Here is a 108,018-nt window from a genome sequence, read left to right on the forward strand (position 1 = left end):
GTCCATCAACCATTCAACTATCCATGCTAATATATTACCCCCAATCCCGAGCCCTAATCATGTGTAAAAACCTCTTGTGTGGCACCTTATCAAATGCCTTTTGAAATTCCAAATATACTACATCAACTGGTTCCCCCTTTATCTACCCTACTGGTTACATCCTCAAAAAACTCTAATAAATTTGTCAAACACAATTTCCCTTTCATAAAACCGTGTTGACTCTGCCTAATTATATTATGATTTTCTAAGTGCCCTGTTACCATGTCCTTAATAATAGATTCTAGCATTTTCCCTACTACTGATGTGGGAAAGTGGGATTAGGCTGGGTGGCTCGTTTCTCAGCCGACGTGGACACGATGTGCCATAAATTTTCTATGATACTACTGATGCCCCCTTCTGTTTTTCTTCTATATGCTTTGCTCAGGCCATTATTTATGCCCAAGTGCAACAGAAGAATATCTGTCCCATAGCTTCTCATGCCTGGTATCATCCTGGTGAATCTATGTGGTACATTATGGCATTATTGTCCTTTCTATAATCGGATGCCTAAAACTGTGCAGAGTAATCTGACTCTGGCCTAACCATTGCCTTGTACAAATTTATCACTGCTTCTTTGCTCTTGTACTTTATGCTCCTGTTTATAAAACCCAAATGCTATTTGCCTTGATTATGGCTTTATCGACCTGTATTTGCATTTTTAAGGAATAATGGGGGTAAATTTCCATAGGGATTGTCTCAATCGTCCACCATAATTTTGGTGGCAGCGCAGAGAAACTCTGGAAAAATGGCATAAATGGCATTTGTGCTGTTTTCTTGGGGTTTCCGCAGCTCTTCCAATGAAGTTAAGACAGAGGAGCTGTAAGAATCCCTGGGGAGATTCACCTGCAGCTGTATTTAAACCCGTAGGTCTCCTTGTTCATCTTCGTCCTTCAGTGTCTTTCCATTGAGCTTATATTCCCATTCCTTATATTTCCTCCCAAAATGCATTAGCTCCCATTTCTGTACATTAAATTAGATCTACCACCATCCTGTCCATTCTGCTAACCTCTCTATTCCTCATTAAATCTTTTTGAGCACTTCTTGCTGTTTGCCAAACTACCTACGTTTCTGTCAGCAAGTATCAATATTGTGCTCCCAATGGCCAAATCATCTATAAATATTAAGAACAACAGAGGACTGAACACAGACCCTGAGGTATACCACTTCCAACCCTTCTCCAATCCGAGCAACACCCATCTACCCTAACTCTTTGTTTCCTATCTGTCAACCAACTTTCTATCCATGTTGCTACACTTCATCTTTTACTCTATGTCTGAATTTTTGTAACAACCTCCCTTGAAATACCTTCTGCAAAACCTTTTAAAAAGGAATGGACACCAAAGTCCTGAATTTCTCCAGATGTTCTCCCAATCTCCTACTGTAACATTGGCAGGAAATCGGCAGAACTCCCTGAGAAATGGTGTAAACAGCTGGAAACAGTCGTTTAGCCATTTCTTTGGGGGTTCTGCCGATATCTCACTGAAGTTACAGCAGGAGATCTAGTCAATCCCCATGGAAATTCAGGGCTCACATCTACTGTGTCCTCTTCACCTATCCACTCAGTCACTTTTTCAAAAGAAACTCTATTAAATTTAATAGGCCTCTCTCTCGACCCCTGGCTTCACTTATCTGAGGGCCGCTGTAATGCTAGCAGAGGCATGATCTTGGTTTCCTCTTCGCTGGCTGGCTGTTCGCGACACACCGGCTCCATTAAAATAAGGCCTGAGGCCCAATATCAGGAGGCACTTCGGGCCTGACCATTCAGACGCAGGGAATGCCCGAATTTCTACCCTGTTCTATCAGTCACCCTCCAGTTTCCCCAGCACAGTTCACATATTTTAGAAGCATTTAAAAAATTGCAGTCAGAGCCTCTAACATCTCACCACTGACTTTCTTCAATAGGTTAGGGTGCATTATGACCTGAGGTATAATGTCAAAATATTTAAATGAAGAAACCCAGCACCAAAGTGTGGTATTTTAATTATTTTTTCCTTTGTGTGCACGTTTGGATGGGAGCAAGGGACCATCCAAGGACAAGAGCTCTTGAATTTCTTTTGTTAAATTTTTATTGCAATATTTTATACAATGTTTCTATTGGACATTTTCTCAATATTTATGTTTTTTTTAGTATTTTTCTGAATCATTTTAAGAGGGTAACTGTTTTCACTCATTAGCCTATTTTTTTTCAAAGCACCTCAAATAATGTTTTCTGATTAAGGTGGTACAAGATGAAAGCAGGCATGTCAGGAAGATCAGCAGGCCCCAAACTATATTTGCAGATTTGCAGGACAGAGCTTCGTCATCTGTAGTAAGGACACTACAGTCATGTTGCAACAAAGGGACGGTAATGCCAATGGTTGGCAAGGTCACTACTGCTCGCGAGTGTTAAGCACACACTCAGTCCCTGCTGGCACTGCAATATCAGCTAATGTACCACCCATGTGTAGATTAAACAGGTGACTGATGTGTTGGGCGGCGGCAGCAGGGCGGGGGTGTTCATCACCTTTCCTACAGAATAGCTTGACACAGTTGCTCAATATCACCACACTTGTTCCCAAAGTACAGAGGATCACTGATAGCTGCCACATGCCCCAAACTGAAGCTCATTCTGGTGTTAGTAAGTGACAATGCTTGTGTTTCAGTGCTTTGATGTGTGAAAGCCATGGTATATGAGTGCAGTAAGGCTTTCAAAGTCTGTGAGAGCGCTTTGAATTAGCTGCCACATGCCCCAAAATGAAGCTCAGGTCAGACATGGGCAAGGAAACCTCCTGCTGATTACCACCTACCGTCCTCCCTCAGCTGATGAATCAGTCCTCCTCCATGTTGAGCACCACTTGGAGGAAGCACTGAGGGTAGCAAGGGCACAAAATGTACTCTGGGTGGGGGACTTCAATGTCCATCACCAAGAGTGGCTCAGTAGCACCACTACTGACCGAGCTGGCCGAGTCCTGAAGGACATAGCTGCTGGACTGGGCCTGCGGCAGGTGGTGAGCGAACCAACACGAGGGAAAAACTTACTTGACCTCGTCCTCACCAATCTACCTGTCGCAAATGCATCTGTCCATGACAGTATTGGTAGGAGTGACCACCGCACAGTCCTCGTGGAGATGAAGTCCCGTCTTCGCACTGAGGACACCATCCAACGTGTTGTGCGGCACTACCACCGTGCTAAATGGGATAGATTCAGAACAGATCTAGCAGCTCAAAACTGGGCATCCATGAGGCGCTGTGGGCCATCAGCAGCAGCAGAATTGTATTCCAGCACAATCTGTAACCTCATGGCCCAGCATATTCCTCACTCTACCATTACCAACAAGCCAAGGGATCAACCCTGGTTCAATGAGGAGTGTAGCAGAGCATGCCAGGAGCAGCACCAGGCGTACCTAAAAATGAGGTGCCAACCTGGTGAAGCTACAACTCAGGACTACATGCATGCTAAACAGCGGAAGCAACATGCTATAGACAGAGCTAAGCGATTCCACAACCAACGGATCAGATCAAAGCTCTGCAGTCCTGCCACATCCAGTCGTGAATGGTGGTGGACAATTAAACAACTAACGGGAGGAGGAGGCTCTGCAAACATCCCCATTCTCAATGATGGCGGAGTCCAGCACGTGAGTGCAAAAGACAAGGCTGAAGCGTTTGCAACCATCTTCAGCCAGAAGTGCCGAGTGGATGATCCATCTCAGCCTCCTCCCGATATCCCCACCATCACGGAAGCCAGTCTTCGGCCAATTCGATTTACTCCACGTGATATCAAGAAACGGCTGAGTGCACTGGATACAGCAAAAGCTATGGGCCCCGACAACATCCCAGCTGTAGTGCTGAAGACTTGTGCTCCAGAACTAGCTGCGCCTCTAGCCAAGCTGTTCCAGTGCAGCTACAACACTGGCATCTACCCGACAATGTGGAAAATTGCCCAGGTATGTCCTGTCCACAAAAAGCAGGACAAATCCAATCCGGCCAATTACCGCCCCATCAGTCTACTCTCAATCATCAGCAAAGTGATGGAAGGTGTCGTCGACAGTGCTATCAAGCGGCACTTACTCACCAATAACCTGCTCACCGATGCTCAGTTTGGGTTCCGCCAGGACCACTCGGCTCCAGACCTCATTACAGCCTTGGTCCAAACATGGACAAAAGAGCTGAATTCCAGAGGTGAGGTGAGAGTGACTGCCCTTGACATCAAGGCAGCATTTGACCGAGTGTGGCACCAAGGAGCCCTAGTAAAATTGAAGTCAATGGGAATCAGGGGGCAAACTCTCCAGTGGCTGGAGTCATACCTAGCACAAAGGAAGATGGTAGTAGTTGTTGGAGGCCAATCATCTCAGCCCCAGGACATTGCTGCAGGAGTTCCTCAGGGCAGTGTCCTAGGCCCAACCATCTTCAGCTGCTTCATCAATGACCTTCCCTCCATCATAAGGTCAGAAATGGGGATGTTTGCTGATGACTGCACAGTGTTCAGTTCCATTCGCAACCCCTCAGGTAATGAAGTAGTCCGAGCCCACATGCAGCAAGACCTGGACAACATCCAGGCTTGGGCTCATAAGTGGCAAGTAACATTCGCGCCAGATAAGTGCCAGGCAATGACCATCTCCCCTTGACATTCAATGGCATTACCATCGCCGAATCCCCCACCATCAACATCCTGGGGGTCACCATTGACCAGAAACTTAACTGGACCAGCCATATAAATACTGTGGCTACGAGAGCAGGTCAGAGGCTGGGTATTCTGCGGCGAGTGACTCACCTCCTGACTCCCCAAAGCCTTTCCACCATCTACAAGGCACAAGTCAGGAGTGTGATGGAATACTCTCCACTTGCCTGGATGAGTGCAGCTCCAACAACACTCAAGAAGCTCGACACCATCCAAGATAAAGCAGCCCGCTTGATTGGCACCCCATCCACCACCCTAAACATTCACTCCCTTCACCACCAGCGCACTGTGGCTGCAGTGTGCATCATCCACAGAATGCACTGCAGCAACTCGCCAAGGCTTCTTCGACAGCACCTCCCAAACCCGCGACCTCTACCACCTAGAAGGACAAGAGCAGCAGGCGCATGGGAACAACACCACCTGCACGTTCCCCTCCAAGTCACACACCATCCCGACTTGGAAATATATCGTCGTTCCTTCATTGTCGCTGGGTCAAAATCCTGGAACTCCCTTCCTAACAGCACTGGGGGAGAACCGTCACCACACGGACTGCAGCGGTTCAAGAAGGCGGCTCACCACCACCTTCTCGAGGGCAATTAGGGATGGGCAATAAATGCCGGCCTTGCCAGCGACGCCCACATCCCGTGAACGAATAAAAGAAAAAGCAGTAGATATGGAACATGGTTGCCATACAACACTGTGTGGCATGGAATCTTGTGCTGTCTACTTGGTACGTGGTACTGTTGGGTAGTCTTAGATTGCCAGATTCTTAAAGTATGCTGACGTCTGCCAAATCTGTTCCCATGTCCCGCTGGAACCGTGGCAGAGCACCATGCTCTTGCCAGGCATGGTGCTCTGCCATCCATTGCAGAAGATGCCCTGTAGGTCACAATATGACAACCTTCCGCACTTTAATCTCATGCGGTGGCAAGTCCATTTTTCCAGCTATCAAATAGGAGCTGGGAGCAGTACCATTCTGCCACTTTCTTGTGTCGTCTTAATGATTTTTTTGTCCTCTTGATTTCACTGGTCACGTCATCTCCTGTATACAGCTTTTATAAATGCTTGAAACTTGTCCAAAGCATTTTTGAGTCTTTTTGCAACCTTTTAAGTGTTGCATCCTTCAATTTTGAGCAGCAGCCTTTTAAAGATTACATTGTCACAGTATTTGGCAGGACTCCTTGCTCTATCCACAAGGATCAAGCAGTGCAGGAAGTGTGTTTAAATGATATTCATGAGCTGGTCTCACAGCATCTGGTGAAGCTAACTCCTCAAGCTGCAGGTGTGCTTCTCAGGCCTCGTGCAATGGTCCCAGCAGAATAAGTAAAATAGTTTTTAGTTTTTGCTATTGGCAAGGCAAGTTCCAATTGGTTCAGGTTTCTGTACTACAGAAGTTTTTGACATACACCATTAGGGAAGTGAGCCTACAATCTGAATCAGGCACAGGGATCTTGGAAGTAATGCAGTTCTTTTAGTATTCTAATAGTAGAACATAAACAACCACCACCTAGATTGTACCCTTATCAGTATAAATGGCCTCAGAGGTGAGAAGAGATGCTAAGTGGTAATAGATTTAATGGAGGTGACAGAAGGCATGGTTAAAGGTTTGACGCTCTTGAAAGTGGGGATATGGTAGCAAGGTAGAGAGATTAGAGAGAGTCCCGAATGTATTGCTAAGACAGCCAGTGGTGGAGCTGGGTTTGGCCAACTGGGGGGAGGGTCAAACTCAAGATTTGACTGACTTGACAGGAAAGAAACTGAGCTGGAAGTCAGCTAGTCCGAAGGCTGAGCCAGAGCTGGAGCCTAAAGATGGGTTCTTGGGAGCAAAATGGACATGGGTTCTCCAAAGTCACATTAGCCCTCAAGATAATTTGGGGGGAGGGGAAGGAAAGAAAGAGGGGATGGTGGATTCTGACTTCCCTGATGAAGCCAGCTGCAGGTTTTGTCACTGAAGCTGGGAGAGATGCAAAGGAGTTAAAAGTAGAGGTCACAGATCGATATATAGGGATTTGTTTTATTTTAAAAAAGAAGTTTGTTCTTAGGCCACATTTCTTACCCATCTCTAGTTACCTTAAGAAGGTAGGGGGCTGTAGTTCTTAATATGATGGTTCTCCCCTGATGGTGCTGGATAGGGTATTCTATCATATTTACTCAATGATGAAGGAATGGTAAAAGTTGTGGGACTTGGGAGATGACAGTGTTTCCATGACATTGCTGTTCCCACACTTCTCAGGGTAGAGGTCGCAGGGCTAGAAGATGCAGTCAAAGTAAGCTTGGTGCAGATGTAGGTTACAATGTGGGTGTGGGAAGATTTGCAGATGAGGATAAGATCAAAGTTGTACACAGTTGTGTTCAACCTAAGCGAGCAACCAGAAGGTAGATGGAAGCAGAGGTTTTAGAAGGAGCTAATGCTATTGGTGCAGATGCAAGGTCATCGACCTGAAATGTTAACAGTTTCTCTCTCCACAGATGCTGAAGGACTCACTGAGTGTTTCCAGCATTTTGTTTTTATTTCAGATTTCCAGCAGCCACAGTATTTTGTTTTAGGATGAGATTGGTGATACTAACAATGTTCTGGTATTTGGAGGATTTGCCATTGAACAAACAATCTAACAGCAGTGTAGTCATGGAGTTGAGGGTGGTAATGGAGAGACAGAACTGGGTGTCTTCAGTATACCTGCGCAAGCTGACTATGCCGACAGATGATGTTGCTGAGGGACAGCATGTAGACAAGGCATAGATGAGGGGCAAGGATTGAACCTTGGGAGACGCCGAAGATGACAATACAGGTCAGGAGGACAACCTTTAGCAGAGCTTTACTCAAAGCTACTTTCAGAGAGTTAGGATAGAACCAAGCAAGACCGTAACATGGAGTGGACTATGGGGAAGGCGGTGGATGGAGTGGTCAACCGTCTTATTCCCTGCTCCTGGCACTTGCCCAAGCTGTTCAGTTCCCCAGGCCAAATCTTCTTTCCCCAGCAAATCTTTCCTTGATACCCTACACATTCCCCCCCCTTTTTTTTAAATCAAACCCCTCCACTAAAGATCAGCTCCACACATCATTAATCGGTATCCTCCAAAACTTTTTTTTTGTCTCCAACATCATTATTATGACCTCTCCTCAAAAAATCACCCCATCCCTTTCATTCTAACGGCCCTGTCCCAATCTTTACTTTTCCTTCAAAGTCCTAGAACAATGGCAGATGACATTATACAGACAAATGTAAAGTGTATATAAGGAAGGAAAATGAACAACACATGTACACCATGAACAGTGTTGTAAATTAAGTTTAAAAAGACATGGGAGCCGTAGTCGACCAGATGCTCAACACATCCAACCACTGCAGAATAGCAACCAAAGCCAATAATATATAGCTTATAACAAGTCATGATCAAATTGTAAGATGTGGTCTGACTAGAACACTATAAAGACTGGCCTCTGAGACAAAAGGGAGACATTCAAGTATTGGAGGCAGTGTAGAGAAGCTGGTCTCCAAGTCTTACAGGTCTGAGTTATGAAGACTGAAGAAATTTCACCTCTTCAGCCTTGAAAGGAAGTGATCTTGGAGGTACAAGAAATTGTAAACATGGAAAATTACTTTAATGTATGAGATTAAGACAAGAGGCAACAGGTCCAAACTAGTTAAGGGTAAATTTAGACTGGATACAGAAATTCTTTATACTTAAGAGTGATCAACACATGGAATGGACCATGGATAGAGTATTGGAGGCAAGAACCTTGAAATCATTTAAGAATAAATTATATGCTGCAGTTGGGGGGGGGGGGGGGGAAGGTAAGACAGGACTTTGGGGTAATTTTGCATGGATGAATTAAGATGAGCCAAATATCTTGCCTTATCCATAATTATTTTGAGACATTCACACACTTGGAAGCAAAGCTCTCCAGACTAGCAAATTTTTTACACTGCTAGACAATCTAAGGTGTGCCTTGGCAAAGAGATCACTTTGGTTGATAAAGTTGTCTTTAGATGAACACCACCACAGATGAAAGACTTCAATATACCCAAGATTCACATGCCCTGAAGAGGAATGCCCTAGACAGCCAGGGATGCAGCTGTTTGTCAACATCAAACACATTAGTCAAAAGTTCAGAATACAGCCTGCAGTCCATTTGTGGCCCTGGCCTGCGAAGCTATCAATATCTCACCCTCCCTGAAATACTACATTTTGCACCATTCCTGTTTCTGGTTATATGCTACTGTTTGCCTTTTGAATTTAGCAGGTGGTTTGGAAAGGTCTGGTCTCAGCACTGCTCCCATAAATCCTATTAGTGGCAGTTGAAGCTTAAGAAAACATCTGGTGCCAGGATCAGACCTTAAAACTGCAGTATGCTCTGTAAAAAGATGTCCTTGTGGAGACACTATGCTTTGAAGCACAAAAACCCAGTCTACAGACATGTTCAAAAAAACCGTAGCCTTTGGTTCCAATCAAAATTGTCGAAGTTTACCAGAAATCTGAAGCTTTGAAACAAAAATGGTCACATCAAAAGCAAGCTTCCTTCCGGTCTATTGCTGTAGCATATCTATAGTGCAGACTGCCTGATTAATAACTATCTTGAATGTACTATTTGGAAGTTGGTTCAGTAATTCTAAATCCAGGATAGGATAGAATCTCCATATTTCTGAAATGCCATAAAATAACGGGAATCTCTTCTAAACTGCTGTAAATGGCTGTATCTCAAGCAGAACATTCATTTCAGTTACCAGGGAGTCTCAGCACAGAGCTCCTTGGGTGGTCCAAATAGATGATTCACAAAACTTGGGAACCCAGATTTGGGGGGGAAAAAGGTAACCCTGATCTAATCTCTCTTATCTGACCACGAGCACCTCCCAAAAAAACACGCCTAAGGTCCTCTAATAGGTTTGAACTCACTATTGTGCGGCTGTAGTAGAGCCACTAGCAATGTTCTTTCCCTCACCCCAATATCCTGTCAGGGCCTGCTATAATCAATCAACCAAAACTCAAAAGGTTGCTATAGTCTTGGCCTGAAAACAGAACAACTTGGGTCATGAGGACAAACCTTGGAAACACCCTGAAGCATCTTGTGGTTCTGCTGGTGGGTTATGAGCCTCCAGCAGATTCTCAACTTGCTAATCAAACAGCATTTTGGCATCTAAGTTCATCTCAAGCACTTTGGTCTTTAGGTTCTTAATATGACCAGAGATAATGCAGCCAAGCACAGTAATGAATCAGAATGAAGCGCTCCACAATCTAGAGTGTTGGTTTAAGTGTTCAAGTGGCTTACATAAAGATTTCCATCAAAAAACTAGGAACACTTATGTAACAGATATCTGAGTGCTGACAAATTTCTAATGCTTTCTATTAGGAGAATCCTGAATGTATTAGGTGGTACTCCTAATTTAAACTGTACTAGCCTTAAGTGCTGCATGTGCTCTAAGATGAAGAGATCTTAATCCAGAAGGGTGCTTGGCCTCGTTTTTGTTATTCAAGGATAACAGTGAAGTCAGCTACTAGGAAAATGCTCATGGGGAAACTGACCCAGTTCCCCAAGGGGCTAACAGCTTCCAAAACTGGAGTACTAGAAGAATCAATATTCAGTCATGCAGAAGTGCCCACGGCTAGTTAACTGATGGGCATGTGCATCCTCACAGCAATCCACATCATGCGCGTGTTGTTCCTCATCCAAGGAACAGTATCAGCGATGATTACCAGAAATAAAGCCTTGAGGCATGTTTTTTAAAATAAATAATTTCCCATCATATGTATAGTTCTGACAAGAACCAGAAACATACAACAGGAAACATTATACCGCAAAAAGAAAGTTATGCTGGTGCAGAGACTTACACTTATTGTCTTAGCCAATGTTGGCAATACAATAAATCTACCCATTACTGAATTAGATGGGTTTGTAACACTTAACAATAGAGCTTCCTATTCTATGAAGATTACGCAATCTTTTCTTTTGTATGTCTACTCAGATAATCTATAGTAATCATCAACAAATCATTTTGGTGCAGTGGTCTATATATAACATGATACTGGGTGCCACAAATCTTGCTTGAATTTCTTAAATGTCATTTAGGACATGGCATCTTGGGTCTTTGGGTAATTTTAAAAACATTAATTATACATCCATATAAACTTTAAAGTTACACTTAATCAAAATAAAGAATGAGACTTCCAGACCTTTTATTTCTGGAACGGTGTACACCACATATCAAGGTACAACAGAAGTACAAAATAATGCTGAACAAAAACCTTCAGTGTTTATATACAAATATTAAAACCAAATGCAACATTAGAGCTTTCCCCTTGTATATCTTCAAAACTAAATGCTGTCTTGATTGTCACTAAATTAGGCCATATTTTTCACTGGCAGTTCTATTACTAACTCTGCAACAATACAGTAGAAGAGGAGCTGTAGCACCATTTCTTCAGAACAGTATTGCCAGTGCTTTTTTTTTAAAAATCAAAAGCATTTTAATCAGCATGTCTATATTGATCACCAATACCAGGTTGCTTAAATTTTTCACACATTGTACAAATTCCTTCTTCTGTTCAGATATCAATCAACTTTTCAAATTTCTGTATACAATTGCAATAGTAGTTAAGAGTGTCAACTAGTCACCATTTTACTTTCAATAAGCAATTTTAATTCACACTACAGACTTTGGTTAAAAATAAATATCACTAAGCTTGACAACTGAGATTTTTGCAGTACAGATATTTATCCTCAGCCAATAAGGAAAATTGCACAATTTTAAATGACCTAATTGTATGCACTTTGATATTCTTTAGCCAACAACCATGTACAACCTTCAAGTAAATGGAGCAGTTTATATTAGAAAACTAATCATTTAGGCTAGTGAGAAAAGCATCATCTCCGTTTGGGTGAAGTATTGTTATATTCACTGCAGCACCAGTTACACTTCCAAATGAATTAGTATATAGAACTGACTTCTCAACATGGAAATGGAAAACAATCATCTTTGGCCAGCATTTTAAACAAAGCTCGACAATAAACAGCAAGATCTTCTAAATCCCAGTGGTTTAAATGATGAGATTCTCATTTAGAAAGAACAAACAAGCATCATTTCATGACACTTTAAACTGAAAACTTGGAAAAAAAAGTCTTACTATATGCAGAAATTCTACATAATTACATTCTCTCAAATTATTGCCCTGTTTAATATGAACACAAAAAGGAAATTTACAAAATTCTAAAATATCAGTTCCCAATAAGCATTTGGTTTTAGTTTTGGTAAGTTGCCAGTATCATACACATCTCAATGATCTCTGTTTAGCATTTTTGCTGATGAGCTTTTGCTCCACATGCCAAACACAATTCAGAAAAAAAAATTTAAAAATTAAGTTGATAGCAAGTAACCAATACTAGAAATAACCAAAAGGTTAAAAAAAATCTAGTTTAAAATTCAGTCTATTTGGCAAATACACTGAACAATATATGCTTTTAAACCAACTGCATTATTCAGTCAAAAAAGTTAATGCAATTGGCAACAGAATGCATACCAATAAGGATTTGTGGCTGCTTTTTATTTAAAAAAAACACAAGCAAATCAGATCTAGGAAATTTTAAATTAAACCCTGTAATAAAACCACACACTTCTGTTTGCTAAGGGAACTTACAAAGTCTGAATGCATAGTTAAATTCTGTATTTATAATGCACTAGGAATGGTTTTCAAAATTTCAAAAAGTGCAACTGATGTGAGTGATCAGTCATAAATCTGTGTGAACACTACTATAGACTAGCCTTTGCAAATCCACAGTCACACTCAAATATATAAATGAAGGGATATGTATAGCATTTCCACAAGTACATGACTAGGTTTAGTTAACATTAAAAAGAAAAAAAAAACACAAAAGACAAATGCATAGATCAGCACATAAACACAGCTACAAGAAGCTAATGACTTGGATCACAATTCCACGCAATACTGGCAAGAGCCAAGGCTACCCGTTACTTCTGTGTCTTGTACCTTTATGCCGCTCTGTACTGTCTCAGAACCTAAAGCTTTGTCTATCATACAAGATTCCTGTATAAAAACTGAAAGACCACTAGATTATGGCTGTACAGTCATACTCATCTACATAGAAAATCAACCCAGTCTCTCAAACCACAGTACCCACTCTTGCACATTTAAAATGGCAACTAGGCCAATCTTTGTGTGATAATTCTGTACAAAATAATTTTAGGCGATTGTGAAGAATATTGGGGGGGTTTGGTGGGGGGGGGGGGGGGGGGAGAAAGAGAGAAGAGGAGATATTCTCTTCAGATAGAATATAAATATTTACAATATATCAAAGCAGTTCATTATGTTGTGTATCCCAATTACTCAGCCTCCTTCACACTTTCAAGTCACTTACGCAATCAGTAAAATTCTTCTCAAATATAATACAGTAAAACCTTGGATTTTTAACATCACAAATAAATGGAAAGTTAGGTACCTGACAGGTCTTAATGTCTTGCTACATTAATAGCTGCATTTTTAACACAGTGCCATATCCACAGAGACCTAAACATCAAAATTAATTTTAGACATTAATGGCCTACACTGTCAATTAAAAACTCTAGGAAGCAACAAAGCTATGCAGATAATAGAAAAGTTACTCCATGAAACACAGGACATTGCATGTACTGTAAGTATGTAAAATGTACTTCTTTCTTTTAGGATGCAACAATTTTACACATAAAAGCACCAATTTTACTTCCTACAGTTTTGCAAAAATGGATACTAGATATACCTAATCAAAAATTACTATAATCCAAAATTCAATATTTGCTCCTTGCTTCAGTCTAACAAATGTTTTATTTCAAAATCTTTATCTTCAGAGACAGTGTCAAGTTTACAACAGACTAAAAAATTGGAATGCATTACAAAGGGGTTAGCTTCAATGTGGTTCATCAAGGTTTCGCTGTATTACATACTGCAAGATATGGACACATTGTTTAATACAAAACACAATGAACTGCTGCAAGAGACTTGACTAGACTGTCAAACAGAATTGTGTTTAAAAGTGGCAAGTCCCAAGCTGTGTCGAGATGGTTTCAGCTGCCCCAGGAAATCTCATAAGATATACAATGCACTGCACAGTTTGAGATACACTATAATACAATCTTTAAAGTCTTAAAAAAAAATAAACATCAATATACAGTATCACAAAATTCAATATTTAATCTAATCAATAAAAGCTTGAAGAGTTTTTAAGTACACAGAAATCTGGCAGTAGTTCCAACCCGTTTACAGATGGCAGCCATGCCCAACTCTTGCTAGACACGTGCATGTCTGTAGGCTTCCTCCCACTTGTACTTCATCCATCAATTTTCTTCCAAAGGATGCACTCACGGCTCTGTAAACTGAAGTGCTCTGCTTTAAGTCAATGGATGAGAGAAGGCTCTGTTCATGCAGGTCTTTGCACTGATGTGCGCAGTTCACTTCTAAAATGCTACATTAGCCAGGGACAAGGCTAGGTACCTGTAAACATTAGTATTCCTCTGTACCCACTACTGTGACAGTAGCGTGGACTAATGGAAGCCATTTCTATTGTTTCAGATTCCCAATGTTGGTGTCAGGAGGTGAAATGGTTCCTTTGTCTACTGGCTGCAAAGGAGATGCAATGGCTTGAGCGTTCAAGACTGCATCATAAAGTTCAATTTTAAGTCCCCAACTCTGCTATGTGAACATAATCTCTGAAACTTCTATGTTATTAGGGACTGAAAATAAATGGCTATTTAACTCTTGAGAAATCAAGATTAGGTTCTATAAGTAAAAAGACATCACTGATGTCATAGTAAAAAAATTAAACTTCCAGTGAATGACTGAACAAACTCGATGGCTCGCCACCAAGTTCACTGTTACTGCATACCACCATTTCATAAGAAGTTTCAATGCAGGAGTCACTCTGTTTGGAGAGCTGTGTGCTGGTGTAGTGCATGGGGATTGATGAAGCCATTTGCTTCACTACCAGACAAGCTGCTAAAATCTGCAACAGAAACAGACATTTTGGCACTAGTGATGTGATGTGTGTGGTTCTCGAAATCCACACCCAGGTTATTTACAGAAACGTCATTGATAAAAGATTCCGGAACAGAGATCCCCATTTTCAATCTCTTTGCAGGTCTTTCAGATTCATCGTTGCACATGCTTATCTGGTTTAAATCAGAATGGTAGAATCCAGTCTCGAATAAATTTAGACAGTCTGTGTCACCATTTATAGGCAAACCAAGTGACTCTTCTATTAAAACAGGCACATGGGTAGTTGGTCCTTTTGTGTGTAAACTGTCCAGTGGAGGAAAATTATAGGAATCCAAACAGTTTACATCTGCAATGCTGCATGTTGTACCAACACTGGTCAGTGCTAAAAAAAGAAAAGCAAAATATTACTCTCTTTCAAATTCACAGTTGTATCTAAAATACCTTCACAGATTAACATTAAACTTGTGAAAAATGTAGCTGAAAGATTTATACCAACACAAGGATTTTGTCAAATGAAGAATTAGGCTTTAAAATTTAATTTAACGGGGTAGATAAATTAAACGCAAACTAACAATTTCGGATCATCTTTGATTTTTATTTGCCAGTTACATTATCAATTGGACATATCGTCACATGTGGCCGACTAAACTCAATGGCCCAAAATTTGCTGTAGCAGGACAATGAATGGTGCCCTTGCCAGTTTTGTGTTGACAATATTTTGCACTGCAAGTTGCTGGAAGTGAGAGATGGAAAGAGAGCGGCGCCCTCTACAGGGCATCTGGGACCTGCACGAACAGGGCAAACAACTGTGTATCTCCTTAACCAATCAGATTGAAGGATTGTGAAATTAACAGCGCAGACTGAGAAGGAAGTGTAAGTTAGAATGGGTGAATTCAATGTCAAATCAGGTACAGAAAGAGACAGAAAGAAAGACAAAGAAAAAGTTTTTAAAAATTTATTTAAATTTGAAAAAAAATCTCCAACAATTAAAACCTGAAGTAACGAGACCCCATACTTGTAATAGTTAATTTTCAGTGCCAGGGGCGTTGACTAGCAGTAATTAACAATTATCACGCCATTAAAAAGATACTTAGACTTGAAATGACTTGACTTAACTTTCTGTGGCAAGTTTAGTTCCTATCTGCTGTGCAAATACAGGAACTTCATACCGTTCAATGCATTTCAATGGGGAGCCAGACAGTGAGATGCCGTTTTTGAGAAGCTAACGGCGCAGCAGTGCATCTCTGATAACAACTTTTATTTCTGCCCATCTGCCCTCGCCTGAAGTTGCTGTGGCATTTGCGGATAAATAACGGCAAGCATCATTAGCCTTATCATTATTTTGACAGCAAATTTTGGGCCTGTGTCAAGCACATGGATTAGCTAAGATTTTTTTCTACTTCGTGCATCAGGATGGCTCAAGTTACATTCCTTAGAAGGCATGCAGTGCAGTTTCGATGCTACTCCAGTTTGTAAATATTTATTAACAAGACATTAATAAACTTGCAAAATGGGCATGTAATTGGCAAATGAATTTCAATATAGATAAGTGTGAGATGGTGCATTTTGTTAGTAAGAATAAGGGGGCCATATACTACTTGGGTAATAAGAGTCTAAACGGGATAGAGGAGCAGAGGGATGTGGAGGTACAGATACACAAATCACTAAAAGTAGCAACGCAGGTTAATAAGGCCATAAAAAAGCAAACCAAGCACTGGAGTTCATTTCTGGAGGGATAGAATTGAAAAGCAGAGACGTTATGCTAAACTTGTATAGAACCATGGTTAAACCACACTTGGAATACTGTGAACAGTTTCTGGTCTCCGTATTATGAAAAGGATGTAGAGGCACTGGAGAAGGTGAAAAAAAGATTTATTTGGATGATACCAGAACTGAGAGATTATACCTATCAGGAAAGATTGAGCAGGCTGGGGTTCTTTTCTCTAGAAAAGAGAAGGCTGAAGGGTGACCTGATAGAGGTCTTTAAGATTGTGAAAGGGTATGATAGCGTAGAGGTAGAGGAGATGTTTCCACTTGTGGGGGAGACCAGAACTAGGAGCCATAAATATAAGATAGTCACCAATAAATCCAATAGGGAATTCAGGAGAAACTTCTTTACTCAGAGAGTGGTTAGAATGTGGAACTCGCCATCACAAGGAGTAGTTGAGGCGACTAGCATTGATGCATTTAAGGAGAAGCTAGATAAACACATGAGGGAGAAAGGAATAGAAGGATATGCTGATAAGTTTAATTGAAGTAGGGAGGGAGAAGGCTCGTATGGAGCATAAACACCAGCATGGCCCTATTGGGCTGAATGGCTTGTTTCTGTCCTGTACATTCAAGTAAATTTATTTTTATATAAACTTTATTTTAACCACCATGCCCCTTTCCAGAGTCAGCTTGGCTCAGCTGTAAACACTCTCACCTCTGAGTCGGAAGAATGCGAGTTCAAACCACACTACAGATTTCAGCACATAATCTAGTCTGGTACTTCAGTGCAACACTTAGAGAGGTGCCATTAAACCAAGACCTCATCTGCCTCTCCAAGCAGACATAAAAGATTCCAGGGCACTATTTGAAAAGAAGCAGGGAATTGAGCAGGTTAAGCTGTGAAGTGGGAGTACTTTATTAAGATAAAGTGCAAATGAAGTTATTTTTCATCTTAGATTCCTGGTGTCCCGACCAATACTCTTTCTTCAGCACCAGCACCACTGAAAACAGATGATTTGGTCATCCATTAGAGACCTTGGAGTGTGTAAATTGTTTGCTGGATTTGCCTACATAACAGTGACTGCACGTCAAGAATAAATGCAAATTTGTTCATTTTTTTCTTTCCTAGTGTGTTCATGTCCTGGTGCGAGATTCAGTCATGGGCAATAGCATTAAAAATCATGTTTGTGTAGTGTTTCCATTGTTGCTGAATCTACCCCATAGTATAAATGGGGCCATTCAGAACGAATAGAAACTTGTCCAATTACTGAACTTCCAATGGAAGAGGTTCAGTAATATAAAAAGAGCATCACTTACACAGCAGTAACTAAATAGTGTAGGTTAGCTGGACATCTATTTGAAGTTTTTTTTAAATGTGAAAATGGCTTACACTTTGTACAACAAAAGATGTCAAGGACATCTAGTGAATTCACTTTGGAAAAATATGCAAAGATGAAAAGTAACTTCTTTTATACTTTCAAGCATTAGTGTAATAAAGTACTCCAAATTCATAGCTTAATTTGCTAATTACCTAATAGCTTGTCTTAATTACATGATTGAGAAGTTACTGTATTCATAGACTTGTCACAACACACTGTAGGACACCAATGCACTTGTGCATTTTCAATGTATTTTTCTGGACATAGGAATTACCAATAAAATGATTACATAATATGCTCTTCTTCCTTCCCTGTACTTCCACCACTGGTTTAGTGACTGATTAAGGGAAATTCAAAGGATTCTTAGATTTTTTTTACCAGTGTTTTTAAGACACTGCATTTTGCATTTCTGCCATTTTTCTGTGAAAGCTGCAAACTAGTGGCCTTTTCATACTGGTACAGTTTATGTTTTTAAATACTTCTCAGAAACACTGCTTGCAGTACAGGGTTTAGTACTCAACACTGAACCACCTTTTCCAGTGTTGCTATCTAAAATTATGCTGATGTCACTTTTAAAAAAGAAACCCCATAACTCCAATTTCTTAAAATGTTCTGTAACTGTAAAAAGAATTTCTGGATATGTATGGACAGTTAGGCTTTGTTCATAGCATAGTACGCTGAAATATTGGATAAACTGCTGGGTTTAAAAAAAACTGCAGCAAATGTAAAGTCATCTGAACAAGATGAATAATTCTTCAGACAAAATTAATGATAACTGGGGTGAAGGATATTTTAGATTTAAATGTAACTTTTTATTGCAGTTTTGACAAATAAAAGAAAATGTTTGCTCTAATAATCTACCTGCAATGAATATAAAAGATGTCCATTCATTAAAACTTAGGTTTTAAATCCAACAAGGTCTTTTCAGCATGGAGCTTCACTTTAGGCTACAATGGACCTGCCCGTCCATCATCTACACATATACAATTCTAGGTAGCACCAGAATTTATGATTTAAGTTTTCTAGAAGCATACTTTGATTATAGTAATCCTAATTTATGTTGTCCAACTGTCTAGTAGAAAGCCCTGCCTCATTTTTCTCCCCTGAAAGCACCAACTCTCAGGCATTGGCAGCTCTTCAGTATCTCAAAGAAAGGGCTGTCGTTCACAAATAAAGCTAGACATGCTTACTCGACAGAGATCAGTGATAAAACCTTGGAACTTTTCAACTGGTAGCCAAGTACAGGGGTGTCCAACCAGCTGTGCCAGGGCCACATGTAGCTCCTGAGCCCTGGCAATTCAGCCATGAAAGCCCAGGCAACCTCAGTCTTATGTGCACATATATTTCTTATTTCGCAGGCTTGGGAGATTGGAATGGACTGTCAATCAGAACACCAAATTGTATCAAATTGAGGTACATGCAGATTAGTAGGAACATACAAATAAGCCTATACAAGGTCACTGAGACCACGGACTGCAGCAGTTCAAGAAGGCGGCTCACCACCACCTTCTCGAGGGCAATTAGGGATGGGCAATAAATGCCGGCCTTGCCAGCGACGCCCGCATCCCGTGAACGAATAAAAAAAATAAAAAAAAAACTATGGTGTGCACCTACGTGGCCCACAAATGCAAAAACTTAGACAACAGGTACACCAAGTCTTTACCAACTAGGCCATCATAAAAGCTCAAAGATTGTACTTTGAAGTATTTTGAATTCTCATATTATAACTGTTGCTTGAAAACTCTAAACACGTACAGTTCTTACCAGAAAACTCATGTCCAGAGCTCATTAGATTGTGCTGATCAGAAATTGTTTCTGGTCTGCTGACAGAAGGACACATAGATGGAGAATGTACTGCTCGACTTAACATTCCCATCTCAGCCTCATCTACCAGGCGATCCATGTAATCCCTTAAAAATACAAGATTTAAAATTAAACTATTGCATAATAAAATATTAAAATTTAAAGCATTTCGAAAAAAAGGCCCAATAATTCCTAAATACAGGGACTCTTTGGATCCTCTTAACTGACGTACCGTATTTAAAGCTGTATTGTAGCGGGAAGTACTTTCAAAGCAAACATTTGCCCTTTTAGTCTTTCCCTTGTGTTTTATAAAGTCTATCCATGAAAAGGTCTGCAAGATTATTTTATTATCTTTATTTCTCATGTACATAATTTAAGCATGTTGTCTACCATTTTTTTAAATTATAATTTTTATTGGCAGACCCAGGTAACCCATAGTGTAGGACACCACCAAGGCTGAAAAGTGTGACAAAACAAGGTAAATAGCGACTTCCTGAAGTGAAGCTTCAATTAACTGACATACCGCATTTAAAGCTTCAATTCAACCAAGTATCACATCTGGCTAAAAGGTATGAAACCTTCCAGGGCAGCTAGAACATCAGTTCACTGGCACAGAGATGTAGGAGAGGAGCAAAAACAGTTGGACCAGGGAACAGATGTAATGAATTCTCAAAAATTCTTCCTGTTAGTTAACTAAACAACTTACATTTATATAGCGCCTTTAACGTAGTCAAATGTCTCAAAGTGCTTCACAGGAACGATTATCAAACAAAATTTGATAATCGGACCAAAGACAGGACTGATTCACAGCGCTCAATTTGTTGCAGACTATTCAGCAAGTGGCAGATTTGAGATGATAGTCACAAGATCTTAGCAATGAAGAAACATCTAGCATAAAGAATTAGGATTGGAGGTGAGGAAAAGGCTAGATTACTTGAATCATTAGTCCAATAGCTAGGTTAATTAACGAGTTCTTAAAAAGGTCATCTATGATAGAAAAGGAGTTGGCATTTATGTCAATCTAATCAGAAGTGATGTTATTGCTATCAATACAGTGGCAAGAATAATAATTTCAGAAAAAGAGTTTAGTGTTGATAGATTTAATTTTGCCTGATAAAAAGGGAGTTAATGGCTAGAAGAATGATAAACAGAGCAGATAAACTTAATGATAACAAATGTACTGATATTAATTCAAGTTCCTCAACACAACCAGCTTTATCTTAAGTTAGCTTCCCCAGTGACTGCTGTTATCTACTTAGTGTAATCTAGTCACTTATCTACTTACGTAACTCCAGGATGAAGATTGTATCTCTTCTTCCCAAACCTGGTTTGCTGGGCAAAGTAGTCATATCTTTCAGACTTCTTCCACATATAGTAGAAAGCCACACATTCCCCTACAGAGCGATTCTTGACCTAAAGATAGAAACATGTATCTTGAATGGAAATGGAAGCCTAGGGTACACCTTCAGTACAAGGTATTTTTCCAGGTGCATCCACATACTACTTAAACAAAAAAAGCACTGAACAAGATCCTGAATTTAGAAATGTCTCAGGTTTCTGCTCCTACCCAAAGCTTCTCCAAAATGTGGGCAACAAGGGCCTGTATTGGTTCCCTTCACTTACATGTAATTCAGTGCAGTGGATTTGCCAGACCTGAATGGCACTATCCAAGTACAGGAAAAATTAATTAGTAAATCAACAATCTCCTGCCAGATAGGAATTTGCCTTGCTTTGCTTTTAAAATTATGATTTTTGGTGAGGGAGGAAGGTAGGAGAGGTAAAAGAAGGTACTTTCTTTAGATGTTTCTTCACAGTCTGAAAAGATTTTAAATCAGTGTAAGTGTGGCTAGAGGGCTTTAGTAAGACAGTACATATACACAAGCCTACAACTAAGTAGTTGCTAAATGAGCTCCTCCAAGTTTCCACAGCTATCCTTTAGGTTACATTGCTCGAGAAAAAAATGGAAGTTGCACTGGGTGGATGAAAGATATATCTGTGGTAAATTAAGAAGCACACAGCCCAATTCTGCAGGCAAAACACCTGCATTACTAGTGATGAGAACAGAACCCAACCTGTCTGCTGAACAGGTTCCATCCAACATCATTTAATTGACAAAATTACCATACAATGCTTAAATAGTTTCAAGCAATCAAATATCACTGGGATGGAAGATTCACAGGCGTCTTCATTAAACCCACTGCAGCAGGACTAGGTAAGACACCTTCCAACCATTACTCATGCTTCATACCACAACTACTCTGACCAAACCATTATAAACACAATACAGATGCTGCCTACATACATAATTACTTTTCAAATATTATGTATACTAATATAAACTTTAGCCATCTGATAATTTGAGATCAGTTTTGAGAACACATCCTAATTCTATTCCAAAATTAAATAAATAATCTTGAACTGTAATTTAAGATTTATAAACAAAAAAATGAGTACCACATAACTATCTTACCTTATTTGCCTGTATTAGGTAAAAATCTTTACCATAGAGTCGAAGTGCAAGTTCAAAGTTTCTGCATTCCTCTTCTGTCCAAGCAGATTGCTCATCTGTGGATTGTGGAAATTGAAATTAGGATCATAGAACATAAAAGTCTACAAGCGTTTCATGCTTAAGCTCCAACTGTATTTAATATTCTTACCTCGTGTAGTCTTTACATTTGAGTGGTAACTTCTGAGTGCCTCCTTAACGATGTAGTTACATTTTACAAGTTCATACAGTGCCTGGAGAGGGTAGGGGAAAAAACAGAGTACTAAATCCACATATAAAACAATTTGACTATTTTACTTCACTGCTAAATAAGGTCAATTTTTTGACAAATGATCAACAGATATTAAAAACATTTGTTTCTGGTGCATTTCCAAGAGTTGACCTTCTCTAGCAGTGTTTTCTACACACTACTGAACAGTTCTAAAGAAGTCAACTCAATATCCCTCAAAAAGTCACATTAATTGTGTCAATTATTAAACCCTGTCAGATAGTTGTCACTGAAATATATAATGTATGACTAAAGTGGAAAGAACCCCATTCATATTTTTTAACAAAACAAAATTTCCCAAAATGTAATCTAGTACATTGTTGTGTAATATTTTTATTTGTTGACTGTTCTATTTACAATAATGTTCAGAGTATCTCAAATTTTATTTTAATTTACATGTAAATATTTTAGATATTACCAACTGTCATGGTTTCATTCATTTAAACAAAAATTCTATTAACCTGCAGCTATAGTGCCTCTTTCCAACCCCCAACCTGCAGCACGTTAAAACATTCCTCACATATGTTTAATCTCCTTTATTCTTATTGCTTATATGCAAATTTAACAGTTAACATTTGTGTTTTACATTTTCCCCTCTCCTTCGTAGGTCCTAAGGGATGAATAATAAAGCTGGAGTGCAAAGTACAAGTTAAAGTAATCTCCATATAGAACTCTCCAATAATTCCAGTGAGCACTGCTCATTCATCTATTATTACTCAGTTCCTTTACACATTTTGTTCACCCCACATACTTAAAACATTGTCTGATTATGTATACACTCATTCCCAACTCAGTGCAGTTTAAAGGGCTACTGAAAAAAACGAGTGAAATACTAAATTCAAATACAACAAAGTAAATTCTGCAGATCTTATCTTATGTGAAACTTAATACCACTTGTGCCATTGCGTACAATTATGATTCAGCTTGAAAACAAAATCAGTAACATCAATGTTTGCCTGTTCCTTTTAATTTGTCAAAATAATCAAATTGTTTTGGGGAAACTCCAAATGCTTGTGAAAGACCTGACAATCTACTCCATAAATCTTTGCATTTTCTCCCTTCTGAAAACTGAGATAGAGAGGCCAAGAAGGTCCCAGGTTTGATTGCTGGTCTGTGCTGAATTAGCCAATTTCAGCTGAAGCTATGGTAGGGGTGCTGGATTAGGCAGGAGAAAATTTGGCCAGAATCCTCACTCCTGGTCTTTACCCAGTTGTACTTTACTTTACACTTGTATAAAGTAGAGCAGGAACAGGATTGGTCTTGATTGTGATACACTCTGCAGACTCTCTGCCGACACTTGCAATTGAGGCTTACACATGAATTGTTACCACTTGGATAAAGAACTGGAGGTCAACCAGCACTCATTGAACTGTATCCCTTGAAGATAGTGATGGAGGAAATTGGGAAAACAAAAAGAAACACTTTTAGGTATTTTAAATGTTGATATCACAACAACAGGCAAATGTACAAAGAATTCAAGTGGCTTTTTGTTGATTTCCACAAAATGTGTGCAAAAGTTTGAATGTAAATTAAATAGCAGTGCTGCATTTTCATGAAGGGATTTAAACACGAGGATGAGAAGTTTAGATTTGAATCATTGAGGGACTAGGAGTTATGTAGGTCAGCAAGGTGAGGAGTGATGGGTAAGCAGGATGGTGAGGGATTGGATACGGGCAAGAGTTTTGGATGGGCTGAAGTTTACGGAGGGTGGCGACTGGGAGGCCAGCCAGGAAAGCATTGGAATAGTTGAGTCGGGAGGTGACAAAGGCATGGATGATTTCAGATGGGTTGAGAAAGGGACGGAGGTGGGCAACGTTAGAGATGGAAGTAGGCATTTTTTCTAATGGAGCACATTGGGTCAGAAGCTCAGCTGGGGGTCAAATGGGACACCGAGACTGCAAACAGTCTGGTTCAGTCTGAGACAATGGCCAGGGAGGGGTATTGAATCAGTGGCAAGGATACGGAGTTTGTGGTGGGAACAGAAAACTGTGGCTTCAGTCTTCACTGAAGGAAATTGAGGCACATCCAGGACTGAACGTCAGACAAGCAGTCTGACAACACAGAGGAAGTTGAGGGGTCGAAAGAAATAGTGGAGATGTAGAGCTGGGTGTCATCAGCATACATGTGGAACCCATCTTTGGATGATGTCGTCAAGAGGCAGCATGAGGAAGAGGGGGGCAAGGACAGACCCTTGGGAGAATCTGGAGACAATGATACAAGGGCGCAAAGAGAAACCATTGCTGGAGATACTCTGGCTATAACTGAATAGCTATGAATGGAACCAACCGAGGGCAGTCCCACTAAGCTGGACAACAGAGGGGGGGGCCACGAAGGGAAATAGAAGAGAATGGAGAAAGATCCAGATTTATGCCTAGGCAGGAGGGAGCCTGGGAGAGGTTTGACTTGGTGGGCAAAGGAAATGGGGGGCGAAGCAACAGAGACAGCTGAACGGATGATCTCAATAAACTTCATCATATATCATGCGTAGATAAGGAGCAACCTGGCCCTTCGCAAGTCTCAGAATCCGGCAAGTAGGATTTTTAAGTTTAAAAATCATATGCTTCAACACAGTATATGGATGCATTTTTATGCAATTTAAAGTTTTCTGGGGGTAGAGGGATCTAAAATAACTAAGTAGCTTAAGAGCTTCTGGAATTATGATGCAGTAGGAGATGCTCTGAGGTTAGGCATGACTATTTAAATGTTCATCTTTCACAATACATCCTCAACCATGTGCCAAGTTAATTTCCTGTAAACTACTAATTAAGACCATAAGAGATAGGAGCAGGAGTAGGCCATTCGGCCCCTCGAGCCTGCTCCGCCATTTAATGAGATCATAGCTGATCTGATTTTTACCTCAACTCCACTTTCCCGCCATTTCCCCATATCCTTTGATTCTCTTGCTGATCAAAAATTTGATCATTTTCACATCGTTCACCTGACGAAGGAGGTAGCCTCCGAAAGCTTGTGAATTTAAAATAAAATTGCTGGACTATAACTTGGTGTTGTAAAATTGCTTACAATGATCAAAAATTTGTCCAACTCAGCCTTGAATGTATTCAATGACTCAGCATCCACAGTTTTTTGGGGTAAAGAATTCCAAAGATTCACGACGCCTTGGGAGAAGAAATTCCTCCTCATTTCCATCTTAAACGGGCGACCCCTTATTCAGAGACTATGCCCCCTAGTTTTAGATTCCCCCATGAGGGGTAACATCCTCTCAGCATTTACCCTATTGAGTCCCTTCAGAATCTTGTATGTTTCAATATGATCTCCTCTCATTCTTCTAAACTCCAATGAGTATAGACCCAACCTGTTTGTTCAATCTTTCCTCATAAGACAACCCTTCCATATCCAGAATCAACCCAGTTCTGAACTGCCTCCAATGCAAGTATGTCCTTTCAGAACTTTATGCAGTACTCCAGGTGTGGTCTCACCAGCACCCTGTACAGTTGTAGCATCACTTCCCTGCTTTTATGCTTCATCCCCCTAGAAATAAAGGCCAATATTCCGTTTGCCTTCCGGATTACCTGCTGCACCTGCATGTTGACTTTTTGTGTTTCATATACGAGGACACCCAGATCCCTCTGTACTGCAGCATTTTGTAGTATTTCTCCATTCAAATAATATTTTAGTTTTTTATTTTTCCTCCCGAAGTGGATGACTTCACATTTTCCCACGTTATATTCCATCTTCCAAATTTTTGCCCATTCGCTTAACCTGTCAATATCTCTTTGCAGACACTTTGGGCTCGATTTTAGGAGGGAGGTGGGTTGGCAGCGGGGGGTCGACTGGGCGCGTGGGTAAGGCACCCAGTGAATTCGGGGTGCTCCACATGCAATTGCAGCCTAATTGAAGGCAACTACCTCGGCTTCCGGGTTTTGTACTGGAAGGCTGTGCAGCGGGCGGACTGCGCAGCCGCATCATAGGCTGTCAGCTGGAGGAGCCCTATTTAAAGGGGCAGTCCTCCACTGACTGATGCCGCAGAAAATAGGCAAAATTACAGCATGGAGCAGCCCAGGGGAAAGGTTGCTCCCAGGTTTAATGATGCCTCACTCCAGGTCTTAATAGATGGGGTGAGGAAGAGGGGGAGGACAGAGATCTTCTCCCCGGCGGATGGGAGGAAGTGGCCTGCCTCTGCCACCACGGAGGCCTGGCTCGAAGTGGCAGAGGAGGTCACCAGCAGCAGCAACATATCGCGCACCTGCATACAGTGCAGGAGACGCTTCAACGACCTAAGTATGTCAGCCGAAGTGAGTACACTTACTCATTCCCCTACACTCCGTCTGCCACATCACCGCCCCCACCCCACATCTCCTTCTGCACTGCCAACACTACTCTATCACATCACTCCTCACACCCACTCAAAGCTCATCCTCATCTTACCTGCACTTACTCACCTCGCCAGTACTCATCCCGCCACTACCACTCAACCCAATCCTCATACAACCTCATGGCTCTATCTTATACTCACCCTCTCGTGCATCTCTTTCACGGTCAGCCTCACCCAACCTGCCACTACCTGTGCTGCAGCCACATGGCATGCATCACATATGTGCAGTAGGAAGCGTAAGGCAAACGTGTCGTGAGCATGAAGGGGATGTACAAGGGTGTTTGATGGTTTGTCATGGTTTTTACTTATATTTGATTTCTGATCAACTCTCATTACATATTATATTGTCACCACTATGGGCAACAATGCCCATTCCTGAGGATCACTATGAAGACCAACAACTGATGCCACCCATTGTGTCACTGCAGAGTGGGTGTAGGTGTATTTGCAGGGCTCTTTTGTGCAGACGACTGAGAGACGTTGGCAATGTCCCCGGTGGCACACTGGAAGGATGCGGAGAAGTTGGTGAGGGCAGTGGTGACTTTGACAGCGACAGGTAAGAAGATGGTGCTCGGGCCAGCTGGGAGCAGCTCGGCATGAAGGAGGCTGCAGATGTCCACAACTACATGTTGAGTGACTCTGAGTATCCGTGTGCACTGCTCCTCAGAGAGGTCCAGCAAGCTGAGTCTCAGTCTGTAGTCCCTGTGGTGAGGGTAGTACCTTCTGCGACGCATCTCTCTCTGCGGTTGCCCTCCCTCCTGCTGTGCAGGTGGATGTGTCACAGCATTGTGTTGTGGAGCTACACGTGTCAGAGGTGGACAGCATGGCCGGCGAGGGTGGTGATGCCGCTCGTCCTCCAAGGAGGTCATGACTGGAGCAATGATGGCCCCCATCCAGAAGATGTACGTTTGAGGGGGTCCGCAAGGTAGGTAAATGTGTCTGCACACCGGGGTTGAGGGTGCGAGTTGGTGAATTTTATTGTTAGGAGGAGGGTGGTGGAGGCCAAACTTTGTCCAAAGTGATAGAGTGGCCTCCTGCAATGAGTGAGGGTCTCCCCCCCCCCCCCCTCCACCCCCAAGCTGTCAAATGGACCTCTGCAGCTGCCACAGGCTGGTGGCTGCAACACGTCCATTTCAACTGGGAGTGTTTCCCCCAGTACGGGAAACAGTCTCAGTTGAGTTGAAAATCCCACCCCTCCTAAAATATCATGTCAATCAGGTCTGCAAACGACCTGAACGATGTAAATAATTGGTTTAAGTGGGATCCCGCCGGCTTTAATTGCCGGCGGGAGTCCCACATGCGGGGGCTGCGCGCGCATCTAAGCGCGTCACAGGGGAACCTGGAAGCGGGCGGGTTGGAGCCAGGCTCTGGACCCGCCCTGGGAATCCCTGATTTTCAGAGCCCCCCCCACCACGAACCCGCCGTCTCGGACGTCCAAAAATCGAGCCCTTTGTGTCCTCATCGCAACTTGCTTTTCCACCTTTCTTTGTATCATCAGCAAATTTGGCCACAAGACACTCTGTTCCTTCATCCAAATCATTGATATATATTGTAAATAGTTGCAGCCCCAGCACTGATCCCTGCGGCACCCCACTAGTTACAGATTGCCATTTTGAAAATGACCCTTTTATCCCGACTCTTTGTTTTCTGTTAGTTAGCCAATCCTCTATCCATGCCAGTATATTACCCCCAACACCATGAGCTCTTATCTTGTGCAGTAATCTTTTATGCGGTAACTTATCGAATGGCTTTTGGAAATCCAAATATACTGCATCCATTGGTTCCCCTTTATCCACCTTGCCCGTTACTTCCTCAAAGAACTCTAATAAATAAATTTGTCAGACATGATTTCCCTTTCATAAAACCATGTTGACTCTCCTTGATTGTATTATGAGTCTCCAAATGTCCTGCTACTACTTCCTTAATAATGGATTCTACCATTTTCCCAATGACAGATGTTAGGCTAACAGGTCTATAGTCACCTGCTTTCTGTCTCACTCCCTTCTTGAATCGGGGTGTTACGTTTGCGGTTTTCCAATCCGCTGGGACCTTTCCAGAATCTAGTGAATTCTGGAAGATTACAACCAATGCATCCACTATCTCTGTAGCCACTTCCTTTAAGACCCTCGGATGCAAGCCATCAGGTCCAGGGGACTTGACAGCCTTTAGACCCATTAGTTTACCTAGTACTTTTTCTCTAGTGATAGTTTTTAGTTCCTCCCTCCCCTTTGCCCCTTGATTTTCTACTATTATTGGGATGTTATGAATGTCTTCTACAGTGAAGACAGATACAAAATACCTTTTCAATTCCTTTGCCATTTGTTTGTTTTCCATTATTATTTCCCCAGTCTCATCCTCTAAGGGACCAATGTTTACTTTAGCTACCCTCTTCCGTTTTATATACTAGTAGAAGCTTTTACTGTCAGTTTTATATTTCTTGCTAGTTTACTCTCATAATTTATTTTCTCCCTCTTTTTTATTCTTTTAGTCATCCATTGCTGATTTTTTATAGTTTTCTCAATCTTCGGGCTTACCAGTAATCTTTGCCACGTTGTATGCTTTTTCTTTTAACCTGATACCATCCTTGAATTCCTTAGTTAGCCATGGTTGGTTCACCCTTTTTGTGGGGTCTTTCCTCCTCACACGGATATATTTTTGTTGCGAGTCATAAAATATCTTTTTAAATGTTTGCCACTGCTTATCCAGCATCATACCATCTAATCTGTTTACCCAGTCCACTTTAGCCAATTCCACCCTCATTCCTTTATAATTGCCCTTATTTAAGTTTAATACAGTAGTTTCAGACCCAAGATCCTTGCTCTCAAACTGGATGTGAAATTCTATCATGTTATGATCACTGCTTCCCAAGGGATCACTTTGAGATCATTAATTAATCCGGTTTCATTACCCATTACCAGATCCAAAATGGCCTGTTCCCGACGTATTGGTCTAAGAAACAGTCCCTAATACACTCTATGAACTCTTCCTCAGGGCTATTTTTGCCAATTTGATTTGTCCAATCAATGTGAAAGTTAAAATCGCCCATGATTATTGCATTAGCTTTTTTACAAGCCCCCCTTATTTCCCGATTTATATTTTGCCCTACAGTGTAGCTACTGTTAGGGGGCCTATATACTACTCCCACCAGTGATTTCTTTCCCTTGCTATTTCTTACCTCTACCCAAATTGATTCAACATCTTGATCTTCTGAGCCAAGATCATTTCTCACTATTATACCAATTTCATCCTTTATTAACAGAGCTACCACACCACCTTTACCTTTTTTCCTATCCTTCCGAAAAGTTAAATAACTCTGAATATTTAGCTCCCAACCTTGATCACCTTGCAACCACGTCTCTGAAATGGCCACGAGATCATACCCATTTGTTTCTATTTGTGCCGTCAATTCATCTTTCTTATTACGAATGCTGCGCGTATTCAGATAAAGAACCTTTAATTTTGCCTTTTTACCATTCTTTCCTACTCCGGCCCCATTTGCTAGTGCACTCTTATGTTTGTACACTCTGTCCCTTCCTGACACACTCTATTTATCATTACTCCCCATCACTTTCCTGTACTACTTCCTTGTCTTTTCTCATCAATCTAAACTTTGCCCCGCCTGAGCCCTCCCTCCCTATTTAGTTTAAAGCCTTCTCTACCGCCCTAGTTATTCGGTTTGCCAGAACACTGGTCCCAGCATGGTTCAGGAGAAGCCTGTCCCAACGGAACAGCTCCCTCTTTCCCCAGTACTGGTGCCAGTGCCTCATGAATCGAAACCTACTTCTCCCACACCAATCTTTGAGCCACGCATTCATCTCTCTGATCTGATTTACCCTGTGCCAATTTGCTCGTGGCTCAGGTAATAATACGGAGATTATCACCTTTGTGGTTCTGCTTTTTAATTTAGTCCCTTGCTGCTCAAACTCCCTCAGCAGAACCTCTTTTTTAGTCCTACCTATGTTGTTGGTACCTACGTGGACCACGACCACTGGATTCTCCCCCTCCCATTACAAGTTTCTCTCCAGCCCTAAGGAGATGTCCTTAACCCTGGCACCGGGTGGGCAACACAGCCTTCGGGACTCTCGCTCTTGGCTGCAGAGAACAGTGTCTATCCTTCTAACTATACTGTCGCCTACTACAACCACATTCCTTTTTACTCCCCCCACTTGAATGGCCCCCTGAACCACGTGCCGTGGCCAGTTTGCTCATCCTCCCAGCAGTCCCTGCACTCGTCCACAAGAGCTGCAAGAACCTCATATCTATTGGACAAGTGCAGAGGCTAAGGCTCCTGCAACGCTACCTCCTGGATCTCCGTACCTGCCTCACTTGCAGTCACACCCTCCTTTCCCTGACCACGTGCCAATTCTACAGTATTTAGTCTAAGGGGTGTGACGGCCTCCTGGATCAAAGTGTCCAGGTAACTTTCTCCCTCCCTGATGCATTGCAATGTCTGTAGCTCGGACTCCAGCTCCTCAACTCGGAGCCGAAGTTCCTCGAGCTGCAGACACTTACCGCAGATGTAGTCGCCCTGAAAAAAACTGTCCAGTAGCTCCCACAAGGAGCAGATGAAAAACTCTGTAAAATAGAGTATTAAAGAAAGAAAAATGGGGAAGAACGTGGTGACAAAGAATACTTTCATATATAAAGCCATTTAAAAATTAGCATACCTTTCCCATCCTGAAAACTAGTTATCTGGCTCAAATGTAGGACAGTAAATGATCGTGATCTGTAATTTTTATAAGGAACTGCTCACTGACTGGTCCCATAGCTATAGGCAGTTGATTGTCAGCTCCTACTAAATAAAAGACCTGAAATATTGAGTCTCCATGGAGGAGGGCAAGATGTCCTACATTTTAAATATCCACCACAATTATTTTTTTTGACAGGGTAGGGTGAGGGAAGGGAAAAGAGGGAAGTTACTTTACATTGAAAATACTCCCCCTTACATTGTGCTTGGATTCATTAGGGTTGAATTTTCGTGGAGAGGGTTTCTTCCAATTGTGCACATTGAGTTTGGCAGAAGATATGTGGAAAACCCCCCAAAAAACGCGCAAACAGAAATTCAACTCCATTGTGTTTAGTAGCAGGAACAATCTGTGCAATCTCGCACTTTTTCAAGTCTTGCAAATACATTGTTATGCAATTGTATTTTTCAGGTTCAAGTGGAGCAATAATCTGTTCAAATTCAGGATTTGGAGCATTGCAGGATATTCAGGCAAAGATACTTTCAGGCCTGTTTGAAGAAATGGCATATAACAGGAACACAATGAAGACATCCTTTATCCAAAAACTAGCTCAAAGTAAAACATGCATGGGGTGCACATGCTTCAGTTGGGGGGGGGGGGGGGGGAATTAGGAGGACGACATCTTCCAGCGCATCCTTCTCTAAGTACAGCAGTTAAGAGATTAAAGAATAGTCAAGAATTTATTTGGTCCTTCACTGGTTCAAGGTCAGTACTCTGAAATTCATGCACATTCAGTCATCAAAAGAATGAATGAAACACATTTAAGTCATTCATGAACTTCAGTTTGGAAAAAATTGCTGGGATGTTGCATCATTACAGTGATGCATTAACAGCACTCGCCATTACTAATTCATTAAAAAATCTAGAAATTTATAGAGTAAAAGAGATAGCCATGAGTTCCAATTCCCCGCAAATTGCTGGACGATTTGCGCTCCTAGCATTGCCAAAACGGACAAAAAGCTCCTTCTCGTCGTGAGGCTTCCCATTGAACTTAATGGCAATCGTGAAATTGCTGGATTTACGACGTTATTAAAAATTATACTCGCCGCAGTCTGCAGGACTGGTAATTAATGTCGTAGAGAACCCTGTTAATGATGTGATTTATGGTCCTGACATGACACTCAACCTTGGGGATCCAGAAAGGGAACAACGAAGCTGTGGAGTTTCACTCCAGCAGGTAGTGATTTGTTCCTAGAGGTTTTTAAAAACATTTTATCTGTCTTGATAGTGCTTTGTTCCAGTCTTGCCATCCACACTCCAGTGAGTGTCAGAAGCAGTAAGTTTCAGGACACAAAGTTGTTTTGACTCAGAAGCTGATCACTCATTCAAATGCAAATTAAATATATTTCTTTCAGAAAATAACATTTTGGGATATAGTATATGAGTAAATTGAGACATGACATGTGGTAAGTATATCATGCTGGAGAGGATAAAGGTGATTTTGGACCTATGGCTCCCAAAGCGCTCCATCATTGGAGTTTTCCTCGTATTGAGGTCTGTTGTAGACTAACTGATAGAGATTGATCGCTATGATTAGTCAACAACTCCATTATCATTGTATTTTGCAGCTACAGAATGGTCAAAGGCAAACTAGATGGACCTTGGTCTATTTTCGTCTAGCAATTCCTATGTTCCTACGAAAACAGTGCAATGACGTACCCACTGGGTGTTCCACTGTTCCTGATCATGGTGGACGGGATGGCTGGTTCTATACTGCATGGGTCAAGAATGTTTGCACATTTCACACACCTACCCTGCCATTCACTCATTAACTTCTCAAGGACCAATATAGCAATTCCCAAACACAACTGGGTTATATTGTCCTCCTCTTCTGCTTGTTCTTTCTAATTTTTTCCTTACTTTCCCTTTGTCACTTATTTCTCTCTCTCTTACTCTCCCTCTATTTCTCTGTCTCTAATTTGACTCTAATTAACCAATTTCCTTCTCAGTCGTCCGTTCTGTTTCTCTCGCTATCCTTTTCTTTCATTGGTTAAGGAGCTAAGCCATTGGGCACGACGTTCATGAGCACCCAGATAAGACATTGATATCACTGCACCGTTATCCTATTGATGTTCCAGCAATTTGCAACGCAAATATAGTGTGATGAGCAGAAAGTCCAATTAACGTCGTTTGCCACAAAACCCGCCATTGCTGCAATTTCTGGCCCATTAGTTCTCTCCTCTTATCTGGATTCCACCAGTTTGAGTTGATTACAAAAAATGAGATCATTTAGATAGAACAATGGACTTGTGATATCAGAGGCAAATCATCACATGTAATACCCTCAACCAAAAACACAGAAGTATTAATTTTGAAAAAAACACAGGGGTGAAGAACTAAGGGGCATAGTCTCAGGATAAGGGGTCGGCCATTTAAGACTAAGATGAGGAGGAATTTCTTCACTGAGGGTTATGAATCTTTGGAATTCTCTACCCCAGAGGGCTGTGGATGCTGAGTCGTTGAGTATATTCAAGGCTGAGATCAATAGATAGATTTTTGGACTCTAGGGGAATCAAGGGATATGGGGTTCAGGTGGGAAAGTGGAGTTGAGGTTGAAGATCAGCCATGATCTTATTGAATGGAGGAGCAGGCTCAAGGGGCTGTATGGCCTAGTCCTGCTCCTATTTCCTATGTTCTTATGTAAAGGAGCATGCATGGCTCACACAGTGATTGCTGCTCAATTACATCATACCCAGTTTAAAAAGCAAAGGAGTGTACCTTTATTTGCTTATTGCATCAAAAAGCTTCATTTGCTCTGAATTAGTATAGTTATAGCCTTTATCAAAACTTTGAATACTGCAATAACCAACCTCTTGCTATTTATTTTTGCAATGAATAACCAGGATGGATTAATGAAATTCTATTTACAAAGTAGTTATACATTTTTTATGTTAAAAATCCTTAAATTCAATCCATTTATCAGCAGTATTAGTGTAATTTTTGAAGAAACACCATTAAAACATTAAGGTTGATGCAGAACTGTGCTCCTAAAGGAATCATAGAATGTTACAGCATAGAAGGAGGCCATTCATCCCATCGTGCCTGCTCTTTCAAAGAGCTATCCAATTAGTCCCACTCCTCTGCTCTTTCCCCATAGCCCTGAAATTTTTTCCCCTACAAGTATTTATCCAAAAAAAATGCTCCTCATCGCACCTCTGGTTCTTTTGCCAATTGCCTTAAATCTGTGTCCTCTGGTTACTGACGCTTCTGCCACTGGAAACGGTTTCTCCTCATTTACTCTATCAAAACCCTTCATATGATTTTTGAACCTCTATTAAATCTCCCCATAACCTTCTCTGCTCTAAGGAGAACAACCCCAGCTTCTCCAGTCTCTCCGCATAACTGAAGTCCCGCATCCCTGGTACTATTCTAGTAAATCTCCTCTGCACCCTTTCTAAAGGCCTTGACATCCTTCCTAAAGTGTGATGCCCAGAATTGGACACAGTACTCCAGGTGGGGCCTAACCAGTGATTTATAAGATTTAGCATAACTTCCTTCCTTTTGTACTCTATGCTTCGGTTTATAAAGCCAAGATTCCGTAGGTTTTTTTTAAAGCAGCCTTCTCAACTTGTCCTGCCACCTTCAACGATTTGTGTACATAACCCCTCAGGTCTCTCTGTTCCTGCACCCCCTTTAAAATTGCACCATTTAGTTTATATTGCCTCTCCTCATTCTTCCTACCAAAATGCATCACTTCTGCATTAAATTGCATCGGTCATGTGTCTGCCCATTTCACCAGTCTGTTTATGTCCTCGTGAAGTCTGTTACTATCCTCCTCATTGTTTACTGCATTTCCAAGTTTCATGTCATCTGCAAACTTTGAATTTATGCTCCGTATACTCAAGTTCAGGTCATTAACATATATCAAGAAGAGCAGGGGTCCTAATACCAACCCCTGGGGGAACACCACAGTATACTTCTCTCCAGCCTAAAAAACAACCAGTCACCACTACTCTCTGCTTTCTGTCTCTTAGCCAATTTCGTATCCATGCTGTCACTGTCCCTTTAATTCCATGGGCTTCAATTTTACTAACAAGTCTATTATGTGGTACTTTATCACTACCCTCATCAATCCTCTCCATTATTTCAAAGAACTCACGATTTGCCTTTAACAAATCTGTGCTAGCTGCCATTTATTAACCCATATTTTTCCAAGTGCCAATTAATTTTGTCCCAGATTAATGTCTCTAATTGAAGTCCCCCATTATCACTATTCTATAGTTCTCGCATCTTTCTGAAATTTGCCTGAAAATTTGCTCCTCTATCTCCTTCCCACTATCTGGTGGCCTATAGTGTACACCCAGCCATGTAATAGCTCCTCTATTGTTCCTTAATTCTAACCCTCAAGTACATCATCCCTTTCCAGTGCTGTAACAGTATCTTTGATCAACACTGCAACCACCCACCCCATCCTTTTTTTTTCTTCCCTACCTTTCCTGAATACCTTGTAGCCAGGAATATTAAGTTCCCAATTCTCTCCTTGTTTGAGCCAGGCCTCCGTTATGGGAAATAAAATAATCAATGCAGTTCATGGTGAAATGTTATCCACCCAATTGCTTAATATAGTTTTCCACTTGTGTATCAAATCTGTAATTCACCTGTTCATTGTCCCTTATATGCGCCCCTTCAGGTATACCACCAACACCTTTCTCATCTGCAGATCTCTTAGCCGCTTCATGCAAGAACTCCTTTACCGTACTTTCAGGAAGCAAATAGGGAGTCCAAAGTAATTGGTCCTCATTTTCATAGACTAGAAATAAAGTACAGGTTACAGTAACTTTCTAAAACGCTTTATTGAAACATGAATACATTCAAACACATCATGCAGTTAAAAATTTAAGAAAACAAAATGTGTTGAGCATAAGGTGTTGATAAAAATTCTGAGCTCGAAACAGCTATTACTTATTGATTGCTGTCATTAACCTTTTTGGATAGATGTCACCCTACTTGCTACTACTGTATTTTCAGAATCACACATAGCATATGAGAAATATCATGTTAAAGCTTTTTGATTATATTTCATAAAATGGATTCTACCAGCAATTAAAAAAGGATTCTTCTGCATGCTAATGGAAATTCTACACAATAAAATAATCTTTCACATATTTCAACCAGTAATAAGCATCTGCCATCAAGTGATTTTTAAAAAAAATACAAATGCATTATGAAAATTAGTGCTAGAAACTAGAAGAATTATATCTTAAATATGCAACAACTTGCATTTATATAGTTCCTTTAACGCAGTAAAATGTCCCACGGCGTTTCATAGGCGTTTTGTCGCACTAAGACAAACACTGACACCAAGTCAAAGGAGGAGGCATTAGGCTAGGTGTCCAAAAGCTTGGTCAAAGAGGTAGGTTTTAAGGAGTGTCTTAAAGGAGGAGACACAGAGAGGTTTAGGGAGGAAATTCCAGCGCTTAGGGTCTAGACAGCTGAAGGTACGGCCACCAATGGTGGGGTGAAGGAAGCGGAGGATGGACAAGGGGCCGGAGTTGGAGGAACGCAGAGTTCTTGGGAGGGTTATAGAACTGGAGGAGGTTACAGATATAGGGAGGGGTGAGGCCATGGAGAGATTTGAACACAAAGATGAAAATATTAAAATTGAGGCATTCGAGGACTGGGAGCTAATGTAGGTCAGCAAGCACAGGGGTGATGTGTGAGCGGGACTTGGTGCGAGTTAGGATACGGGCAGTTGAGTTTTGGATCAGCCATAGTTTATGGAGGGTGGAAGATGGGCAGCCAGCCAGGAGAGTATTAGAATAGTTGAGTCTGGAGGTAACAAAAGCATGAATCAGTTTCAGCAGCAGATGAGCAGAGGCAGAGTGGAACCTGAAGTCGTGTTTTCGGATGATGTCGCCAAGGGCAGCAAGTAGATGAGAAATAGGAGCGGGGCCAAGAATAGATAGGGGACTCCAGAGGTAACAGTACGGGAGCAGGAAGAGAAACCAATTGCAGGAGATTTTCTGGATACAACTGGATAGGCAAGAGTAGAACCAGGCGAGCGCAGCCCCACCCAACTGGACAACATAAGAGAGGCATTAGAGAAGGATGGTGTGGTCAACCGTGTCAAAGGCAGGTCAAGAGGGATGAGGGGGGCTAGTGCACCATGGTCACATAGGATGTGATTTGTGATTTAGTTTAGGGCCGTTTCTGTGCTGTGGCAGAGGTGGAACCCTAATTGGAGTGGTTCAAATATGGAGTTGCGGGAAAGATAGGCACGGATTTGGGAGGGGACAACACATTCAAGGGGTTTGGAGAGGAAAGGGAGGTTGGAGATAGGGGCAGTAGTTTGAGGACAGAGGGATCAATGGTGGGTTTTTTTTGAGGAGGGGGATGATTACGGCAGATTTGAGAGGAAGGGGGACAGTACTTGAGGAGACAATATCAGCTAGCATAGCAGCCAGGAAGGGAAGCTGGGTGGTCAGTTTGGTGGGAATAGGGTCGAAAGAGTAAGAGGTGTGTCTCATGAACAAGATGAGTTCAGAGACGGCATGAGGGGAGATAGGATAAAAACTGGAGAAAGATGTGGGTTCAGGGCTAGGGCAGGGGGGGTACCATGGGAGAAGTTTGGCTTGGTGAGTTAGGGGAAGGGACGGATGCGGCAGATGCAGCTGAACAGATGGTCTCAATCTTATTGACAAAGCATAAGCTCCTCTCCCTTGTTGTTGGAGGCGTGGATGGAGGGGGCCAGGAAAAGGGGTTTAAAGAGATGGTTGATAGTGGAGAAAAGAAGCTGAGTGTTATCTTTGCATTCCAGGATGATCATGGAATAGCGAGTAGTTTTGGTAGAGGAGAGCAGAATAGTGCTTGATGTAGTCCAGCCAGATCTGGCGATGAATGGCTAAACCAGTTGCATCCCTTGGACTTAAAGGAGTGAAGATGTGGGACGTATCAAGGGGAATAACCAGGCTGGGGGAGCGTAAGAGTTTTACTGGGGACAACAGCATCAAAAGATGGAGGTGATGGTGTGATTGAGCAGATCGGTAGCTGCAGAAGTATATATTAAATGGAATTCATTTGGAGCCTGGGGGTATCCCTTTAAAAAGGGGAAGTAACTCTGTGGACAATTACCTTCACTGTGAGTTATTTCCTGAATTCTAACAAGTTTTTGAAGTTTATTTTCTAATTACCTACATTCATAAGATACTTACATTATGTTCTGTAAACCATTTCAGGGAGCTGATACCTTGTGGAGACTTGGGGAGGAGGTAAAAGGAAAATACACAGCCGATGGTTGACTGATGCAGATTCCATTCCATGGGGCAGAATTATTAAAGGGGATTCCCAAAGCTGATGTTACCCCAGTGCACCCACTCCATACCATCTCCCTGAAATAGATCACTACATGGTTCCTCAAGAGTTCTATAAATTATGGGTGTTACAAGAAAAAACAGATTCACTTGGGTATTTACCTCTAAAATTGTCTCTGCCTTTCAGGCACAGAATTTATTTATTTTTAATTCATAAGCACATGCCTTACCTTTTTCACTATCTTTGTATCTGCACAGACTGGATGGAATTTCAGCTTGATACTCTGAACCCACCATTATTTCCTAAATAAAGACAATTCCACATCAGTCATTATAATCATTCAGCTAACAAACTACTTTTTTTTCACTAAGCAACATGGGGATAAGACAGATTCTAGTTTTATATCATGAAAATATACAACATGAGAAAATAAGAAATAGGAGCCGGAGTAGGTCATATGGCTCCTCGAGCCTGCCCCATTCAATAGGATCATGGCTGATCTTCTACCTCAAATCCACATTCCCACCCTATCCCCATATCCCTTGATTCCCAACAATCTGCAAATTCTGATGCCGTAAGTACTTTCTACAAAGATGTTAAATAATTTTAATTCAACAAATAGATTTGCTTTTGGTAGTTTACTTTTTAAAAGTTGCTTAAGATCTATTTACTTGTAACTAAGCATCCTGAGATTCTATTTCACTTTGTTTTTCCTCACTTTACACTGCAGAAGACCACAGATAATGGTTTAAATACAAATGGTAAAAGCCAATACTTTGCAGAACATCAATCAGATTTGTCTTCAGAATTATATTCTATAGAAACTAATTTACAGCTCCAGCCACAAGGAAACAAATCACTTTACATGTGTTGTAGCAGTTGAAATCAGGAAAACAATCTACATTGTATGTGGAAATTGACATCATCTATGGGAACCACAGATGAAGTTCAAAGTTAAGATTTAAAAAAAAAACTGGTCAAATAATTGTCTCTTTTAAAGACCTGCACAGAATTTATAACTAAATGGAACATTTGAATTTATTGCAATCATGAGCAAGAGCTTCATAATTCATCCAACCTATAGATCTCACAAGCTACAAATCTTGCACATTTATTAAGAGAAGCTCAGTAACAACATACAACTATAATTCTCTTCTGTGTCTAGTCCTTATGGGATAATACAATCATCTCAAGGAATGCATCTTTACTCTATAGTAAATCTGGAGTTCAAACTGGACTTAATCGATTTCATTGGGGATGAAGCACTTTGGAATGTCCTGAGATCACGAAAGGCACAATTTAAACTCAAGTCGTTCCCTTCTCTAGCAAATTAAACTTTTTCATGATTTAAGCTTAGCAAAAAACTACCCAGTCTGAGTCACATCTCAGCCAGAAGAGAAGAAAATGGAAATTTTATACTGGCCCAGGCTAGCGAAGAGAAAACAAAACACTAGCCATCATTCCCACTCTCGATTACTATCTAGTGACTCCTGCTGGATGTGCGCTTATCAGGTGAGGACAGAATCAGTCAGGTAATTCAATTGTGGCAGTATCACAAAAGCATTCATCAAGAAGCTCATAAATGAAGTACATCCACTTAGAAAAAGATACCAAAGGGCCACCAACTGCTATAGAACCTGTCTAAGTAAGAGCTACTACCTTAGGAGAGATGGGGTAGGGGGAAGTGAAATACAACTGTGGGTCACTGCCTCATTATGTAACCTGAACAGGCAAAACTGCACATCGTCTTCAATATTTGGGTTAATACAAAATTTTGAGATTCAAAAGCTATGCAATCTTTCTGAAGAATATGTGGAACTATTTATATGCCATTATGCAAACCTTAGGTTAAAGCTTTATTCAAGCTTCTAGACAAAATGGAGGAACATTATTGTTTTGGAATTCAAAAGCTTATTAGACCTACCTTTATAGTGAATCACGAGGGAAATCGCAGTGCAGTACATCAATATGATGAACCACAAGATTTAAGCCAATACGTCCTTTCTTTTCGAAACCATTCAAAACTCCAACCTTGGACAACCTTGTAATGCTTGTTTGTGCAGTGGCCACCAGTTGTCTAAAATGCTTTTTATAAAATCCATGACATTGTCCTTACAAATCACAATACCATTTAGGAACAGAAGACAGTACTCAACTCATGCTTCCTTGGGCTCTTACATCTGGATTAATTTTAAACTGAGGCAATATAGATCAATTTGTCCAGAGCTTACTAACCTTCAGGAACATTTAGATAGGGAGTTAGTTAAACTGTAGATTCAGATTCATTGCATGTATTCATGTAGCTAACACTAACATTTCACCTCATCGCCAATAAACGAAGGGCCAAAGACAACTTCCACAAAGCTTCTTTATACACATGACAATAAGACTATCAAGCAGCACTTATTCTCCAAAACAGCAAATTCAAAGTGAAACTGCTGATTTTTGATCTTTTAGTGCAACATCTTACAACTTACATGCTGAGTTTAGAGTACCTTTTTCAAGTCTTCAGGTGGAACACAATCATCTTGTCCCTCTTCATCTTCAGATTCTTTATCACCATCAAAGGTCGTGCTTGCTGTATGTAAAAAAATAAAGACAGCTGTCACAAAAAGGCCATTCAAAATCATTCAAAAGAGAATTTTATTATTGACCAAAAGCATTAGCATAGTTTTTCCTGATTTATTATGGATTCTAATAATGGATATTTTAATGTACTGCATTACTTCCTCCTCCCTTTCCTCAAATCTTAAAATAAAATGTGCACTCTCAAAGTATACAGCTTTAATCCACTTTTACTTCCTTACTAGTCAATCTGCCGAGGCACTGCACAGGAGAGTCAAGACCTAGTGCAGTCTTCAGGTAAAGCAGGGCATAATTGGATCAGTGTGCACATATGTAATTCAGTTCCTAATTTTAAAGTCATAAAATTTGTCCCTATTTTTATGTTGCCGTTATAAATTCTGATGACATTTATAATGGAAACTATGTGTAAACTGTCACACTGCATTACACCTTCCCAACAGTGGTAGCACTGCAGCACCTCAACTGGTGGGAGGGTGCAATTACAGCTTGACAAGTTTACATAAGCAGTTTATATTATAAACGTAAACAAGAATTAATAATAGAAAAAGCTGTCAGGAAGTGTTTGCAGATGTAAGGTTTTTAATATAAATTTTAAATAAACCATTATGTGGAAAAAGGTATACCCTGTATAATTTTGAAGTGCACAATTGCAGGTCAGAAGAAACATCTGGAAGAAACCCAGACGAGATAGAGAGGGGATTAAAAAAGATGGGGGGGGGGTGACAATACTGGTTAAAGAAACAATTACAGCTATGAGGAGGGATGGTATGTTAGAAGAATCATCATATGAGACCGTATGGGTTGAGCTAAAGAACAAAAAAGAGGCAATCCCACTACTGGGAGTGTACTATAGACCCCCAAACAGTCTGAGGGAGATAAAGGAGCAAATATGTAAGCAAATTTCTAAGAAGTGCAATAACAGGGCAGAGTAATAATAGGGGATTTCAACTACCCTAATATTAACTGGGCTGCAAACAGTGTAAAAGGTATAAAGAGCGCAAAATTCCTAAATTGCATTCAGGAGAACTTTTTTAGCCAGTACATAGCAAGCACAACAAGAGGGGGGGCAGTTCTGGATTTAGTTTTAGGGCATGAAGCTGGGCAGGTGGAAGGAGTATCAGTGGGAGAGCATTGTGCTGGTAGTGATCATAATTCAATCAGATTTGGCACAGCTATGGAAAAGGACAAAGACAGAACAGGAGTAGAAGTTCTCAATTGGGGAAAGGCCAATTTTACTAAGCTGGGAAGTGATTTAGCAAAAGTGGACTAGAAACAGCTACTTGAAGGTAAATTAGTGTCAGAGCAGTGGGAGGCATTCAACTGCAAGATAGTGAGGGTTCAGAACAAACATGTTCCCACAAAGAAAAAGGGTGGGACTGCCAAATCAAGAGCCTCCTGGATGACAAGGAGCATCCAAGGTGAGATATGGCAAAAAAGGGAAGCTTATGTCAGATACCAAGAGTTCAATACTGCTGAAAGCCTAGAGGAGTATAGAAAGTGCAGGGGTGAAATTAAAAAGGAAATTAGGAAAGCAAAGAGAGGGCATGAAAAAATACTGGCAAATAAAATCAAGGAAAAACCGAAGAGGTTTTATAAATACATAAAGAGCAAAAGAATAACTAAGGAAAGAGTAGGGCCTATTAGAAACCAAAAAGGTATCCTGTGTGTGGAGGCGGAAGAGGTGGGTACGGTTCTTCATGAACACTTTTCGTTTGTCTTCACAAAAGAGGGGGACGATGCAGAGATTATGGTTAAGGAGGAGGAGTGTGAAATATTGGATGGGATAAACATAGTGGGAGAGGAAGTATTAAAGGGTTTAGTATCTTGGAAAGTAGATAAATCACCAGGCCCGGATGAAATGTATCACAGATTGTTAAGAGAAGCAAGAGATGAAATAACGGAGGCTCTGACCATCATTTTCCAATCCTCCCTGGCTACAGGCGTGGTGCCGGAGGATTGGAGAACTGCTAACATTGTACCGTTGTTTAAAAAAGGAAAAAAGGATAGACCGAGTAATTATAGGCCTGTCAATCTAACATCGGTGGTGAAAAAATTATTGGAATCAATTCTGAGGATCAGCATAAATCGTCATTTAGAAAAGCACGGGGTAATCAAGGACAGTTAGCATGGATTTGTTAAGAGAAAGCCTATTCAAGGTTGAGATATACAAATTTTTGATCAGCAAGAGTGTCAAAGGATATGGGGGACAGGCAGGAAAGTGGAGTTGAGGCCAGAATCAGATCAGCCATGATCTCACTGAATGGCGGAGCAGGCTCGAAGGGCCAAATGGCCTACTCCTGCTCCTATCTTTTATGTACTTATGTGCCTGACTAATTTGATTGAATTTTTTGAGGAGGTAACAAGGAGGGTCGAAGAGGGTAACGCGTTTGATGAAGTCTACATGGATTTTAGCGAGGCTTTTGACAAGGTCCGTCATGGCAGACTAGTCAGAAAAGTAAAAGCCCATGGGATCCAAGGGAAAGTGGCAAGTTGGATCCAAAATTGGCTCAGTGGCAGGAAGGTTGACGGGAGTTTCTGCGACTGGAAGGCTGTTTCCAGTGGGGTTCTGCAGGGCTCAGTACTAGGTCTCTTGCTTTTTGTGGTATATATTAATGATTTGGACTTGAATGTCGGGGGCCTGATCAAGAAGTTTGCAGATGATACAAAAATTGGCCGTGTGGTTGATTATGAGGAGGAAAGCTGTAGACTGCAGAAAGATATCAATGGACTGGTCAGGTGGGCAGAAAAGTGGCAAATGGAATTCAATCCGGAGAAGTGTGAGGTGATGCATTTGGGGAGGGCAAACAAGGCAAGGGAATACACAATAAATGGGAGGATACTGAGAGGTGTAAAGGAAGTGAAGGACCTTGGAGTGCATGTCCACAGATCCCTGAAGGTAGCAGGACAGGTAGATAAGGTGGCATACGGGATACTTTCCTTCATCAACCGAGGCACAGAATATAAGAGCAGGGAGGTTATGTTAGAACTGTATAAAACACTAGTTAGGCCACAGCTTGAGTACTGCGTACAGTTCTGGTCACATTACAGGAAAGATGTGATTGTACTAGAGAGGGTACAGAGGAGATTTACGAGGATGTTGCCAGGGCTGGAGAATTTTAGCTATGAGAAAAGACTGGATAGGCTGGGATTGTTTTCTTTGGAACAAAGGAGGCTGAGGGGAGATTTAATTGAGGTGTATAGAATTATGAGGGCCTAGATAGAGTGGATAGGGAGGACCTATTTCCCTTAGCAGAGGAGTCAGTGATAAAGGGGCATAGATTTAATTGGTGGAAGGATTAGAGGGGAGCTGAGGAGAAATCTTTTCACCCAGAGGGTGGTGGGGGTCTGGAATTCACTGCCTGAAAGGGTGGTAGAGGCAGAAACCCTCAACTCATTTAAAAAGTACATGGATGTGCACTTGAAGTGCTGTAACCGACAGGGCTACGGACCAAGTGCTGGAAAGTGGAATGAAGCTGGATAGCTCTTTTCGACCGGCATGGACATGGGCCGAATGGCCTCCTTTTGTGCCGTAACTTTCTATGATTCTATGGACATATGAGGAGAGGTTGAGTAGATTGGGACTCTACTCATTGGAATTCAGAAGAATGAGAGGCGATCTTATTGAAACATATAAAATTGTGAAGGGGCTTGATCGGGTGGATGCGGTAAGGATGTTCCCAAGGATGGGTGAAACTAGAACTAGGGGGCATAATCTTAGAATAGGGGGCTGCTCTTTCAAAACTGAGATGAGGAGAAACTTCTTCACTCAGAGGGTAATAGGTCTGTGGAATATGCTGCCCCAGGAAGCTGTGGAAGCTACATCATTAAATAAATTTAAAACAGAAATAGACAGTTTCCTAGAAGTAAAGGGAATTAGGGGTTACAGGGAGCCGGCAGGAAATTGGACATGAAGCTGAGTTCGGATCGGTCAAGGCCCTGTGGGTGGCGGAGCGGGCCCAGGGGCTGAGTGGCCGGGTCCTGCTCCTACTTCTTGTGTTCTTTAGATTTGAAGTTAGGATCAGATCAGCCATGATCTTATTGAATGGCACAGCAGGCTCGAGGGGCCGATTGGCCTACTCCTGCTCCTATTTCTTATGTTCTTATGAAATCCTTGGGCATTAATGTAAGTTTTGCCCATCTAACTCAATATATACTCCCTGGACCACTATCCCGATAACAGCAATTAAGATGCCCTATTTTTCCAAAGGTCTTGAACTAAGATATTTATTCTTGAAGATCCAAGATTTCTTCCACCCCAATGGAGACATTAAAATTACAGGCTCAAGACTATTCTTAAGACTGATCTTACCTGTAGGAAGTAAATATAAACTTTGTCCAATACCCCCTCAAAATTAATTGATCAAATGCCAAAACATTTTGGAGGCCTGTCAGTGAGGTTATTCTGTAAATATAATTACACATTATCTTACCTTCATCAAGCTATTATGGTTGTATAGATGTAGGGTGTTCACAAGATTTTTTTCAACACATAAACTACCCTCTGAATCACCGCCAAAGTAAATATACATTTGGATGTCTCTTTTCCCCCCTACCTGACACCAAAAAAGACACCATTGCCTTTTTCCTACATTTACAACAGTGACTACACTTCAAAAGTACTTCATTGGCTGTGAAGCGTTTTGTGACGTCTTGAGGTCGTGAAAGGTGCCTGCAGGAGAAAACAAGCAGCTGCAGCGCTCAGACATTGCTGCTTTTGAGCCAGCTGGGAGGAGGGCTATATTAATAGACATGGTGAGGAGCAACAACTGCCCATCCCTGTATAAAAGCATCTAAACCCTGCGCACTACCTGCCCAACTGCGTGGCTAAAATTAACTTGTCATTTGGAAACTCTGGGGTTAAAACTGTATCCTACTACTCCATGGCAAAGTACACTGGAGTTCAATAGAAGTGACAAAAAGGGTAGTCTTCTACTTTATTTTGGGATTGCAAAGAGAGGGAAAAGAAAAACAGAAAACTCAGCAGGCCCTATTTTTCTCTTTGCATGCCCCAAGTTGTTTTTTTTTCTGGGAAGCAGACGATAACAAGGCATCTACATCATTCCCTTTGTCAGTTTCTGATTAATTCTAGATTTACCCCATTAAAGTCTCTAAATTACTAGCACAATTTTTTGACAAAAAAAGCCTCCCTTGCTGGCATTAGGGACGCAATCCTAGAGATAAACTTACCAGTTGGTCTTTAATACATCGACTTTTCCTCAAACATATCGGATAACAACTAATAAACATAATTATACAATAAAAACAGAAACCTAAATACAACTCATGCAGCAATTATATCGCACTTACTAACTGCAAATCTTTGCATAGATTATCACCTTCGTGGATTCTGTTGAATCATTAAACAGATTCCAGATTCAACAAGGAGTAAAAGAATGCAAGTTTGGCGTCAAACCTGGAAAACAGATTGAAGTATCTAGGCAAGCTATGTGGACTGAACCACCCTTTTTTGTTCCTGCATGATGTTTGAGTGCAACCATTTTATACGGAAGAAATAAAATTTCAATGGTGAAAATTGCTTTAACTATACAGGAATCAAATAAGGTTTATTCATTTAGCATCTTAGTTTTTCTTAAAGTTTTCTTGCTAATTCAGCACCCTCCATGCATCAATGGAGTATGCTGGGTCAGACTTACAAACAGGAAGCCTTGTCTGTCTGGACAAAATAGATGCGCCAAAACACTACCAAGTCACAACAATGCACGCTAATATGTAATGAAGACTGCTTCAACTAACAGCACTGCAGATAAGCAGGACAGAAAAGATAGCAGCACTCTGCCAGTCTTAGTTTGGAAATGACAGAAGTCACTATACACATTCCACATGATATAAACTGTCTAGTTTCATAAACTACTGTAATTCAATAAGAAAGCTCTTCTGGCATCCCTGCAGTGGAACATGGGCTGTTCTTCCATTTCATGAGATAATGAATTAATAGAGTAAGGATTGGCTATTACTGTTGACAAGGATTGGCTATTACTGTTGACATTTCAAAATCATCTTAACTTAAGAAAATAATGTGCAATTTATGGAGGTATATTCTTCACATCAAATTATTTGGAGTTCACTAACTTGTCTGGTAAAAATCAAGGCTACCAGAAGAACAATCTTCCATTCAAAAAAACTTCACCTCAAATAACACAATTAAATTAATGCATTTCACTTAACTTCGTGTGCACCAATTAAAATCCAACTAGGAAGAAAAATTGGTAGGATTAGACTTCCAAATTAGCTTCAGAAAATAGATCCCAATCAAACTCTCTTTAAAAGATGTATGTAAAATCTGCAATAGATTAAATTAAGCAAGTGTTGAAGATACTCCAGAACTGAAAGGACCTCAAGACCAAGAATCCAGGTGTCTAGCTGTACGCCAGATGACCAGTTTCCACTGGAGGGCTAGCTGCATTTCATTACCTAGGCAAACAAAGAAAAGCCTAGTGGGTCCTGATGATGGATGTAACCCTTAAGCTCAGACAACAACTCTGCAGTGAGCAAGTAAAAATCAGTTCAGATCTAAGGCCAGTAAAGATCAAATTTGCAAGCACAGCAGCTGGCAAATACTGTAGTTGTTTAGCTTCCATGCTAACTTGTTCCTGGAACAGAGATTTGGAAGTAGGTTCGTACTCAAGGGTGCAAGTAAATCCAATATTTGAAAGACCTTGGGTTCACACACCCTATACATGGGTATCCTAACCTGACAGGGATGCAACAATTATTAAGTCAAGGTTTTTGATAGAAAGCTGAAACCTGAACCTGAGTAGAGCATGCAGTTTCTGAATCTTCATCTCAAAACTCAAGCAGACATCTGGTATGACTTCCAACAAGCCAGAAGTCATTGGTCTTGAGGTGACCGGCAGAGAAGACTTTAAACAAAGAGGTCTCAAAGAGCCTTGCATCTGGGTAATACAAAAATAAGCCAATCATCATACCAAGAATACACAAAGCTTTGCTAATACCCTGGTCTCTTATAAAGAAAAGACATCATACATAACAATGATTGGTGTGGAAAACTGAAAAATTCACTTTGGTGGAGTGTAGGCAGAGGGGGCTCTTCTAAGCTTGTGGTTAAAAGTGCATTGTTGATTGGAGTAGGGGAGCTATGCTCTGTATCTGGCTGCGATCTACACCACCTGGCAATGCTCGATGGCATTAGGTTCCAGGGTAGAAGGGTGTTGCATTCCTCTTGAAGAGCACAAACATTTACTCTGCTCACGAGCAAACAATGCACTTCCAGAATCAATCTCGTTCCCAGAGGTACATGAAATAACACCCATATAACCTCCTTTGTAACCTAATGAACATGCTTGTGTAAAATTTCTTTGGACTCTATTTTTAATGCAGTCATTAACCCATTTATTTTAGACAGGTTAACGACTGCATTACAATAGTACACAAAGAAACTTCTGTCAAACACATTAAATATTGTACTATGAAAGGAAATTAAATTCTCATGATCTTGAACTACCTCAAATTGAGGTTTCTCTAAGTTGTGAGAAACCCCACAATTCTGAAAGAGGACTTGCTAGATTGAAGTACTTGCTGTGGCTCAAGAGGAAGCTCTGGTAAGTCAATAATCTAAATGCAGATAGATCTGCAAGTGTTGCAGACACAGAAAGGCTATAACCTGAGATCAGAGGTAAGGCTGAAAGGAAATATTTTGTTTTAGATGTTCTCCGAATGCAAAATCTCAGAAGCTTCCTGCAGGTCATCTGCCACATCGACTAATGTTTTGCTTCTATCTCCAAAACAATCCATGAAGGATTGGACTAATGACCACAGAAAGCTTAAGATACAAAACTGAGTCCAAGAATCACCTCTCCTTTTTTCACCACAAGCAAACAGGGTTTCCTTGACTCCATCAGAAGTTTAGCAACTACAGGCACAATGGAGTAAAATTGGCAATGCTCTCACCCACTCCTGTAAATGATCAAGATTCTGGAGATTGGGAAGAACAAAATGTGATGGCACTAAGTTAGGATTCCTCACCCACTTTGACCCCAGGAGTTGATGTGGGCTAACTTGGTTACCCTGATGGAGAAAGGCTTTAAGACTGATTTAAATAGCACTCCATCATGGATGAAGTCTCACTTCTAAGTACCATCTGGCTCATCCTCAAATAAAGGAGTGCTTGAACGGGAGCAGAAGTCAGCATCAGCAAGCTTCCTGGAACCTACTTTGGCACTGCGAAACGTAGTACCAGCTGTTAAGAATTTTTTTTGGACAGCAACATGATCTAATCTCCACTCAGCACATGTAGTTTAACAAGGAAAAATGCCTGCCAGCACTGCAGCATTTGTCATCACCAGCTTGTATCCCTAAGTAGAATTCAACCACCACCTGATTTGCCAAAAATGATGCAGATATGGATTGATAGCTGACCAAATGCTGCACATTCCTGACAGTCTTGATGCCCGAGAACACCATGCAACAGAGAGTGGAGGGAGGAACAAGTGTGGAAGATGACGACATCCTGGCACCAAGCGGTATTGATTCCTCGTACAAGCCAGTGCGAAGTAAGCTGAGCCACTGCAGGAATGGTGTCCTGAGGAGTATTGTGTCCTGTTCTGGGCATTGCACTTCAGGAAAGATGTGAAGGCCTTAGAAATGGTGCAGAAGAGATTTACGAGAATAATTCCAGGGATGAGGGACTTTAGTTACATGGATAGACTGGAGAAGCTGGGGTTATTCTCCTTGGAACAGAGAAGGTTGCGAGGAGATTTGATAGAGGTATTTAAAATCATGAAGGGTCTAGACAGAGTAGGTAGAGAGAAACTGTTCCCATTGGCGGAAGGGACAAGAACCAGAGGACATAGATCTAAGGTGATTGGCAAAAGAACCAAAGGTGACATGAGGAAAAACTTTTTTACGCAGAAAGTGGTTAGGATCTGGAATGCACTGCCCTGGGGGGTGGTGGAGGTAGATTCAATCATGGCCTTCAAAAGGGAATTGGATAAATACTTGAAAGTAAAAAACCTGTAGGGCTATGGGGATAGGGCAGGGGAGTGGGACTAGCTGGATGCCTCTTGCATAGAGCCAGTGTGGACTTGATGGGCCGAATGGTCTCCTTCCATGCTGTAAGCTATCTATGATTCATGCTTTTTGTACCTGTGGAGCTGGTTTGTGGTGGGGGCCAACTGACCTGGCTCCCAGACCTCACTCCTACAGTGGACTCTTTTCTTGGGGAATTGTTGTAGACACTTGCATCTAGTGCGGGAGAAGACATCCAAGAATATAGTGCACAATGCCATGTTGTGCTTCAAACAAAATTGCAAGTACCTGAATTGGCCATCTGCCACCACAAAGACGCCATTACATTTTGTGCAATGTTTAAAACTACAGACAACTTGTTTGAAGATCAATGATCTTTCCAAGCAGGAAAACAAGAGAACACAGAACTCAACCATGCGAGTAAATAGTGGCGAGTGATTATATGCTGCAAGGGGAAACATTACGACACATCAGACGAGGGGAAGAGTGTTTAAATGAATGAGGAAAGGGAAACCATGAATGAATAAAGAAATAAAGGCAAAATTGAAACTAAAGAAAAAGGCATACACTCAGTGCATAGACAACAAAGGAGATGACGACAAAAGGTTATACGAGAAGGTTAGGAAAGGAGTTTTAAAAAAAATTAGGAAGGCAAACGAAAAAAAATTAAATTATCAAGGAATATAAAAAGAAAGAGTAAAGTATTCTACAGACATATAAATAACAAAAGAATCAGGATAGGGATGGGGTCACTAAGGGATACACACAATAAACTCACAGCTAATGACAACAAAATGATAGAAATATTAAATAATTACACTGGCACTGACCCATTGGGCTGAATGACCTGTTTCTGTGCTGTACATTCTATGTAATTCTATGTAAATAACATGGAGTGTAGCTCAACTAAAAAAGCATTTTAAATAGCTATTCTCACCACTGGAAATCTTGGCTTACTCCTATAGTACAAGGATGAATAAATTTATTTTCATAGCTTATATTAAAAATAGTTTTTGTCAATGAACATCCACATGAAATGTCAATTAGTTTTAAAAATGAGTGCTGAAAGTAAAGACCAGCTTATGTGGCCTCCATCTTGGGCATAACAATAGCTATAATCCACATATAATACTCATGTTTAGCTTTTCCACATGGCAGAAGCTGCAATTCATTTTGGAGAGTAAAATTCTTATATCTAGGAACTCCACACACAAATTTTAAATCATAACGTATGATCCATGGTCTCCATACTTCATTTCTTCTTTACACAAGTTATCAAGGACAAACAGATTCCGGAAATCATTCTAGAAAAGACTAGTTCCCCAATTTCAGTGTTGTACGCTGATATGGTTGCTGTCTGTAAGTTCATGACAGCTTGCGAAAAAGAAGTACATCAACAGGACCAAGTCTGCATTAATTAAATGTATAGAGAAACTGATGAATTTCAAAATACGTTCATGTAAAGTGTTTCATCATAGCTTGCTTAAAAATTGAAAAAAGTATCTAAATTATAGTCCATGATATCAAGGAACCGTACATGCTGTTTGTGGTTTTCATGTTTGCAGCAAAAACAAAATTGTAATGCAAGCTCCCACATACTTCAATCAATACTGCAACTTTAAAAAAAAAATTAAAACTTTGCAATATTAGAAGCACTGGAAACTAACAACTCAATGGGTTGGAACACATTTCTTTTTACATCAATGGGACTTGGCTTCCAATTCCATCCAAACTGATAGGATGAGACGTTCCATCAACAGATACGATGGTTGTATTGAAATGATTTTATATAATTCTTGGTGGGTGCAACTACACACTACAAAAACATACGTTCATTCACTAACTGCCATTAAACTAAACTCTCAGCAAGGCCATCGGGATAGCTATTATGGTGCAGTACTGGTAATATGGCTGAGATTGGGGGTTAGGGATGTGGCAGGATAGACAGCTTTGCTGACGCTCAGTGCTAACAACAGGAGCACAAAGTACAAAAATGTACCATTCCCCAACACAGAATCCCTCCCTCTGACGAACAAAAAATTGAAAAATATATCTGTCAACTTATTCAAGATCAGAAATACTCAAATTAAAAAACACTCAATTTTCCTTTATACCGTCTCAAATAAAAGACCTTCCATACTCTCACATTACTTAGATGACATCTGCATCCCCAAGAGGCACATATCATGTACGGTTACGCACACGATTCAAAATCATGTACCCAATAGTGCGTGCTGGTTTAGAAATACGGGCGAGTTGAAAGTATTGAACTGGTTGTGGTTCCCACTGCCCCCTTAAAACCAAGAAAGGGCAGTTGCTGGTATTCAAAACTTAGCATTAGTAGTTGATTACATCATGCCTGTGGAAGGATGACAAAAATATATCCACCGGTTGTAAGTCTAACCACCTGAAACAGCATATGGCAGTCCAGCAGGTCACGAGATTTGTCAGATATTTTTGCATTTGGTTCCACAATGCTACATATGTCAGAAGTGATTTTATACATGAGTGAAATTCATATTAAATTGACTTAATACATTTAAAAAATACCTTTTTATAGCCTTATGAAAATTTACATAAAGTAAATATTACATGCTAAGTTTGATGAAAGGGAAACAAAGATTAGTTTCTTAGCTTGTCCACTCAGTGGCTAAATTTTATTTGCAATTTAACAAACCACCTCCTTGTTTTTCTACCCCCCCCCACCTCAAAATTTACTTGATGGAACTAATTATATTTTACCACAACTTAAAAATTCCACTCTAGCCCTAAGGTTTTTGATCAAGTTACTTTTGTTTCTAATCCATAAACTTACATCTTAAATGTCGGGGAAATAAATCTGTTGTTTCATGAGAAGTGACAGATGGAGTCAAGTCATCAGCAGAAGACTGTGTTTCTTCATCATCACCTGAAAGTAGGTCTTTTGCTATTTCCTCCTATTGAGTCCAGATAAAAGGAATTTTATTTATTAGACATAATTCAAAATGCACACCTCAAATAAAATTCTTAAATCCTATTTGCATACATTGCTACAAAAAGATGGGCTTTAGTAAACTTGCCTTATCGAGAGTCATGTCAGGTAGCTCATCAGCGAGTTCACTTGGCGAACTCCCTGGATTTTCATTTTCTATCACCGGAACAGAAGGTTCATACCCATAAAGTGCCAGCAAATCATCGAGTGGCATGTTGCTCTCCTGTTAAGCACAAATAGCTGCAATTTATAAAGCCTTAATATGGTTGCTTTTGCATTTAAGACTAACTTTTAAACAATTTTTCAGTATCACTTTGACAGTACCTGCCAGCCCCACAACTTCAATCACTGAGAAGGACAAGAGCAGCAACATCATGGGAACACCATCATCTAAAAGTTTCCCTCTACATCACACATCATCCTGACTTGGCATATACTGCTAGTCTTTATTTATTGCTGGGATAAAATTCTGGAATTCCCTAACTAACATTATGGGGCAATAAATGCAGACTTGCCAGTATCACCCATGAACAATAAAAAACCTATTATTCAATAAATCCCAAGCAAAACAATTAGTTAAACAAATTAGATATTGGTAGGACAAGAGGCAAGATCCAGAAACAATCTGAAAAACTTGTATTTCTATGGTGTTCATGTGCAGAGAGGCATTTCAATATGTGTAACAGGTGGCAGATAAAGAGTAAACACAGAGGAGTGGAAAAGCGAGAAAGGATTGAGGAGGGGCAAGGGATTTTTGAAGGGATAGAGGTGGCGAGATGGCAAGCTAGAAGTATTAGGGAAAGAATTTCATAGGGCGGGGTATAATGTTTAAAGGAGCAACCAACGACGGTGGAGCTGAGAGTAAGTGAGCCAGCGTAGAGGAGTTGAGGGTGAACGCAAGGACTTGCAGGTGGAGGGGGTGTTAACATCAGAGAGAGATTTCAAAGCAAGCATGGCATCTTACAGTCATTTTGTTGGTGAAAGGGGAGCCAGCAAAGCTTCACAAATATGGGAATGATTGGAGTACAAGCAAGGAAGTAGTGTGTGGCATTTTGAGTGGGTTTTAGTTTGTGGGGAACTCAGGCTACAATGTGAAAAAAGGGTAGATAAGAGTTTCAGCACTGGTTGGTGGGGAAGAGGTAGGTGATGTCACGAAGTTGAATGAAAAGTCTTAGTGCTGCGTGGCTGTGGAGAAGAAAACTAAGCTCAGGACAGAGCAGTACACCAAGGTTCCACGCTTATGGGCTTAGTCCGAGATGGGAGTTTTAAAAAAACATTTTTAAAATTCAAATATGTATTATTTACAAAATATATTACTTGGTGCCTAACACTGAGCAACTTCGAAGTATCATAGTAGGTACAGCACAGGAGGCAGACATTCCGCCCATCGTGCCTTTGCCGGCTCTTTGAAAGAGCTATCCAATTAGTCCCGTTCCGCTACTCTTTCCCCATAGCCCTATAAATTTTTTCCCTTCAAGTATTTATCCAATTCCCTTTTGAAAGTTACTATTGAATCTGCTTCCACCACCCTTTCAGGCAGTGCATTCCAGATCATTACAACTCGCTGCGTAAAAAAATGTTTCCTCATGTCGTCTCTGGCTCTTTTGTCGATTACCTTAAATCTGTGTCCTCTGGTTACTGACCCTTCTGCCACTGGAAAGTTTCTCCTTGTTTAAGTTGTCAAAACCATTCATGATTTTGAACACCTCTATCAAATCTCCCCTTAATCTTCTCTGATCTAAGGAGAACAATCCCTGCTTCTCCAGTCTCTCCACATAACTGAAGTCCTTCATCCCTGGCACCATTCTAGTAAATCTCTTCTGCACCCTCGCTAAGGCTCGATATCCTTCCTAAAGTGTGGTGCCTAGAATTGAACACACTATTCCTGTTGAGGCCTAATGAGTGTTTTATAAAGGTTTAGCATAACTTCCTTGCTTTTTTACTCTATGCCTCTATTAATAAAGCCCAGCATCCCATATGCTTTTTTAACAACCTTCTCAACTTGTCCTGCCACCCTCAAACATTTGTGTATGTGCACCCCCAGATCTCTCTGTTCCTGCACCCCCTTTAAAATTGTTATATTGTCTCTCCTCATTCTTCCTCCTAAAATGCATCACTTCACACTTCTCTGCGTTAAATTTCATCTGCCAAGTGTCTGCCCATTTCATCAGTCTTTGTCCTCCTGAAGTCTGTTGCTATCCTTCACATTGTTTACTACATTTCCGAGTTTGATGTCATCTGCAAATTTTGAAATTGTACCCTCTATACACAAGTCCAGGTCATTAATATATATCAAAAAGAGCAGTGGTCCTAATACTGACCTTTGGGCAATGCCACTGTATACTTCCCTCCAGTCCGAAAAACATCTACTCACCACAACCCTCTGCTTGCTGTCCCCTAGCCAATTTTGTAACCACGCTGCCAATGTCTCTTTAATCCCATGGGCTTTACTTTAGTTAAAAAGTCTATTATGTGGTACTTTATCAAATGCCTTTTGAAAATCCATATACACATCAACCGCACTACCCTCATCAACCCTCTCCATTACTTCATCAAAGAACTCATTCAAGTTAGTCAAAGACAACTTTCCTTTAACAAATCCGCGCTGACTTTCATTTATTAGTCCATAGTTTTCCAAGTGCCAATTTATTTTGTCCTGGATTATTGTCTCTAAAAGTTTCCCCACCACCGGTGTTAGGCTGACTGACCTGACTGCCGGTTTTATCCCCCTCCTCTTTTTTGAACAAATGTGTAACGTTTGCAATCCTCCAGTCCTCCGGCACCATCCCCATATCGAAGGAGGATTAGAAGATTGTGGCCAGAGCTTCCCCAATTTCCACATTTACTTCCCTCAGTAACCTAGGATGCTTCCCATCTGGACCGGGTGACTTTTCTACTTTGAGTAGAATCATAGAAGTTTACAACATGGAAACAGGCCCTTCGGCCCAACGTGTCCATGTCGCCCAGTTTATACCACTAATCTAGTCCCAATTGCCTGCACTTGGCCCATATCCCTCTATACCCATCTTACCCATGTAACTGTCCAAATGCTTTTTAAAAGACAAAATTGTACCCGCCTCTACTACTGCCTCTGGCAGCTCGTTCCAGACAATCTTACTGCCAATCTTTTAAGTACCTCCTCTTTATCTATTTTTATCCTATCCAATGTCACTAGTACCTCCTCCTTTACTGCTACAATGGCAGCATCCTCTTCTCTAGTGAAGACGGATGCAAAGTATTCATTTAGTGCCTCAGCCATGCCCTCTGCCTCCATAAGATTTCCTTTGTTGCCCCTTATCAGTCCCACCCTCCTTTGACTATTTATATGTTTCTAAAAGACTTTTGGGCTCCCTTTTATGTTAGCTGCTAATCTATTCTCATACTCTCTCTTTGCCCCTCTTATTCCCTTTTTTAGATCTCCTCTGTAGTTTTTGTATTCAGCCTGGTTCTCAACTGTATTATGAACCGTGCATTTTTCATAAGCCTCCTTTTTTGGTTTCATTTTAATCTCTGTATCTTTAGTCATCCAAGGAGCTCTAGCTTTGAATGCCTTTCCTTTCCCCCTTGTAGGGATGCATCTGTTCTGTACCCGAACCAACTCCTCCTTGAAGGTTCAATTACTGTTTTGCCTATCAATTGTTGATTCCAATCCACTTGGGCAAGATTCCTTTTTAACTCACTGAAATTTGCCCTCCTCCAGTTAAGCATGTTCACATTTGATTGTTCCTTGTCCTATTCCATAACTATTCTAAACTTAATGATATTATGATCACTGTTCCCCAAATGCTCCCCCATTGAAACATGCTCCACCTGCCCCACATCATTCCTCAGAACTACATCCAGCACTGTTTCCTTCCTGGTTGGGCTGGAAACACACTGTTCTAGAAAGTTCTCTTGAACACATTTCAGGAATTCCTCCCCCTCATTACCCTTTACACTTTACTGTCCCAATCTATCTTGGGATAATTGAAGTCCCCCATTATCTCTACTCCATAGCTCTTGCATCTTTCTGTAAATTGCCTGCAAAAGTTCTCCTCTATCTCCTTCCCACTATTTGGTAGCCTATAGTATACACCCAGTAGTGTAATAGCTCCTCTATTGTTCCTTAATTCTTACCAAATAGATTCTGTCTTTGACCCCTCAACTACATCAACCCTTTCCAGTGTTATAATGGTTTCTTTGATCAATACTGTACACCCCCCCAACTTTCTTTCCTTCCCTATCTTTCCTGAATACCTTGTAGCCAGGAATATTGAATACCCAATTTTCCCCTTCTTTGAGACAGGTCTGTTATTGCCACTTCTATCACCTTTATTGTCTTCCAGAGGCACTCGACTATACACCAAATAACAAACTGGAGATCTGGGTCCTACTTATAGTGCACAAGAGGTGCCCATGCTGACTGGACTTATATTTGTTTTTCTCTTCCTTTGAGGAAGATGCTCTCCTCCAGCTCAGCACCTCTCCACAGTGGTACAGTTGAAATAGGGACATCAGTATAGGGAGACACAAGTGCAAACCCACATTATACCAATTCATACACAGTGTGTTGGTACTCCCACTGACTGCAGCATTATATGGACATTATTTTAATTGTATCTTTAGATGGAATTTTGACACCACAATCACAAATTTTTCCACCAGAAACCTGCCTGAAATTTGAGCTTTAATGATTGTCAGTCTTGAATGAGTACTGGTTTGTTCTGGACAGACCATACATACCATCTAATTTCTTAGAGGCGAGAAGAGATAATTTGCTTTCTCCCCTTTTTTCTGTTCATAATCCCCAGTACTTTGCTTTGCCAAGAGGACAAGCTGAAGACCTGCTCCAAACTCCTCTGCCAAAGACGCCCTGGCTTGCTGACAGGAGGTGCATAAGTTCAGCCTAGGGTGACTTGTTTTCTGATTCCTCCTCCTCTCAGGTAGCACTCAGCCCTCATTCTGAACAGCCAAGACTCATACTCTCTATGGGAAAGATATCTCATTGCTAAACTTATTAGAAGAAAAAGAAATTCTGTACAAAGTACTCTCCAATCCACAGTTAGAAAGAAACATGGTACTTCCCATCTGTTTTTAAATTATTTTGCCTGACACTGAAAATTGATCATATCTGGTCAAATCCAAAGTCACTCCAGTGACATATCACCATGGGATGGCCAAAGTCCAACCATTTGTGTGAGAGTTGCACATCAGACTGACCTGAGAAAAGGTGAACAGGTAGGAGGTATCCTATTTTTCCTTTAATGGAGATATACTTTGTACAGTAGATACTCTCTTAGCCTTTCCTTTTCTTTTAATAAAAGTATAACAAAATTGTTAGCCTTGTGTGAAGGAAACAGCGTGTAGGATGTAAGACACACACTCTGTAAAAAAAAAACTATATTTGAATGCGACCCAAGAGCACCAACGGCTCTTTTCCACACACTATTGATCCCAAATATCGGAAGGCACTCCCCTACAACATTACAAATCTTTAATTATTTTTGAAGTATAAAGAAAGACTACTGATCAATTTTGTAACATTAAATATCACTTTCAACAGTTCAAATTTAAGCTTAGTTTATTTTAAAAAAAAATTTTATATACCCTTTCCAAATCTTCAATTTCAGAAGTGAAATTCTTCCCTCCCTCTAACATTTCCTCTTCTTCAAGTGTTCGCTCATCATCATAATCATGCACTAGCATTTCTGCTGTAGGGTCGAAATCATGATCCTCAGAAGACAATGAGCCAACTACAAAGTAAAAACAATGAAATGAGTGTATACTAAATCTGTGGTATATTTTTACATTTTGCGTTCTAGCATATTAATCACTTCAAAAAATGGAAACTGCGTTAACTAATGCTTATACTAGGCACCAGTATAAGCCTGTATGATTTGAATTAGATGGCTCCAGATACCATTTATTTAGTGCAAAAAATGTAGGTTAGCTTTGATTCTTTTGGTACTAAATATGCAGTGCCAAAATGTACACTTTAAAAAAAAAGTTATCAAGATCTTTTTTATACAAATGAAGAAAAAATGTACAACAAAGTAGTCAATTCCAAAATAAGCAAGAACATATAGCCATTATAGGCAAAAGACCATTAAACATGTGAGAATATATAAGTAAACAGTGGCATAATTCAAAGGCAGAAGGAAGTAAAGAGGAGAGGAGGGAGAGATAAATTAACAAAAATTAAAGCATGCAAGGGAAAACCAAAGCATGCCCAAATCAGGAAATTAAAAAAGGTTAACACAATTAAGAGAAAATGAAAGAACCTTAGACTGAATGCCATAAACAATTGCCAAAAGAAGCAAAATATAGGGAATGGAGGATGGGGAAAGAAAGGTCACTAATAATGAACCCTCTAAAGGATCTCCAAAAACACCTCTCAACTCAAGCAGATTGCAAACGACAGACTGTCCTATGACAGAGGACTAGAGTCCTATGACATAGTACGCAATGCCATGTTCATGAAGTAGTCCATTGAGACTTCCATCAGGAGATCCCAAAAATAATGCAATGGATTGAGGTCTAATCTAATCCAATGATAGCCTTGAATTCTACCAGTATTACAACCCAAAAGTGCCAAATGAGGGAACATACCCAGGAAATTTAAGAGTATACATGCCAACCTCGACAAAGCCCATCCTGGGATTTCAGGCTGACATTAGTGAACAGAGGTGTGAGAAATGTAATATCAAATTTTAAATTAGTTTTCTGCTGATAATTCCTAGGTGATAACTTAAAAGACTTCCAGGCATATGGCTTCCCAGTCTTCACCAGAAGTTTCAATTCCCAAATCAGCCATCCACATTTCATGTAGATACGATGAGCTCCCACAATCAATAGAAAGGAAGAAAGAGTGAAGTTCAGATTAGCTTATCCCCTTCAAAAGAACTCCCTAAAAATACTGCATTGTTCAACACCATGTGGAAACATGAAAGGAGGCCTACGGAGAGGAAGGAAAAGGGCAGACCTGAAGATAATATAAAAATATATCTCCTCCACCTTTAAAGAGAGGGTTGGCAAAGAAAAAAAACTCAAACACTGGAATTTCCCACTAGCTGCAACTGAAGGAGAAATCTCTGGATTAAAGTGAGAGCAGGGGGATAAACCCTGCTATTAATGAAACTAACCAACACATCCCATCAGACTCTCAGGATCACACCTACATAACTTAGCCAAGGTAGCAACAGTAGAATCTACTACAAAAGGCAAACAAGAGAATTGGGGTGCAAATCTGCTCCATCTCACTCAGGGATCCAAGTCTGAAGATTAAATTGGTCAACAAAAGATTACATTGTGGAAAGATCAATAGATCAAAGCAAGGGTTTTTCTCAAATGCAGGGATATTTACCATTCCAAATAAAGCTATGATCCAGTTCCAAAAAGGTGGCTTTAGCTTAAAACGGAGCACTTGAACTATGTATTAGGAATAATACCCATCTTCAGGACACTGATCCTCTCAAAGAACGAAGAAGAAAACAAGAATCCATCACTTCACATCATGATGGATGACACACAAATAAAAATCAGAGGGCACAGATGGTGCCAGTCATCAGATATCAAAAACAGAACTGATTCAATTGAATTAGAAGGATTGAAAAACCATAGCAAGGAGGAAAATGCCTAGCATCATGGCTTATGATTTTGTGCAGTTGATTCTGTACCAGGACAGAAAACTATAATGCTATAGAGAGCTTAAAATGTCAGGGGTGGATATCTAGAGATGTAATAAATATACCAGAACATTTTACATGCTGAACAAATTTTATGTTCTCGCCTGCCAAAACGATCCCACTGTTATCCCAACTGCGCATAGGCTCGCAGCTTTAAAGTTTCTAAAGCCAGCAAGAATAGGAGAGACAATAGTCCCATTAATGACTACATAGCAACAAGGGTGTAAAGTGAACTTTTGGCCTGACCATCCATACATCTACTCAAGTTCCATGACTATTGTATTCTACTGAAACACCTACTTCAAATTTAGAGAGAACACCAAATCAAACAACCTGCACTATGAATTAAATTATACAGACAGATGTGATCAGAGTGCTTCCCTCAGGTAAAAATGTATCCGGTCCAAATGAACCAATTTATGCAAACAAATTTGAATATGCACACTTTTTAAAAACAAAAATAATTTACAAGTCAGCAACAGAATTGGTTTAGGAAATGTCAAACCTCACAAAGATCTCAAAACAGTTTACAAAGTCTGAACCCAACATCCCCAACTTAGCTTTCACTTACACAAGAACCTGTATTTCCTTATATATACACACTTTCTCTGTCCATGTACAGTACAAGAACACGTGTAAACAAAAGTGCTAAATTTCTTAATTGGTAGACAGCTATTAAAATTTTTTTTGAGATACAAGATTAACTTTGTGATATGTACACAGTAACAGCAGCACCAAGCTGTTTATCAACAGACTAGAATTATGCTGGCCCATGCTTTTTACCCATTAGTATTTCAACAAAAATAAATGCTACACTATCTTAATGTTATTTTTTTACTTCAACCAGTTATACTGTTAAGAGGGCTGCTTCACCATTACATCAATTTCCTCTACTTTTGATTTAGCTTTGGTAATGTAATACAAAAATTGGGTACCTAAAAGTATATTATGTTCAGCTTATAAAAGAAACATACCCAGGAAACATTAACTAGAATGAGTAGGCCTCAACTCTAAGTGTTTATGAATGCACATGCAGCCTGTTCCAAACTGTAAGTGCACATACATATCCTATCCAGTGCAAAAAAGTGGGCATAATAACAAACCTGCCAACCTCAAGTGTATCTGTAGGAGGTGTTCTGCTCCTATGAAGTCTAATTAATCTCAAAATAAAATAATCTCCAATATAAAGGCCTAGATTTTGCAGTTGGAGGGCATCTAACGGCATCTGCTGTCAGTTAGACTTGACCTTTTTTTTATTCATTCATGGATGTGGGCGTCGCTGGCAAGGCCAGCATTTACTGCCCATCCCTAATTGCCCTTGACAAGATGGTGGTGAGCCACCTTCATGAACCGTTGCAGTCCACGTAATGAAGGTTCTCCCACAGTGCTGTTACATAGGGAGTTCCAGGATTTTGACCCAGCGACGATGAAGGAACGGCGATATATTTCCAAGTCAGGATGCTGTGAGGCTTGGAGGGGAACGTGCAGGTGGTGTTGTTCCCATGTGCCTGCTGCTCTTGTCCTTCGAGGTGGTAGAGGTCACGGGTTTGGGAGGTGGGGTTAAAGAAGCCTTGGCGAGTTGCTGCAGTGCATCCTGTGGATGGTACACACTGCAGCCACGGTGCGCCGGTGGTGAAGGGAGTGAATGTTTAGGGTGGTGGATGGGGTGCCAATCAAGCAGGCTGCTTTGTCCTGGATGGTGTCGAGCTTCTTGAGTGTTGTTAGAGCTGCACTCATCCAGGCAAGTGGAGAAAATTCCATCACACTCCTGACTTATGCCTTATAGATGGTGGAAAGGCTTTGGGGAGTCAGGAGGTGAGTCACTCGCTGCAGAATACCCAGCCTTTGACCTGCTCTTGTAGCCACAGTATTTATGTGGTTGGTCCAGTTAAGTTTCTGGTCAACGGTGACCCCCAAGATGTTGATGATGGGGGATTCGATGATGGTAATGCTATTGAATGTCAAGGGGAGGCGGTTAGGCTGCCTCTTGTTGGAGATGGTCATTGCCTGGCATTTGTCTGGCGCGAATGTTACTTGCCACTTATCAACCCAAGCCTGGATGTTGTCCAGGTCTTGTTGCATGCGGGCACAGACTGCTTCATTATCTGAGGGGTTGCGAATGGAACTGAACACTGTGCAATCATCAGCGAACATCTCCATTTCTGATGTTATGATGGAGGGAAGGTCATTAATGAAGCAGCTGAAGATGGATGGGCCTAGGACACTGCCCTGAGGAACTCCTGCAGCAATGTCTTGGGGCTGAGATGATTGACCTCCAACAACCACTACCATCTTACTTTGTGCTAGGTATGACTCCAGCCACTGGAGAGTTTCCCCCTGATTCCCATGGACTTCAATTTTACTAGGGCTCCTTGGTGCCACACTCGGTCAAATGCTGCCTTGATATCAAGGGCAGTCACTCTCACCTCACCTCTGGAATTCAGCTCCTTGTACGTTTATGTTTTAAAATTTTTTGCATGGTAAGTTGCTGAAAGTATGAGCTGATAACATCGCAGCGAGGGAAACAAGGCAACCAACTATGTATCTCCTTAACCAATCAGATTGAAGGATTGAGAAATAAACAGCACAAGGACTGAGAAGGAAGTGTAAACTAGAGTGGGTAAAGTCAATGTCAGATCAGGTACAGAAAGAGAAATAAAGAGAGGGAAAGAAATATTGGATTAAAAGAGAGAAAAAAAGAGACAGAAAGGAAAAGTGAAAACATTTCTTTAACTTTACATTTTTAAAATCTCCAACAACAATTAATACCTGAAGGAATGAGATTCCACACTTGTAATAGTTAATTGTCTGTGCCAGAGAGAAGTTGATTGGCAGTAATTAACATTTATCACATCATTAAAAGGCTACTTATACTGGAATGGACAAGAATTAACTTTCTGTGGCGAGTTTAGTTCCTATCTACCACACAAATACAGCAACTTCACGACATTCAACATCAACAACTTGCATTTCTTTAGCGCCTTTAACAAAGTAAAATGTCCCAAGGTGCTTCACAGTTGTATTATCAAACAAAATTTGACACCAAACCACATAAGGAGATATTAGGACAGGGTCAAAGAGACAGGTTTTAAGGAGCATCTTAAAGGAGAGAGAGGCGGAGAGATTTAGGAAGGGAATTGCAGAGCTTAGGACCTTGGCAGCTGAATACACAACTGCTAATGGTGGAGCGATTAAAATCGGGGATGAGCAAGAGGCCAGAATTGGAGGAGCACAGAGGTTTCGGAGGATTTTAGCGCTGGAGGAGTTAACAGAGATAGGGAGGGGTGAGGCCGTGGAGGAAATTGAAAACAAGCATGAGAATTTCAAAATTGAGGTGCTGGCAGACCGGGAGCCAATGTAGGTCAGCGAGCACAGGAGTGATGGGTGAACAGGATTTGGTGCGAGTTAGGATACGGGCAGCAGAGTTTTGGATGAGCTAAAGTTTATGGAGGCTGGAAAATGGGAGGCTGGCCAGGACAGCATTGGAATAGCCAAGTCTAGAGGGAATAAATGCATGGAGGAGGGTTTCAGCAGATGAGCTGAGGCGGCGACGGGTGATGTTACTAAGGTGGAAGTAGGCGGTCTCGGTGATGAAGCGGATGTATCGTCGGAAGCTCATCTCAGGGTCAAATAGGACGCCAAGGTTGTGAACAGTTTGGTTCAGCCACAGACAGTGGCCAGGGACAGGGATGGAGTCGGTGGCTAGGGAACGGAGTTTGTAGCGGGGACTGAAGACAATGTCTTTAGTCTTCGCAATATTTAGATGGGAGGAAATTTCAGCTCATCCATTACTGGATGTCAAACAAGCAGTGTGACAAATCAGAGACAGTGAAGGGGTTGAGAGAGGTGTTGGTGAGGTAGAGTTGGGTGTTGTCAGTGTACATGTAGAACCTGACGTCGTGTTTTTGGATGATGTCGCCGAGGGGCAGCATTTAGATGAGAAATGTGACAGCGCCAAGGATAGATCCTTAGGAAACTCTAGAGGTAACGGTGCGGGAGCGGGAAGAAAAGCCATTGAAGGTGATTCTCTGACTACGACTGGATAGATAAGAATGGAACCAGGCGAGGGCAGTCCCACCCAGCTGGACGGCGGAGAGGCATTAGAGGAAGATGGTGTGGTCAACTGTGTCGAAGGCTGCAGACAGGACAAGAAGGATGAGGAGGGATAGTTTACCACAGTCACAGTCACATAGGATGTCATTTGTGACTTTGATAAGGGCTATTTCAGAACTGCGGCAGGAGCAGAAACCTGATTAATTTAATGCGTGTCAATGGTGGGGCAGACAGTGAAATGCCATATTCACGAAGCTAACAGCGGAGTGGCGCAACTCGGACAGCAACTTTTGGATACTGGCATATAAACGCGCATTTGCTCCTCGCATGAATTTGCTGTACCATTTGCACATAAATAATGGCGCCATTAGCCTCACCGTTATTTTGACAGCAAAATCTGGCCCAAATACCCTAACAAAAGCAGCATCACTTGCCTCAACCTCTTATGAATTAAATTAGTATCTATTCTTGCTCCTCCCTCATATGTTGAACAGTATCTTAAATGTTTCAGATTTGCAAGAGGCAATCATCAGTACATATGCTGATTAAATGCCACAGCCAAGAAATTTAATAAAAAGCTGAAGAGTTTCTTTGCCTGAAGAGGTTGCCATTGTTATACTATATTTTCAGGATATTAAATATTAATATTTTTATTCTAATTCTTGCCCCACCATTTTATTGTAGATACATTAAATTTTAAGAGCAGTTTAGACATCAACTGAATTCGTGGAAGGTAACAAATGTCTGTGAGTTTATGGATTAGAGTGAATGTTCAAAAGTTAAAGCAAGAACTGAATGACTTCCAGAATGCTATCAAACAACTGAAAGGCTTTTAACAAAAGCTGAACAATACAGTAATTCTTCAAATAAAGTTTTAATGAAATTTAGAATTTGTATCTAGTCATTGCAAAATAAAAGACTTTTGAAGAAATAAAATCAAAATATAATTGCTCAGAAGGACACCAGTTTAAATTTTTTTAAACTGTATATGCATAATCATTAAATGTAATATATTCTTTATAATAAAAGACCCAACCCTGTATTTCACTCTTACTTTGGCTGGAGGATGGAGCCACTTAAAATCATGTATATTATTTTCTTCCAAGTCAATTTATTATTTTTAAATAAAACTTTTAAAACCACATTATGTAACAAAGGGCCGCACCCAAACACCTTGAAATCGATTTCCCACTAGGAGCAGGGATGGAAGTGAAGTAGATCAGCACGTACCTGGACTCGAACTTCCATAGGAAGCCTGAAACAAAATGTTTAAAATGCATTAATTAAAAAAACACATTCAGGTTTCCTGCATAAAACATGCCAAACACCGTACACACGATCTTTACCATAATTTGCTGGTTGGAGTTGGACACAAATCCAGATGTTGTTTAATCTCTCTTCCCCCCCTCACTTTGACTGTACTTTTTTAAAAACCTCTCCTCTCCTTTCCTTTCCCCCTAGACTGGCAGACAATTTAAATTTTTAAAAAAATCCCTCTGGCCAGTTTCGTTTTTACATTATCTCTCCTTCTGGTCAGCTTTTCATGATCTCTTATCCTCTCACTCTGGAGAGATTTTTCAATCTCTGGCTCCCCTTCCCACTCCCCGCAGTACTTTTGTTTAAATTCTTTATCTCTGGTTGCATATTATTGTAACTCTCCCCAACTAGTCTCTCCAGCTAGTGTTTTTTTTAAAAAGTTATTTTCTTTCCTCTCTGAATGGTTGTTTTTCTTCCCCATTCCTCCTACCTGGCTGTTTGCAATATTCTCCATCCTCTGTGACTCACTTTATTTTATATATATTTTCACTGCTCTCTCTCTTTAACCTCACCACCCAGCTCTTCAACATTATCTCCTATTCTGTCCTAGCCATTTTAGCAGGCTGTGTTTTATATACAAAAAAATATTTTTTCCATTCCTTTCCCCCACCTTGAGTTTTTTTTTCACATCTTCTCCACATTTTTTCTCTTTAGTTGTTTTAAAGCTTTCTCCCTTCTAGCTGATTTGAACAATCTCCCCCTCAGTTGTTTTGGACACATTTCTCCCTCCCTCCCACCTGTTTCTCATGCTTTCACCCACTTTCAACTGCTTTGATGGTCTCTCCCTGGGCTGTTCTGAATGTTTGCTCCCTCTCTCCCAAGCTGTGCTTTCTCTCTTACCCCGGCTGTTTGAATGTTTTCTCCCTAGCTGTTTTTGCTCTCCCACACTCCAAGACAGTGTTCTCTCTTCCTCCCCCTCCCCAGTTCATTTTGTAACTTGCTCTTTCCTCCTCCGGGGTTTTCTTTCCCTCTCTCCCCTTGCTACTTTCTATCTGTATCTATTGCAGGGAAGTTTTCTATCCATCTACCTCTCCCCTCTTCGTCCAACCTTTCTCACTCTTAGACTTTGCGTCTCACTCCCCAGCAGTTTTGTTTCTTTCTTTCTCCCTCCAACTGTGTTCATCTCTTGTCTATCGCTCTCTCCCTGCTCTTAACCCACCTGTTTTATACTTCACTATCTGGCAGTTTCTCATCTTGCTCTCTGGCTGCTTCTGTCTTATCTCTCTCTCTCTCTCTCTCTCTCCCTGCTCCCTGACTGTTTTCGATTTCACTCCTAGGCTGTTTTCTATCCGTCTTGCTCTCCGCCCCTCCTAGCAGACGTTTTCTATTTCATTCCCTGGCTGCTTTCTGTATCTGTCATCTCGCTCTCCCCTCCCTTGGTTGTTTTTTTCTCTATCTCTCCTCCCCCAGTTGTTTTCTCTGCCCCTACTCCCAGCTGTTTACCATCTTACTCCCCTTTGCTATTTTCTGTCTCTTACCCCTCCATGTTTTCTAGCTTACTTTCTTTCCACCTAGCTATTTTTTAATCTTTCTTCACCAATGCTTTCTACCCTTCTTCCCAAGTTCTTTTCTCTGTTCTCCAGCTGTTTTGCACCTCTGTTGGTACATAGGAATTGCTAGACAAAGTAAGACCACCATACTTTGCCTTCTACTATCCTGGTAGTCATATAATACAATGATAATGGAGTTGTTGACTAATCACAGCAATTAATCTCTATCAATTAGTTTACGACAGATCCAGAAATGACACGAGGGCTTGACGGTAAATGCGGAGAGGTTGTTTCCCCTGGCTGCAGAGTCTAGAACTAGGGGACATAGTCTCAGGATAGGGGGTTGGCCATTTAAGAATGAGATGAGGAGGAATTTTTTCACCGAGAGGGTTATTAATCTTTGGAATTCTCTACCCCAGAGGACTGTGGATGCTGAGTCGTTGAGTATATTCAAGACTGAGGTTGACAGATTTTTAGACTCTAGGGGAATCAAGGGATATGGGGATTGGGCGAGAAAGTGGAGTTGAGATTGAAGATCAGCCATGGTCTTATTGAATGGCGGAGCAGGCTCGAGGGGCCGTATGGCCTACTCCTGCTCCTATTTCTTATGTTCTTACATACGAGGAAAATTCTAGTGGTGGAGAGCTTTAGGAACCATATGTCCAAAGTCACCTTTTTCCTCCCAAGCTTATTTTCAAAGTTCCCCAGCTGTTTTCCTCTCTCCTCCCTCTGACTGTTTTATATTACTTTATCCAGTCAGCCCCTCGAGCCTGTTCTGCCATTCAATTAGGTCATGACTGATCTGTATCTTAACTTCATCTACTCGCCTTGGTTCCGTAACCCTTAATACCATTGCCTAACAAAAATCCAGCAATCTTAGTTTTTAAATTTTCAATTGACCTAGCCTCAACAGATTTTTGGGGGAAAGAGTTCCAGATTTCCACTACCCTTAATGTGAAGAAGTGCTTTCTTACATCACCCCTGAACGACCTAGCTCTAATTTTAAGGTTATGGCCCCTTTGTTCTGGACTCTCCCATCAGAGGAAATAGTTTCTATCTACCCTATTAAATCCTTTAATCATCTTAAACACTTCAATTAGATCCCCCCCATACCTTTTATATTTAAGGGAATGCAAGCCTAGACTATGCAACCTGGCCTCATAATTTAACCCTTTTAGCCCCAGTATCACTCTAGTGAATTTGCACTGCACCCCCTCCAAGGCCAATATATCCTTCCAGAGGTGCGGTGCCCAGAACTGAATGCAGTACTCCAGATGGGCTCTAACCAGAGCTCTGTACAGCTGCAACATAACTTCCACCCATTTTCCCAGCTGTTTACTATCTCTTCCCTTCCTCACCCAGCTGTTTTCTATCTATCTCTCTCCCCCTTCATGGCTGTTTTATATTATTATCGCTTCACAATTTTCTCCTTCCCCCTTCCTTCTTTCCTCCCCTGGCAATTTCTTTCCATCTCTCTCCCCCTCAAATCACCTTTCAATCTGTCTTCTACCCTCCCCCAAAGCTTTCTATCTCTCTCCCAAACTGTCAATATCTGTCTCCTCCCAGCTGTTTGACACCTCTCTCCATTCCACCAGCTGTTTGACACCTCTCTCCCCAATTCTATCCCTGGCAGTTTTCTATTTCTCTCTTTTCTTCCCTCATAAGCTGTTTAATATATATCTCTCTACCACTCCCTCAAAGCTGTTTTCTATCTCACTCTACCTGCCCCCGTTTACTATTTCTGCCACCTCTCCCAAAATGTTTTCTCTCTCTCCCAAGTGCTTCCCCAGTTGTTTTCTATATCTGTATCCTTGGGAGTTTTCTTTTTTCTCGCTCTCTCTCTCAGTCTGTTTTCTCTCCAACTTCCACATCTCTATGGCACTCTCCCTCTTGCTGGTTGTTTGCTCTATCGCTAACTTCCTCTGGCTGTTTTCTCCCTCCATCTCCCACTCTCTGGCTGTTGGCTCTGCTTCTCCAACTTTCTCTGGCTGTTTTCTCCCTCTTTCCGTGGTCTCTAGCTGATTCACCCCACCTCCTTCTCTTTTGTTCTCTGTATTCACTCCTCCCCTCTGACTGCCCTCCTTCTCCATTTAGCTATCTTCACTGCACCTCCATGTCTCTGCCTTTCTACACTCCCACTTTCCCTCCCACTCTGTGTCTGTTTTCTCTCCCCCATACCCCTCCTCTCCCCTCCCCTCCCCATTTTCTCTCCCCCTCCCCTCCCCATTTTCTCTCCCCCTCCCCTCCCCATTTTCTCTCCCCCTCCCCTCCCCATTTTCTCTCCCCCTCCCCTCCCCATTTTCTCTCCCCCTCCCTTTCAGAGCCTGTTCCCTCTGTCTCTTTTCTCTCCCTCTCCCCTCCCTTTTCCCTCTGCTCCTTTACTCTCCCTCTGCCCCCCATCTCTGCCTCTGTCTCTCCCCTCCATCTGCTCCTTTACTCTCCCTCTGCCTCTCCCCTCCTCTCCCTCTGCCCCCCTGCTCTGCCTCGTCCTCTCCCCTCCCCCTGCCCTTCCATCTCCACATCTCTGCCCGTTTGCTCTCCCTCTGCCCTTCCCTCTCCACATCTCTGCCTGTTTGCTCTCCCTCGCCCTGCGTTTCCTCTCCGTCTCCCCTTATCTGCCTGTTTCTCTCCCTCTCTCCTCCGCCCGCTATCTCTCCCGCTCCCCTTCTCTCTGCCCGTTTTCTTCCTCCCCTTCTCTCTGCCCGTTTTCTTCCTCCCCTTCTCTCTGCCCGTTTTCTTCCTCCCCTTCTCTCTGCCCGTTTTCTTCCTCCCCTTCTCTCTGCCCGTTTTCTTCCTCCCCTTCTCTCTGCCCGTTTTCTTCCTCCCCTTCTCTCTGCCCGTTTTCTTCCTCCCCTTCTCTCTGCCCGTTTTCTTCCTCCCCTTCTCTCTGCCCGTTTTCTTCCTCCCCTTCTCTCTGCCCGTTTTCTTCCTCCCCTTCTCTCTGCCCGTTTTCTTCCTCCCCTTCTCTCTGCCCGTTTTCTTCCTCCCCTTCTCTCTGCCCGTTTTCTTCCTCCCCTTCTCTCTGCCCGTTTTCTTCCTCCCCTTCTCTCTGCCCGTTTTCTTCCTCCCCTTCTCTCTGCCCGTTTTCTTCCTCCCCTTCTCTCTGCCCGTTTTCTTCCTCCCCTTCTCTCTGCCCGTTTTCTTCCTCTCCTTCTCTCTGCCCGTTTTCTTCCTCCCCTTCTCTCTGCCCGTTTTCTTCCTCCCCTTCTCTCTGCCCGTTTTCTTCCTCCCCTTCTCTCTGCCCGTTTTCTTCCTCCCCTTCTCTCTGCCCGTTTTCTTCCTCCCCTTCTCTCTGCCCGTTTTCTTCCTCCCCTTCTCTCTGCCCGTTTTCTTCCTCCCCTTCTCTCTGCCCGTTTTCTTCCTCCCCTTCTCTCTGCCCGTTTTCTTCCTCTCCCCGTCCTCTCTCACCCTTTTCTCTCCCTCTCCCCGTCCTCTCTCACCCTTTTCTCTCCCTCTCCCCGTCCTCTCTCACCCTTTTCTCTCCCTCTCCCCGTCCTCTCTCACCCTTTTCTCTCCCTCTCCCCGTCCTCTCTCACCCTTTTCTCTCCCTCTCCCCGACCTCTCTCACCCTTTTCTCTCCCTCTCCCCGACCTCTCTCACCCTTTTCTCTCCCTCTCCCCGTCCTCTCTCACCCTTTTCTCTCCCTCTCCCCGTCCTCCCCCGCCCATTTTCTCCCCCTCTCCCCTCCGCCCGTTTTCTCCCCCTCCCGTTTTCTCCCTCTTCCCCCCGCCCGTTTTCTCCCCCCCGCCCGTTTTCTCCCCCCCGCCCGTTTTCTCCCCCCCGCCCGTTTTCTCCCCCCCGCCCGTTTTCTCCCCCTCTCCCCTCCGCCCGTTTTCTCCCCCTCTCCCCTCCGCCCGTTTTCTCCCCCTCTCCCCTCCGCCCGTTTTCTCCCCCTCTCCCCTCCGCCCGTTTTCTCCCCCTCTCCCATTCTTCTCCCCGCCCGTTTTCTCCCCCTCTCCCCGCCCGTTTTCTCCCCCTCTCCCCTTCTTCTCCCCACCCGTTTTCTCCCCCTCTCCCCTTCTTCTCCCCGCCCGTTTTCTCCCCCTCTCCCCTTCTTCTCCCCGCCCGTTTTCTCCCCCTCTCCCCTTCTTCTCCCCGCCCGTTTTCTCCCCCTCTCCCCTTCTTCTCCCCGCCCGTTTTCTCCCCGTCTTCCCCCCCGCCCGTTTTCTCCCCGTCTTCCCCCCCGCCCGTTTTCTCCCCGTCTTCCCCCCCGCCCGTTTTCTCCCCGTCTTCCCCCCCGCCCGTTTTCACCCCCTCTTCCCCCCCCCCCCGCCCGTTTTCTCCCCCTCTTCCCCCCCCCCCGCCCGTTTTCTCCCCCTCTTCCCCCCCGCCCGTTTTCTCCCCCCGCCCGTTTTCTCCCCCCCGCCCGTTTTCTCCCCCTCTTCCCCCCGCCCGTTTTCTCCCCCTCTCCCCTCCGCCCGTTTTCTCCCCCTCTCCCCTCCGCCCGTTTTCTCCCCCTCTCCCCTCCGCCCGTTTTCTCCCCCTCTCCCCTCCGCCCGTTTTCTCCCCCTCTCCCCTTCTTCTCCCCGCCCGTTTTCTCCCCCTCTCCCCTTCTTCTCCCCGCCCGTTTTCTCCCCCTCTCCCCTTCTTCTCCCCGCCCGTTTTCTCCCCCTCTCCCCTTCTTCTCCCCGCCCGTCTTCTCCCCCTCTCCCCTTCTTCTCCCCGCCCGTCTTCTCCCCCTCTCCCCTTCTTCTCCCCGCCCGTCTTCTCCCCCTCTCCCCTTCTTCTCCCCCTCTCCCCTTCTTCTCCCCCTCTCCCCTTCTTCTCCCCCTCTCCCCTTCTTCTCCCCCTCTCCCCTTCTTCTCCCCCTCTCCCCTTCTTCTCCCCGCCCGTTTTCTCCCCCTCTCCCCTTCTTCTCCCCGCCCGTTTTCTCTCCCTCTCCCCTTCTTCTCCCCGCCCGTTTTTTCACCATTCACTTCTTTCGGCCCTTTTCCTCCCACCCTGTCCGTTTCCTCTCTCTCTCCTTCCAGGTAACTCTCTCCCTCACCCCTACTCACTATCTCCCCTTCCCTGCATTTAGTCTCCCTCTCCCCTTCCCTCTGCCCGTTTTCTCTCCCTCTCCCCTTTTCTCTCCCTCTCGCACTGCCCCTTTTCTCACCATGCCCTTCTTTCAGGCCCTTTCCTCTCCCTCTCATTCCCGGTAACTCTCTCTCTCACACCCCTATTCTCTCCCTCCCTTCCTTTGCCGTTTATTCTCCATCTCCCCTTCTCTCTGCCCGTTCACTCACCGTCACTCCGATTTCTCCCCCTCTCCCATTCGCACTGCCGTTTCCACGCCCTCCCGTTCCCTCTCCCTCCCGCTCCCATTTCATCTGTGTCCCACTGCCCATTTTATCTCCCTCTCCTTCCCTCTGTCCGATTTCTCTCCCTCCACCTCACTGCCCGTTTTCTCTCACTCTCCCCCTCTTCGCTTTTCCTCTCCTTCTTCCCTTATCTGCCCATTCCCCTCCCCTGTCAATTTTCTCTCCCTCTCCCCGTCATCTCTCCCTCTCCACTCTGCCGGTTTTCTCTCCCCTTCCGCTCCTCCCTGCCCCTCTTCTCTCCCTCGCCCCTTCTCCCTGCCCTCCTTCTCCCTGCCCATTCTATCGCCATCTCTCCGATTTCTTTCCCTCTCCCATTCCTGCTGCCCGTTTCCATGTCCTCCCATTCCCTCGGACCGTTTCCTCTCCTGCCCATTCCCTCTGCCCGTTTTCTCTCCCACCCATTCCGTCTGCGTCCCTTTGTCCGTTTTCTCTCCCTCTCCTTCCCTCTGCCTGTTTTCTCTCCCTCTCCCCTTCCTGTTTTCTCCTTCCCCAACCCGAATCCTTTCCCTCTGCCTTATCTGCCCATTCCCCTCCCCTGTCAATTTTCTCTCCCTCTCCCCGTCATCTCTCCCTCTCCACTCTGCCCCTTTCCTCTCCCTCCCCCCTTCTCTCCGCCCCTTTCCTCTCCCTCCCCCCTTCTCCCCGCCCCTCTCCTCTCCCTCCCCGCCCCTCTCCTCTCCCCGCCCCTCTCCTCTCCTCGCCCCGCCCCTCCCCTCGCCCCGCCCCTCCCCTCGCCCCGCCCCTCTCCCCGCCCTTCTTCTCTTCTCTTCTCTCCTCTCCCTCCCCCCTTCTCCCCGCCCCTTCTCCTTCTCCCCGCCCCTTCCCCCTCTCCCCGCCCCTTCCCACACAGGATAAAGGCTCATGGGGTTGGTGGTAATATTTTAGCGTAGATAGAGGATTGGTTAACGAACAGAAAACAAAGCAGGAATAAACGGGTCATTTTCAAGTTGGCAGGCTGTTACTAGTGGGGTGTCACAAGGATTTACAATCTATATTAATGAATTAGATAAAGGAACCGAGTGTAATGCATCCAAATTTGCTGCCGATACAAAGTTAGGTGGGAGAGTAAGCTGTGAGGAGGACACAAAGGGATATAGACAAATTTTGCCAGTGGGCAAGAAGGTGGCAGATGGAGTATAATATGTCGCAACGTGAGGTTATTCACTTTGGTAGGAAGAATAGAAAAACAGAATATTTTTGTCAAGGGTGAGAAACTATTAAATGTTGGTGTTCAGAGGGATTTGGGTGTCCTTGTACATGAAACACAGAAAGTTAACATGCAGGTACAGCAAGCAATTAGGAAGGCAAATGGTATGTTGGCCTTTATTGTAAGGGGGTTGGAGTACAAGAGTAAGGAAGTTTTGGTGAGACCACACCTGGAGTACTGTGTACAGTTTTGGTCTCCTTAGAGGCGGTGCAACAAAGGTTCACTAGGTTGATTCCTGGGATGAGAGGCTTGTCCTATGAGGAGAGATTGAGTTGAATAGGCCTATATTCTCTGGAGTTTAGAAGAATGAGAGATGATCTCATTGAAACATATAAGATTCTGAGAGGGCTTGACAGGGTAGATGCCGAGAGGCTGTTTCCCCTAGTTGGAGAGTCTAGAACTAGGGGGCATAGTCTCAAGATATGGGGTTGGCCATTTAGGACTGAGATGAGGAGAAATTTCTTCACTCAGATGGTTGTGAATCTTTGGAATTCTCTACCCCAGAGGGCTGTGGATGCTGAGTCGTTGAATCTATTCAAGGCTGAGATCAATAGATTTTTGGACACTAAAGGAATCAAAGGATATGGGCATCAGGTAGGAAAGTGGAGATGAGATCGAAGATCAGCCATGATCTGATTCAACGGCGGAGCAGGCTCGAGGCCCCGCCCTCGCTCGCCCCGCCCTCGCCCGCCCCGCCCTCGCTCCCTCGCCCGCCCCGGCTCCCTCGCCCGCCCCGCCCTCGCTCCCTCGCCCCCTCGCCCCGCCCTCGCTCCCTCGCCCGCCCCGCCCTCGCTCCCTCGCCCGCCCCGCCCTCGCTCCCTCGCCCGCCCCGCCCTCGCTCCCTCGCCCGCCCCGCCCTCGCTCCCTCGCCCGCCCCGCCCCCTCGCCCGCCCCGCCCTCGCTCCCTCGCCCGCCCCGCCCTCGCTCCCTCGCCCGCCCTCGCTCCCTCGCCCGCCCCGCCCTCGCTCCCCCGGCCCTCGCTCCCTCGCCCGCCCCCGTCTTCGCCCGCCCCCGTCTTCGCCCCCGTCTTCGCCCCCTCGCCCGCCCCCGTCTTCGCTCCCTCGCCCGCCCCCGTCTTCGCCCCCTCGCCCGCCCCCGTCTTCGCCCCCTCGCCCGCCCCGTCCTCGCCCCCTCGCCCGCCCCGTCCTCGCCCCCTCGCCCGCCCCGTCCTCGCCCCCTCGCCCGCCCCGTCCTCGCCCCCTCGCCCGCCCCGTCCTCGCCCCCTCGCCCGCCCCGTCCTCGCCCCCTCGCCCGCCCCGTCCTCGCCCGCCCCGTCTTCGCTCCCTCGCCCCCTCCGTCTTCGCTCCCTCGCCCCCTCCGTCTTCGCCCCCTCGCCCATCGCCCGCCCCGTCTTCGCTCCCTCGCCCCCTCCGTCTTCGCCCCCTCGCCCATCGCCCGCCCCGTCTTTGCCCCCTCGCCCATCGCCCGCCCCGTCTTCGCCCCGTCTTCGCCCCCTCGCCCGCCCCGTCTTCGCCCCCTCGCCCGCCCCGTCTTCGCCCCCTCGCCCATCGCCCCGTCTTCGCCCCCTCGCCCATCGCCCCGTCTTCGCCCCCTCGCCCATCGCCCCGTCTTCGCCCCCTCGCCCATCGCCCCGTCTTCGCCCCCTCGCCCATCGCCCCGTCTTCGCCCCCTCGCCCGCCCCCTCGCCCCCTCGCCCGCCCCCTCGCCCGCCCCGTCTTCGCCCCCTCGCCCGCCCCGTCTTCGCCCCCTCGCCCGCCCCGTCTTCGCCCCCTCGCCCGCCCCGTCTTCGCCCCCTCGCCCGCCCCGTCTTCGCCCCCTCGCCCGCCCCGTCTTCGCCCCCTCGCCCGCCCCGTCTTCGCCCCCTCGCCCGCCCCGTCTTCGCCCCCTCGCCCGCCCCGTCTTCGCCCCCTCGCCCGCCCCGTCTTCGCCCCCTCGCCCATCGCCCGCCCCGTCTTCGCCCCCTCGCCCATCGCCCCGTCTTCGCCCCCTCGCCCATCGCCCCGTCTTCGCCCCCTCGCCCATCGCCCCGTCTTCGCCCCCTCGCCCATCGCCCGCCCCGTCTTCGCCCCCTCGCCCATCGCCCGCCCCGTCTTCGCCCCCTCGCCCATCGCCCGCCCCGTCTTCGCCCCCTCGCCCATCGCCCGCCCCGTCTTCGCCCCCTCGCCCATCGCCCGCCCCGTCTTCGCCCCCTCGCCCATCGCCCGCCCCGTCTTCGCCCCCTCGCCCATCGCCCGCCCCGTCTTCGCCCCGTCTTCGCCCCCTCGCCCGCCCCGTCTTCGCCCCCTCGCCCGCCCCGTCTTCGCCCCCTCGCCCATCGCCCCGTCTTCGCCCCCTCGCCCATCGCCCCGTCTTCGCCCCCTCGCCCATCGCCCCGTCTTCGCCCCCTCGCCCATCGCCCCGTCTTCGCCCCCTCGCCCATCGCCCCGTCTTCGCCCCCTCGCCCGCCCCCTCGCCCCCTCGCCCGCCCCCTCGCCCCCTCGCCCGCCCCGTCTTCGCCCCCTCGCCCGCCCCGTCTTCGCCCCCTCGCCCGCCCCGTCTTCGCCCCCTCGCCCGCCCCGTCTTCGCCCCCTCGCCCGCCCCGTCTTCGCCCCCTCGCCCGCCCCGTCTTCGCCCCCTCGCCCGCCCCGTCTTCGCCCCCTCGCCCGCCCCGTCTTCGCCCCCTCGCCCGCCCCGTCTTCGCCCCCTCGCCCGCCCCGTCTTCGCCCCCTCGCCCATCGCCCGCCCCGTCTTCGCCCCCTCGCCCATCGCCCCGTCTTCGCCCCCTCGCCCATCGCCCCGTCTTCGCCCCCTCGCCCATCGCCCGCCCCGTCTTCGCCCCCTCGCCCATCGCCCGCCCCGTCTTCGCCCCCTCGCCCATCGCCCGCCCCGTCTTCGCCCCCTCGCCCATCGCCCGCCCCGTCTTCGCCCCCTCGCCCATCGCCCGCCCCGTCTTCGCCCCCTCGCCCATCGCCCGCCCCGTCTTCGCCCCCTCGCCCATCGCCCGCCCCGTCTTCGCCCCCTCGCCCGCCCCGTCTTCGCCCCCTCGCCCATCGCCCGCCCCGTCTTCGCCCCCTCGCCCATCGCCCCGTCTTCGCTCCCTCGCCCATCGCCCGCCCCGTCTTCGCCCCCTCGCCCATCGCCCCGTCTTCGCTCCCTCGCCCATCGCCCCGTCTTCGCTCCCTCGCCCCGTCTTCGCTCCCTCGCCCCGTCTTCGCTCCCTCGCCCATCGCCCCGTCTTCGCTCCCTCGCCCATCGCCCCGTCTTCGCTCCCTCGCCCATCGCCCGCCCCGTCTTCGCTCCCTCGCCCATCGCCCGCCCCGTCTTCGCTCCCTCGCCCATCGCCCCGTCTTCGCTCCCTCGCCCATCGCCCGCCCCGTCTTCGCTCCCTCGCCCATCGCCCCGTCTTCGCTCCCTCGCCCATCGCCCCGTCTTCGCCCCCTCGCCCATCGCCCCGTCTTCGCCCCCTCGCCCGCCCCGTCTTCGCCCGCCCCATCTTCGCCCCCTCGCCCATCGCCCGCCCCCTCGCCCGCCCCGTCTTCGCCCCCTCGCCCGCCCCGTCTTCGCCCCCTCGCCCGCCCCGTCTTCGCCCCCTCGCCCGCCCCGTCTTCGCCCCCTCGCCCGCCCCGTCTTCGCCCCCTCGCCCGCCCCGTCTTCGCCCCCTCGCCCGCCCCGTCTTCGCCCCCTCGCCCGCCCCGTCTTCGCCCCCTCGCCCGCCCCGTCTTCGCCCCCTCGCCCGCCCCGTCTTCGCCCCCTCGCCCGCCCCGTCTTCGCCCCCTCGCCCGCCCCGTCTTCGCCCCCTCGCCCGCCCCGTCTTCGCCCCCTCGCCCGCCCCGTCTTCGCCCCCTCGCCCATCGCCCGCCCCGTCTTCGCCCCCTCGCCCGCCCCGTCTTCGCCCCGTCTTCGCCCCCTCGCCCATCGCCCGCCCCGTCTTCGCCCCCTCGCCCATCGCCCCGTCTTCGCCCCCTCGCCCATCGCCCGCCCCGTCTTCGCCCCCTCGCCCATCGCCCGCCCCGTCTTCGCCCCCTCGCCCATCGCCCGCCCCGTCTTCGCCCCCTCGCCCATCGCCCGCCCCGTCTTCGCCCCCTCGCCCCGTCTTCGCTCCCTCGCCCCGTCTTCGCTCCCTCGCCCCGTCTTCGCTCCCTCGCCCCGTCTTCGCTCCCTCGCCCATCGCCCGCCCCGTCTTCGCTCCCTCGCCCATCGCCCGCCCCGTCTTCGCCCCCTCGCCCATCGCCCGCCCCGTCTTCGCTCCCTCGCCCATCGCCCCGTCTTCGCTCCCTCGCCCATCGCCCCGTCTTCGCTCCCTCGCCCATCGCCCCGTCTTCGCTCCCTCGCCCATCGCCCCGTCTTCGCTCCCTCGCCCATCGCCCCGTCTTCGCTCCCTCGCCCATCGCCCCGTCTTCGCTCCCTCGCCCCGTCTTCGCTCCCTCGCCCATCGCCCGCCCCGTCTTCGCTCCCTCGCCCATCGCCCGCCCCGTCTTCTCTGCATCTCCCCTTCTCTCTGCTTGTGTTTCTCTCCCACCCTTTACTGACTTTTTTCTTCTCTGGCCAGGTGCCGCTGCGCCGCCTCTTTCCCACAAACTAAAAGTTACTGGGCTCGGGGCGGCCGCCGCGCCTTCTCCTGCTCCTCCACCACCCACTAACCCGGAGCCAAAGGCTGCGGGACGGCGTCGCACACTCAGCTCCATCAAGAACTCCGCCTGACAGACACAAGCTGCAGCCAGGAGGACCGCGCTGGGTGGAGAAGATCCGCGGCCTAGCGGGGCCCGGCTCCGGCGTCCCGCCCCGCGCTCATAAGACACACACACCACACACAGCCCGGTCCCGGGGCCGCCACCGGCACCGCCTCCCTCCCTCCCCATCCAACCATCGATCCATCCATCGATCGATGGAACCGACTCCAGGGTGCCGGCCGCTTCTCGGACCCGCGGCCGGCTCCTGCTGTCCCGGTAGCGGGAGCGGCTGCCGATGTCGGGGTGTGGGTGTGGCCCCCCCCGCGATGCTCGGGCTCGGGCTCGGGCCCGGGGCCGGGCTGCCGTCTCCTTACCTCCGCCATGTTGTTACCTCTCCCGGAGAGCGAGCTGCCCAGCCCGAGACCCGGATGCAGCAGACGGAGCTCTGCAACATTTGTTGCAATTGGTGGAGCTGCGGGGAAAAAAAGGAAAATGTCATTTCAACTTTACCGCTTTCATCTCCTCTCCTGTCCCAACACAACCATCGCCGCTTCTCTCTCTCTCTCTCTCTCTCCCCCCCCCCACTAATTAAGATTTTGCTGCTTCCACCGGGCTTCTTATTCTAATTTGAGATTCTCTACAAACAGAATGGACTGGAAAAAAAAAACTCGAACGCAAGTTTTAGGAAACAGGAAAAAAAAAACCCCAACCTGGCGATGAGATGTCCCGCCCTTCGCTGAGTGGATTGGCCGCACTTGGTTACGATGTCAGACCAATAATAATAATTTAATATTGTTGAAGTCTCAGCGTTTGCGATGATTACCTTTCAGACTGACTTCAGGTGAGCTCAGCACAGGTTTTCCTGACTTGTAATTTTGCTTATTTGGTTTTTAATAATTAAAGCTATGGTAGTTCAGCGGTTTTATTTTTCTGCCTCAGGAATGTGAGACCATCTTGTCTGTTTTCGTTTGAAAACCAAGTGTAAAGAGTATCATGCTTGACCTGGAGGACGAAAAATAAGCATATCTACATTGGGTAGTATTTATTGTATAAAACTTTACTGCATTCGAGCTTTTTATGTAGTTTGAGCCTTTATACGGGATAGGTTGAATCAATACAAACAGTTCTGATGAAAGGTCATCAACCTGAAACGTTAACTCTATTTCTCTCTCCATAGATGCTGTGATGTGGAGATGCCGGTGATGGACTGGGGTTGACAATTGTAAATAATTTTACAACACCAAGTTATAGTCCAGCAATTTTATTTTAAATTCACAAGCTTTCGGAGGCTTCCTCCTTCCTCAGGTGAATGTTGTGGAAATGAAATCCTCGAAATGAAATCGCATTTATAAATCACAGAACAATGCTTGGTGATTACAGACAGTCTTTTCAACTGCCCGTTGCCAAGGCAATCAGTGTGCAGACAGACAGGTGTTACCTACAAGGTCTCCGAATATACAAATCACCAAAAAAAAACAGAGATAGAGAGGTAGAAACATAGAAAAGACAGCAACTGACCCGTTATATTAAAAACAGATAACATTTGTTCGCTGGTGGGGTAACGTGTAGCGTGACATGAACCCAAGATCCCGGTTGAGGCCGTCCTCATGGGTGCGGAACTTGGCTATCAATTTCTGCTCGACGATTTTGCGTTGTCGTGTGTCTCGAAGGCCGCCTTGGAGTACGCTTACCCGAAGGTCGGTGGCTGAATGTCCTTGACTGCTGAAGTGTTCCCCGACTGGGAGGGAACCCTCCTGTTTGGTGATTGTTGCGCGGTGTCCGTTCATCCGTTGTCGCAGCGTCTGCATGGTCTCGCCAATGTACCATGCTCTGGGGCATCCTTTCCTGCAACGTATGAGGTAGACATAGATGCTGCCTGACCTGCTGAGTATTTCCAGTATTTTCTGTTTTTATTTCAGATATAAATGAAATACAGCTATATACAGTTTTATATATTTTTTAAATGTTTATTGATCCAAAATAAAAGTTTACTTTCTGTTTGCATTCTTATTCTCTCTGTCTCTCATATATATATATTTTGCCTTCCTGTTATGGCTTGCAAGTGATTTCTCTTGAGATTGAAAATAGAGATTACCTACCTTACAGGGTCTTCCTCATTCATTAAATGATTATGCCCTCCTCATGTGCTGGAAGTGAGCCGGCAGGGTCAGTATTGGGGAAAGCACAAGATGGCTTCCCAGTAACATTTGTCAACCTTGACCATGAATTTGGTCTCCTCTCATTATTGAGACCTATAAATATCACAGAAGCTTGTGGGATCGCATTTTGATTTTGTTTAGAAAACTGAGATGACAACGACGACGACGATGATAATGAGCAGGACAAAACAAATATACATACATGTAGGTCTGTGAGTGCGAGATAAATAACAAAACTATATACGTATATACCTTAGAAGGATGATGGAATGGCTGGGGGCGTAATTGGTGTCTGGTGAATGCAATAATTTGAAGAATGAGGCCAAATTTAGTACTGATATTAGTACGTTTTTCTTTAAACTTTGGTCCAGAATTTGCTGTAAAAGGGCAACGAACAGCATCCACCGTTAGTTAGACTTTTCCTTGCTCATTTAATATTTTGCACCACAAGTTGCTGCAATTGTGAGATGGAAACATCGCAGCAAGGGAAACAGGGCAAGCAACTGTGTATCTCCTTAACCAATCAGATTGAAGGATTGTGAAATTTACAGCACAAAATCTGAAAAGGAAGTGTAAATTAGAATGGATGAATTCAATGTCAAATCAGGTACAGGAAGAGAGGGAAAGAAAGATTGGATTAAGAGGGAGAAAGAAAGGAAAAGTTTTTTAAAAATTAATTTACATTTTTAAAAAAAATCTCCAACAATTAAAACCTGAAGGAATGAGACTCCACACTTATAATAGTTCATTTTCAGTGCCAGAGAGGTTGACTGACAGCAATTAACACTTATCACGTTGTTAAAAGGGTACTTAGACTGAAATGGACAGGACTTCACTTTCTGTGGCGAATTTAGTTCTTATCTACCGCGCAAACACAGGAACTTCACGCCGTTCAGTGCATTTCAATGGTGAAACAGACAGCGAGGTGCCGTTTTTGCAAAGCTAACGGCAGAGCAGCGCATCTCTGACAGCAACTTCTGGATTTCCGCGTTTAATTGCACATTTGCCCTAGCCTGAAGTTGCTGTAGCATTTGCTCAAAAACGATGGAGAGCTCCATTAGCCTTCCTGTTATTTTGCCAGCAAATTCTGGGCCAATGTATTCCTTTGAAGTGCAGTGACAGTTTTTATGTAGGCAAGGGCAGCAGCTAATTTGCATACACCATGATGCCACTAACTCGAATTGGACAGATAGTCTGTTTATATTTTGTTGGGTGATGTTGGATGAGGGTAGAATGTTGGCCAAGATATTCAGAAAACTCACTGTTCTTCTTTGAATGGTGACATAGGAACTTTCACACACAACCGAACCATGAGAACAAACAAACGGAACCTTGGTGTAACATCTCATTCAGAGGATGGCGACTCCAGAAATACAGCATTCCTAAAGTACTAAAGTATTAACTATAGCTTATATACTCAAGGCTTGGAATAGGACTTGAATACACAACCTTCTGGTTCAGAGGCGAGAGTACGATCAACAATGCAAAGCTGACCTTTAGATGTTGTGGTGGATGACTGTAAGTCTTTCTGGAAGGATGATTTAGGATGCGAAGAACGACCTTCCTCATCTATATCTATCTTGTGAATTTGTGGTCTATTGATGGCATTGCAACCTGTGACTGCCAAGCCAGAAAGGAATGCTTATTAAATGTGTGAAGACTACTTCGCGATGAGGCTTCACATTGGTCATCAATAGAGACATTCTTTATTGATGCCAATAATGGAATATGTGGAGAGGCCTTGAATAGAACAATTGAGTTTTCTGCTGAAAAGATGGTTACAATGGAGTATGCATTGTACGAATCATTTGAAAATTTGTTGTTTCAAAAGCAGCCAACCTAAGGATTCAAAATTAGAAGAAATAAAAGTTGCCAAGATAGAGTAAATGATGCAGTAAGTCTGATTTATCAAAGCTTTGCACTATGAATGTCCACAAAGTAAGGCAGATCTACGAAGAATGAGAGTGGAATAAAAGCACAGAGTAACAATGTTTTGGGCCAGAGGCTGGGATTGTTCTCTTTAGAGCAGAGAAGGTTATCATAGAATCATAGAAAAGTTACAGCACGGAAAGATTCGGCCCATCGAGTCCACGCCGGCACTTTGCAAGAGCAATCCAGCTAGTCCCACTCCCCCGCCCTTTCACCGTAGCCCTGCAAATTTTTTCCTTTCAAGTACTTATCCAGTTCCCTCTTGAAGGCCATGATTGAATCTGCCTCCACCACCCCCTCGGGCAGTGCATTCCAGATCCTAACCACTCGCTGTGTAAAAAAGTTCTTCCTCATGTCACCTTTGGTTCTTTTGCCAATCACCTTAAATCTACGTCCTCTGGTTCTTGACCCTTCCGCCAGTGGGAACAGTTTCTCTCTATCTACTCTGTCTAGACCCTTCATGATTTTGAATACCTCTATCAAATCTCCTCTCAACCTTCTCTGTTCCAAGGAGAACAACCCCAGCTTCTCCAGTCTATCCACGTAACTAAAGTCCCTCATCCCTGGAATCATCCTAGTAAATCTCTTCTGCACCATTTCTAAGGCCTTCACATCTTTCCTGAAGTGTGGTGCCCACAACTGGACACAGTACTCCAGTTGTGGCCGAACCAGTGTTTAATAAAGGTTCATCATGAATCCCTTACTTTTGTACTCTGTGCCTCTATTTATAAAGCCCAGGATCCCGTATGCTTTTTTAACCACTCTCTCAACCTGCCTTGCCACCTTCAACGATTTGTGCACATATATCCCTAGATCTCTGTTCTTGTACCCCTTTTAGAGTTGTGCCCTCCAGTTTATATTGCCTCTCCTCGTTCTTCCTACTGAAATGTATCATTTTGCATTTTTCTGTGTTAAATTTCATCTGCCATGTGTCTGCCCATGTCTCCAGCCTGTCTATATCCTCTTGAAGTCTATCACTGTCCTCCTCACTGTATAATACCCTTCCAAGTTTTGTGTCATTTGCAAATTTTGAAATTGTGCCCTGTACACCCAAGTCCAAGTCATTAATATATATCAAGAAAAGCAGTGGTCCCAGCACGGACCCCTTGGGAACGCCACTGTACACCTCCCTCCAGTCCAAAAAACAACCGTTTACCACGACTCTCTGTTTCCTGTCCCTTAGCCAATTCTATATCCACATTGCTACTGCCCCCTTTATTCAATGGGCCGCAATCTTATTGATAAGCCTGCCGCGCGGCACTTTATCAAATGCCTTTTGAAAGTCTTAAGACGTCTGCCTTAAAATCATAAAGTTATGGGGAGATTTAATAGAAGTGTTCAAAATTATGAAGGGTTTTGATAGGGTAAATAAGGAGAAACTGTTTCCACTGGCAGGAAGATCAGTAACCAGAGGATGCAGATTTAAGATAATTGGCAAAAGAACCAGAGGAGAGATGAGAATTTTTGTCACACAGTGAGTTGTTATGATCTGGAATGCACTACCTGAAAAGGTGGTGGAAGCAGATTCAATAGTAGTTTTCAAAAGGGAATTGAATATATACTTGAAAAGGAAGAAATACCAGGGCTATGGGAAAGAGCAGGCAAGTGGGACTAATTGGATAGCTCTTTCAAAGAGATGGCACAGGCACAATGGAACGAATAGCCTCCTGTGCAGCATTATTTTATGACTTTAATGGCAGAAGTCTGATCAATACACAGTATAATGGATTTCACTAAATCACTGGTTGAAACCAGAGACATCAAAAGTGCATTTTTGAGACAGAAGCTTCAACTTGCACATGGAAAGGTGTTCGAAATAATGGCACATAGCTTGTTCAGGATTAGATTTAGATCTCAATTGGATCAAAGGAAGGTCTGGTAGGGTTAAACTTACAACCAGTTTTGTAATTTTGTTTTTAATTCATTCATGGGATGAGGGCGTCGATGGCAAGGCCAGCATTTATTGCCCATCCCTAATTGCCCTTGAGAAGGTGGTGGTGAGCTGCCTTCTTGAACCGCTGCAGTCCATGTGGTGAAAGTTCTCCCACAGTGCTGTTAGGTAGGGAGTTCCAGGATTTTGACCCAGCGACGATGAAGGAACGGCGATATATTTCCAAGTCAGGATGGTGTGTGTCTTGGATGGGAACGTGCAGGTGACGGTGTTCCAAAGTGCCTGCTTCCCTTGTCTTTCTAAGTTGTAAACAATTTTACAACACCAAGTTATAGTCCAGCAATTTTATTTTAAATTCACAAGCTTTCGGAGGCTTCCTCCTTCCTCAGGTGAACGATGTGAAAATGAAATCCTCGAAATGAAATCGCATTTATAATTCACAGAACAATGCTTGGTGATTACAGACAGTTTTTTCAACTGCCCGTTGCCAAGGCAATCAGTGTGCAGACAGACAGGTGTTACCTGCCAGGTCTCAGAATATACAAATCACCAAAAAAAACAACAAACAAAAAAAAACAGAGATAGAGAGGTAGAAACATAGAAAAGACAGCAACTGACCCGTTATATTAAAAACAGATAACATTTGTTCGCTGGTGGGGTAACGCGTAGCGTGACATGAACCCAAGATCCCAGTTGAGGCCGTCCTCATGGGTGCGGAACTTGGCTATCAATTTCTGCTCGACGATTTTGCGTTGTCGTGTGTCTTGAAGGCCGCCTTGGAGTACGCTTACCCGAAGGTCGGTGGATGAATGTCCATGACTGCTGAAGTGTTCCCCGACTGGGAGGGAACCCTCCTGTTTGGCGATTGTTGCGCGGTGTCCGTTCATCCGTTGTCGCAGCGTCTGCATGGTCTCGCCAATGTACCATGCTCTGGGGCATCCTTTCCTGCAACGTATGAGGTAGACAACGTTGGCCGAGTCACAGGAGTATGAACCATGCACCTGGTGGGTGGTGTCCTCTCGTGTGATGGTGGTATCTGTGTCGATGATCTGGCATGTCTTGCAGAGGTTACCGTGGCAGGGTTGTGTGGTAGAGGTCTTTCTAAGTGGTAGAGGTCGCGGGTTTGGGAGGTGCTGTCGAACAAGCCTTGGCAAGTTGCTGCAGTGCACCTTGTAGATGGTACACACTATAGCCACAGTGTGCCAGTGGTGGAGGGAGTGAATGTTTAAGGTGGTGGATGGGGTGCCAATTAAGTGGGTTGCTTTGTCCTGGATAATGTCGAGCTTCTTGAGTGTTGTTAGAGCTGCACTCATCCAGGCAAGTGGAGAGTATTCCATCACACTCCTGACTTGTGCCTTGTCGATGGTGGAAAGGCTTTAGGGAGTCAGGAGGTGAGTCCATTGCCGCAGAATACCCAGCCTCTGACCTGCTCTTATAGCCACAGTATTTATGTGGCTGGTCCAGTTAAGTTTCTGGTCTATGGTGTCCCCCACAATGTTGATGATGGGGGATTCAGCGATGATAATGCCATTGAATGTCAAGGGGAGATGGTTAGACTCTCCCTTGTTGGGGATGGTCATTGCCTGGCACTTCTCTGGCTCAAATGTTACTTGCCACTTATCAGCCCAAACCTGGATGTTGCAATCATCTGCTAATATCCCCAATAGTGACCATATGATGGAGGGGTCATTGATGAAGCAGCTGAAGATGGTTGGGCCTCGGACACTGCCCTGAGGAACTCCTGCAGCAATGTCCTGGGGCTGCGATGATTGTCCTTCAACAACCACCACCATCTTCCTTTGTACTAGTTATGACCCCACCCACGGGAGAGTTTTCCCCCTGATTCCCATTGACTTAAATTTTACTAGGGCTCCTTGGTGCCACACTCGGTTAAATGCTGCCTTGATGTCAAGGGCAGTCACTCATCTCACCTCTAGAATTCAGCTCTTTTGTCCATATTTGGACCAAGGCCATATTGAGGTCTGGAGCCGAGTTGTCCTGGTGGAACCCAAACTGAGCATTGATGAGCAGGTTATTGGCGAGTATGTGCCACTTGATAGCACTGTCGACAACACCTTCCATCACTTTGCTGTTGATTGAGAGTAGACTGATGGGGTGGTAATTAGCTGGATTGGATTTGTCCTGCTTTTTGTGGACAGGACATACCCGGGCAATTTTCCACTTTGTTGGCTTTATGCCAGTCTTGTCGCTGTACTGAAACACCTTGGGTAGAGGTATGGCTCGTTCTGGAGCACAAGTCTTCAGCACTACAGCCAGGATGTTGTCGGGGCCCAAATCCTTTGCTGTATCCAGTGCACTCAGCCATTTCTTAATATCACGTGGAGTGAATCGAATTGGCTGAAGACTGGCTTCTGTGATGGTGGGGTTCTCGGGAAGAAGCCAAGATGGATCATCTACTCGGCACTTCTGGCTGAAGATGGTTGCAAACGCTTCAGCCTTGACTTTTGCTCTCATATGCTGGGCTCCACCATCATTGAGGATGGGGATGTTCATGGAGCCTCCTCCTCCTGTTAGTTGTTTAATTGTCCACCACCATTGACGACTGGATGTGACAAGGCTGCAGAGCTTTGATCTGATCCATTGGTTGTGGGATCGCTTAGTTCTGTCTATAGCATGCTGGTTCCACTGCTTAGCATGCATGTAGTCCTGTGTTGTAGCTTCACCAGGTTGGCACCTTATTTTTACTTATGCTTGGTGCTGCTCCTGGCATGCTCTGCTACATTCCTCTTTGAACCAGGGTTGATCCCCTGGCTTGATGGAAATGGTAGAGTGAGGGATATGCCGGGCCATGAGGTTACAGATTGTGGTGGAATAAAATTCTGGATTGTGATGTGGTGACAAATTGTGATGCTAAAGGGTATGTCCTGTTGATACAGGTGGTTTTGAAAAACTGAAATAGCTGCAAGATGCACTCAAATGGAGCTGCAATGCGAGTTGAGGTCAAATGGACGGTGAAGGTATCCTTAGTTGGAAGATAGGCCACAGGGAAGAAGGTCACAGGGAGAGGATTGATCAGTCTACTGGAACACAATTGGGTGAATTTTTTTGTCACTTTAAATTTGTAGGTCTTGAATAGGAAGGTTTATGAAAGGTGAGAAGGATGTTAGCCACTGTTAAAGCAGTTAAAGAGACTGTTAAAGAGAATCTATTACAATTTAGGCTTTTTCCCAACACTTGTTCTTGTGTTAAGTGCCAGATTGCAGTTTTCATAAAAAGATCAAGTCCCTTAGGAACCAAAACTTGCATTTTTATTCACTGTCATGCATTGGATAGTGTACCCAGGTTTAAAAGTGGGCTCTTAATTGTAAACCACATACTGGAAAATATATGGCAAATATTACATAGAAGCATAATGAAACAGCAAAATACTAACACAGCAGAATATTTAAAACAATAAAGCTAGAACTGGGATGAGACGGTTGTCCTATGAGGAAAGATTGGGTAGATTGGACCTAGACTCCCTGGAGTTTAGAAGAATGAGAGGTGGTCTCACTGAAACATGTAAGATTCTAAGAGGGCTTGACAGGGTAGATGTTGAGAGGACGTTTCCCCTGGCTGGAGAGTCTAAAAGTAGGGGACATAGTCTCAGCATAAGGGGTTGGACATTTAGGACTGAGATGAGGAGGAGTTTCTTCACTCAGAGGGTCATGAATACTTGGAATTCTCTACCCCAGAGGGCTGTGAATGTTCAGTCGTTGAGTATATTCGAGACTGAAATCGATAGATTTTTGGACTCTCAGGGAATCAAGGAATATAGGGAAAGTGGAGTTAAGGTCGAAGATCAGCCATGATCTTATTGAAAGGCGGAGCAGGCACAAGGGGCCATATGGTCGACTCCTGCTCTTATTTCTTATGTTGTTATGTAGTCCACCTGGCCATGTTCGCCATTAAATGGATCAAGTACCAAAGAAGAATATGCATTTATGTAGCACCTTTCATGACCTCAGGATGACCCAAAGTACTTCACAGCCAATTAATTAAGTTTTGAAATGTAGTTACTGTTGTAATGTAGGGAAACACAGCAGCCAATGTGTGCAAAGCTAGGTCCCACAAACAGTAATGAGATAATGACCAGATAATCTATTTTAGCAATGTTGATTGTGGATAAATATTAGCCACGACACTGGGAGAACTTCCTTGGTCTTCTTTGAATAGTGCAAGGAATCTTGTACGTTCACCTGAGAGGACAGATGGATCCTCGGTTTAACATCTTATTCGAAAGATAGCACTTCTAACATTGCAGCACTCCCTCAGTACAAAGTTGAAGTTTAAGCTTAAGATATGTGCTCAAGTCTCTGGAGTGGGGCCTGAACCCACTACCTTCTGACTCAGAGGTGAGAGTGCTACCACTGAGCTCAAGCACCAAGTAATGTATCAGCACAAGGTACAATACAGCTTTAAATGTCAGTTATGGCTCAGTTGGCTGCTGCATTTCCTACATTACAACAGTGGCCATACTTCAAAAATACTTCATTGGCTGTAAAGTGCTTTGGGATATCCTGAGCTCGTGAAGGGCTCTATATAAATGCAAGTTCTTTCTTTCTTAGATACTCACATATGAGTAGAACTTGCCTTCTCTCACAATCTGCTTTTTTTTTTACATATGTACCTTTCATATTTGCTTGAAGCAGAAAGCTGTACATAGCAGTAAGCAATACTTGCACATAAGAGGGTGGGTGTCACCTTTAACTCCTTATGAAATTGGAGCTATTGAGAATAAAGGCATGGAGACATGCCGATAGGGTATGGTAGCATAGTGGTTACTGGACTAGTAATCAAGAGGCCTGGACTAATAATCCAGAGAATTTAAATTCAAATCACACCATGACATTTTGAGAATTTGAATTCAGTTTTAAGACATTGGAAATAAAAAGCCAGTAGCAGTAGAAGTAAAGTAAAAAGTAAAAGTTTCCATGAAGCTGTTAGATTGTTGTAAAAACCCAACTGGTTTACTAATGTCCTTCAGGGAATGAATGACCGTACCCGGTCTGGCCTATATGTGACACTAGTCCCACACCAACATGGTTAACTCTTAACTACCCTATGAAGTGGGCTAGCAAGCCACTCAGTTGTATCAAACTGCTCCGAGCAGTTCAAGAAGACGGCCCACCGCCACCTACTGAGAATGAATTATAAAAACAATAGAGTGGGAAGGTGAATTTGGAGGCCTCCCGCAAAATCATGGCTAATATTCTTTGTTTTTCATTACTTATTCATTATTTACTCATTCACTTCCACACACAGGTCCACATTGCAGCATTTCAGTGTAACACACTGCAACCTCTTGCCATGTGTAGCTACGTTTCAAGGTTTTTTTTTGCAAGTATTGTAAAGTATGTTCTGCTTATGCTTATCCAGATGTCCAAGACAAGGGTGCCGTCAAGGCATTTATAGAACAACCTGAATGTGTTCCCTTTGTTAGCAAGGACCTGAGAAGCTAGGAAGTAAACCAACAGCCTGGTATATTTAGGTGTTGGTGCTTCATTGATTTGGAGGTCATCAAGTGTACCAACATGGCTGTGTGAGGTGATTGGCACCAGAAGGGCTGAATTCTTCTAACAATTGTGCCAATTAGATTGGTCAATAGAATTGAGAAGGTTTCTTTGGAAATTACAGATATATAAGGTAGTGTTTTTGACACAAGTGCAGTTCTAAGTACTCAGTTTTCAGCTCTTGGTTCTTAGTTTAGTTCTTTTAGTAGTCTTTTCTGTTGCAGGAGGGTCTCTGTAAAATCGGAAAGTGCATCTCTGACAGGGAGAGAAAAAGGTTACAGAAGATTGTACAGCTATACCAGACAGATATAAATGTGACTGTTAGATGTACAAATTTCCCTGAGGTCAAGGGAGGTGAGATTTAAGCCAGCTCGTCCAGATACAGCTACCAGCAGGAAAGGTGAATTTACCCAGGAGCAGAATATCCAGGAGGAATGGATAGCATCTCTACAGATGGAGGCTAATCCCTTACAACATCTCAGAAGACTAATGCCATCCTCCCAGAGGAACGCGAGCTCATAAGGACAAGATCTTATAAGTTCTGGAAATATTGTTCACAACAAGCATATAGATTTTAACCTTTTTAATAGACTGGCTATCTAAACCCATTAACTTGGTGGCTATCTAAGGAATCTAATCCTAAATTAATTTCCTCAATTTATATCAATCTCAGACACTGATCTCAACTGTAAATTTATAATCAGCAAACAGTTAATACTGAATTACTGTGACATAACTGAACTGCCTGTGTAACTTCGGTTATTTATTTTGTCAATTAACTCTATCTACTAATTATTTACTACATTTATACTCCATGTTTAAGTTGAAATGCTGCTAATTATTCCAAGATTAATTGTTAGTTCATGACTTTGTTGTTTGACTTTTTTGATAATTGACAAGAAAGGGTTAACTCATTCACTCCGTAGCTTGTGCAGATCCTGATGGAAGATTAGTAGTGTAAATGCTAATATAATCCAATCTGGTTGATGTAAGACATTTCAGAGAGTCAATTTCAGGTGTCATTACCTCTTAGGCATAAATTGGGTGGTAAACTCCAGATGGTCCCTTGATGAGGAGTTAAGGTGATGGGTTGAGCATTCGTCTGGTGCCTTTGATTAATATTCTTGTCAGGGTATTAATCCCAACGTTCTTACATCATCGCCTCCCAGCTCCATACCCATGTCTGTCATAACTCCCTGTTCAAATCTGTCCAGTTTGGCTTCATTCTCAAGAATCATAGAAAGGTTACAGCATGGAAGGAGGCCATTTGGCCCATCGAGTCCGCACCAGTTCTATGCAAGAGCAAACTGTGATGGATTATCCCTCATCGTCCTCCTCGACCTCTCTGTGATATTCAACACTGTCAATCATGCCATCCTCCTCCGTTGTCCAAATCTGTGTGACTGACTCCTACCTTTCTGAATGTAGCCAGAGCCTCTCTAACAATTGCTTCTCTTCCTGCCCCGCACCATTACCTCTGGTGTCCCCCCCACAAATTTATTTTTGTCTCCTCCTCTTCATCTACATGCTGCCCCTTAGTGACACCATCTGCAGATACTGGGTCAGCTTCCAAATGTATGCCAATGACACTGAGCTCTGCCTGTCTCCTGCTTCTTTTGACCCCTCAACTGCCTTTGTGCTGTCAGTCTATTTGTCTGATATCCAGTCATGGATGAATTATAACTTCCTCCAGCTCAACATTGGGAAGACCGAAGCCATAATCTTTGATCCCTGCCACAAACTCTCCTGCCTTGTCACAGATTCCTTCCCTCACCCCACCCCCAGTCACTGTCTCAGGCTGAACCAGACTGTTCTCAATGCAGCCTAGGAGTCATGTTTGATTTTGTGCTGAGCTTCAGACCTTATATCCTCTCCATCACAAAGCTTGCGTACTTCCACCTCTGCAACATTGTCCACTTCAGCCACCCCCACCCCAGCCACTGCTGAACCCCTTCCAATGCCTTGGCTACTGCCAATGCTTTCCTTGCTGGCCGCCCATCCCCTACTCTTCATAAATCCCAGCCTATCCAAAACTCTGCTGCATATATTATATCCCATACTATATCCTGTTCGCCTGTCCAATGGCCTACATTGTTACCCATCCCTCAATGCCTCAAATGTAAAATCTTTGTCCTCATCCTTATATCACTGCATGACCTCACCCATCCTCATCGTTGCAACCTCCTCCACCCCTTTACTCCCCACTGTCCAAATACATTCATTTCTGTGCCACTTGTGGTGACTGGCAAACAATTCAAATGCCTGCATAAAACTACCAATATCATGCCCAGCTTTAAAATTTGGAATAAGATTTGACTTAATATAATGGTAGGTCCCGAGTTCTGTGACCTCACTTACCATACTCACTGCTGATGTGTGTTTTTCTCCCAGTTCGAAAGCACAAAGATGCTCCTGCTCCCTTTGGGACTCATAATGATGCCATTTCTCCCTCTCGCTCTCTGAACTTAAACTCTTTCTTCTTTAGCTTAAATTCTCACTCTCTTTTGCTTATCCTTCTGCCACTAAATGTGCCATTTCAATTTATTCCTCTTTTGACCTGATTGACATTTTTAGATATTACTGTTTTTGTTCCCTTCACTTATAAATTTAAAACCTTTTGAATCATCTTCATCGTGTGTAACTCAGTAGCCCAGGTAGCTGCCACTAATTGTTACAAATTTTGACCTACTAGGGTTCAGTTGGGTCAGTTAAGTTGAATGAGACAACCCATTGAAGGGGGATAGCATCGCATGTTCATTTTATTTTTGTATCATTGTGCGAAGCTAGTTTGTGTCAATTGAACTAAGCAAATTTGATGACTACTAAGTGAATCAGTGGGGTCAGTCACTCATGTAAATGGTCTGAGCATCTTACTTTTATGGGAGTTGACACACACCGCCCTATATCTACATGTACAATAGCATAACGGGGAGATAACAATAGCATCCCCTTGCGATTTGGAGCACGTACTTGTTTCTTTAGCAAGTTTCCTCAATCTTTCCAAAGGCAGACTGAGTTAAACTATGATGTGGAGATGCTGGTGATGGACTGGGGTTGACAATTGTAAACAATTTTACAACACCAAGTTATAGTCCAGCAATTTTATTTTAAATTCACAAGCTTTCGGAGATTTTCTCCTTCCTCAGGCAAATGTTTCAAGAGCTCCTTGAAGCCTACGCATTTATACATATTGAACAATACATGGTGTTTACAGATTGCCACTGCAACTGCCCGTTGCCAAGGCAATCACCGTGTTCAGACAGAGAGGTGTCACCTGCAGAACCCCCGAATACACATTCAACAAAAAAACAAACAGGGAAAAAAAACAGAGAAAAAAAAACACAGAGAGAGGCAGAAACATCCGGAAGGCAGAGAGAGCCAGCAAATGACCCATTATATTAAAAACAGATAACATTTGTTCGCTGGTGGGGTAACGTGTAGCGTGACATGAACCCAAGATCCCGGTTGAGGCCGTCCTCATGGGTGCGGAACTTGGCTATCAATTTCTGCTCGACGATTTTGCGTTGTCGTGTGTCTCGAAGGCCGCCTTGGAGTACGCTTACCCGAAGGTCGGTGGATGAATGTCCATGACTGCTGAAGTGTTCCCCGACTGGGAGGGAACCCTCCTGTTTGGCGATTGTTGCGCGGTGTCCGTTCATCCGTTGTCGCAGCGTCTGCATGGTCTCGCCAATGTACCATGCTCTGGGGCATCCTTTCCTGCAACGTATGAGGTAGACAACGTTGGCCGAGTCACAGGAGTATGAACCATGCACCTGGTGGGTGGTGTCATCTCGTGTGATGGTGGTATCTGTGTCGATGATCTGGCATGTCTTGCAGAGGTTACCGTGGCAGGGTTGTGTGGCGTCGTGGACGCTGTTCTCTTGAAAGCTAGGTAGTTTGCTGCGAACGATGGTCTGTTTGAGGTTGGGTGGCTGTTTAAAGGCGAGTAGTGGAGGTGTGGGGATGGCCATAGCGAGGTGTTTGTCCTCATTGATGACATGTTGAAGGCTGCGGAGAACATGGCGTAGTTTCTCCGCTCCGGGGAAGTACTGGACGACAAAGGGTACTCTGTTGGTTGCGTCTGTAGGTGTCCATCGCGTTCCTCCTCGTCTGAGCAGACCCTGTGTATTCGCAGGGCCTGTCCATAGGGGATGGCCTCTTTGACGTGGTTAGGGTGGAAGCTGGAAAAGTGGAGCATCGTGAGGTTGTCCGTGGGCTTGCGGTAGAGTGAGGTGCTGAGGTGCCCGTCTTTGATGGAGATTCGTGTGTCCAAGAAAGAAACTGATTCTGAGGAGTAGTCCATGGTGAGCTTGATGGTGGGATGGAACTTGTTGATGTTATCGTGTAGTCTCTTTAGTGATTCCTTGCCGTGGGTCCATAGAAAGAAAATGTCGTCGATGTATCTGGTGTATAGTGTTGGTTGGAGGTCTTGTGCAGTGAAGAAGTCCTGCTCGAACTTGTGCATGAAAATGTTGGCGTATTGGGGTGCGAATTTGGTCCCCATGGCTGTTCCGTGTGTTTGGGTAAAGAACTGGTTATCGAAGGTGAAGACATTGTGATCCAGGATGAAGCGGATGAGTTGTAGGATGGCTTCCGGAGATTGGCTGTTGTTGGTGTTGAGTATTGATGCTGTCGCAGCGATGCCGTCATCGTGGGGGATACTGGTGTATAGTGCCGAGACGTCCATCGTGGTGAGAAGTGTTCCTGGTTCTACTGGTCCGTGGGTACTGAGTTTTTGTAGGAAGTCTGTAGTGTCACGACAGAAGCTGGGGGTTCCCTGTACGAGGAGGAACGCGATGGACACCTACAGACGCTGAAAGACGCCCTAGTAAGAACGGGATATGACGCTCGACTCATCGATCGACAGTTCCGACGGGCCACAGCAAAAAATCGCATAGACCTCCTCAGGAGACTAACACGGGACGCAACCAACAGAGTACCCTTTGTCGTCCAGTACTTCCCCGGAGCGGAGAAACTACGCCATGTTCTCCGCAGCCTTCAACATGTCATCAATGAGGACAAACACCTCGCTATGGCCATCCCCACACCTCCACTACTCGCCTTTAAACAGCCACCCAACCTCAAACAGACCATCGTTCGCAGCAAACTACCTAGCTTTCAAGAGAACAGCGTCCACGACGCCACACAACCCTGCCACGGTAACCTCTGCAAGACATGCCAGATCATCGACACAGATACCACCATCACACGAGATGACACCACCCACCAGGTGCATGGTTCATACTCCTGTGACTCGGCCAACGTTGTCTACCTCATACGTTGCAGGAAAGGATGCCCCAGAGCATGGTACATTGGCGAGACCATGCAGACGCTGCGACAACGGATGAACGGACACCGCGCAACAATCGCCAAACAGGAGGGTTCCCTCCCAGTCGGGGAACACTTCAGCAGTCATGGACATTCATCCACCGACCTTCGGGTAAGCGTACTCCAAGGCGGCCTTCGAGACACACGACAACGCAAAATCGTCGAGCAGAAATTGATAGCCAAGTTCCGCACCCATGAGGACGGCCTCAACCGGGATCTTGGGTTCATGTCACGCTACACGTTACCCCACCAGCGAACAAATGTTATCTGTTTTTAATATAATGGGTCATTTGCTGGCTCTCTCTGCCTTCCGGATGTTTCTGCCTCTCTCTGTGTTTTTTTTTCTCTGTTTTTTTTCCCTGTTTGTTTTTTTGTTGAATGTGTATTCGGGGGTTCTGCAGGTGACACCTCTCTGTCTGAACACGGTGATTGCCTTGGCAACGGGCAGTTGCAGTGGCAATCTGTAAACACCATGTATTGTTCAATATGTATAAATGCGTAGGCTTCAAGGAGCTCTTGAAACATTTGCCTGAGGAAGGAGAAAATCTCCGAAAGCTTGTGAATTTAAAATAAAATTGCTGGACTATAACTTGGTGTTGTAAAATTGTTTACAATGAGTTAAACTAGGTGAGGCAAAGCTCGGTTTGCATCATTCAGCTGCTTTATTCCACAATACGGCAACAGTACAGAGCAATACTTCCCAATGGAAGCACAATGAGTGAGACAATATCCTGATCATTCAACATGATGGAGGAGGTGTTTGTGGATTAAAGAGGTATATCATCTTGAAAAAAAAAACTGTAAGATTAAAAAAGTCTGGTGGTTTTCTGCTGATCTAATGTTTAGGATTCAGTACTGTCACCCTCATGGCCCAAAGTCAATTAAAGGAAGCAAAATTTTCTGGGAGGCGGTGCAGAAGAGAGCAATGAGACTCATCCCTGCTGCTGATGGAAGAGCTATGTGCAATAACATGATAAGCTTGGGTTTATAACCAAATCAGTAGGACACAAGTTCAGGGTGGTGAGGGGCAAACTTAAAGGATGATCAACAATTGCTGGTCAACAGCTGGAATAGTTTCCAAGGAAGAGTGGCTGAGGCCAGGACACTTGACCTGTTTGAGAAACAATTAGATGCTGCAATGGGAAGCTGGTACTTAAGAAGGATGAGATCAAATGGACTGAAGGATCTACTTCAACCAAACATAACTCTCCACAAGACATACCCAATTATTGCACTTACAAGGATTAACATATGCATGACTTGATTTGGTCCAGCTCCAGAACTCATGTTTGAAAGCTGAAATTTCATCTATTGCGTGCTAAGTTTAAAAGAAAGATTTATTACATCCAATGTCTCCAGTGATCAGTTTGTCAAATAATAATAATATGAAGATGTCCATTGCCAAAGAGCATGTTGCTTTCATTTGAAGAGCAATTATTATGAGATTAAGTGCTTGCTGCTGAAAACTTATAGTAATGTATTGAATTGCTGAGTTCCCAGCAGCTACGACCTGAATTTGGTTCGGAAGTGGAATATGTAAGAGCCCAGAAGTTAAATATTTCATTCTGTTAATAGATACTGTAAGAAAGGTGGGTTTCGGTATCCTGACAAATATAAGCAAAGGAATTACACAAATCCTTAATACCCACCATTAACTCCTCATCAAGGAATCATCTGGGGTTTTACCCCCCCCCCCCCCCCCAGTGTGGGTCAAGGGACGAATGATGCCTGACAATGCTCGCTTAACTGTCTTACATTAAACCCAGTCCAGATCAAAATTAATTTAATTTATTAACCCTTGGTTGAGTTACCCTCAAGCTATTGGGTGAGTGAATTAACTCTTTCTTGCCAAATCATCAAGAAAGAAGTCAGACCACTAAACACTATTTATTGGTTACATATCACAATTTAAAGTTAAAGTTGGGTATATGAATATTTAATACAAATGTATAAATGTAGTCAGAGTTATCTAGCAGTTGCTTTAGCAAATCATTAATGGACAGAGCTACTTAACAAAACGAGTTACACAGACAATTCAGTGTATCACTATAAATCAGCAAATAATGGTTACAAAGGCAATTCAGTGTATCAGTGTAAATCAGCACTAACAGATGCTGAGCATCAACTACAGCAGCGACCGGACTTTTTTTTATTCGTTCATGGGATGTGGACTTCTCTAGCATTTATTGCCCATACCTAATTGCCCTTGAGAAGGTGGTGGTGAGCTGCCTCCTTGAACCGCTGCAGTCCGTGTGGTGAAGGTACTCCTACAATGCTGTTAGGTAGGGAGTTCAGGATTTTGACCTAGGGACGATGAAGGAACGGCGATATATTTCCAAGTCAGGATGGTGTGTGACTTGGAGGGAAATGTGCAGGTGGTGGTGTTCCCATGCGCCTGCTGTCCTTGTCCTTCTAAATGGTAGAGGTCGCTGGTTTGGGAGGTGCTGTAGAAGAAGCCTTGGCGAGTTGCTGAAGTGCATCTTGTAGATGGTACACATTGCAGCCATGGTGCGCCAGTGGTGGAGGGAGTGAATGTTTAAGGTAGTGGATTTGGTGCCAATCAAGCGGGCTGCTTTTTTATATATATGTAATAGTGCCTCTGCTATCTCCTCCCTAACTTCTTTTAATATTTGCGGAAGCAATCCATCCGGACCAGGGGTTTTATCCTCCCTAAGTATGATTAGTTTACCACTTATCTCCTCGCTTTCTATCTTAAATGTTTTAATATCTTTTTCGACCTCTTTGTCTAATGTCCTGCCCATCTTGTTAGTCTCCCTGGTAAATACGGAGGCAAAGTAACTATTCAATGTTTCTGCCATTTCGCTGTCATTACCTGAGAGTTTATCTTGTGCACCCTTTAGTGGCCCTATCCCTATCCTGATTTTTCTTTTTTTAATTTATGTGTCTGTAGAATACTTTACTCTTTCTTTTTATATTCCTTGATAATTTAACCTCTTTGCTTTCCTAATTGTTTTTTTTATTTCTTTCCTAACCTCTTCATATTCCCTTTTGTCATCCTCTCCTTTATTGTCTATGTACTTAGTGTATGCCTTTTTCTTTAGTTTCAAAGTTACCCTTATCTTTATTCATCTATGGTATTTCATTATTGTCTAGTTTGTTCTTGCTTTTTAAGAGAAATATATTTCTGCTGAACTCTATAGATCACTGTTTTGAATATTATTCACTGCTCTACCATTTCTTTCTCTATCAATTTTTTTCCCGATTTACCTGCCCTAGTTCCATTCTGATCCCCTCAAAATTAGCTTTTTTCCAATCTATCACTTTGATCTTTGTCTTACTTATGTCTTTCTCAATCATTATTTTAAACCTTATTATGTTATGATCTCTATTGCCTAGATGTTCCCCTAAGCTTACTTCTCTTATCTGTTCTGGTTCATTTCCCATTACTGGATCCAGCAGTGATTCCTCTCTTGTTGGGCTTCTCACATACTGGGTAAGAAAGGAGTCAGGTGCAAACTGTAAAAAATCCATTCCCTTTTCTCCTTTTTGCCAGTTTATTTGGTGGTAGTTGAAATCTGTCATGATTATTATTTGATTTTTTTACTCATTTCATTGATTTGTCCACATATTTCATCCTCCACTTCCTTTCCACTCTTAGCTGGTCTGTAGAGTATACCTATTAACATGATCGATCCCTTCTTATCCTTTGTCTTAATCCATATGGATCCTGTTTCTATCGTAATGTTACTTATGTCCCTTCTTTCTATTGCCATTATGTTGTCTCTAATTAGTACAGCTACCCCACCCTTCCCCACCTTCTTCCTTTCCCACCCTTTCTAAATACATTATATCCTGCAATATTTAACTGCCTTTCCTGTTCCTTATGCAGCCATGTTTCAGTTATCCCTACAACATCTGGCTCCTTGCTATGAATTATTGCTTCCAGTTCCCCATTTTGTTTTGGGTGCTGTGCACATTACTGTACAGGCAATTTAATTTGTTTTTTATAATTGTTCCTCTCCCTTTGTTTTTGACAGTCATTTTGCATTAATGTTCTGTAACTGTATTTGTTCCCTGACTGTTTGTGTTACCCTTATTCCTAACTTGGTCTGACCTTTATTCTCATTTCCTATTTATTTTTTCTTCAGACTTATGTTATCTTCACCAGATGCCTCCCCCCATCTTATTAGTTTAAAGTCCTATTGACAGCCCTATTTATCCTTTCCACTAGGACACTGGTCCCATTCCGGTTCAGGTGGAACCCATCCCAACGGTACAGCTCCTTCCTGTCCCTGTACTGGTGTCAATCTCCCATGAAATGGAATCCCCCTTCTTCCCACACCACTCTTTCAACCATGCATTCACCTTCCTGATCTGTCTATCCCTATGCCAATTAGCATGTGGCTTGGGTAGTAATCCCGAGATTACCACCCGTGAAGTCCTGCTTTTTAATTTAGCTTCTAACTTCTGATATTCTCTTAGCAGGACCTCCTCCCTTTTCTTCCTTATGTCATTGGTCCCAATATGGACCACGACAACTGGAGCTTGTGGAAATGCATGAAGGGATACTTGACCATATTAACTCTTTATTAACCCACATAATAGGTTAGCTACAGCACACAGAGAAGCACAATTGTGTAATTACGTTTAAGCCTTGGTATGTTGATAATTAAGTTAGCTGAGCAGGTGCTTAGTATCGTCTGGCCCCCCTAGCAGATAGGGGTATTGCTGACTACAAAAATATAATGAGAATACAGTTTCTTGAAAGGCCATGTGGCCTTGAGACTGACTTCAGCCCTACTGATAACCAGGACAGAAATGTGGGGAGGATGGGAATGCTCAGGCCTACATGCCAAAGTAATAAAGGGCTATGGACGTTCGGGGGGACAGGCTCACTACTTGATTGACCAACTACCTGAGCCAATAAAGAATGTACGTGTACGCCCATATTCTGTAGCAGATGGGCGTTTTTTATTGAACTGTATAAACATGAGCTGTTTCACTGACTCGAAGAAGCTGTACCTTCAACCATTGTTTTGAGGTGCTCTTCCCTTGTATACAAGTTAAAATAAAATTTTCTCTTTGTACTACTGGTTTGGGTGTTAATGCATTGGTATAGTGTTAGGTTTCGACAGTTTCTTGGAGGTTCCACTGAGATCGCTTGTGAACCCCAGTAAGTACGGACACATGTTGTTATTACAACTAGGTGTTCTGTGCAAGCCGCGGACGCACTGTGATTAGTAAATATATGCATTAACTGACATGACTAATTCTTCTGTTTGCCTTTAGGAATTGGAAGGCGATCATAGGAAATGTGTTTCGTATAGACAAGGAGAAAATGAAGGGGAAAAGGAACTTGTCAGCTTATTCGATATTGTCAGCTGCGGTGTTGTAGTAACGGGCTAAGAGAGAACAATAGCGAAGTAGATCTGTGAAACCGGTAAGGTAACTAGAGTGACGTTGAGGCTGCTGTATTGGGCCAACACACGGGCACTGCTAGACAGGCGCCAGAAAAAAAAAGGTAACAAAGTTACAGACGTTTAGAGTAAAATTAATATTCGGAACTGAGTGAGATTGTAATTTGAACAAGTCTGTAGTGGCGACAAACGCAGACTGGTGTTAATGTCGCACAGAATTAAGATATACAAGAATCCTGTGTAAGTCAGCTGATCCAACCAATTGCAGACGTTTCTCTCACACACCTAGCCTGAGCTGGTTATTAAGAGGGTTTGAACCCCACGTGAAGGCCAGGACCCTAAAGTAGGTGTAGAGAACACATGACGTCTTGTCCGATCAGCTGAATTATCCAGTATAGAATTGCGATAGAGTTAAGATAGGCCTTGATTATTGTGTCATTTGTGTCATTATAGTGTGAAGAATTGTATAGACTATAAGCCATGGGCGCCAGAGCAAGCAATGTCCCTCCAAAGGGAACACCTGCTGCTCACATGTACAAAAACTTTGGGAAAGAAACAACTGACGAGTAGATAGTTTGGTCAAAATGGACAAAAACTAGGAAATATTCCTTTCCTGAAGACGGTACATTTAATATGGATAGAATCAAATGTTTGGAGGAATGTTTAGAGAACAGAGACCTTAGAAGGGGTTAAGTGGGCGGCATTCTGAGATTGGAAGAAAGAAGCCGAATCACGACACGAACAAAGTAAGGCAGCCAGTACAGCCAATACTAAGCAAGATATAAAAATTAAACAAATGTTAATGAAGAAACAGCCGCCGTTAGCTGTGCCATTATATCCTGCCATACCCACTGCCTCAGACGAAGATGACGATTATTTCATAGGACAGATGCGAGCCCCGCGAAACCCTCCAGCTTATCAGGAGCGGGCACCCGCACTGCCTGAGAACGAAGGGAACCCCGTTAACCCTTCAAATCCCCCACCTCCACTTAATCTTGAGGGCGGCGCTACTGGTGGGACAGCTGCCCAGACACTCTCCCAGACTGCGGGCCCAAGCCAGGGTACCCGGGGTGCCAAAAGTCGCAGAGAGGCGAAGGAGGGAGACGAAGGGGAACCTAAGCCCATCCCAGCCGTAACACAACTGCCCTTAAGACGTTTCCCCAATGTCCATGTCGCAGACGGAGACCCAGTTTCCATCCACCGTCCATGGACAGCCACCGAATTGAGAGGAATCATTCAGGACTTACCAGACCCCTCCAAAGACTTAGAAAAATCTATTGACCAATTGAAAACGATAGTCATTTGTCACCAACCAACTATAGTAGATATGGATCAGTTATTGCGCGCATGGTTGAAAGATAATAAATATAAAAGACTGTGTGAGGGCGATGAAAGTTTTGCCCTTATCCGAGAACATAGGGCAGCTAACGGACCGGACGAGGCAGTGGCAGATGATGCATTCTGCCAAGTTTGTATGGTGTAATGCACGTAAAATTCCCAAAGAAAACAAATTGGACTAAGATTACAGAAACCAGTCAAAGGAAAGATGAGGATGTTGAGGATTATATAGAAAGAATGGAGAATATTTTTGACCAGTGTTCTGGTATGGCTAAAGATGCATACCAAGTGCCACTCGTTAACGCCCTCGTTAAAAGACTCAGACCAGAATTAAAAGACCCACTGACTTTGATATGCTTAGATTGGAGACACAAAACTATGCCCCAATTGACGTCCATTCTAAAGAATGTCCAGGATCGTAGTAGAGAAAGCAAAGTAAAACCTCAATGTACGCAGAAACAAAAATGACTCCAAATGACCCGCTCACCTTGTATTATATGGGACATAATAGAGGGAGGGGACGCCCACAACGCGGACGCGGATTAGGCCCACCTCAACCAGGAGGTTTGGGGCATCTCGGTGCTGGAAATCCTTAAAAACCTTTTTATGGTCTGTGTTTTAATTGTGGAAAAAGTGGACATTGGCGATCGAATTGTCCTCAGCCCGACAAAAGGTCTGCCAATGGTCCACCGTGAAATTATGCTGATCAACCCACCACTCGACCCCAAGCTCAATTTTCGACTGGGAATCCATGGGGTAATTCAAATGGTAATGATCCCGGAAATTATCCCGCGTGACGCCTTCGAACCCCCCTGTGTCAGAAACCTGATTGTCAAATGCCGATAGTCTCTGTGAACGCTGGTCAAGAACCATGCCTCTATCTACACATGGGGGAAAACAAGTGCTCTTCCTTGTTGATACGGGTGCTACTAACTCTTTATTGTCCAAAGAAATGGCAAAAAAAGCCCCCAAAACGGATAAAAGCGTACAATGTATTGGCCTGTCAGGAGTTACACAAACCATGCAATGGTCAGAACCATTAGACAGAAAATCAGAAGTATTCCACAGACAACATGCATTCCTACTATCAGAGGACGCACCCGTTAATTTACTCGGACGTGATCTCTTATGCAAAATGAGAGCCACCATCATATGTACAGATAGGGGATTAGAAGTGTCTATCCCTGAAGAAACTTATGGAATGTATTCCCTTCGAGAATTTGAGTCACCCGTCATTTATAAATGGTCAATGAACAACAGTGGCTCTCTGGCCACAAAACTTCGAAGATTGGTGGGGTCCCTGCAATTCGTATCTAGGGCGGCATCTGATTACCTAGCATTCCTTAATTTAACCTCCTGGAAATACAATTTACACTGTACAGCCTACTTTGATAAAACTGGACACGATATTTGTGAAAAATGTTTTTATCAAACATTTGAAGGACGCGAATTTAATCTCACATGCGATACGATCCTGATAGGTCTGGCTGGCATAGCTGTGTCAATCATACTACCCAGCGAGGTAAAACCCTTATTTAAGGTAGCCGACAGTGCGCCCCACTGCACTCTGGCAGTTGCAGAAGGCCACAGTCAAAAGGACCTTGGACCCATGGTAAAGCGCTTAAACCATTTAATGTGGACTAAAGTCGCGGATATCCGAGGAGGTACCGTAATACGGCTGGATGAAGGAGCTGGCTTTGCCATTTTCATATATCCTTCTGTAAACAATCACTCAACCTTTGAACGAAAGGTGTTAGACAGAGACTTACTCGGAAACCGGAGTGAATATGTATGTACCACGGAAACAGCGAATTTGTTAGAAAGGGTCCCGGAGCAACTCTGGTCCCAACATTCGAATGAAGTGGGAAAAATGCTAACTGCTCAGCCATACAGGGTTACTATGAAACCTGGAGTGCCCTTCCCTAGAGTGTTTCAATACCCCATGTCAGCAGAGGCAGAAGAAGGCATCTCCATGGTGGTCTCAGACTTGTTAAATCAGGGAATCATTATACCAACTAAAAGTCCTTGCAACACTCCTATTTTGCCTGTTCAGAAGAGGCAAACAGGCAAATGGCGGCTCGAACAAGATTTACGGGAAGTGAATGCCTCTGTTCTCCCTGTTTACCCTATTGTGCCCAACCCTGCTGGAATTCTCACCAGTATACCTTGTGGCTTCACCCATTACACAGTGATTGACTTATGTTCAGCATTTTTCAGTGTCCCAATTCATCACGACTCCCAATTTCTTTTCGCTTTCACGTTTAAGGGAAGACAATATACATGGACACGATTGCCTCAAGGCTACACTGAGAGCCCAACCATATTTTCACAGTGTTTAAAGGCAGACTTGCAGGACATCGTCTTAGAAGCAGGTTCCACTCTGATCCAGTATGTAGACGATCTGTTAATAGCCTCACCTAATTCTTCTGCCTGTCAGGCTGACTCTATTACCATGTTATGTGCCCTTGCTAAAAAAGGACACAAGGTCCCTAGGTCTAAACTTCAGTTTGTTTCGGAAACTGTAGAGTATTTGGGACACGAATTATATAAAGACACTCGATGATTATCGAAGAAAAGAGTCATAGCTATTTGTGACACTCCTGTCCCACAGACCCAACAACAATTGAAACATTTTCTTGGAATGACAGGATACTGTAGGCAATGGATAATGGGTTATTCTGAAATAACAAGACCTTTACTGGACATGATGGGTGACGACAAGCCAGTCTATCTTATATGGAGCGATAAAACACGAGACCACTTCGAGCAGATGAAACAGGCATTAATATCTGCACCTGCACTCGGACTCCCCAATTATGAGCTACCATTCCACCTGTATGTCCATCATAAAGCTGGGTTTGCACAAGCAGTCCTCACCCAATCTCACGGTGACCATAAGAGACCGTTAGCATACTATAGTGTCCAGCTGGACCCAGTCGCTAGGGGACTACCTGGCTGCCTACCGGCATTGGCTGCTGCCTCATATGCGGTGCAGAAAGCACAGACCATTACACTCAACCATTGAACCACCTTGTATGTGCCCCATTCAGTGGAAATCCTGCTGACTCGATGTGCTACCCATCACATCACTACTGCTAGAAGCAGCAGGTACGAAGTGGAACTGTTGTCAAATCCCAATCTTACTATACAACGCTGTACTATCCTGAATCCAGCTACTCTGCTGCCTACTGAAGAAGGTGGATAACCACACTGCTGCGAGGCAGTAACTCAGCTAGTAACCAAGCCACGAATTGACCTTTCTGAACAACCTATTTCGAACTGTGAATTAAACCTCTATGTCAATGGGTCAGCATTGCGAGACGATGAAGGGTCCCCTCGTGCAGGCTACGCGATTGTTGATGACCATTTTGCTATAGAAGCCTATTCACTACCACCCACCTTTTCAGCGCAACAGGCAGAACTATTCGCCCTCACACGAGCCTGTATTGTTGCTACTGGGAAAACAGCCACCATTTACACAGACTCACGATATGCATTCGGCGTTGCACATGATTATGGACAGATTTGGAAATTGCGTGGATTCCTGACATCAAATGGAACAACCTTTAAAAATGCTGAACAGATCAACCATCTCTTGCTAGCACTAATGGAACCCGTTTTGGTGGCTGTGGTAAAATGTAAAGCCCATACCGGAGGACAAGACCAAGTCTCTCTGGGCAATGAAAGAGCTGATCTCGCAGCAAAACAAGCAGCACTTTCTGACACAGGACCTCTGGTCCCCCTTATGGTTTCCAGAGAGAAAGATCCAGAATCGGTACCCCCATCATTAAAAGATGTCATTGAACATCAGTCCAGGGCGGGGGAAAACGAAGTGGTGGAATGGGTTAATCATAACTGTACAAAGAACCGGGAGGGTTTGTGGGTCCACCATGACGGCCGCGTGGTGGCCCCTCGCCAACTTTTACCCTGGCTCGCTAGATGTGTTCATACCTTTACGCATGCTGGTAAGACCGGAATGACCGACTATGTGAATCAAACATGGTTTGCGCCAGGTCTAACCAAGGCTCTCACACCAATTAGTAACCAATGTACCATCTGTCACCGAATGAATCCTGGTAAAACTGAAAAGACAGTACGTTCTGTGCATCCGGGTCCTGAAGGACCCTTTACACACTTGCAAATGGATTTTATTGAATTATCCCCATGTATGGGATATAAATATATATTAGTAATAATTGACATGTTTTCTAGATGGATTGAAGCTTTTCCTTGTAGAAAGAATGGTACTACAGCTGTTGCTAAATGTCTGCTTAGAGAAGTTATACCCCATAAGTTGTCAAGCGACAACGGGGCACATTTTACAGGGATTGTTGTAAAGCAACTGTGTAAAGGACTACAGATTGATCAACACTTTCATTGTAGTTATCACCCACAGTCATCAGGTACAGTTGAGCGATACAACGGCATGTTGAAGAACAAATTTTCTAAACTTTGTGAGGAAACGGGGCTTAAGTGGGTAGATGCACTACCTTTAGCCCTCATGGTCATGAGGTCCTCAACCAGCAGGGTGACAGGATTGTCACCACATGAGATTGTGATGGGACGGCCACAATGTCTGCCGTTCTCAGCACCCCTGTCTGTAAAACAGATGGATGTACACACAATGGAGGAGGACATGCTACAGTATTGTGTCACGTTAACTAACTGTATTTCTAGTTTTCACCGACAGGTCAAACAAGCACAGCTTGAACCCACAGGAGAGAAGTGTCACAGTATCGAGCCAGGAGATACTGTCTACATAAAGATCTTTAAGCCAAAAAATTGACTCCAGCCCCGGTTTGAAGGACCCTATCAAGTACTCCTCACAACGAACACCGCCGTGAAAGTGAAGGAACGACCTACGAGGATACATGCGTCCCACTGTAAGAAATCCCCATACAAGGACCCCGGCGGCGGCGAACCAGCCGAACTGAAGGAAAAGACTGATTAATTAAACCATCATAAGAGACTGTTGCACCATGGCATGTCCTAAACTGTTAAATCATTTGGGAATGATTGGCTTTGCATGCCTGATCCTATGGGTGGGAATTAACGTAGGACCTGCTACAACCCCCGCTGCAAGTAGGACCAGTCGCGCTTCAAGGGAATTACACGTAAATGCTTTCTTATATATGTCCTATATTTATGCAAAACGCCTAAATATCTCTAGTTGCTGGGTGTGCTCCTATATCCCCATCCATTCCAAGGGAGGCATTCCCCTCAAACCAGTCCCCTTAACTTCCCCAGAAATGGCAGAATGGGTATTAAATCAAAATGGAACCGATAAGGACGAATAAAGGAAGGGGGCGAGCACTACCGGAGGATCATATCAGGTATATACGAGAGGAATGTGGAAGGAGTATACAAACAAAACAAAATGTGAAACCAAATTTCATGGGTGGTACCAACCCAATTATAATCGGATCCATAAACCCCCGTTTTTAATCCTCACAAATACATCAAGACCTAATGGAACAATATGTTTGAGTAAGAACTCTACAGAAGGAGATACGGTAGGATGGAGTAATTGCACTCAGTATGTGAACATGACCACAAACAACGACGGTAGCCGCATCACGTGGGAAAATTGCACAGGCGGCCAAAAT

The 108,018-nt window shown here is 44.0% G+C and overlaps 1 protein-coding gene, 1 long non-coding RNA gene and 1 pseudogene across 6 annotated transcripts; 2 read left to right on the forward strand and 1 right to left on the reverse strand.

Moving 5' to 3' along the window:
• Nucleotides 1–10,850: 10,850 nt before the first annotated feature.
• On the reverse strand, nucleotides 10,851–79,538 carry LOC137322962 (mesoderm induction early response protein 3-like). 5 transcript variants are annotated; one of them, XM_067986230.1, is made up of 13 exons: nucleotides 79,251–79,537; nucleotides 66,180–66,204; nucleotides 58,819–58,964; nucleotides 53,321–53,455; nucleotides 53,077–53,197; nucleotides 41,165–41,247; nucleotides 38,899–38,971; nucleotides 36,017–36,168; nucleotides 22,224–22,305; nucleotides 22,037–22,131; nucleotides 20,852–20,979; nucleotides 19,519–19,673; nucleotides 10,851–15,056 (listed from the first exon to the last, which is right to left on the reverse strand). In XM_067986230.1, the coding sequence occupies exons 1-13, from the start codon at nucleotides 79,257–79,259 to the stop codon at nucleotides 14,596–14,598; spliced, it is 1,665 nt and encodes a 554-aa protein (XP_067842331.1). In that variant the 5' UTR covers nucleotides 79,260–79,537; the 3' UTR covers nucleotides 10,851–14,595. The 5 variants fall into 5 exon arrangements, with proteins under 5 accessions (XP_067842331.1, XP_067842341.1, XP_067842356.1 ...); XM_067986240.1 differs by having other exon boundaries at nucleotides 19,528–19,673; nucleotides 79,251–79,536; XM_067986255.1 differs by lacking the exon at nucleotides 79,251–79,537 and adding an exon at nucleotides 74,436–74,889.
• Nucleotides 75,578–76,454, forward strand: LOC137322983 (uncharacterized; annotated as a pseudogene).
• LOC137322987 (uncharacterized) lies at nucleotides 78,858–80,501 on the forward strand. The gene is made up of 3 exons (XR_010963272.1): nucleotides 78,858–79,717; nucleotides 79,816–79,911; nucleotides 80,054–80,501. It is a non-coding gene; the product is annotated as an uncharacterized lncRNA (long non-coding RNA).
• The last annotated feature ends 27,517 nt before the right edge of the window (nucleotides 80,502–108,018 follow it).

The sequence above is a fragment of the Heptranchias perlo genome, chromosome 1 (genome assembly GCF_035084215.1).
Source record: "Heptranchias perlo isolate sHepPer1 chromosome 1, sHepPer1.hap1, whole genome shotgun sequence".
NCBI lineage: Eukaryota > Metazoa > Chordata > Chondrichthyes > Hexanchiformes > Hexanchidae > Heptranchias > Heptranchias perlo.

Bases quoted from the DNA above. Each gene is read 5' to 3' on its own strand.
- LOC137322962 (XM_067986230.1), bottom strand. The intron at 53,456-58,818 runs GTATATAAAATT...TGTGCTTAACAG, and splicing joins AAATTGAAGATTTGGAAAGG to GAGAGCAACATGCCACTCGA. The intron at 53,198-53,320 runs GCAAGTTTACTA...TGGACTCAATAG, and splicing joins CTGACATGACTCTCGATAAG to GAGGAAATAGCAAAAGACCT.